This window comes from Corvus moneduloides, chromosome 18 (assembly GCF_009650955.1).
Source record: "Corvus moneduloides isolate bCorMon1 chromosome 18, bCorMon1.pri, whole genome shotgun sequence".
In the NCBI taxonomy this organism is placed as follows: Eukaryota; Metazoa; Chordata; class Aves; order Passeriformes; family Corvidae; genus Corvus; species Corvus moneduloides.
The window spans coordinates 13,263,700-13,407,878 of NC_045493.1; positions in this window are offsets into that span (position 1 = coordinate 13,263,700).

Consider the following 144,179-nt stretch of genomic DNA (forward strand, 5'->3'; position numbering starts at 1 on the left):
TTACAAGTACTTTTCAAATATTTCCTCAAAAATGTTTAAAATGTGCTGTCTTGGACAGATCACTCGTAGCAGGATATATTTAGGAACTGAAGGATGCAGGACTAGGACTGACAAATTTGGACATCTTTCTGTCACTTCCAATCACAACTCATCGTAACAGAGGAGCAAGGGAGGAACAGGATTGGATTTACAAGCCATTGTTATTTTATGTCAGTTGATATTCTCCATGGCTGCTGCTGCTCATAACTCAGATTTCTTTACTATTTAGATACTTTATTCCCTAAAAGCGTGCAAAAAGGGACCCATTGCCAAGAGTTTTTGCAATTTAAAGCAGGCTTGTGGCAGAACTGGCAGAGTGAACGTGGTTCTTTCCCGCTGAGCTCTCACATGTGTCATCAGGATGGGAAAAGTTACAGAAAGGATTAAGGAAAACATGTCCTTCTCTGAATCTGATGTGCAATGTGCCATCCCTGCCTGTTACACACACAGCCAAGTGCTCAGAAATCTTCACACCCATTAAACAATAACCATGCCCTGCCTGGGAGGAACTCTCAGATTCTCTTTGCCCATCACACCATGTCACAAACCCACACCCCGATGAAGAAGCAGGGCTCTGGGGTCTCAGTTATCAGAGATAGTTAAGAACTTCAGGTATCTTTCCCCCCTTTTTCAATAACATTTTGCAGGTGGTAGAGCGTGCGGGGGGTGAGAGGTAGTGCCTCTAAACTTTCCTTTGCCTTTTAATTAAGCCTGAATACTAAAAGTTAAAAAGCTGTTTACTAAGATTACCATAGTTTTTAAAAATTGTCAAAACAAAATCAAATTAGGCGACTTTCTGTCACGATTTGCCCGTGAATGAGTACAGTGAGGGAGGTCACATTCCCCTGCTGCAGATGGGGGTCACTCCCTCACTCCAGTGGAGCTCAGAGCGGTTCTGGCCAGGTCTCATCCTGTGGTCTCATGGACACCCTGTGAAATGCATTTTAACACCTGATGGGGGGTGCTTTACATTCTGACTCGTGTGTAGTTCAATATCCTCGTTTCTATTGCCTATTCGGTGTTTGTGGCTGATGAACCCGATTTATTCACTAACGTGAAGGTAATGTGAGTTATTTAGCTGTGCAGACTCAGTTTGTGCTGCATTGTCCAGCAGTAATTAGATGTGGGATCACTCCTGGTTCTGTCTAAGAAGGGAGTGGGAAGTTAAGAACTCAGAGTAGAGGGATTTTCTGTTGTAGCCAAGGATGCACACACTGAAATTAGGAGTGGCCTTGCCCATGGCTTGTTCAGCAGTAGATTTATGATGATGCCCGGATGTACTTTGAATCTAAACAAGACCATTACCCTAAAGCAAAAAAACATTTGGTTTTGGAAGAAAATTATCACCGTTTAGAATTTTGAGCTGAAACTTCCTCCAACTATTTTTACAAACGATTTTGTCACAATTTCTTCCTATTTTTTTTTTTTAATTTTCAGTGTTGGGATCAAATCTTACCAAGAATTTTAGTGAATCGCTTCTGATTTCTCTACCAGGCCTTCACAGTTTTATTTCCCCCTTGTACAAAATCTTTGGCATTTCCAGCTCCTACAAAAGACAGACAGGAATTTGGAGGGCTCTGCTGTAAATATGCAAGCTAAATTCCCTTAAGCACAAGCCAGTGGAACTTGGATACTGCTGTTCCACTCCAGTGCTCACCTCATTTGCAGCCCAGGCCACGATTTTGGATGATTTTTTTTAAAGAGCAAAATGACAAATAATTGCAGGTAATGCCATGCAACTTGCCATGAAATCAATACAGCAAAGTGAGGGAAGAATACTAAAAGCAAGAGTGTTTCCCTGTGTGTGGTGGAACGTAGCACACAGCAGATATGTTTAAGGAATAAAAACATTTGACTGGATGATAAGACATTTGCTTTTGGTCTTAAGGATGTTATGCCACAGCTCTAGCTCCATCAGGAGGCATTATATCCTCATGTTCCATCCCTGTTCTCTCAGGGCTTTCACGTTGGGCTGTTGAATTGGAAAAGACTTGACCATAATCTCTTATAACTATAAATACCAGCACAGTGCAGGAGGCAGGGAGGAAAGGACACACGGTAAAATAAAACCATGTTGAGAATCCCGCAGCTGCTGGAAAGGGCAAACCCCAGCTGGTGCAGAAATGAGTATGTTCCATTTCTTTCAGGATTTGCTTTCATTACCTTCATAATGACTAAGCCTCCATTTGGTTTTCAGGGGCTTTTGAACCTAGAGCACCCAAATACTGTATTTATCAAAATATTTATCACTGAAGATACTGATCCCACTGCCAGCAAGAGCAGAACCTAATCTTTATGTCAGCCAACAGCAGGGAATAATGTCTGCAACCCCAAAAACCCCTTCCACTGGAAAGGTCAGAACTGGCTGTGAATGTGATCTGACAGAGGAATGACAAAAAATGCCCCAAACCCCTGTGCTAAAGCAGGAAAACCACTCTGAGGGGTTCCCACTGCTACTGGAGCTCAGAGACAGCTTTATTACAGAGCTGGGCAGAGCTACAAGGCTTCTACATCCACACATAATCTGTGCATAGAATCACAAATGATTAGGGATAGAATTAAGTTTAATTAGACTGTATTTGGGAATCTCAGTTTTTGTGGACAGAAGGTGCTGAAGAAAAACAAATGCCTTGTTTTTAATTCACCCTATTATGCCTTTCATTTGTAGCACATATTCTGCAGAAGAGCAGAGTACAGAGAGATTTGGGCAGCGCCCAGGAGCTACTGGGTATCTGCTTTATTCTATTTCTTTTCACAAATTTGAGGCAACTTCATGAGTATGGGTCTGATGTCCTGGTAGGAACAGCATCAGAGATGCCTGCAAATGTACACCAGTGTCAGCCTGGGAGTTCTTAGATCCAGCATCAGATCTGCCACTTGTTGCGTTCAGAAGGGAGAAAAAAAACCAGTCTGAACCTTCATATTTGAAAGGAAAGGTTTCTTTAAGAAACATCAGTTTTAAAAATATTATAAAATACCCACTTTCAACTTTTGTTCCCCTTGCATATTAGGCCAAAACACAGAGGGAGAAAATATTACAGTCACCTAATTCCAGATTAAATATTTCTCACCTAAGGATTTTAAAACCAAAGCAAAGAACTCTGTGACCCTCCACACTCCACAGGATTGTTTTGGAGGCAGAGGACAGGTCTCTGAGGAGAACCCAGGCGAGAGACTGGGGTTTGTATGGGAGGAACCTGCAGGAGGTGACACATTCCTCTAACAAAGCTGTGATCTCCCAGTCCTTTCCCACGAGGAGGAAGATTCAGGCAGACTTGAAAGAGGAAAAAGTGTGCGAGGGAATGGACATGATCTTCCTGCAGACGTGGGATGCAAGTTTACCCTTGTTTTCAGAGGCAGCAATGATTAATGGAGTACAAGCAGAGGAGACATGAGTGAACTTTAACAAACTCTGGAGCAAGCTGAGAGATATGATTTGTGAGCTGTGTTCTCTCTGTGGGCCTTTCCCATCTCTGCATCATAAATATGCAGGCTGGCTACAAAATGAGACAGAGAATTCTGTCGTGGCCTTAAAATCTCTGATCCTCCTCCCTCTTCATCTTGCCTGTCTGTGCATGTCTCGCCCTCTTCTCTGGATAATTTATAGGTGTGTTCCCTTTATAAGCTAAGCTGGAGGAAGGAGCACAAGAACTCCTTGTTGGGCACTGTGAATGCCAATGAACTCCAGGAGCCAGCTGCCACTCACACATCTCCTGTTCCTGCCAGGCGTGATCTAGGTAGGGCACATGGCAATTTTCACATCTGCCCCGAGGAAGGAGCAGTTTGTGGCTGCCCTGAGAGGCACATCAGGGATTCAGCGATACCCCGACCTCCCATTCCTTGGATGTTTTTCTGTGGAGCAGCTGACCTCTCCTCCTGCATGCAGCTACTCGAGCAGGCTGCAGCAGGGACTGGGGAGAAAAGCTCTGCACCCTCCATCTCCTGTGAGGCTCCTGCAGCAGCTCAGCACTCTCTGTTCTCTCCTCAGGAGCTACAACCTCCAAACAAGGCACGACAGGGGCACGGAGTGTGTCTGCACTCTCCCCATGGTCCCAAAATGAGCCTGGGACAATGTTTACAACAGTATTTCCTGCTCACAGGCTGGTAACTCCATTTCCCTTTTGAAGCTCCCCTTTTATCCCTGCTGGCTTTTGGCTGTAGGCAGAAGTTCATTGTGAGGATCAACCCCAGGACCCTGTGGGCATTTCTCATCCTGAAATCATTCCTGCAAAACAGCAGCTGGAGTGTAAGAAAAGAATGGTCTTAGCCCCAGAGAGGTGCTGGGATCCAGGCTTTGGCAGATGGGCGTCTCCAGAGAAAGATAACCATGTACCAGCAACAGAGAACCAGCCTGGCCCTGCTTTTCTGGGTGAACTGGGACATGCAGGGGGGAGCTGGCAGAGGAACTGGTGGTGCTGCAGAGCAGTGAGAGCTGGGACAGTCACTCTGCAGCGCCTGAAACGAGGGCCTCAGCACCTCTCACAAACTAATTAAGCTCAGGGAATAATGCTTTGCAAATGAGGGGATTGATGTGGGTTGGTACAAGAAACTGCTCTTCCCTGCCTTGGTCGCTGTACAGCTTGAAAATATGCTTAAAAAATCCAAGAAGAGTCTATCCCTGCTTGTTCATTCTAACCTAAGTCAGCACAGAGCCTCATTGACTTCCACTTACACATTTAGAGCCTGTAGTCATTTAAAACCCAAATCAAACAAATACTGATCTATTACTGCTAAGCAGAGCTGGAGTGAAGAGGTTTCTAAGTGAAAAAAAGGCTCTAAAGTCGTCAAGTGAAAACAGAAATTGCACCATAAAGCCTTTTTATTTTTTTCCCCAAAAGAAATGATCAGGAAAATATTATCTTGCTTGAAATATAATTGTCATTTTTAATCCAGCTATGTGAGAGAATACGATCCATTCAGATGGAGGGCCGTTTTGTCAACAGATTGTAAACTAATTAAAAAAAAAATAGAAAAGAACCCTTTGATTTTAAACTGTAGATAAAAGTTAAACCCACAAAGCAGCTGAGAGGGAGCAGAGCAATCAATCATTGCCTGACTTCCAAATGCAGCTAATTGCCTCCCGCACCATCTTAGCACTATGGAACAAATCAGAAATCAAAAGATATTTAATGTCAATGCAGCTAAACTATAGCAGTGGTTTTCACCAAATTATTAGAAAGCAATGTTTTTTAACTCAGCAATGGAACTTGCATCAGATTCCAGCCTTGCCTAAGCTTTGGCAATGCACCAGGACAGTGAATGCCAGCTTCGGTGCCACTGAGAATATTTCAGTTCTTGGATTTCAGAGACAGATCCATTTCCTGGTTCACCCTCACTCAGCACCTAAATAAAGAAATTCTGTCCCAGCTGTGCTTTCTTTCCCTTCACATTTTCCAGCTATCCCAGGACCAGTGCATGGGCAGGCCAAAGGTGTGAGGTGCAGCCCAGTGAAGTTCTCGGTTGGTTTCCGCTCTTTTCCTCCCTTCCCTTCTGAGCTGGTTCTCCACGTGCTGATGCCATGAAGATTTTTGCCTTTTCTCTTATACCCCTGTTACACCTTTTTACAACTTCTGTATTCCTGGTGCTTTTTGCCTACATTCTTGGACTTGTTTGTCAAGCTGAGAGACTCAACATTTTAGAAGCTTCCTAGTTAGGGATCAGTGTGCCCCAGAGCCCAAGGTCCTCTCCAGAACACATTCTGTAAACTGAGATAGAACCATCCAGGGGAAGGTACCTTGGGGAGGGGGGCTCACTTGAGCCTCTCACTGGGGAATCTTTGATAGATCTGCTAATTAATGAAACCTATAATGTTATACCCAATATTGGGGGAACACAGACTCGGGGGGCTGCATCTCGATGCACATGACCTGGACGTGTGCACCTAAGGATCCTTAAAATAAATACCAAGGTAAAATCCCTTTTCCCCTTCTAACCGTGTTTGACTCTTGCTTTTAAGACCAAGAAAAGGCATCAGTGGCACTAATGATTGTTCAGGGAATAGAACCCCAGAGTTGTAGATCTCGTGTTACCTCCTGGGCCAGTGAGTGGCATTGGCACGGTGCAGTGGTGAGAATAAAATCCATTGAAATTCACTCCCAAAGTCACGGAATATTTGGAACCACCCCCACCCATCTCTTGCACACAAAACGTGGGTTAGAGGAGATTTTTCTAATTAAATGTTTTTTCCATAGGGACATGTTTATGAGTGACCAACTTTTGCCAAGGAAGGGCTTGGGAAAGGGAGCCAAATAAAAAGAACTGTGGTGCATAAGGATTCCTGTCTTCCACCAGGCTGGAAGTTTCTTGTTCTTTTAGGTTTTGGAGTGCATGAGGAAGTTTTGGGCTCTAAGGAAATGTAAAGGTCTTCATCTCTCCCTCAAGAGAAGTAGGTACCTTTGTTTTTTTTGAAAATGCAAATATTTCTGAATAACGGAAAAATCAGTTTGTGCCCGTTTCTGCCAGCTCCACACTTAAGATTTCCAAATTTCTTCCAGCAGAGGGCTGTGGGATGCACACCACACCTCCCAGGCAGCTCATTGCAAGGTTCTCGTAACCAGCTGTGCCTTTCACCCCAGGGACAGGTCTGCTGCACTCTGAAATGGAATAAATATTTAGCCAGGAATTTTCACTGTTCGTAGGAGCTCAATGCCCATTTTATTTCTCTTAGTGCCTTCCTTTCAGAAGTGTGCATGGTGCAGGCACCTGCAGCTGGGTTCAAAGCAGTTTGGTTTCACACAGGCAGTCTTTGTTCTCGGCTTTGTTTCAAGTAGAAAAGTGAGTTCTGGGTTGGTGAAATATATCCAGGATATCAAAAGATGGCAATTATTTAAAAGCAGCAGTTTCCAAATAACGTTTTTACAGCACAGCATTAACTCCTTGGCTGTTTCTGACATTAGATCACGTTTTGGAGACTTTGCAGAGATTGTGTTTTGAACCAAGGATGACTCAGTCCTCACTGAGTCCAAAGCCTGGAGCAGGACAGGCTGTGTGTGGGGCAGGGGGCAGGAGTTACAATCTCATTTCCTGTGGTTCCCATCCCACTTCCAGCATGATGGTTTGATATTTGCAGTGTGCCAGAGCACACCATCTCATTCAAGGGATCCTAAAGGTGCTCTGCTGCCTGTCTCCTCTCCGAAACACATCTAAATTACACCAAAAGCCAGGGAACAAGCACAATAAGGCAGCAAAATCTCCTATAAAAGCAGTGAAATATGTGTCAGAAAAGAAAATAGGTATTAGCTTCAAGATTTGGAGAAGTTAGCAAATAACAGCGAAAATGGGGTCATGCCCAACAAATTAAATTCAACTGAAAGTCCTCATTCCATTAAACACTTTGGTGGGTGGAGTGCCCTCCTAATCCTTCTCTCCTGGAGTACCTTCAATATCATCCCCTCAGCTCCAGGGGAGCCAGGCCCATGGCACAGCCAGAGACAGGCAGCACAAACAACACAGAAATTGGAGCTTTTCTCCTCTGGGCTTTAACTGAAGCCCCTGTGAAATGTTTAGAATAGTGCCTGACCTCTGGAAGGTCAAAGATGGGTAAAATACATGTCACAGGCTTCCTTCAACACCTTTGGCTGTGCAGGTGCTCTGGGAAATATTTCTTAAGGTAATGAATTAATCAGCATCAACAATTCATTCAAATTATTATCTTCTCAGCGTGGAGGCCCTCCACAGATTTTCTAGGAAACAAGAAAGCAGAATTTTTTTGTCTTTGTGTGTGTGTGCACCACACCAGGTTTTGCACAGCCTGGCAGCTTGAGCAGACTGATATTATTGCAGCAATTTTTTAAGTTTTGCACTTCAAAAAAAACCAAAAAAAAAAAGGGCAAGTCTCTTCTGTCATTAATTTTCTCACATTTTTTCCGAAATGTGATGGCTCTTTAGCACTCTGCTTTTTGTTGTCATATTCCCAGTCTGACGTTTCTGCCAGGCCTGGGGGGCATGGCCAGCACACGTTCTCAGGCTCAGCACACACCTACCAATGGTGTCAGCTCACACACAGCGAAGACAAGGTCATAGAAATTGGAGTCAACAAAACAAAACCACTCAAAACTTGCTTCATCATCCTCTGAGATCAACGAGCATCTTTTGCTTGGATTCAGCAGGTTCCAGGTCAAGCCCATGGGTGGATGCTCAGTGTTTCTAGCCCTTAACCATAACATCAGGATGTGACAGAAAATCCCTTTGGTTTTTTTTGGTACAGGTTAGTCAGCTGCTGCTACATCTTTTTAGTTTAGCACTTATCGTGTCCTTTGATGCCTGGAGACTGCCCCTGCCCCGAGAACTCGTTCAGTGGGAGAATCAAACCAGTGTCCCCAGCTCTGCCTCAGCTCCCTGCCCTTCCCCCACACTGATCCTGCACTTAATCCCTGCATTCACAGGAGGGCTATCGCTCATCTCTCCCCCTAATGCAGCGAAGGAAAAGCGCATCTCAGAGGAAACAAACACCTCCAGCAGTTTAAAGTGCCACTCGTGGTTACGCTGCAAGAAAAGATGAACTGCGCTCATCTGAGATGAGCAGCTGATGTAAGGTAGGTCAAATACCTGGGGCTCAGAGCTCTGCAAGCCCATGAAATATGAATGTGTTTGCCTTGCAGAGGATATTTAAATAGCTAAATGAGGGTTTGCTTCACCTCCAGCACCTTCATGTGTTTGGTGGAATTCCCCTGACGTGCATCCCGATGTGCTGAGGTAAATATATTCCTAAACACAGGGTTGATTGTAGAATAAAAGAAAGCTCCTTTTCTGATGGATGTTCCTCAACACAGGGACAATCCCCTGTTTGGTGTTCGTACATCTTTTACTCTGGCTGGAACAGGAGTTGACAGTAGACACTGGTGTTACACCAAGAAGTCAAATTTTCCCAGTGATAACCTCCACACAAAGCTCCAGCTGCCTTTTAGGGTTTCAGACTATTTGAGTCAGTGGGAAAACCTGCCTTCAGTGGGCAAACCTGCCTTCAGTGGGCAAACCTGCCTTCAGTGGGCTTCTCTATCAGAGCCCTCCAGAGACACGATTTCCTGACAGAAAACCCAGCAGATTTAACACAAACAGCCCTCTGGAACTGAACTTAATTATTGCTTTGACAAGCCTGTACTTCTTCCATTTCACCACAGACTTAGTGAGAAATTCTGTGATGTTTCCTTTCTCCTGCAAATATTTAAACACACGCACTATTTCATTATTACTTTCCTCTAGCTCTCTCTCTTTTTTTTTTCACATTTCCCTGCACAAGATATATGCCCCAAAGGGACCAGAACAGAACAAGGGTAAATGATAGCTTATTAAAAGAGGAAAGGGAAATATTCCTCTGATTACTTCTTTGCTTCTCTGTCCACGGTTATACCCTGCTTTCATGGCTCTTAATGAGCAATTTTATCATGAACTGCAAGGCACTGTGTGACACTGTTGACCTGATTTTGGTCAATGCTGTGCTGCAGAGGCTCCCAGTCTTACAAGGGAACAGCCTTTTCCAGTCTAAATACGGGTGTATAATGGGGTGAACATGGGCCAGCCTAAATGGGAATTCTGTCAGCACACAAAGCCCTGCACTGGAGACTGGATGGACTGGAAGGAACAGAGGGAAGTGAAGCATAATTAAATATGCAGGAGCTATTTTTAAACCTATTGGAACAGAAGACAATTGAATGGAGAAGAGCCAGGAGAGATTAAGTCCTGTTGGAGATGGACAAGAGGAGCTGGGTATGGAGGGGATGGAGCCAGTGGCCGTGCGTTGGGATTTGGGAAAAGGTCAGGAGCTTGCAGCACCACAGATCGGTGCAATCGAGGCAGAGATGGGGTTAGCAAAGATGGTGGCAGCTGCAAAGGGACCACACAGCCACGAGAGCTTCAGAAAGAAGAGTGAATTAAGGAATAAACACAAGTTCCTAGAGGAAAACATTAATGAAAGAAATCACAACATGGAGAAATCATGGTCTGGACCTGCTTGCTGCAGATCTTTGGGTAACTCTGGTAATAAGCTGGGTCTTTAATGGCCTGGTGCTGAGAAAGCTGCTGTGGTCTCCACCTGGGGAACACTAAAGCAGCACAAGGGCTGTCACCAGCCTGTGTCACACTGATCTGGGAACCTGGCTGAGGTTACCTGTGCTTTCAGGTGTCAGCAGCACAGGATTAATCCAGCTGGGACAGACCAAGTGACACTGTTACACACAGGAACTGGCTGCCTGCTCTGGGAAATGCATCCTGATGTGAATGTGCGCTTTGTCCATCAGCACAGGGCTGTGCTCACACTGCTGGGTAAGAGCTCAGCTCAGTGCTGAGCCACTTCCAGCAGCTGCAAACCAAACTGGCTGTCCTTGGGCTTTCCTTAATCTTTGAGAAGACACAACGCGACTGAAGAAGTTCTTTTGCTCTCGAGCCAGTCCAGCAGGCAGTTTTTAAGCTGTAGCTCGTTATCTCCAGGCAAAGTGAGGCTCACACTACACGGAACAGGCAACTGCAAATTGGGAGGTGCAAATGTGCTGGGGAAGGGGATGCTGAGGCATCACTCCTGTTCTGTGCTGTCCCACGCAGGGTAATGCAGTGCAGTGGATGTGGGGGTGGAGCCCTCCCAGGCTGAGTGTTCAAACTGGGATCCACCTCAAACCAGTACCAGACTTCTCCACAGCCAGGAGAGAGGAGGGAAGGTACTTCCAAAGGGTTATCCCTGTGTTTTAGAAACCTTCCCTGGGCTCTTGAAGGAGGCTGGGTGATGTGCACAGAGTATTTTCAGATGGCTGAAGGTAAAGAAGTTCTCATCAGTGATCTGGCACCAGCACCTCTCCTGGGTTTGGGCTCCTGTGCACAGCAGGACTTCCCTGGGGTCACTGCAGACACTGCACAACCAATGCTGAGCTGAGCAAGAGGACAAATTTTTGCCAAGAAACCAAAGCCAGAGTGTTGTGTCCAAAAGAACCCTTACAAATTGTTCCCTGTGATTCAGTCTTTTTGTCCTTTTAGAATTGAATTACTTTTTCACTACTTTTCCATCCATGGTTTGATTATTATTGGTTAACTCAGTGAGTACAACTTGCAAAAGCAAAGAATTACAGGCTAAACAACTTCAAAGTAATTTTCTGGAGCTTTCAGTTTGGGATACTCATGGAACTAAGCACAGAAAATTAGGAACTGCTGTTTAGTTATTTTTTATCCAAAGGGGATCTTCATCAATTAAACTTTTTATAGATATTTGGATGAACGATGAAGTTTGTAGAGTTTATTCCAGAACATAAAAATAGAAAAAAGAAGAAAACCTATAAAATCAACTGTCCTAGGGAGGATAAGTAAAAATGGCAAGCACTTAAATTTTCTTTTAATAAACTATTTAGCAATATTTATTTAATGATTGCCCAATTCAGCTGCTGTAACACTCTTTAATAACTCATAAAGCATATTTTACAGCAGCCATGAGATTTAATGTCATCACAGTGGAAGGAAAATCTATCTTGACATGAAGCTTCTGAAAGCAATGGGAAAAAATGAAGCTGAGGTTTCTGGATGGGAAAAATATTTTTTTTTTATTGAGGTAAATGCTTTCTATCACCTTCTTTGTCTGTGTACTGTAGCCAGGCAGCTATTATATGCAATTTGAGTCTGTCAGTTGAGGAGTGTGATGCATATTAGAGTGGGTAAAAGTGGTTGTGAGCAAGTTAAATTTAGCCCTTATTACCTGCATTATGTTAATGCCTCTGGGTGCTAACAGATTGAAAGCCACTGTGATAGACACTGTACAAGCACAGAGCAAGACAGGAGTCATTCAGGGCATGGGCTGAATCAAAATAGACAAGACAGAAAAAGGGTAGGAGGCTTGGAGATGAAAGCAGAGAAAAATAAAGAACGGCAGAGCCAAGGGAAAAAACGGCTCAGGAATTTTTTTTTTTGGCAAAAATATATTTCATCTATAAGTGAACATTTGTCAAAGCCATGAAATGTTTTCGGGAGCGATATTCTTCCCTGGGCATGTGAAAGAGAGAAGAGAGACCAGCTAGTGCAGACTCAGCTTCAAATCTCATCTTGCAGGATTAAAAGATTTGGATCTTTGGTCTCCTAAAGAGTGACCTGATGACTCTGACCTAATGCTGCGGTTCCTCCAAGACGTTTTCATGAAGACAAAACAGTGAGGCTTTTCCAAATGCCACAGGATTTCATGGCATGGGAAAAAGCTTTTCAAGCCATCTCTCACCAGGAGCATCACCCTGTACCCCCAAGGGGCTCCCATCCCCAGGCGCCCCCAGAGCCCCGTGCTGCCCCAGGGGACTGTGCAGGCTGACACTGTTTGTCTTTTTCTCTTACTGCTTTGATCTCTCCTGACCATCAGAACAACTGCTCCCTGTGGAGCTTAACTGTCTATTCGGACCCAATTAAGCAAACAGCTGCAAATTTGTAAACTTTAATTTAAAGTACATGTGCAGAGACTCTGTTTTTGTTAGGAGTTGGAACCACTGGTGAAACAGCTCACTGACAGCTCTGTCCTGAGTTTAACTCCATGTGCCAGGTACCACCTGTAGCAGAGTTTTACACAGCACCTCAAAACAAACCAAAATTACCTGGTAGGGTACTCAGATCTATTAATGACCATCACTGAGCGGTGAAGGGCTCCAGTGATAACTCAAAGCTGTGATAAGGGAGGGAAGGAAGAGGAAGCTGATGCTGGTCTATTGATTATGGGTATACACTGTTTTATTTAACAGCTAAATCCTTGCACAGAATGATTTAACACAAGGAGACACACAACATGCATGTGTGTGGGTATCAGATTAGTAGCTGACAAACTCTATCATACTGTGGCTTTATTTCTTTGGCTGTTCCAAAATTTCCATGTTAATGTCCTTTCAGGTGGCTGCTGCACGGTGACAGGCAACAAGAGCATCCCCATGTCTGAGAAGCTGGGATGGCTGTCATCACACAGTGGTTTGAGGCTTCTCTCTAGCCCTGCATTGCAAAGATGTTAAAAAATGCTCCCCCAGGAACAGCCTCATTCCTCAGTGCAGCAAACAAAGTGCTGTCATTTTGGTGAGTTTTGTTTTGAAGCTCCTACAAGAGCTGATGGCATGCCTGAAGGAAGGCAAATATCTCTGAACTGTCTATGTTTCCCCACAACTCCTACATTTCAGTGCAAGAAAAATTGAAACTCCTTTCCCTGCCCCTCTCCCATCATGTTTGTGCTCCCTGGCTGCCTGGGAGGCTGTCTGATATCACCACAGGGTAAACGATGAAAACAGATGCATCAGAAACATTTTCCTCTGGCAACTTAATTTTAACAGTGTTTGCAGCTTTACTGAGCTTAACAAAGGCAAGGGAAGGCCTGATGGGTACAAGCCTGCGATCTGTGTCCTGGATAGATCAATGGGAATGTGCTTTCTGCAGCACTGGAGTACAAGGGTGGATGGAAAAGGGATATGTCACGCTTGAGTATTAATGCTTAAGCTTTGATATTTTGTCACTTTTCTCCAGTTTGTCCAATGTTGTTGAAAGCCATCTCTAGAAAATCAGCTTCCCTGGGTGTACAGCACCCAGCTCCATCCCTCCCTCTGACAGAGCTGCACCTTGCTTGTCACAGCCTTTGCTGCCATCCTGCCCAGAAACGTGGCAGCAAGAACAGCTAATTGCAGCCTAGGCCCCAGTGCAGAATGAGGTCTCAAACTGTGGATGTTTTTTTAAATAAGCTCCTTTTTTTTCTCTTGCTGTCAGGCAGATGGAGGTTTCTCCAGTTTGCTGGTGAACCAATCTGAGCATGGAGCTGCCCTCCCTACTGAGGTTGGCTTTGCACCCTTGCTTGTCCCCAGCCCTGCAGAACCCAAACTGTCCTCACCCATCAAACCTCCCAGCTCCTTCCTGCTCCCAGCCTGGGTGCCTGAGGACAGCACGAGGAGAATGAGGGCAAGGCACAATTCCAGTGCCCTGCCAATTCTGTGCAGGAAATAATTTTCCTGTAATTAAGTGCTGATAACAAAGAAAGAAGCCTTAGTCTGGCCAGTACCTTTCCTTCATTGTCAATTCACCTTCCTAAGCAGCTCCTTAATTTTCCTAAATTTTTAGAGAAGTGAATTAACAAAAGTAAAGGGGTCTAATGAAGTGGTCACATCAATTCCATGGACACGGAAATTAAAACAATCCTGCAGAGCAAAGCATGTGAAACTGCCTCAGTTTGGAGCTGAATTTGTGCCAGCAACAAACAAGTTACACAGCCAAGGTGAGTACCAAGAACATTGCTTGGCAATTTTCTCTAGCAGGTTATATGGCCCCTACTCATATAAAGGCTCCAAGGCTTTAATTTATTTGTCCTCACAACATATTACACTGGGGAGAGTGAAGAAATATTTCCCCATTCATTAGTCAGAGAGGAACTGAGAGACCAGAGCAACACAGAAAATATTCAGCCATTTACTTCCCACTGAAATGGCATTAAGGGGCAACGAGAACAAGTTACATGCTCCCATAATTTATTTACCTATATTGCTATTGCCAATAAGACTCAAGAAAAACATACCAGGGAAACATAATCTGAGCATCTCCTGTGCAAGGAGAGTTCAGCAAAAATACATCAGAGCAGGTACCAAACACCCTCTTTCATTTGGCCTGTCCCTGACCCTCCATGTTTCTTAGTGACTGATTAATATTTATGCAAACCACCACTTCAATTAGAAACCCAGTGGGATTAATTGGATGGAAAACTACTCGCAAAGCAGCACATAAAGGGAAAAAATAATCAAAGAGAGCTTTTCTCTCTTTTGTCTACTGCCACCAAAATAACGCAGGCGGGTACAGGTTCGGCACAGGGATGTACCCCCTAAAGTGTTTCAAACTAATAACCTTTGGAATGGGTTTGCAGCCCTGGAGCAGCAGCAGGGATACACGAGGGAACAAGGTTTGATTGAAGCTGAAGCCTGGCTCACGTGCTCATTCAAGCAGCCAGCTCTACAACAGTGTCACAGGATCACAGCCAACTCCTACACTCAGAAAAATCTGTTTCCATTAATTTGCCCTCTCAAGCCCACAGGCTGCGCGAGGCTGCATGAAGTGGACGTGGTGCACTGATCCTGGGACAGCAGATCCTCGGGAATGGGAGCAAACTGTGGCTTTGTGGCCACTCCGTGGCTCGGTCCTGGCTGTGTGGCCGTGCCAGGCACTGTGTGCACGGGGACAGCAAGGGCTTTCCCATCCCAGCTTTGCTTTTCTGCCACCAAACTTCCAAAGGGCATCACACAGAGATTGCAGTTAATGCTTTGGGGGGGTGTGTGTGGCTGATTCATGTTTGAAAGAACATGAGGAGGAAAAACAGAGCCTCAAGTGACCTCGGGGTGGAGTAAAGGCCTTGCTGCAGACTGCATGCCATGGAATTCCGTCTGCTTCCTGACTACCTTGCTCCTGCAACACATCTCCTACAGATCACAGACCTTCCCAGTAGCAGGAAGCTCAGCATTGCAGGCAGGAGACTTCACTTTTCCAAAAAGCAGTAATTCACTAAAGGCACCCTCTCTCCTGGCTTTGCCTGCTGGTGCAGCCCTCCCCCAGAAGGCAGGACCCCACTGGGGCAGACCTAGGGCAGCAGAATTTTGCCCAGACCCACCAAGTGCTGCACAGAAAAGAAGGAAAGAAACTGTTTGCTGTGGGTTTTAGTTTTAGTCTATATTTAGACAATGGCTTAACAACATTTCAATTGCAAGAGAGTTGTGAACAAACTACTTTCATAATACACAAACTCACTAGCAGGTGGTCTTAACCTAGAAAGAAAATTCTCCCTAAGCTCATACCCATGAAAATAAAGATGCAGTAAGGAATTAGGTCTCTGCAATTCAAGAGAACATTGTAAACATATATTCCCATTTTCTTTGGGAGTTTTTAATTTATATCTCCGGCCATGTATCACCTAAAAAAGCTAAAAACTGAGCCATGCAGTGTAATATTTACTACTGAGCCCTGGAATATTTGCTGCTCTTCTTTACATCCAGGAGGCCTCAGGTCACAACCAATGCCAAAAGCTGTGGGATGGATATACAGAGCCATCAGTTTAAGGACAAGCAGAGCCAAGAATTAATCCATGTTGTTAATCATTGTGGCTCATCCTATTGGGGTGACCACAGCCAAGCCCCAGCCTGGCTGTAATGTCACACCAAGGTGAGAGCCTACAAGCTCAGGTATGCAATGCAAGAAAGGATGTTTAAGTGAGTGAAGTAGGATCAAATATGGAACAAAGCAGGAGGTTTTGTATTGCTTTCCATCCAAACTCCCTTTACCTACATCATACATCAGTGTAGGACTCGGTCATTTTCCCATAATACTTTAAATAATTGCCTACACCTCTCATTTGCTGTTTGGGCACAGGATTTTACCTGCCCAGAGCAATGCCCTCTGAACCTGTTTTGTCTCTCATTCTCTAAATGTAGCCCTCTTCAGACACAAGGAACCTGGATCTTTCATCACTTTTCCTACAAGTTTCATTCTGTTGTCTCAGAGAAACTTTCTGACCACCTGCACCTGAGTGAGAAGTAGGCCTTAATCCTCATCTACATCCATGAGCTTCCCCATCAGATTCACAGAAGAATATATAAAAATTAGAGATTTCTTGTCAGAAATCAAGTTCCTTTCTTCCCCTGATTGTTAAAACAGTGGGCCAGTTGCTTGAAAAATAGATACACCTCTCCTCTCTCCTTTTTCCTGCCAATGGATCGTGTTCTTCCTCAAATCCTGGCTTCAAATACCACCACAGTGAAACATTGCAAAAACGTGAACAAACCAGGCCTTCGAAACAAAAGAAAGTTTGAAACTTATAAATGGAAAACTCAGCTTCACTCTGCTATCCTTAAAAACAGTTATTGTGGGTGACAGAAATAAATGTTTGTCAAAGGAAAAAAAAAAATGGGGCCTTTTTATTTCCGCCCAAATTATTCAGCTGATGTTTGTTACCTCTGCAAAACAGGACAAGGAGCCGTGCCCCAGCTAAAGCAATTTTGCTGCTGCACCTACGGTAGCAGTGGTGTGAAACATCTCCCTCAAGACAGCTCTGAGAATTTCAGATTCTTGGAGAAAGAGCCTCTGCAGAGGCACTTGCGTAGTGGGTTTGAAGAGCTTGATTAGCCTCTGGCGTACGCTGCTTTTTCACTTTTGGCAGGCAGCGAGGAGCTGTCGGCGTGAGCTCAGAGTTTTATTTGCTGCTGGTTTTAAACAGCTCCTCGCGACGCGGGCTCGCTCTCGCTGCCTTTTGGAGGTGTTTTCTGCCTTGATGGACAAGATGTTGGGTATGTGCTTCCTTCTAGCAGCAGAATTCACAGATCCCTCAGCCCTCCTGGCAGATCAAGCGGGAAGTGGCTCACTGTGCACTCTGTACGTGCGCTAATTCTGGCAACCTTCGCGCTCAGCAGAAGGAATGTGGGATGCCTTTGGCTACGTGCCCTCCCCAACCCCTAAGAAAAGGCACCTTGTCGGTGGTTAGCAGTGCTGCCAGGATGGGAATTTGCCTCGGCTTCCACTGAAATGGCAGCAGTTGGAGTGGGCCGAGGCTGCTTTGTGGAGGGGTTTTCTACCTGAATCCCGCTCCGCATGAGCTGGAGCAGCTCCAAGAAGGTCAGGGAAAATCCTGTTTCCTGCACAATCCAGGATCCCCCCAGGCTGGCTCTTTGCATTTCTTCTCCTCCACTGCCCTTCCCGCTGCTGCTTTCCCATTCTAGGACACAGGGCAAGCCTCCCCTGTTGTCACAGGGTTTCTCTGAGGAGCTCAGGGCAGCATCTTCCCCGAGGTGCAGAACTTCCTTTCCCACCTCCACGGCTGCTTTCTGCTTAGACAGCAGATGGAACAGCTCCCTGTAGGAAAGGACAGCCTGAAATCCCACGCAGACAGACAGAGCCTGAAATCCCACACAGACAGAAATCCCACACAGACAATGCTGTTCCTCCTTGGCTGCCCACCCGCAGGAGCTGAGCTTGCCCAGGCACCCTCCTGGCTTTGCCCTCATTAGGAGGGTGTGGATCCTGCTCCCTGAGCTTCCCTGGGCCCATCCTGGCACTGCCACATCTCTGGTGCTGCCAGCAGGGTCACAGCACCCTCCTGGATGCTCCTCTGCCACCAGCATGCACAGGGGGAGAACAAGGAGATGCTGAACACAAAATATGGATGTGATGTCCCAAAAGCTCAGATCTCCCTGCAGCTCTCATGATTACCCTCCAAAGCTCCCTCACACACACATATAAACAGATATTTGTATATACATGGCTTAGTTCTTGGGTGGAACAGTCACCTACAGTGCTGACGTGCATCTGACTCGGGATTTAACATCCCAAGTGTGTGTTACAGTAAGAGATCCACAGGGCAGGGCTCATCTGGGAAATCTTTATGTAAGCTGATCTAAACTCAGAAGTGACAAACCTGCTGTTGGCAGAAGATCTCGTTTTTGGGGGGAGTGCTAAGCATCTGTCAGCCATCCATATTTCTGTGTCACCAGGCATTCCTAAAAAACCTCAGCCCAAATGTATTTAATGTGCTTCTGTAGGGCAGTCACAGGCCATTTGCTGTTGTTGCAGAGCACAGCAATGAGCCATAGATCATCCCTTCAGATCCATCAGAGGGGATTCAGCTGCTCAGTTGTGGTGGGCTGTGAAGGGGACAGGACTGGTCAGACACGTTCTGCTCTTCCCAACACCCCTGCTCAGCACTGCTGAGCACAGTGCTTCACATCAGGAAATGTTAATATCAGGAGCACATGTAGCAGCACAGAACCTTCTTCAGGGAGTGATCACACGCTGTGACACTGCCACAATCTGTTTGAAAGCGATGCCAATTTTAACCCATGACAGAAATCAGGGGTTGTAATGAAAATAATTTACTTTTTAAAGTAACCCAACATCAGCAAAGGCAGTTTCCTGCAGACTTTCATTGTTTCCCTCATGGATGAGGCAGCTTTGTCCTGTTGTAACCACAAACTCTACACACATATCGACAGGGTGATAACCTGCAGGATCAAAATAAAGATGTTTTCAATCCTGGAGCCACTGAATGGGAGATTTGCTACAGTCTTCAACACCACCAGGATTCACATCACTGTTATTCTACATCCTCACAGGCAAAACAAGGGGTTTTGTCACATCTAAAATAGGAGCCAAACTTAATATTTGCTACCTGAAATGCTGGATTTTCTTCCCCTCATTTCATAAGGAAGACAAGATTAACACCACTGTCAAAAAATTTCACTTTTTTGACATTATAACTGAAGAATTTGAGAGAGGAACTGCTACATTTTTTAAGTTTCTATGTAAAAGAGATGCAAGGCTAATATTGCCTATTTCTGATAATTTTAAAATCAAAAATTCCCCACTCAAAGCCTGAGAGAGACAATAATTTTCTTCACATGTGGCCAGAGGGTCACTGTGGAAATTAATGTGGTAAATTAGGAACTCTCTTCCTTTTTTTTATTACCACCTATTTAAGCTGAAGAGGCAAATAAATAAGGAAAATGAAAAAGGATGAAGCCCACAAAGAACAAACGCAAATTCCTGCACTCAAGCCCAACCATTTTTCACAAGTTCAAAGTGAAAGACACAAGCTGGTCCCTTTTATGCAGAAAGAAAGAAATCTAAGATTAGAGAGGGTCAAAAGCAGAATATGAACCAAAAGTTTGATAAACCACACAGCAAACACAAATAGTAGTTTAGCCCCAAGCCATGGGACAGCCAAGTCATCCTCTACTCCCTCAAACTGCATCGAGCTTCGGAAACCCCACTTCAGGTAAAAATTTGACTCATTCCTGCAGGGAGAAAGATCAAAGAATTAAACTTAGGAGGTGAGGTTGAAAGATCTGGGGCTATGCAGACTGCAGAGGAGACGGCTGAGTGAAGGGATAACAGCCTTCAAAGCACATAAAAGGCTGCTGGAAGGAGAAAAGGAATAAGCAGAGTTTGTGTGCTTATTTCAGGGAGGAGCAATAGTAATGGGCTGCATCTGCAACGGGGGACAATTAGCTCAAACACAGGGAACATTCTGTAAAAGCGAGGGCAGCTAAACCCTGAAATAGATCGTGTGGGGAGGGGGCATCTCTGTCTTTGCAGGTTTTACGGAATGTGTTGGGCCAGGATCTGCCACAAAGGACACGGGGTATTTCCTCGTGCCTGCAGGAGCCTGGGGATGAGCTGCACCACAGACATGGCTCAGGGTGAGCTGGGGAGCCCAGGAATCCTGCACAGACATTGCAGTCCTGAGAAAATCCATGGAGATCACCATCAGCATGGGCCTGGGCGACAGCCATAGCATCCCAGCCTTGAGAAGGGAGGGGTGGCAGGGATGGAGCATCCCCTGCTGGGTTTCCCATTGTGGCTGCAGAGGAGGTGATGTCCAGATCCACCCTGCAGCTGAGCTGCACCATCCTCTGGGAGCTGGTGGGAGGAAGACACAGAGCAATTTGGAGCCAAATGTGGTTCCAAGCCCTGCTGTCACTCTGGAGGGCCCTGCAGCTCTCCTGATGTTTGGTCTCCCACAGCCAGGGAGTCTCAGCCTGTGCTGGCCCCACAAACAGGAGGGCCACCAGCAAAACCTTGATCTCTGTCCAGCCTTGGACACTGACGGGTTTAGTGAAGGAGACGCTGCAGTTCTGAACTCCTGGGGTCTGTCGAATGGAATTGTTGTGGACAGAGCGCAGGAAACAGATTATTCATGGAAGGGATGGTACTGGTGTGAAGATGGGCTGCTGAGAACCTGGGAGGAAGCAGCCTCAGCGTTGCGGGGTGTAAATGGTTCGAACGCGTCCCAGTGCTGGACATTCCGTCTGTGACGTTCCTTCGGGAAAAGATGTCCCCAGAGGGCCTCTGTAAAGAATCACCCCCATGAAAGAGCAAGACCTGTGGTGTTAATGTCCCAAACACCACTTCTGTGGCTGCTTCCCTCCTCCACCGTGCCCTGGCTGTAAATTTGAATCAGTTATGGAAGCTGACCTGACAAGGGAGCATTAATGGGCCATTTACCACCTGAGAAGTGCATTAACGGGTCATTAATGCGTACCCCGCCGTGTCCCGCTGTTAGGACTCACCAGATACTGAATATTTTTTAAATGTTTGTTCTTCTTCTTTTTTTTTTTTTTTTTTTAAGCAACCAAGTTTTTTAATTTCTTTTTTTCTCCCTTCCTCTGCATGAATCTGTAAGTTGTAGGGGAATACCAATCCATGAAAAGAAAATGGAAAGAAATTGCACTGTTATTCTATGGGCATGACCCTCCCAGCTGATGCACATCCCAAACCAGCAGGAGGAACGTGCCAGTTCTGTGGCCTCACCTCTTCCCACAGGAACATGTGACAGAGTTTCGCAGAGGCTTCAGTGGAGATATTAATGTCCTTGATGAAGGAGACTGACCTGAAGAAAGGCTGAAATCAGTTAAGGGCTCTCCCAGTTACCACGTGGAGAACTGAGGATTCCCAGCACTTCATACAAGTACTCCTGGGTGTCAAAAAACAACTCGGTGCATGAGTTTGTATTGGGATTTGTCTTCGTATGGAAGAGAAACTGGGTGGAAAGCCCTTCCCAGCCCCGCACTCAGTGAAAATGTTGCTTTTCAAACACGAGGCACTGCTGGGTTTTTCAGTGCTTAAACCTACAAGAAGAATCAAGAGTTGACAAAAAGTTATTATTGCAATATCAGAGATGACATCATTTTCCTCATCTCTCTCAGCTGTACAAGTTTGGGAATGAAAAGAAATCAGGGTTTAATACCATTGGAGAGTTTGCTGTTCTATCAGAAACGCGTCTTTGGCCAAATGAATGTAGATGTTCATGCCAGGACAGGAGCACTTTGTAATTGGAAAATAGCTGAAAATAGGAAAAAAAAAAAAAAAAAGGAAGTGCATTCCTACCATGCCTTGAATTGCCTGTAATCCTTGAAACAAAATTAATTGTATTCAGCTGCACTGAAGTTTTTTGTTGGATTACTTCTCAGTCTGACAACAATAGCTGGGAATTTCCACAAAGGGAGCAAGTGCTTTTCTAAAGATAATTAGTCCACTTTGATGTGCCCTGAGAATGTTTAGAAGAGGACAGTACCTGTCTGGCTTTTATGCATTCACTGAGCCTAAGAACAAAGAGCAGTAAAAGATACCAGAAACTTTTAAAGTGCACTTGACACTGGGATCTGCTCAGCAAAAGAAGTCCACTGAGAGTGGAAAATGGACAATGTTATCCTCTTTGGAATTCTTTCTCCATGATCGCTTGTGGGCTTTATTTCTCATAAATAGATGAAAATGTTGTAAATCACAGGTAAAGTCCGTGAAAGTTGGATTTTTTCAGCTGCTGGAAACAACGCCATGGACCTTGATGGCTGCTGCAAAATGCCTGTGTGTATGAAAGCAGCTACTGAAGCATCAGGTCATAAAGAAAACCAAGGACAGAAGAGTGCTGTAACTTGAATTTCAACAAGTTCTGATTTCATCTGTTGTTCACAGCGGTTTGAGGCACAGAAAGCAACTCCTCAGTGCCAGAGCTAATGAACTGAGCACGACGAGGGGTCAGGGAGCAGCTAAAGCACTTGTGACACATTCGCACGCTGCCAGGACTGAGGAAACCAGGGGTCAGGTTCTTGCTTTCTAAGAATCTTTGTGGCTCTGTGTTCAGGAACTTCTGGACAGAAGGAGCCAGACTGTGTTGTAAACTGAAGTAAGGTCTTCCAAAGATCCGATCTAAATTTAATAACCCCAGTGAAACCTGCTCCTCCATCCCCCTGCCTCTGTAAGGCATTATTATTGAGTTTGTAGCAAAGAACTGTTTATTATTTTCCCAATTTTCAGGCACAGCACAGTCTATTTTAACACAGCAGCCTCCCAATGAGTCTGGGCTGCAGAATATGTGACTGTCTTTAAAAATAAAAAGCGCTGGTAATCCAGGGAGGGGAGCAAGCCACAGGCTGTGCATTTCCAAGGGGTAACGGTGATTGAACTGACCACGCAAGGAGCAGCTTTTAGGCTGAGCTGAAGGAAATGGATGTGGCAATAATCTCATGTTACCTATTGAATGGTAATTTCAGAGACATCCTTTGCTGAGTGTTTGAAAGGACAAAATTTGAATTCTAATTTCCAGAGAAGGCAAAGGCATTTACAACAATTGCCTTTGTGCAATTGCTGGAGTCAGGCTCTGTGCAGGGGCACAGGACAATGCATCTCGTAAGGAGTCAAAGATAAATGGCTTAATCTGAGATCTACAACTCTAATTATACACATCTCTCTATCCTAAAGGGGTTTATTTGGCTATAGTTGCTTTTAGAGCCATTAACGAAATGCTGCATTATATCTCTGTTAGTGTGGGGGCATGTGCAAAGACTGCCTCTATGCCTAAAGCCTATTTTTACACCGAATGAGCCCTAAAATGGAATTCAAATTCAGTTTGTTTCCATTATAGTGATGTGATTATTACAAGTTATTATTTTAAAAAAATACCGATAAGCACATTTCTGCATTAAAAGGGTTTGTGAGAAAGGGATAGAATCCATATGAAAAATGTGAGTTAGGAAATATTTACAAAGGAGGAAGCAAAGAATAAATCTGCTACAAATGCATTATCCCCTTAGCAACACAAAGCTCAGCCTAAGCTTTCTCTTCAAGTTCTGTGGGCTACAAACCCAAGATTTCCTCTGCTTCGACACTGAGATTGGTGCTCTGACTTCTCCATCCTGGTGTAAATGTGTCAGGATTTGCTGGAAAGATGGAAATACCAGTTCAGTGAGTGATACGGGGCACCACTGCAGGAGGACCCGCACCCCACACACGGCTGCTGAGCTGGGGGGTGTAAGGAATGACTGGGAAATGCCATCGCTGCTCTGAAGCTGGAGCAGCCAAGCGTGGCCAGAGGCATTCAGAGAGCTGCCAACCAGCTGTGCAGAGTCTGATATCAAAGGGATGTCCTCCTTCTGCTGGCAAAGGTCACAAATGCACAGAATCAGGTCCTGCATCTGTAAAGTGCTGCCTCCATCAAGGCTCCTGTGGTTGCACCAGAGTGGAATTCCTGGACAAGGATTCTTCTGGGGACAAGATTTTATTCAGAGCAGGATAGCAGTGTAAGAGAAAAGAGATTTATCTTCTAAATCAACACTTTGCCTCAGGATTCTTACATTTTCCAGGAGATCAGGGTGCCATTTGCTCAGTCCCACCCTGAACCAGATGTTTTGGTTTGGAAAAAGTCATAGCAAAAGTTTAACAAAGCATTTGTGTTGTAAATAAAAGTGAATCCTGTTGACCAACAGACTTGAATGCTTGTCTTGCTGTCACCCAGAACTGCAAGAGGCCACAGCCAGGGAGGTTTGAGTGTTCAGTATCTCACCCATTTTCTTATAAAAGGAGTGTGGTTTGGGTCCACACCACTTGACTGCTCTCACCCTACACCTACACACCCCATTTTAATGGCAGGATTTTTACGGTGAAAAAGAAGAGAAAAGCCTTTGAATAGAGACAGAAATGCAGGCTAAAAGAAGAAGAGTAGGAATATGCAAACCAGATCTAAAGTCATTTACTCAACAAGTTTTCAGTAAAATTCAGAGACTCGGGGCAAGTTACAAACAAGGTTGGTTCCACCAAAGATGTTCTGGCTACTTAAGAGATCAATTGTCCATAGCCTGTCTTTGATCAGGAAATCTGAACACAACCATGGCACAGACAGCATTTACTCTCTGGAAGCCCAGGGCTCTCAACCGGTCACGTCAAGCCACAAGAGAATAACCAAGAACAACAATCAACATGGATTCTTTGTTCTCTTAATCCTTATGGTCTAACTGTGTGTTCTCTGAGCTATTTGGCCCTTCAAAGCAGGACAGGTAATTGAATTTCAATCATATCATGCTCTGACTCAAAATAACCCATAATGGCACTCATTTCAACATTGCACCGTGCTGCTTTTCATTCTGGCTGCAGTGTCTGTTCTTTGCTGTAGAAATTTCCATATGCTCCTTGCCCTGAATTTCAAAGAATAAGTTTGTCTAATGAAGCTGAGTATTGAGATTTCCTCCTCCCGTGACTTATGGGTGCAATTTGAAAGGGGGGGGGGGGAAGTAACAAGTAAATGAAAAGCACGTTCAACCCTGTGTGATGATAAACAGCCCTTGCAATGTGCTTAGCTAGAGCTTGTTCTTCATTCCCAGAGGCACCAGTCACTTTTATTATGAGATGACAGCTGAGTTTTATTCTCAAGATTGTGCAGATTTCTCACCTGACTAGCTCACAACTGCATATTTCAGGTCAGAGAGCAACACAAGCTGGGCTCTATTTTTCCTCTCATGGCTGTTCTCCCCCCGCCATTCTTTGTGTTGATTTCCATTTCTCAGTCCCACCAATAAGTTCCATTTTCTCAGTTTGTTCATGTACATCTCTAAGAACAATCCCCGTCTTTCACAGACATCCCGTGCAAGGCCCACCTGCCCTACCCCAAGCTCTGAGCTGAGTGAGTTGTGCATCACAGATCTCTGCTCCTTGTTCTTCCCTCAGCACATTCATCTTCACGTGGGGAGTTGTTGGAAGTCACATTTCCTGTGATCCTCTGAGCAGGCAGTTTGCTGCAGTGTGAGTTAATGGACACTGGAGCACTATCAGTGACGTTTATCAGTAACAATTTATGTAACTTAAAGGGCAGAGCACTGCCTGCAGTTCAGAAGGTCAATTATCATCTCTGCTGCTGGTCTGCAGGGTTACCTTGGGCTTCTTGCTGCCATCTGGTGTTTTAATTTTCCAAGTGTAAATGGGCAAATCAGGCTACTCTGTGAAATCCTTAAAGCACATGGATCTTGTGTACCTAGATCAAAGTCCCTACTGCTTTTAAACATGCTTATAAACAGCTGGCAGGGAGATATTCTCTCTGTAAGTTCAGTAGAACAGTATCCATTTCTGAGTCCCCGGCTTTGAAGCATCATCTCCACAGCACAGCTGAGCAACTTTTAACAGTTTGTTGCAAGACAGGAATGATGGTAAGAATAGACTTGAAATTTGTTCTACCAATCTCCTTTTCCAGGGCTTTCAAACCAACATTGCTCCCCTCCACTGCTTCTCTGAGGAAAAGAAGCCAGAATTAAGCACACAGCCCACATCTGCACTGACAGGTCAGAAAATCAGAACACTTGGATAAACACCAGCCAAGCCAGATGGAACATTTAGTTAGCAAGGAGACTGCATTGGAAAGCTGCATTAAAACTCGAGTCACCAGGGCTGTTTTTCAGGGTTGATAAGATCATCCTTAAGCGTTGCTGCTGCATTTGGCTGTGTCAGTTACTGTTAGGATTGGCTCCAGAAACTTCAGGGTCCCAAAAGGGAAGAGCAGTTTGAATCCTCTCCAGAAATTTTGCTTCACTGATTAAAATCTCTGCAAGCTTCCCCCACAGCTCATATTGAGAACATCTATGCCTTTGAAATCATCTTTGTGGAGGAATGTCCATTATTTAGGTAATTTTAGCAATAAAATCAAGACTCTGTGTTACATTTGCAATGCTGCTTGTATGACTTAAGACCATCTCTACATCCTACAGGTCCAGGATCTATTTAAGAAGGAAAAACCTCTCAAACCTGAACATTTCCAAGTGGATCTTTTACTTTGTCAGATGAGAATACGGATTTCACGTATTTTTTTTTATTCCTCAAAATCTTCCTTTTGTAACCTTACCACATGTAAATTTTATTTTGCTTTCTCAAGCTTACCTTGGAAACAAAGGAACGATTACCATGAAACAAAGAAACACTTCTATAAAATAATGGAACAAATGTCAAAATCCCCTCCAACTGGATTAGAATTGAGGTCAAGCCCTGAGGACCATCCCCAGGGTCTTCACTACTGAAGGAAGAATGAGGTGAATCACCCTGGAGAAAAAGGTTTCGATATCCCAAGTCATCAGCTGGGCAAGTGGAAGCTCAGCAGATTTTCTCATAGATTTTTACTTGCACCCATGTGATAAATTCACAAATGTGCAACGATTTTAATGGAATGCCTTAAACTTTTCATAATTTCTTCAATTCTCCTTACAAAGAAATGACACTCAAGCAAGAACCAGTTAATTGAAAAATCCCTGGTCGATTGTATGTGAAATACTGGTGTGGTATTTAATGGGTAACAAAGCTGAGTTTTCTCAACCTCTGGTTAGATTTTTACAAACCCACATTCTCAGTTAATCGAACAGAGGGACTGGACACTTCCCCTCTGAAAAAATCAAACTTGAAGTCTGCCGGTGGCTGGTTGGGATTGGGCTGGTAATATTTCCTCTCTCATCTTCCTCCTTGCTCTGTTTTTCCCTGAAAAACAACAAAAAAACCCCAAACCCTGGGCTCCTTTAATCCATTTGAGCTGCAGGTTGGCCAAGGAGCAGCACTCATCTGTGGAGGCAGCTGCTCGCCCACCCTTCTGTGTGCAGGAGAGATAAATACAGAGGCTCAACAGAATTTCTCATTTTTCCAGTGTTCTTGGCCTACTTAATCAAAATCCACCCTTGCTGCCAACTGTCAGCAGACTCACGGTTTATAAATGTTGTAGTTCAGCACACACTAATGCTGTGTGTTATCTTAAAATAATTACAACTCTCATCTCGACCAAAATTGAGATTTTTTTTCTGTGTGAGAAGGAGCACACTTGCTAATGTTCAGTTTTAGTTTGGTTTTGTAACAGTCTGGCAGTTTAAGCTGGGGGTTGAGCATTTGTATTTTGTGTGAAGGTGTTAGAGAATAAATCTATTGAATTTCCCTGATGTTATCCTGAGACTCAGAAAACTTAAGCAGCATCTCACATTCTGCAGCACTGTTTTTTCACAAAGGTGGGGAGTGTAAACAGCAATGTAATAGAAAAGATATAAATGCAGGATTGTCAGGGATTGTCAGGAAGCCTTTTACTGGAAAAAATCCTCATAATCCAAGTCCATCCTCCCTCAGATGTGAAAACTGCCGTGTGCAAACAACTTAAAATACATATATTTAACTTGAAGTATCATAAAAAGGAAAAAAAGAAAAGGAAAAAAATAATCAGAAAGAAATCTTCTAAACAAGACAAGAAAATTCATTGCCCCCTTTCTGAAAGATGGCAGTCCTCTCAGATTTCGATGCAGACCAGCATTTCAGAGGTAAAACCTCTTCACTGCATTTTCGTGAGCAAACCCTTGGTCTCTGTGGGTCCACACCACCCTGGGCCAGGCAGGGGGAAGTCCCTGCCCTCGGACAGAGCCAGAACTGTCCTTCAGAGGCCCCAGCAGATGGAGGGTTGGCAGCATCCCACAAACACCTCCTACAGGACCTGGGGTGTGGTACATGGGGCCTTGCTGTGTTCCTTCCACCCGTGATTACCCCTCCAGAGCATCTCACCTCTCCACCACCCTGTTTCTGGCGTTCCTCCCACAGCTGGGAGAGCCAGTGAGTGTTCAGGGAATCACTCAGCAGGGTCTGACCCTGCCTTGGCTTTGCCACAAACAGAAGCAGCCGAGGCACCTCTAACACACAAACTGGCACCTGACAAGAGGTTCTCAAACCAGCTCCCTCTGCGTGAGACAGCGCAAACAAAAACTCTGGAAGAGGAAGGAATATTGAGAGCAGAGGACACAGGGCCTCTCTTGGGAATCCTGCAGCTGCTCTAGCAGCCTCACAGCACCAGAACCTGAGCACACACTTGACCGGAGCTTTGATGGGTGTTCATTTTTAGGCTTCTCAGAAAACAACTTCTGGCTGCATAACTGTCTGTGGCTGCTTCTTGTGGGATTGAAATGACTCAGAAGAAGACTGGAGAAAGAGCCAGGATCAGTTTGGATCAGGAAGACAGGAAGTGATCCCTTCCCAACAAAGCCAGCTTAAGGGGGATGACCCAGCTACAAGGTTGAGAAAGAAATCTCATTGGGATTGGGTTTAATAACGCCATGCAGAGATTAAAAGTAGTTAATATTGAGCATGGAAGAAGAAGCACAATCTCAAAGCAACAGCAAGAGCCATAAAAGTCAGGTGAAAGAGAGCCATGTCCTGCTGGCAACAAGCTTAGAGATCCCAGGCCAGAAAATTCAGAGTTCAAGGCATGAACCTACAGAGCTGAGCAGGATGGGCCCCTGCAGAGAGCAGGAGATCCCAGATTTAACAAGGTGCTTTCAGCAGAGTAAGCCCAGCTGGAAGCAAAAGAAAGTGCAATGGGCCAAGAGGAATCCCATGCCATGGGAACAGAAACAACAGGCAAACGGCAAGGAAGTGAGTTGGAAGAAAATGGGTTAGTGAAGGCTTTTTGTCTGTTGGGGAGCAAGTCCTGGGCATGATTCCTGCAGAAGTCAGAGTGCTGTCATCTGTTACTTACTAACTCTGAAAGAAACGATCCAGCCACTTCCCAGGGAATGAGAACGCCAAAAAAACCCAATGGAGAGCAAAACCAGTACCCAAGCCTTGGGGACGGAGGCTCGAATGCCTGTGCATGCACGTGGAGACAAATAGTTTTGTTCTGAAGGAGAAAGGACAGAGATAATCAGGCAGCAAAGCTCTCAGAGCTAGACAACTGGAAAAAGTGTAACTCAAATGCTTCTTGCAATTATCAGCACAGAATATCAAAATGGCAGGGAGTCAAGAGCTGGGCTGCCTCGTCCTAAAAGCCTGACTCGCTCCAGCAGCCCTTTCATCTGCTCTTCATTATTCTGTAAGGTTTGGGTAGTTTCAAAAGTGACAGGATAATTTTTTTTTTTTTTAATAAGATCAGAGTCTGTGCTCTGGAATGAGTCATCAGCTGTCCATTAGCACTGAGCCAGGAGTCTGAGGGGATGGTGCAGGTTGGGATAATGCATCCTGAAGTGTCTCTGCATGGGCCACCCCTGGAGGGCACCTTCAGGCTGACAAGGGGGTACCACAAGAGCTCAGCTCAGGAAATTAACACCCCAGGCTTGGCTGCAAACGTTTCAAATACTTACACTGATTTTGCAAGTATTTCACAGAGGGTTAACACGGAATTTTAAACTTAAGTTTAACACTAAGACATTCGAGTAGGCAGGAGAGCATCAGCTTGTCACTTAGCTAAGGGAGCCTGGAAGTGAACTTGGAAAAGGACGTGGAAAAATATCTTGTTTGCTTTCAGGATGAACTCTGGCACTCATGTAAATTAGAACAGAATTGAAGAAACACGACACGTCTAAGTGAGTAACAGCTGGGGAAAACTGCCCAGCAGCTGCCAATATCAATAATTTATTATTAATTGGTTCCACAGCCATTTCTGAAGCAGTCATGCCAAGAAGCTGTGCAACAGGGTCACGGTGTTGTAGGGCAGGGTAAAGACAGGCACTTCTGTGCTGCTGTCCCACAATTTCCCCAAATATTTGTGTGCTCCTGGGTCTGCAGCTGTGCTCGAGATGCAGGTGTTGCTACAAAATACAACCAAACAACCACAAAACAGCAAAAAGATAAACAAATCCATGAATTTGTTCCCCCAAGAGGCAGGAAGACAGAAATGGAGAGGGATGAATGGTAACCATAAGTCCTTTGCAGCAATTGTACAAACACATACAGTTCCTCATCAATACGAAACGGGGCTTTGGAAACCTCTCTGCTCGAAGTTGTGGGAGCTGAATCCACTTCTGTTTTGATATGTGTGTTATCAATTAATTTGACTGAACTTCCTGGGCAAGTTATTAAGTCCCCATGCCACTTTCTCATTATCTGTAAAATAGGGCTAACAGTATCAGCCCCTGTACTTTACAAAGGAGATCAAGGATTATACAGAACTACGAATAATTCCCAAATCCTGCTTGAAAATTGCATGCCAACTTTTTCCTCTTATCTGGAAACCTCCAACCTCCCTTCAGCGTCATTAAAAGAAGACTTATTCCAACATATTATTTTCTAAAAACAAAACAGACAGCAAGCATTTCAGATAATGATTTACCCACAATCCTAGCCTGACTGCCATTCTCCTTGTTTCCTAAAAGGAATCTGGTTTTGAAGGTGACCTGCATTACCGCAGTGTTAATAAAAATGCACTGGGTGTAATCAGTTATTATTTTATCTCTGAGCATATTCAGTGGCTCAAAATGTGTGAGCATTCCCAAGGGGAGCATCGTGCCAGGAAGAGAAGACTATTCTTCAGGAAAAAAGGGGGTTAAATCCTCCCCCAAAGTACAAAGTCCCTGCTGATACTGATCTATTGAAACACTGCATAATACATCTCATATTTAGATTGTCATAATGTCTTGGGCTTTGTCACATATTTTATGTTTTGCCACAAGAATAATTCATTTTCCTGTAGCTGTCAATGCAGGTGCCTCTGAGATCCCACTGGCCACAGTTCAGGTGAAAACCTTTCTTGTGGAAAAGAATTCCTTCAAAATAATGCTGAGCTGCTGAGAAACAATTTAAATTTTCAAGCAAAACTGCCCTGTCCTGTGCATCCTTCACTTTGCTTTCAGTCACACGCTCTTGCTTCCCAGAAAACTTGAGATTTGTAAACAAAAGCATCTAAATTTCTATGCCAGGTCTCAAAAGCACAGGATATGTACAGGATCCAAGGGCTGCAGGGAGGACAAACCCTCTGATTTCCAGTTAATTCCCAGGAGCAATTTCCTGATGGAACCTGAGTAGCTATGGAAACAATCTCTTTTGTTTCCTGCACAATAGTCTACATTTCTAAAAGCTTCCCCTCCTGGAGAAGGACACCTCTCCCTGACAATGACAATTCCTGCTCCTGCTGAGCCAGGCAGGATGGGTTCTGCAGCCTCACCCCCGAGCAGGTGGAACAGGGAGTTTCTCCCCCTGGAGCACTGTTTGGATCAGTAACTGATCTGTCTTGGGGCGTCCATTCCACTGTGGGAATCCCTGCTGGAGGGCCAGGAAAAACCACACCGAGCTGCACTCCTCCCAGTTCATTACTAATGGTTGCTCTGAAGGTGAAACAAAGGGGATCTGTCCCACATGGAAATGGGGATCACCGTTTGCAGTCAGACACTCAGGTGCCTCCAGTGCCCCATCTCCATCAATTCCTGGCACACACTGAGATTTACACCAATTTAAATCTGGCCTCCATTACCCAAAGGCCAGACCCACAGGGGATGAAGGTCTGATGTGGGCTTGGGAAAACCAGGATATTCCTTCTGCCTCTCCAGTGATTTCCAATATAACCTTTGTAAAAGTCATTCTATGTCCTCAGTTTCCTTTTCCACATGAACAGGGCAATGGCATCCACCTCCTACAAGTGTTTTAAATCTTCTGATGGAAACTGCAAAATGAGAGTGCCAAATATCTTTATCAGTGGAGAGAAAAATAATCCTACTACTCTCTGCACGTATTTTGAAGAATGGGTCAATAGATTTTCTTCATCTGATTTGTTCCCTCCCCAGCAGATTTTATTCTTATCGAAAACTTACCCTCAAAAATCCCATTTAGTTTTATGACGTGCTTGGGAATCCTTTGGAACAGGATACACTTTATAAATGCAAGAATATCCTCACTGTTTCCAGCCTTCTGCCTCTAGCTAACACTCATCCAAAAATGTAAACAGGTTGGAAAATTTTGTCATAAATGCTCCATTTCTTTCCCCAGCCTTCCATAAGGTTTGAGTGGGGGAGCAAAAGGGCTGATCTGACTGCATTTGTGGGTGGGTTACACAGAGCTCATTAAATCGTGAGCAGGAGCTCGATGCCAAACACGGCTCCTGCAAAATTAACTCACAAACGAGGGAATATCCTCATGCCTTCAGGGCTTTGGGCACCAGGGCACCTGGCTGGGATATGTGAGCACTGCCCAGTCTAGAACATGGTCAATAGCAGAAAGCCAATATTCTCAAGCAATATCTGGAATCCCAGGAGAGCCTGAAAGCCTTCTAGAACTTTTTTGGTTTAGGCCTCTTGATGACAGCTGCATTTCTAGCTCCTCAGATGTCACACTGTGATTTAACTTACTGCAATCATCTTTCAAGGACAGGGTCAATTTTTCTCATTTCTTTCGTGAGTTAACATTTAGAGAATGAATTTGCCTCCTTTCCTCCATGGATGCACACTGGGTGAGGGCACCAGATGAAAAAGGCTGCTTTAAACTGAGCCCAGTGCCACTTTTGAAGATCCCCAGGTCATTCCAATCCTTGCAAATAGAGTTCCTCCTGCCTTTGGGGAGGAATTCTGCTTTCTTAGGAAGGCTCTGATGCACATTTAGGCCTGGAACGGGCCTCATATCAGCTTCTATAAAGGCAAAAATGAAATAGCAATTTCAGACTGCAGGGATGGAAGCCTCCCCCACCTTTTCCTGAGCTGGCACTCGGAGATGTTTGAGAAGGAGCCATTCCTGAAATGCACTGAGATGTCTGGAGCAAGGACCCCTTCGGGACCCCAATGAGCACCAGTTTTACAAAGCATTTCTAGGGCACATTACCTGAACTTTTGCTGTTTGAAAGGCACTGAGTCTTTGGCAACATCTGACATCCTGCCCTTTGCCCACGGTATCGGGAACAGCCTCTCGTTCCGAGATATCATCCAATTGCCCTGACACACAAAGATGTTACTTGAGACCTGAGCGGGATCAGTCCTGCTCTGCTACCAGGAAAAAAATGTTTCTTCAAATCACAGCACAGAGCAAGGTCTCAATTTAAATTCTCCAGCTTATTTTTCTTACTTTAAATGTCTAATCTCACTCTTTTATCACTTTCAGGATTACTTTCCTCTCCCAGTGACATCCCCTAGACAAAAATCAGGGAGAAGAACCACTCCTCAGGATTTTGATTTATTTATCTGCTCTGGGACATTTACTTGCCAGAAAGGTTGCAGGTTTGTCAGCAGTGACCAAGCATCCCAGGAGAATGCAGAAGGTCAGAGTTCAGCCCCTCCACGCCTCCAGATCCCACTGGATTCTACCCCAGGGCTTCTGTTGAATTCTCGGCCACAAAATTCCATATCCCTGGAAATGGTGCAGCCACATTTCAAGAACGTTTTTCGATCTGTGTCTTCCTCATGGTTTTATCAACAAGCTGACTTTGACCATTACCACTTTCTTTCAAGCTGTCCTTCCACCCTGCCTGCACTGCAGGCTCACAGATATTTTGCTTCAGTGCCCTAAAGAATCTCACCCTGCACTGACCCTGAGCTTAAATCCAGTTCCTGCTTTTCCTTCACTCATGAATATTTAACCGCTATAGTTTACACCTGCTGGATCTCATTTTCTGTCATTAAGATCATTCAAGTTTACCGTGGGGGAAGGAAAACAAAGTGCTTTGTGATGTCAAATAATTCTCTGAAATGATTCTGGTCCCATCATGTTCCTTTTAACCTCTGCCTGCACCATCAGATCTCACTGGGACGATCCCTGTTGTCAGCTGCCACCTTTCCCCACAACACAGGCCCTCTGACAGACCTCTCCTGAGCATTCCTACCCAAATTAAAATCAAGAGAAAACTCCCCTAGACAGTCACCTTTATCATCCGGATGGTCCCATGAACTTGGATCAGAATTTGTGATCGTTTCATGCATTGCACCAGCATGAAAATCAGATTGGAGGGACCAACAATTTCTTCCAAAACACCAGTTCCTTCCCTTTCAAAGCTTTTCCAGTCTGCTGTGAACTTAGTTATTCTTAGAGATAGACAGGCTTCAGTGGGACCATGCAGTTAAGGAAAAAGAATTACACTATATATATATATATATATATGTATGTATTTTTAAGTTTGAATCAGAACAAGCACTTTATTCTTAAGCAGTGATGACAGCCTGGTGTCATCAGTCCTGTTTTGGCACCAGTGATGCAATCCTGTCCCTTTTCTCCTGCCTCCCTCTGTGCAGGTTCCTCGCCCACAGAATCCCAGTGCAATTTAGGATGGGAGGAATCTAAGGAGGTCACCTGCTCCAACCCTGCTCAGGGTAGGGATAAGACACTAAAAAACACTAAAAGAAATCCTTTGTTTCCTATTTCTTCAAGCAGTTAGTCCCCAGAAAAAGCTTTTCTCTCAGCCCATGGCAGCTCAGTTACTTTCAAAAGTTTTTCTGATGAATCTTACCCAGAAGATTTTGGAAATCCATCTAATGCAGCACAAACCAGATCACCCTTCACATATTTATTGATTCTATCAAAAAACTCTAATGGATTTGTGAAATATGACTTCCCCCTACAAAAACAATGCTGTCTCTTCCCCAGGATATTTATCTGGGTGTCTATCAAGTATCTTTATTACAGTTTTCTACCATTTCATCAAGGAGAAAAGTCAGAGTTGCTGGTCTGCACTTTCTCAAGTTTCTCCCACACTTCTTAAAAGAAAAAAAATCCTCGTTGTGGCTTTATATGTCCTACTTTCCATTCCTTGCAACCACTCCAGAGTTCATTTCAGTTCTCTGGAAACCCTTAGTGCAGAATTTTGGTTGCTTTGGTAGGGCAATGCTTCAGTTCCTCGATGCAGGAGAAGGAACAACAGCATTTCCTTCACTGTCACAACAATTTATGACAAGTCTGGCACAAACATAAATGTTTTTTTTTAATTTTGCTAATAGAATAGTTGGAATTTTGGCTGAAAACTCACTTTTTCTCCCCTAGTATTGCAGAAGAGGTGTTGTTCTTGCTGGTTCCTGCAAGCTAATGCCAGAAAAAGAAATGGAACACGGCACTGCTTTCTCACTTGCAGAGGAACCCAAGAAAAGGGCAAGTTGGATCATTTACTGGGATTAAACAGAATATCTTGGGGTCCAGCTCCAGCTATGACAAGGGTGACTTTCCTTACAGAGTAAAATTTTACCAATTTCCCACTGGAAGGTAGAAGTGCTGAGAAAATGGGAATTTGAGAGTTTTGTAACTATGATAATTGTAAAACACGTCCCCAGCTCTGACTACATGCAGATCCTCTGTGTCAGGAGGTTTTTCCCTCAGCCTCCAACAAGTGGAGACTTGTTCTGTTATTTGCTGATATTTAGGCACAGGAATGAAGCAAACGAGCTGCAGAACAGAATCTGCCACGTTATAGTTCATGCAGATTAGGATCGCTATTTGTTCTGAAGCTAAGTTACAGCCTATTAATAAAGAAATAAACAGTTTAAAACTACTTAAATTTTTAAACGGTAAAAAATGTTTAATATTAGCACTTTTTCCCATAAAATAAATCTGATTATGTGCTCCATATAAAAAGAGATTATGCATGTTCTAAAGAATGTACTTTGCTGAGGAATCCTAATTCTTATTTTCTTGCTATGATTGAGCCAGGAGAATTGTAACACACTGCTGTTTGTTATTTTATATATATATATATATATATATATATATATATATATATCACTAAATCAAACCATAAAGGGGATATGGAGTGTCCATTGTGATCAAAGCCGAGTCAAAACTGCTGCTGGTTTGGATGACCTTGTCTGCCCGAGGGACAGAGTTCATTCCCAGCAGGTGGAGAGCTGAGAATTCCAGCCCTTGCAGTGTTAAGCACCCGGTGTTTCCATGGGGGCCAGGGCCCAGCAGATTTCAGAGGTGTGGCAAGAACCACTGGGACAGAAAGAGGGAACATATTTCCAGATTAAATTCACCAGCTGCAGTGTGATTGCACAGCAGCAACAGCAGACAGGAGCATTAGCAGGGTTACCTTAATGGACCACGTGGCCACCATCGACTGCCCCCATAAAGCTTGGAAAGCAAAAGTGCCCCATAAACCACAGAGACAGGAAATAATGCCCACTGCCTTGCTGGTCCTGTAAGGATTTCATCTAGATCGCTTCTTCTTACTTCTGTACTATTGACTTCAGGGAAATTACTGCATCAATAACCAGGCTGGACCCAGCCCCCCGTGTGCCCTGCTCTCCCTGCTCCTGCAGACACATCCTTTACCTTGCCCAACCAAGCCATTCTGGACTACACAATAACTTGAAATACATGTCAAGGTCAATCTGAACACGGAGGGAAAAGGTGGCACTTCAACCTCACTGTTCACACCAAGGGCAGCTGCCAGTGGGATTATCTGCGGTCACCGAGTGCTGGTTAAAGGAGGAAAACAACTGCTGTGAAATATGTGGGGGGAAATGGAAGCAGTTCTCCTACTCCTGGTTCTACCTCCAGCTTTTCCATTACTGTAAAGGAGGAGTTCCTGCATTCCAGCACCGTGCTGAGACTTCCTAACTAACACCTGTTTATGAAGTAAGGATTTACAGCATTTTTACAGCACCTTGTGCTACACAGCCATTTCCAAAAAAAAGAGCTCTTAAAACACTCAGCCAAAGATTAGAAGTTGTTTTATGAGGCCTCAGATGGGAGCCAAACCCAGAGCCCCACTCCACCACCAGCAGCAGAGACAACCCTGCTCACGCATTTGTTTCTCTGCTTTTGGCTAAGGACGACGCTCAAATTATCACCAAAAGGTCACAGGGAAAGTCATCAGCAAGGACTGGAGCTGGATCAAATACTCTCCACAAAAATAAAAAGAACAAAGTCTCGACTTTTGCCTGAGAGATGGAGAAGCAATGAGGGCTGATGGATTTCAGGACGCAGGGAGGAAGTGTGAGCCGAGGCACGCGAGCTGTGCTATGCTGTAAAGTGTTTGAGTGCTCTAAACTATTTTCATACTCCAGAGGTTGGAATAGGCTGTGAATTTATGTTTTTGGTTGCTATGGTAATTTGTATTGTCAAAGTTTTAATAACCTCATCAAAAACATGCACTCAAGAGCAATGTGGCACCTCTACGTAATTTAACAGCAATCCATTCATAGCTTGTGGTACTGTTTGAAACACTGCACAAGGAAATTAAAACCAAATAGAAATAAATCACCACAATACCGAAACCCATAAATATTTAGGCTGAAAAGGTGAGCAGTCAGTGGAAAGAAAAAGATATTTTCAGAGAAATGATGGAAGCTTCTAAGACAATTCTTCTCCTCCCAACAGCAAGAGCAGGGTTAGCCCACACTAGTGATAATTAGCTGAGAACGACGGGTTCCTTTGATTATTGTGCATGAAAAGCCATTTTAAGCAACAGCTTTTCAAAATTCAGATTTGTTAGCCCTGAACTACAAAGTACACACATTGCTAATATGTAATTAAGGCAGGTTAAAAATGATAGGCTAACCCCCAGAGAATATTAGGACTACTGTACACAATAAACTCTTTTTGAGTTCAGTTTCAGTGATGTCGGTGCTGTTTCATCTGAGTGTACTTTGGTCCTGTCTCTAAATTTCCTCAGTGTCCTCACACACCATCAAATTACTCCAATCATTTGTTGGTAGCTTTATGTGCTGCTTCTGCATCATTTGCAGGAAGACATAATTATGTTTCAGCTCCTTTGTATGTTTTTCTGCTTGAACTTTATTGCATTTTAATAATTTTTCTAGTTCTCTCTAGTGCCTAAATAAGAGAAGGAAAAGGGAATTTAATAAATAACTTTTTTTTGTCACTGTTATTGTTCAATATGTAAAAATGGCAACACCTTGGACATCCTTAAGTTTTTTAACTGTGTTAAAAGAGCTTAAGTTATACAAGGCCAAATAGTAAACACTGAGTATTAACTTAACTGAAGCCCAACAAGAATCCAGTGCAGCGTGAACCTGAATTAATTTCAATTTCTGACAGATGCACAAACTGTTACAACCCACAGTTCCCCTCTGAATGCTCTGTTTTCCTCTGGACAGTTTTATTTTCCTCTGGACCGATCCTTTGCCTCTCCTCCCAGAGTGGATTCCTGCCTTTTTCCAGCCACAGTCATATCACAGCTTTTATTTCAGTGTGTTGACATGGGTTTAGTCTTACTGAAAGCAAGGCAACAAATATTTATTTACTGCCCTTCTTAATAGCTTCCACTTGAAATGAGTAAACATAAAAGTGGTCCTGGTCCTTCTGGCTCTGTGTTGCTACTGGATAAGAGAGAACAGCTGAGGAGGAAAGGGCTCCAAGGCACGAGCAGACATTGGCATTTCCATGGAAGGGACGACACTTCCAGTGGATTTACAGAAATCCCTGTAAACACACAGCTCCAAAGAGACTGGCAAACAACCCTGGGGGAAATCAAATTCCTTTTAGCACCGTGATCTTGGGCTTCACAGTGAGGCCAAACCTAAAATTATCTTCACCAAAAGCGTCCTCTTGACCGATCCAGCTCCTGCCCTGCTGTTCGAGGTGCTCCGGTGGCCAAATTGTTTCTTTCTCAGCATGAGGAAAAGTTCACAGCCTGAAATGTCTCATAAAGGAACTTCTGGATTTGGGATCTGCCTCACCGCTTAAGCCACACCGCCCTCCTAAGCAAGCCAGGCCTCTGCCATGGCAGCAGACTCACCACATTTTATTGCTTTCCAGCCCACGAGGAGCTGAAATCCTCCCTGGCTGCAAGAGCCACTTTCACTGAGAATATTTTAATAGCCTTGAATACCTCAGGCAGTAATCAGAGTTTCCCCAGGTGCACAGTTCTAAATGAATCCCATATTGAGCTTTTATTTTTAGAGAAATGTAACGATCAGAATCCAGAACAGCCCGTTACGGCTGTCACTTCGTTTCGAGGGACTTCAGAAATAATCAGACTTAAAATGTTTAAGGTTAATTAAGGAAAACAAAAAGATTTATACTGTATAGAGAAGCCTTGAGTAAAAGGTGTGAATAACAAGTGATGTGAATGAGGGTGGGAAGGCAGGAAATACACAGGAAAAGAAGAAAAATGTTTGTGCTGGGTGAAATCGGGCAAGAAAGTCCCATCTCTGTCAACAGTGTCACTCCCTATGGAAGAGTGAGCAGGATTTGAATATCATGGGAGGATGCAAAGGGAATTAAAGGCAATTCCATCAGCTCTGCTGCACTGGCAGAGCAGGATCTTCTGAGCATTGCTCCATCAGTTCTTGAGCACCAGGAACTGCTGAGATATCCCTGATGTTCCAAATCACAAACCAATCTTTTCCAGCTGTATGGTCAAGCCTACGAGTGTTAAAATACCACCTCTGCTGCAGCCACAGAATCATTTGTCCTTGTTTTCAATTTTCGGGCTACATTAAATACTATCAGCAATATTCCTACTCATTGTCTTTGCTCTCTTTTCAGTGAGGAGACAAAGGCTCTCTCTGCACCTGTCCAGAGCAGATAATCTCTTGCTGATAGCAGAGGGTGCAGTTGCCGAGGAGACTGAGAGGCCTTGGAAGAATCCCAGGAGCTGCAGCGTGGGATGCTTTGTGTCAAAGCAACTCTGAGCACCAACAGAACCATCCCAACTCAGTTCCTCTCTAAAACACTGGGTTTCTGCTTTGCTCCACCTCATAATTACAGCCTGTGTCAGAGCCTAAGCAAGAGGGCTTTTCAGATCCCTGTCTGGAAATAATTAGAACTTGACTCCATGCAAGCTGCATCTTTGACTCAGTGAGCCACAAAAGCACGTGAAAAGCAGGAGCTGGTCAGAAAAGCAGCTTCTTTCTCTACTGAAAATGCCACCTAGCCAAACAGAGAAGCTCTGCAGTGGTGAAAACTGCACCCCAGCTGGCCAGTGAGCAGTCAATAAAACATCCAGCCAAATCACAGAGTCAGTGACATTGCAGTAAAGTGTTCCTGTCACCTGTGTGCTTCTTTGGCTCCTTCCAGGGAGCTTCTGGGCAGAAGACACCAATCCAGTACTGACTGAGGAAAGATTTGCTCTAATGATTTCCACAGCTCCCTTATTTTCACAGTCTCCTGGGAGCCATCCAGGTTTTAAGGAGAGATTTCCTGTCCGTCTCTGCTCGCTCTTGAGAACAACCCCCAGCATTTCTACAAATACCAGAGACTCAGCCACTTGGAGGTCTTTGTCAGGCTCTGTTGCACAGATATTTTAAGCCCAGGCTATGAGGCAAACCCCTCCCAGTTCAGACTGGAAAGGAAGCACTGTTCCTGTGCAGAGGCACAGCTGCCACTCTCAGACGACATTCGTGGAATTGACTTTTTTCCTTTGAAAAACAAAAATCTTCGTGTTTCAGCCTGGAAGAGGAAGGCTGTATTTGTATTATTTACACAGTATTTTACAGTTATTCTATCACAGTTATCAGCTGTGTCCCCATTCTTCTGTTGGGGCCAGGGTTTGGCTCACTGGTGTCCTTGTGTTTGAAAAACAGGGGCTGGGCAGTGATGGGGCTCTGATTCATGGTTCCATCCTGGGCACAGCCTCTCTGTGCTTTGAGAAATTCCTTCTCCTTGCTGAACTCAAGCAAGTAAAACCTGTCCCTGAGCTTTCCCATGGGCAGGGACCTGCCTGTAACCCAGAGGTTCACCTGGTCATTTTCACCTGGTTCCACTCCTAAACGAGGCCAGAGTTTTCTGAAGACAACGAAGTCCTCTGAATAGCTCTGTCCAATTATTTACAAAATTCTTTGAAAATTTTGCTTACAGACATGAAAGGGAAATGTGACTTTCAGAAAAATCACATTTGGGGGGAACAATGAATTCCATTTTCAAAGCGAAATGTCACTGAAGTTTTCAACAGAGGCTATCACAGCCAGCACAGCAATTTATTCCATATTCCAGAAACTGCCAAGGCAGGATTGGTGATAACATGACCAAGTGTGAGTTCAATTTGCTTCTATTCTTTTCATTTTTTAATTAAATCTTGATAGTTGTAGGATAGAACCACTTTTCTGTGAACAAACTAAATTCAGGTGCTCCTTTAGCCTCTTTCTTCTCCTGGTTGCTCCCAGGACTTCTTACAGAAGCACAAATGCTGCATTTGATGGGAAAAGGGAATCTCTAGTACAAAGTGTCTCCTGTGACACGATGGGAACTGCTATTATTCCCTTTATCACCTTGCATCGAGCCAATTAGCAGCAAAAGATTGCAGAATCTGATCAATTAAGTCCCATAACCTGCTTAAAGTCAAAAGCAATTTTCAAGCAGAATTCAAAGGGCAGTGCTGCTTTTCTCCCCAGCCATGAAGTGATCACACCATTAACTATGGTAACTGAAGAATGTCTTCTCTAAAGCTGGCCCAAAATAAGTTGAAGCAGTTTTGACAGGAAAAAAAAAAAAATCTTTCTACAAAAGCTCATCTTCTAAAAACTTTAATTTGAAATGCTCAACTTTCTTGAAGTTAATTTGGAAACAAAATATCTCAACAAGCAACAGAAGTTTAGTGTTGTGTTCTAGAAGCATCTTTCCAACAGCTCGGTATTTTAAGTCTGTGAAAATCTTCAAAATTGCCTGCCATAAATTTATCACTTTGTCCATTGGAATATTCACCAAAAAAAAAAAAATTCAAGAAGCTGTTGAAAGGTGTCATAGGCTCATTAAACCATTTTTTGCAGAAGTGAAGCATGTAAGTGTAATAATTATATCACTGCAGACTTTAAATACACACACATCGTGTTGCACTGAAATGGATCCTTGTGCTGACACCTGACTTGCTGCAATGCCTGTAGAACCAAAATTATAAAAGAATAAAGACCAAAACGTGCTCCAGTTGTTGTGCTAAGCCTTAGTGTAAGAGGGGGTCAGAGAAACAAGGAGCTTAATTGATTTTATTCCAGGAAACAAAGGCTGCATGCAAAGGATCAGCTGCTCTGGTATCAGTGGGAGCAGTCATTAAAAGCTGATTAGTGGCAACAAGGCACAAACACAGAACATTAAAGGAAGGAAAGTTTTCCCAACAAGAGCAGTGTGGTTTGATTTTCCTCCTCGAAGTTTCTGCTATCCCATAATACGATGAGGATCATTACTGCTCTGTGAATGCAGACCTTCAGAACCTGCTGGGCTGGCAGAGGCAGGGGTTTCATGCCTGCAGTGGAGCAGCAGCACCCAGGGCTGGGCAGGGCTGAGCTCCTGGGAAGGTTGGTTCCATGGTGTGCACAGCTCCTGCTCAGTGCTGGGCCACAGGAATTCCCATCCCCTGCTCAGTGCTGGGCCACAGGAATTCCCATCCCCTGCTCAGTGCTGGGCCACAGGAATTCCCATCCCCTGCTCAATCCTGGGGCACAGGAATTCCCATCTCCTGCTCAGTGCTGGGCCACAGGAATTCCCATCCTCTGCTCAATCCTGGGCCACAGGAATTCCCATCCCCTGCTCAGTGCTGGGCCACAGGAATTCCCATCCCCTGCTCAATCCTGGGGCACAGGAATTCCCATCCCCTGCTCAGTGCTGGGGCACAGGAATTCCCATCCTCTGCTCAATCCTGGGCCACAGGAATTCCCATCCCCTGCTCAGTGCTGGGCCACAGGAATTCCCATCCCCTGCTCAGTGCTGGGCCACAGGAATTCCCATCCCCTGCTCAGTGCTGGGGCACAGGAATTCCCATCCTCTGCTCAATCCTGGGCCACAGGAATTCCCATCTCCTGCTCAGTGCTGGGGCACAGGAATTCCCATCCCCTGCTCAGTGCTGGGGCACAGGAATTCCCATCCCCTGCTCAATCCTGGGCCACAGGAATTCCCATCCCCACGGACACTGCAGCACTGGGAACTCACACTGCAGCCCTACCCAGGAGCACAGCCTTGGCTCTGAACACGGGAACAGGGAATGTTCAGTGACAAACCCCTTCTTGGGCTGTGGGAGTGTGCTTTGGACACACGGAAATGTTTCTACAATCCCAGCGTGCAGCTCTATGCAGCAGCTCACAGTAACTATCCAGAACATTCCTCACACTCTGAGCGCCTGCCACGATCCCCAGGAGACCAGTGGTGAATGTTCACTGCCTCTGGACCATAATTGTGAATAAGAGTCCAAACAGACACAGCAGTTCTGTGTAGAGTCTGAGGGAAGTTACAGAACTGGGAGCTGATCTACGTGCTTAGTGTGAAAAAGAAAATAGGTGTATTTGTCTAACAGAAATGGGACTCTTGATATTTAATCACTTTGAATTTTGCAGAACCTTTATTCCCCTCATGATTTGTTACTGTGGGCTTTCAGGAGAGGGTTTGTTCCCTTTGCTCAATGTTGGGCTCCTGTCACTTAGGGAAACCCAAGTTTGGGCTCCTTGAACAGTCAGATAAGGAGGGCAGCGTTTCTGCAAGAGGTAACATCATCCTGATGACCAAGAATTAAGAGCAGATAAGTGGCATTTCAGTCAGATAGTGCCTAAAATTAACAATATGCCAGCAGAGCCAGTGCCTGTGGTGAGGTCAGCGGAGCTCTTTGTTTGGGAAGTGCTCATTGTTTAATATTTCCTTCAGGGTACAGCAGCGTGCCAGGAATTCACCAGCCACGCTGCTGCTCTCCCTTTTCAAGCAGCCTCCTTTCAAGACTGGCTGAGACACCAGAGGCAGAGAGGGAGAATAATGGATGGCAGCATCCCTGTGGAATGTGGGTTTCGGAGCACAAGCAGATGAGAAGGGGCTGGCATGTTCCCAGCTCTGGGAGGCATCATAGCAAGAGAATTGGGGGTTTTCATTAAAATAAAAAAAGCAGGGAATTACTAGGGCCCTCTCAGATAGTGAAATTATTCACTGAAGGGAGACCAGGCAGCAGAATAAAAACCCTGGCTGAGTGATTGGCAGAGTGGAAGGGAAAGCACAAAAGATCAAGAAGAGCCAAAACGTGAGCAAAGCACTGCCCTGTGCCTGCAGTGCCGCGGCTGTGCCAGTCCCTGCCCTTGCTGGGCTCCTGGGGGGAAGGGAAGGGCATGGGGAGATCCCAGCAGGATGGGCTCGTGTGAGCAGCTCAGGGAAAACCCAGGAAATTTCAGAGCACAGCTTCGGAAGTGCAGTGGGGAAGGGGAGGCCGTGGTCTGGTTAATGCACCAAGGTTCGAGGCACCAGGGCTCAGTTTGGGGCTTTGCTGTGGAGTTTTCCTGTCAGAACAAGCGAATGAGGGTCCTTAAGATGCAGCAAGAGGAGAGCTTCATCTTAATCCCAGTGGCAGTAAGGAATAAACAGGGACAAGGTGGGAAAACAAACAAACAAACACAAAAAAAGAGAGGCCAAAGAAAAGACATCAGAACCCCAACACTGCAACTCAGACAGCAGAAGTGAGCTTTGGAGAGGAAACAGTGTCCAGGCACAGATGATGTTGGTGTTCACACTGTGACAGAGCTGCTTGGGTGGCAGCGTGAGTTCTGACCCAAAAATCACCAAAGGGATTATCTTCCCACCAGTCTGGTGTGGGAAGAAAGGATTAGGAACCTCACAGAGGAGGAATCAGATGCTGGCACTGTCCACGCTGAATCACATCAGATCTTTCAGGGAGTCCAGTAAGGGATTGAATTCAAGTGTAACACACTGAACTTACCAAAATCAAAAGAAAAAACTTCAGCATCTTCAGTGAATTCAGGTTTTATCTCGTTCTCTTGCTACCCTTCCCACACCTTGACATATTTTCCTACCTAGAATATTTTCTCTCTTCTGTAGAGTGAGAAAACCTTAATCTGGCAGGATCTTAACTCTTCTATTTTCAGTCTGAACTTAAATCTGGTATCAGATTGATATCTGATATAAAACAGATACAGAAAATGCAAATGTTCCCCGTTTTGACTTGAGATTTGATCAGATCTTGTTCAACTGCTGTTGTCACTGTCAAGTCAAGGAGACCAAAGATGCTCTTGGCTCCTAAGCAAACTATTTTATAGCAAGAGAAGCTCCATGGAGATTATACACAGCTCCTCAGGACTGAGGGACTGCTTAAAAGAGGTGAAAGAATCAGAGTCTAAATCAGTGTAAGGAGAGAGAGATTAAAATGATCTCCCCTAAAATAAAATAGCATTTGACCACAATGAGGTCTGCTTTGGGAGTGCAAAGACTTCACACATTTTTGTGTATTGTGTAGCCAGAAAATAAGGATTCTGTGTGTCTTTCTGCACATAAACAAGCTCACATGCCCAGACACTTGCAGATATAAAGATAACGAGCAGACAGATGTAGTGGATAGAATGTTCTCAGAAAGAAAGAAGAAAAATCAAAAATAAGACTCCAGAAAAAACCAAAACCCCTTTGTGAATGGTATCACAATAAAATTACTGTGCTCTCCGTGGTTGGGATGCTGATGTCTCCATCAATAATGTAAATAACTGGATTTTTAACGCCTTCAAAAAAGCCCACATCCAAACAGAAATGTGTTTTTAATAACTGGTATTGAAGAAAACTTGGCCCAATCTGTATGCAAATTGTGAGATCTGATTCTCTCTGCTTGTTAAAGAAACCTGCTGTGGGAAATTTATGTGTGTTTTTGACTTCAAAAGCTTCCAAAGTATTTCACCCACCACAATGATACCACACTTTTGAAATATGGTTACCTTGAAAACAGAAGCTGACAGTGGAAACAGAAGAAATACTACGAAACTGTGATCAGATGAAAAATGTGTTGTTTCACAAACATTCCACACAGGCCACAAAAGTCTCCCCATACAAAATATTGTCAAAAATCTTTCATTGGCTAAAGCAAGTGTCTATTGACACAAAAAGAACCCAAAATAAAACCCATTTTCAAACTTTGGAAGAGTGAGAAAGGAAAGAATGAAAAGAAGATGGGACCTCAAACAAGAAACTCCTGAACTCTCATCCTGCTGTTGACACTGGCTTTTTCCATGGCCATAGCACATCACACCACCCCCTCAGGCTCCCCACAAGGATCAGATTTATTTAGTCAGAATCTGATGGAATGGAAGTGATGTTTTATACTCAACTAAATTTACTGACTCAGGAAACAAAGCGAATAATCTGGTAAGAAACAGTATCAGGATCTGACTCTGGACCATTCTGAACCAAAACTTGCTGTGGTAACACTGATTTGAAGTCACTGTGTATTGAGCCTTGTGTCAAAGTGACCTCTTGTAGCTCCAAAGCTCTATGTAAACTCTAAAAAGGGCTATTTTGTGCTTTTATTTAACAAAAACATCCCATTTGCAGGAAACTCCAGAGACAAAGAGCTGCAGTTCCAAACCAGTGCCAGGCAGCTGTGCTTCCCAAGGCTGAAGTCCAAAGCCAATCCAGCAAAGTGGCTGTACAGCACCTGCAGATGGCCAGGAGCACGGCTTACACTGGCAACTTAACTGGACAGGTAAGGCACCTTCCATGGGAAGCAGATTAAGCCATAAATCCAAGCATCATCAATCTAAAATGATGCACTTAAAATTGCTTCTTCTCGTGTTTCTGCATTGCACTGTGTTGGGTCATTAGTTTTTATTAAAATATGACAATGCTGTTGAGTAGGCTCCTAACTGGCTTTTACCAGGGGAAGAAATAGAGCCAAAAGATCATAAACTTATCCTGCAGAATGGGATCTGGTCATAAATACAATTCTATGTCCTGATGGGTTGACTTGCCTTTCTGTTTCATGCAGCTGGAAATCACATCCAAACAACCTCAGAAAAATTTGAAATTATTATCCGATGCAGCAAGAAGGCAAGTGAAAAGGGAGGTGTAGGAAATCCCCTGATCTGGGAGAGAGAAGAGCTAAGAGGGTATTTTTGACACTGCACTGGATTTTATGAAGAGTCAGAAGGAAAGATCCAGTTTCAACCAGAAAGCCTCATTCAAAAAAGGACTTGAGTCATCAACAAATAGTTCTTTCATTTTGTCAGTGCTCAGAACCTTCACAGGTGGTTAACTAACTCACTATTTCGTGCAGGCTTTTTACCTACCTTTGTTTCTGAAGGCAGAAAAAAATCTTTTATTGCTACATGTTTTCTGGTAATACAGCAGCTGCTGTTTATGCTAATTCCTGCTTACTTGCAAATAGACCTGTGTTTATTTTGTGCCACGCCAGCTGTCAACAAAGGCATTTGAAGAATAATTTCCATGCTCAAAGGAAAGGCTCTACTCCCCCTTCCTACTGCTCATTTCTTCCTACTGCATTTCAGATCCGAGGGGTGTTGAGCTGGGGAAGTGCCTAACGGTGAATTATGGGATGAACTGAACCTGAAATTCCTGATGTTCCCATGGGAATCCGTCTCTTACTCTGGATATTTGCCCACTCTGAACTCCTCATCTCCAGTGCTGCCCTGAACTTGTCCTCCAAACACTCCAGAACACTGCTGGGGTGCTGTGACAGTCACACTCCCCAGAGAAAAGGTTTGGCTGCTGCAGGAAATCCGACTGCGGGCTTTGCTTCCCACCTGTGTTTGAGCTGGGTCACTCTGTCCAGCCAGAAAATCAAAAATTCCAGGTGCAAGCCTCCCAACACAGAGCTTGTCACTGGATTGGGATGAGGCCCAGAGAACCACAGAGGATTTGGGACCCAGTCCTGACTTCACCACCCAGAAACGGCTCCTACAAACAGCTTCCTGTGTCAGTCACCTGTGTTTTTGTAATGAATTCATCTCGGCGGAACTGAGACTGAAAGAGTGACTCGTGACGTTTTCCAGCATCTGAATCTCAGACTTTTCCCCAGCTCAGTTTTCCCTGAGCTGAAGCACAGCTCTATTTTCCCAGAGTATCTGGAACCGCCTGCATTTTCTCCTGAGCTGTGAAGCTGCCAGTGCCTCATTCCTCCAGACAGCGTGTTACTACCCATTAGCATTTAGTGCATTTAGTAGTAAGATCAGAGAGCCCCTGAGGACAAAGCGCTCTCAAATCAATCACTCAGGGACTCTCAGCCCCGATCAGCACAGCTCCCTCATTCCCTATAGCTTCTGTGGAGGGAAAAACTCCATCTCCTGCTCCCACAGAACCACAGCCGGGCTGTTCAGTGAGCAGAGAGATGGAGCAGTGATTTATTGCTCACAGCCTGGAGAGGTCTCTGTGCCAGCTCCTGCTCCAGGCACAGCCGTGCCCAGGGGCTGGGGGCTCTGGGGGGAGCCTGGAGCTGGCCCAGGCTGCTCCCAGTGGATCCAGCACAGCTAGGCTGGGGCTGCCACGGGAAAGGACATTTCGTAACAGGTGAAAAAAGCTGTGGGAAACATCCCTGAGACCACCCAGGTCCATGTACTGAACCCCATGATTTTTCCCTTTTCTCCCCTGTCCTGTAGAGGATGGGAAGTGAGAGAATGGCTGGGTGGGTGTCTGGCAGCTGGCCAGTGCCAACCCACCCAAAAAGCAGATGCACTTTTTTTGGCTTGTGACTGTGGTGGGAACCTGCCATCACACCGGAAAACTCTTTCCTGCATTTCCTGCAATGGCTTTGTAAGCTCACTTTGCTTTCACCCCCAAGCAGCACCTCTTCCCATGGTGTGGGTAAATGTTCTCCCCTGATTGAGGGGTTCCACCTGGAGGAGGATATTCCAGCTCCAAGCTGGGACTGTTGTGCTGTTTTGTCCATCACCCATGGCCACAGTATCCCTGTGCCTCCTGCACCCCTCCCAGAGCCCCTCACAGCTCTGTCTGGCACAGGGCATTAAATGGTTTATCCTCTCTCAGCCAACCAGCAACTCAGCTGAGAGCATTTAAGACTGAGTTTGTTACAATAATCACCAAACCATCTTAAATTGTTTCATCCTGTGCCATGGCAGGCCAGAAAACTTCTGGAAACCACAGCTATTCCATTGTTTTGGAATGGATTCATAGCAACTCTTTCTGGCCAAATGACACAAGAGGATGTTGTCACCACCACAGCTCATTCAGGAATAGCTGCCTGAAGTCAGCCTTCACTTATTGCCAAGCCTGTGCTGGCCACGGATGCCTACATTTATAAATCCAAGCAGGCAGAAGAACATGCCAGTACAAGTTGGTGATTTCTTCTCTTTCTGCCATAATTACTTCCCAGCCAGCAGACACGAAGAGCAGCACTGAATCCATTCTCACTCAGTGCACTCCATATGTTCCCGAGGACTCAGTCTCAGATGATGCCAACAGGAATAGAGTTACACTACTGTGATATATTTCATCCTATGTTGGCTGTCTAAAAGTCACTTATCCATGTTCAATTAGAAGAAACCTTCCCCTAAAAGGCAAGGAATCCTGTTACAAGTGGTTAATTAACAACAGAGTGTTTGATTCATCCTTCAGCTTTCGAGGTAGCAAAGATATTCCTGTGCTTCCTTTTTAGAGCAAGCATGTTGATAATGTCATTTCAATGTTTATAATATCATTTTATGTGCACATACAGACCTTTGCTTGAAGAAGGTGCTGTACAAATGAATAAATTGCTACAGAAATAAAAAGCACAAGACTTGTGTATACGCAGAGTTAATCAGGGCCCCAAATAATTCTTAAAAGCTGCTGTTGCCTAAAACATTTAATTGAGGGATGTTTTACCCAGTGAGAGTTCCAAAAGGAAAGGATCTGTGCACATCCCACGTGTCCCCGCTGCACCCAGCAGTGTGCTGGACAGACACACATCTTTCCAACCACAGCTTTTTGTGTTGGCTTCCCCTTGAGCTGGCCAGCCAGAAAGCAAAGAGGAAAAAGCAGGTATGGCAAGGGGATGTGCCACAGTTAAAACAATCCCAGCACTGGGGAATTTCTACACCATTTCTGCCTTCCACTCAGCCAGGGCTTATTTTCAAAGCTGTCCTGGTAGGGAGAAGTGCAGGTAAATCAGGACAAAGTGACAGGGGGAAGAAGGTACAAGATCCAGTCCCAGATGGACAGACTTTGTTAAATCCCCATTTCAGTAGGGCCTTGAACTGGAATAGCCTTCAGCAGGCAGGAGACTCCATGGGATGGTGCTGCTCAGATCCCCAGCCCTGGGCTGGGCTGGCTGCTCCCAGGCCAGCAGCTGGCAGTGCCCTTTGAAACCACCAAAAGGGTGTCAAGAATTACAAGCTCCCAGCACAGACATCCCCAGCCTTCAGATCTGAACTCTATTTTTGGGAAATGTTCTGAATTTCCATGTGGTAAGTGAGAAAGAGAGGAAAGGAGGTGGAGGAGGGAGAGCGACTGCAATGAAGCAGAGAGGCTCCAAAAAAATGTGCCTTGCCCTTCTCTGGGAGCAGCTGATGTGTTGTCAAGGGGTAAAAGGGAATGCCAGCTTTCTGTTTAAATGTCTCCAAGCGTTTTTCTTTAATAACTCATCAGTTCTTGGTAAAAAGAGCTTCCCCAGCAGTGACTCGTGGTGGTAATTCTAACAGTGCGAAACGCTGTTGAATTATGAAAAATAAAACCCTGCTGTGCTACTGGGTCACAGAATCTGTGTCAGCTGAGAGAAGGAATGAGCAGAACTGGGCAAGAAACAACTCCAGTGTGTCTGGGAGCTGTCTGCCAGGAAGCAGCTCCCACGTGGGACCTAAGGAGGTGGACAGAGGCTGGTTTATGAATGACCTGTGGGCAGTGCCACTCCCAGGCAGTGCCACCACCTGCAGGACGTGTGTGTGTGTCAGCAGGGCCCCTCCAGGACCCCTTTTCCAGGGATCCAGGCAGCATTAGGGAAGCCAAGCATGGATCTTTCATCTTTCCAAGCTTAAGTTCTCAGCATCCCAAAGCTGCCACCGAAATGTGAGTTTGTGGTGTTGAGCTCCTCACCATCCACCCTGAATGAAGGTGAATATTGAAAGGTCTGCAGCTGATGGGGCCCAGAGCTTGCTTGCAGGGGTTTAAGAGAACTCAGATGTGCACATGCAGTGCCTGGCCAGGTGTGCATGGGCAGCAGTGGGGTGCACAAGTCAGGCCTGTGCTGCCTGTGCACTTCTGCACCTCCCTTTGGCCTCGAGGAAAGTGAAGTGCCCCGGTTTTGAAAGAGACCTGGTGAATTTTCACCATTTTCTTGTAAAACAGTAAATATTTTCTCAGAAAATGTTTCATGAAGGATACATTGGTTTCTGGCTGTCTCTTTTTCCCTGAGAAACTCTGCAAAGCAATTCAGTGAGAATGAAGGCTCTGCCCTAGAAAAGAGGGATGGTGCAGTCCTGAAGGGAACTTTCATTTAACAGGTTTGAATTTTTGGAAGGAGTTCCTATATGCTATTAGCTAGATGCCCCATCTGCAGATAAAGTAATGAATAAATTATCATGAATAAACACAAACATCCAAAGTCAGCAAGAACGTAAAAATAATGGAACTATGAAGGAAACCTTGCCTTTCTTGAAGAGGTATTCCTAACACACAAGTTGTCAGGGTGGGAATCAGTCCATCAGAACAGAAAAGTCTGGATACTTTTGCTAAAAGTTCTCTGTTAAAAACTGCTCTAATGGTAAGGAAGTTTCAAATTCCTCAGCACAAGCTGTTTACAGAGATTCTGCAGGCACCACACTTGGGCAGATTGGCACAATATAGGCAGGCAGATAACTGTGGAGGCATTCACATGGATTCAGTATCCTGAGAAAAATCTTGACAGGCCTCACAGATACCAATCGACAATATTGGAAATACAGGAGCCAAGCTGTACATCTCTGAATTATGCAACTGGTATTTCTTTCTCCTACAGCCATCAAACTCTATAAAATTTTAAGGTCCTATAAATCCCCCTAGAAGTGCTCCATCTAGTCACTGTTTTCAGCCAGGAATAAATATATTGGAGAAATATAATCTATGGATCTCAGTGATTTAAATGCACTCTCGTGAGGAATGCAGACACGGGCACTGCTGGACATGCAGGGTTGGTCTGACAGGCTGAATTAAATCCCTGAAAGGATTTGGAGCTGGCTGGATCCAGCAAAGGGGGTGAAGCACAACAAAAACAATTAACCCAAAAAAAGGATCTTTGTTACAGAGTCCTTCCCATCAAAGCACAGGAGCTGGCAGGAAACAGGCACGCAAACACGGGGATGTTGAGAAAATGCAGCCTCCATTTGAACTGGATTTGGGCACCTGAACTCTCCAGAGCCCAGGGCCCCACTGCCTCCCTCGTGCCGGGCTGAGATGCTGCTGGCTGGCCCGTGCACCAGAACCCAGGATCCCTCCCCTCCTGAGGAGCTGCCTGCTGCTGCCAATTAGTGGTGAAACGGTACCTCAGGACAGAGCAAAGCCCGTGAAGCTGTGAACTCTCTGCTGCTGCTGTCCAGAGATGGGATCAGAAAAAAGCCTTCAGGCAGAACATCTGTAGTGGGGACAGACGGATGTTTGCACTTGCAGCTCTGTGCTTTTTTCCCCCAGGATTTAACATATATTCATGGAATTTCTGTTCCCACCATGGTGGAAAAGAGGTAATCCCCCCTTGGAGCAGTTCTATTTTCTGCTTTACTGTAAATGGGGAGGTGGGTGATATTTATTTGTTAAACATTGCCATAAATATTTAGCAGAGCAGGGCTCAGCTGAGGAGAGGACATCTAAACAGATTGCTGGTGAGCTAACCCTTGGAGATTTTCCAGACTTCTCTCTCTTCCTCCCCGTTTTGTGTTTTTTTTTCTTTATGGAGAAACCAAATAAACATTTGAAAGGAGACGCACGACTGGAACAAAACCCCCATAAATAATTCAGAAGAAAATTAATAGGATTCAAGATACACTTTCTGATTATCAGCACGGGTGCTGTTCTTTATTTTACTTCTTTACAGTAGCACCCAGCTGGTACAGTGCATCCTGCTAATCAGGGAGTGTCTTTCACATCCCTGCAGCTCCTTGGAAATGCATCTCCATCAAACGGCTTTGAAGTTCAATTTTAATTTAGATGCAAACTATCCCAAAAGTACTGATAGTCTAAAAAGCGCCTCTGGCAGTCCATAATTATGAGGCACTGGAGCTGTCAGGTTTCATTAGGGGGTGGCTGCAGTTGCTCAGGCCATGCAGCACCGCTCAGCCCCTCCTGATCACTCAAAGTTTCCTCCCCAGCACTCGGTGCTCACCCAGTACTGGGGCGTGGCAGGTATTTTTTACTCGTTCCCTGCTTTCCCATCAGCCAGACCCTGCAGAGCACTACAGGAAAGCATCCCCCAGCCCCCTCCTCATACAGACGTCCCTGCTGCAGCATTTCATCTGCAAGAGATTCACAGCAGGAGGCTTAAAACAATCTGCTGGTATTAGGGCTTAATAAAAGAGCAATATCGTGTCACAGCGCCGGGGTTTGAGGAGGATCGCTGCAGCTGAACGGACCAATTCCTACCAAAATAAATAATATTTGGAAGATAAGAGCAATTCTTCTGAGAAGAATTTCTGTGCTTCTGAATCCATCGTGTATCCCACGTTCAGCTGATTTCAGTGGGGTTACCTGGGACAGGAACCTGCACCAGGAAATGTAATTAATATTTGCTGTTCCTGCTGCTTTCAGTACATGCCATGGACAGGGAAAACAGACAACGTGCATTCCAGAAAACACAGGCAGCTTCAGCAGCACACCTGAGCTCGGATATTCAAAAGAACAGCCCAGAGAAGCCCTTCTGGCCCAAAGCCCCAGCCCTGAGCCTGGCTCCAGGGAGGGCCCTGGGAGATGTGCTGTCACGGTGCAGGATGATACTGTGAACATCAAACCCCGTATCTCCCCCAAATACAAATTCCCTCTGTCTGTGGGGTTTATTCTGTGTGTTCTTTCTCTGCTGGAGGCCCGGGGCCAGGACGGTGCCTCCCCACTCTCCCTGTGTGTTCATTTTTATCCCCTATTCTTAGAATTTCCCATCTAAAGCAGACGCTGCCTGTAATGCCTGAAGAGAAAGAGGCTTCTAAAATCTTGGGCCATGCTTTTCCTTCAGCTCCACTGTCTCATTTGTTTAAAGAGGTGAGGAGAATCTGACAATAATTGAGATTTAGCAATGCTGGCCAACATTACCCTTCATGATTCTGTCTCTTCTAGATGCTCTTCAGAAGCAAAGATAAAAAAAATATAATTACGGTTCTGAGGCTTCATCCTTCAGACAGTCCAAGTGCTCTGAATGCCACAGACCACCTAAGTTCTCCCTACAGAAGCTTTTCCTCCTGCCCATCCATGAAATAAGATCTCATTCTCATCTGAAGCTCTCCCTCCAAGCCAGATCTGAAGGTCACAGCAGCAGCCCCATTGATTCCAGTACCCAGGAAACGTTTAACCTCCCATCCCTTTCACTGTGTGCCTCAAACACATGAAGAGTACTTTGGGTCTCCTCAGGGGCACACTGAAAAATAAGCCTGTTAATACTAAGGGTTAATAATAAGAGTTTCAAAATACTTGAAGAGCTCATTCAGCAGAGTTTGCATCTCTTGTGTAGGCTCCACTGGAGCCAGCCTTCCTCACTCTGCACTCAGTCACTCTCAATATCTGTCAGGACACTTCACTCAGCCATAAAGGAACTGCAAGCAGAGATGAATCTCATCCTTTCTTCTCTCAGATAGCTCAGGAAGTCACCAGCCTCCTGTTTTTGCCTAGCTACAGAAGACAGCTTAATGAGGCTCAGGGAAGATCACCTTGAATGTTAGCCAACAGCCCCCATTGCCACAAGAAGAGTTCCTTGCATCAAAATCTGTATTGCCCTTCAATAAAACTCTCTGGTTCTGCTTTCAGTGGGGCTGTGCTCATTCCTGCTCCCTCAGCTGTGGGAGGTGAGTGTGTGTGGGATGCTTACGGTGAGAAAGACAAGAGGATCATATTGGAATCTTGGTTGTAATCATTAATTTAAGGAAAGCTATAGCAAGAAGCGAAAAAGGAAGGGTTTGGAGACAGCATCTTTCATTCATTCATGTCTGTAACAGAGGCAGACATCAGGAGGGGAGAGCCCTGCACATGTGCACAGACACTCAGCTTCTGCTGCCTTGGGAAACCTTCCCATGTTTGCCTGCGTGCTCAAATATCCACCTTCTCATCCTGCCTCTGGTCTGGGAAACATGAGGAAATGAGGAGCAAATAGAGGCCACATCACTATAAGAAAACATATTTCCACACAAAATGTGTGTATCAAGATTCCTCCTTCCCTGATAGCAGATGAATAGACCAGAAAATGAATTCTTCAAAAACTACTGCTAATGCTGACCTTAAAATGGCCCAGAAATAATTTCAAAGGTTTTAGTCTGATTGTTTAAATACACCTTCAGCATTTTCTGCCTGCCGTTAATCAGACATTTATTACTAATAACTCCTTATCTTCCAAACATTCACCTATAAACCAACCATTATAATTAGGCAGCGGGGGTGCTTTGGCCACTGCTTAAAATGTGGAGCACAGAAGTCTCATCTTCACCCTGAATCCTCTCCTCTGCTTGTTGCAGTGCTTGCTGTCCTTTCATGTGCAGAAACTGTTTCAGGCAGAGGGAAATCTTTGTTGTTGTGTTCTTGCAGAGCACCCACCACACTGGGGTTCAGCTGTCACCAGAATAAACCTTCTGGTCTTGTTGCATTAACTGGTTTTGGTATGAAAATCACGGCATAAAGGAAACATGCAACCATGAAGTGGTTTGCATCAGGAAAATAGATGCTTTTATTCTTTTTTCCTTAACAAATCATGCAAGTTTTCTCATTTCTCTCACGGATTAAGAATGTACTTAGTCAAGGGAAAACATCTGTCCAGGCGGTGAGGAAGGAGAGAGCCATATGCCTGAATGAACTGCTGCTCAGGAGTCAGTAAAGAAAATCTAGAGGGGTGGCTTGGGACTTATCTCTCTGGAGGGGAACAAAAGCAGCAATTCACTGCAATCTGTTCGCGTAGGAGGGAGGGACAGAGGCAAGGATGGGAGGGCGTAATGCTAGCAACATCTGCAGGAGGAATATTTCTGAACAGCCAGCAGCACAAGCTGGCTCAGGACAAACGTCTGCGCTTGGGCAACAGCCACGCTGGTGTCAGCACCCCGCCACTGCCAGCGCTGGCACGGGAACGGTGGGCAGGACAGGAGAGACTGGGAACAGCTGAGGGACAGCTACTCACTCCATTAAACGGCACAGCATCCATTTCCTTCCCCGAGCTCAGCCTAAAGGCGCTGCTAATAGGGGGAGCTGGAGGCAGGCAAATTACCTGTCAGGCGCCAGAGCTGCTAATGAAGAAGGATTCAAAGAGCGGGGGTAAACACGGCCAGCAAAGCAGCTCTGGATGCAGAATGAATGGGAGTGTTGGCAGAGTGCAGCTCCTCTTTCAGCCTGGAGGAGCAGATGGGACACACAGACCCTGGTCTGGTAAAAACCCCGCCTAACTGAGCTCCTCTGCTCCCAGGGTTCAGGACAGGACATTCCCAGGGAAGGGGTGACTGTGATCAGCTGCTGCAGGTGTGCACTGGAATGCAGGGGGATAATGATGGAATCATGGAACTGTTAAGGTTGGAAAACACCTTTAAGATCATCAAATCCAACTTTCCACCCCACACTGTTACAGGAGTCCCATTCTCCAGGGTGATTGGACTGGCGAAGTAGGGAAAGCAAAATCCAAATTCAACCAAGTAGTCAAATTGAACCGCTCCATTACGGGATTTATGGCATTATCCCTAAACCACACTCCTGGACACCTTGTTTTAATTGTGCAGATCCCTTTGATCCCCACATCACACTCTGAACTCTGGGTGTTTGTGTGAGTTGCCCAGGCTACCTCCACAAGACAGATGATACCTCTTGAAATAAGTAGAATAAATCATCCCCTGAAAGCCCCTTTCTATTTACTGAATGTAGAGGCAAGTCTAGTTTATTTAGACCAGAAATCTATTTTTCATATGTCCAAAATTACGTGAGATGAGCCTCACCATTTTTCTCCCTTTTTTCCTGAAATCTGTCAGCAAACTGGGAAAAACACCTGCAGTGACACTGTTGAACACTGAAGACATCACCCGTTGCTGTTTCAGAGCAGCCACATGCAGTTGTACTTACAACAGCTCTGCAAGAACAGAAATAGGTTTTTAAAAGGCAGAGGGTTGTTATTATTATTGTTATTATTGTTAATATTATTATTTATTTGTGGTCTAGGTTTCAACACTAGCTTTATTTTCCCTACCAGAAATTGAAGGTTCCTGCAAGCTGCAGCTCTAAAGGGAGATCTATACAATATCAAAGGCAATCCTACAAAGCTACGATTTTATTTGGCTGTTTTTGAAATAAACAAAGGGAGAGGATTTTGATCTACATTCCAATGGTCTCAATTCTGTGAAGCCTGACAGGAGTAGTCCTGAAACACTCTTATCAGTCAAGGTCCATTACTATCTTGGGCAGATGAAAAAGTTTGCAGCTTCACAGGGCTGACTGTACTTCTAAATGTCTGAAAACACAGATTTGACAGAATTGAAGCTCTTCACAAACAGATATTGATCTCTCCAAGACTCTGTAGATAAATATCTGTTGAATAAGGTTGAAACATTTGTTTGTCTTGAAGCATGAACTAAATGTTTTAGGTAGCTCTGATTTTTAGATTATATGCTGAATGACACCTGTCAAAAAGATAAAGCTGGAATATGTCAGAAAGACCAAAATTAAATATTTCAGCAAAGTTAATTACAAGATCTCAGAGACTTCAAAGAAATTCCAGCTTTAGTGGGTTTTTTTTGCTCCATTTGGAACAAACCCAGGGTAAGAGATGGCACATCCTCAAGGAGCTCAAATCCCATTGCAGAGCCAGCTCCATCCAGGATATAAATACAACCATTAAATGCTGTTATCTGTCAGTCCTACAAGGGTCATGTCTTGGAGGAGCATCAGAGTGAACACATTACAACATTTCAGGGGATTGTTTCTTGTCTTATTCATCTAATTTGCCATTCAATTGCATTGTGAGTATGAGTAAGAGACAATAGTAGGAAGCCTTTTAACCATGATGTTGATTTGAAGGTGTCCAAGCTCTTGAGTCACTCAGATTTCCAGGGAATTATTTGTTATTTCACTCCTGAAAATTATGATAATATCATGCAAGCAGTTCTTAATGCTACTTTTCCACATTAAATCCACCACTTCTCAGGAGGGCTTGACCACCAGGTGCTATTTTGATTTAAAACGTACACAGGAGAGATTAAAATGAGTCGAGTATATTATCTCTGCACGCATTTGTCGCTGACAAAACGTATTAATTGCACATGGAAATCAATGCAGAACAGTGTAGCTTTCAACCAAACTACAGAATTAAATACAGAGCCTATCTAAGCTGATAATCCCTTATTGAATCAAACACATTGCCAAGGTCACCCAAAATAAGCAGCCTGTGAAATGTATCAGAGTAAATCGCACAGACGGCTGCGTGCACTGTACTGTGCATCCTGGACAGCACCTGTCAGTGAATACACCCACAACTCCAATAGTATCATAAAAAAGATGTATTTTCCCTTAGAAACGGGCAGTCTTGAGGAAGGAGGGAATGCTCACATGGGACTTATGGAATTAAAGCTCAGTTCTTGACTTAGTCTTAGAATTTGTGCCAATCACCTCACGTTCGTGCCCTTTGGCTCCATAACTGGAACTAACCCTGAGTCACAATCTTTGCCTCCCCCATGGAGCCACTCAGCCTGGAGAATCCTAAGCACTGAATGCCAGGCCCTGGGTGAGATCTGCCACCAAAAGGGGCTGGCTCAGCGGTGCAGCTGCCACATCGGGATGTCAGTGATTAACGCTGAGCAAAGATTTTGAGCATAAAACTTTGGCTGTGGATTGCCCATTACCAAAAGTACCAGGCTGCTCCAGCTGAGCATCACTTTTACATTTCAGCGTGCAGCATTTCAGACAGCACTGATGGGCACTGATGGGGTCACTGCCTGCTCCCTGCACCACTTCTCACTCAATATTCTCTCCCCTTTGCTCTTTCCTGCAGCATCCTCCCTCTTCTCTGCTTGGGAGTTCTATCACCCTCCCACCTCGAGCCCCAAGACTGAGATTGCACAATGCCCCCACCACAGGGTGAAAGGGACATTTGCAGACGTGGTGTTGTGTGCTCATCAGCACCTGCTGCTCCTTCTCCTCACCCTTTATCCGTCCTGTCTCTGGATTTGGAAGGTCTTTGGGTCGGGGATTGGTTTTTGCTCTCTGGGCTGGGGGAAATAAGGAGCTGTTTGCTAATCCTCAGTCATTCCCACAGGAATGACACATTAGAGCTCATCAGTAGCTGATTACCAAGTCCACACCACACTTAAAACAATGCCCAAATGTATCACTTTTAAAACAATACACAGCTATTCCTTCTGTAATTCTGGCTGTTGCATTCTCAAGTGTTCCTTTGATTTATTAGCCCAGTGTGTTATTAAAATAATGAATTATGTGTTGGTACATTGCATTTAACGCAGCACACACAGGGGCAAGTACATCTGCTACCCATTAATCAAATATTCACTAACAAAGGTTGATTAACAGCATTTTACATATTTACAGCAAGAGTGAAAAGCATAATAGAGCTGCACTGAAGATAAACTATAATAAATTATTAAAATGCATTTATCTGTGCACTGATTAGTGCGTGGAATAGACAGAACCGCAGGTATGGTTTTGTTCATCACACAATGCCAGTTTTCTATGGAAGCAGACATTTCTTTAACACCTTATTTTCAGCTTTTAGGGGGAAAAAGAATCCCCCCAAAACGCTGTAGAGCTGTGCACATTCCCAGCCCAATTCCAACCAGTTCCCTCACGTGGAATTTTCATGTCCTGGGTTACCCTTTCCCATCACCTGTGGTGTGGCTCTGCAGCTCAGAGCCTGACATTTGCCCACCCCAAAGCCAAGGTTTGATGCGGCTTTGGGTGACTCCCTTCCACCTCTCCAGCCTTCAGGACTCTCTGGAAGTGAAGATTTGCCAAGGAAGCACCAACAAAATCCAAGGCCTCTTAAATGGGTATTTCTCAACTTCTTTCTGCTAAGAGCTGAAATCACAAAATCATGTTCTTATATTTCCTGTGTGGAGGATAGGCTAGGAGCATTTTCCTTTTACTGGAACTGAGCCGATTTACACAGAGCTAAGCTTAATTCTCTTGCTTAGGCCCAGCTCCCAGCTACGACAATGGATTAAAGGTCTGGAGTCCATGGACCCCTTGAAATCCTACTGAAATCAGTCAGAAATCCAAGGGCTTCCAGGCAGCAGGACTGTTCTCCCTTGTTAATTACCGGCAGTCTCTTTAACCAGACTTCAGAGAAAATTCCTAAATTGCCTTTTTATTGATTTTCGACATAACAGTGTCCCAGAAAAAAACCATGGACTATAAATGAGAGCTTAAACATGCAGTGCACATAGCGTGGAACAGGGGAGAAAAATGTAGTATGCTAATAACCTCAGCTAAAAGAATACAAACTGGAAAGTAAATAAACAGATGCAGGAATTACGGGAGTTCAGAATTTGAGTTCAGGGAGAAGAAATTAGGGTTTGCATTAAGAGAAAATTACAGTACAAGGAAAAATATTATGGGAAAAATATTTGCAGCTGGTGTAAATCAATATTGACTCTGTTGATTTACTCCAGCTGAGAATCTGGTCCCTGCATCCTCACATTAGCATAGAGACAAACAACCCAATTTTTCTCTGTGGCAAATAATTCCACGTGAAAAAACCCCCACTTCTTCCTGATCATTTATCTAAGAGCTCACTTGTAAACCATTCTACAGAGAGTAAATCACTTATCAATCTTTTCCATAAAACAAAGGCAGAGATCGAGTCCTGGGTTTAATCTGCTGTGAGTGGCACTGTGTGGCCAAGAAAGCAATTTATAAATAGTGCAGTTAAAATGACCTTCAAAGTTTCGCAGTAGAGTCTAAAGAAGCACAAACTTGAGAAATTTACACAATGAAGAGCATATAAAAATACAAACTGCACATGTCTTACAGATGTTCCTCTTTCAGAGTCTGAACTCCCTTCCAAGGGAGGGGCACTGGATGTGTGTGACAAGGGGTGACACTGGGGGCTTCCCAGTGGTTAGAAGTCTTTACCTGTATTTACCTGGGGGTGTTGGGATGAGTTGGAGGCGGAACAAAAGTCCACAGCAAACCAGGCTTGATCAGCTCCACCCTCACAGAACAGCTTGGTTAATTGTTTTTGATGACACATCAGGCTTCCTTATCAGATGCAGGGATGGTTCAGAGACTGGGGGGTCTGCAGCCCTTCATGGGAGGGCTCAGAGCTCAAAATGATCTGGGTAGCCAGGAAAATGGACCAAGATCCATAGGATGAAAGTCAGTGAAGAAGGAATCAAATGCCAAGTACAAAATAGGGAATTACTGCCTGGGCAAAACCATTGCAGCTCATTGTAAGCCATCACTGAAGATGGGTGAGAGCTTGGGTGGGACACTAAACACATATGTGCTATTCTAGAGCACGTTTTCTGATTATTTTGTTATTAGAAATACGTACCACACTGGGTTGCTGATGACAGACTATTTTTTAAAATTTAAACTAAAATTGGATTATAATATCTGCTAGAAGCTTTTTTTATAATAAGAATTGCTCTTTTTTCTGTACTCAACACAGAATTCTCTTTGTCAGCTTTATCTTAAACATATAAAAAATAAGTTCAAGTCTGCTTCTGGAAATATACAGCTGTCAGTGGCTGAGGGAGTATTTTTGATCAAGCACCTGCTAGCTAAGCTGAAGAACAAATACTCACTCTGAAAGTTTTTCTCTATTTTGGACGTACAAATATTCCATTATATGACAAGTCACGTGCTGGGATGACTTGAAAACCACAAGGGAAACCCTCCAACCATTCCATTACTCATGCAAGCAGCCATTCCGCTACCTACAGCCCTGACTCTGCTCACTAGTGCCCAGCCACAGCTGGCAGTGCAAGCTTTCCAGGCCGTGTTCCAAAGCCCTTCTCGCTGCCATCTCCCGTGTCTGTGGCTGGGAACGAGTCAGTGCTGGTGTCAGCACATCTCAGAGCCATCAGTGCCACCGGGAGCTCTCTGTGCGGCTGGGGCCGGGCACCCGCGGCACAGGGAACATGGCATGGACACGGGGCTCGCTCGTGTGCTGACGGGCTGAAGGGTGCCAGGGGTTCCTGAGCTCCTCCAGCTCTGCTGCCTCCCGGGAGGAGCTGGGAACGGGAGGATGTGGCTGTGTCCATGCCTTGTACCGGCCGCACGCCTCGGAGTGAACCTCGGTGTTGTGGAACACAAATCACATCCTTGGTTCCAAATGGCTCCAAGTCCTAATTTAATAAAGATCCCACTGCTGAAAAGAGCTTCTATTAACCAAGGTTTTCTGTGACAAAAGGATAGCTTTAGCATTTAAAGATTTCAGTGGCAGGGAGAAATTTTACTGCTAATGAAATACATCTTTTCCTTCTGTCATATCTTCCCCCCAGGGGCTCAGGGCAGGTAAAAGCTACACAGGAATCTTCTTTTGGGATCTGTGTTGCCACTGCTACCCTGCTTGCAAGGCAACTCACACACAGAGCCATGAATCTCTGGTCCAGGCCAACAGAGAGAACGCATTCCTGTGGCACCTCAGGGCTCTGATCAGCTCATCCTTACCACAGCCCCGTGCACGGAGGGTGTGCAGCCTCCTTTTATGGACACCCAAAGGGGAGAGGTGCCCCTGCAGCAGCTGGGAGCTGGACACTCCTTAAGGCCAGTGGAACAGAACAGATTCTTCCTGGGACAGCTGAGAGTCCTGCAAACCAGTGCTTGGCCTGAAGCAGGGTTTCCTTGCCCTTTCCTCCCCTGCTTGGCAAGGTCCTGGCAGTCTGGGCACCTCAGCTCCAGGAGAAGGCTCCAGGCATGAGCAGCACACCCAGGGCACTGCTGAGGGCTGCTGAAATGCAGGAGGAGTCTCTGCTGAAGATCACCCACCCTGCAGCTGCTGGGTGGAGGCTGTGGCAGGAGGGAACAAGGGGAGCCATGGGGGCACAGCAGTGCCCAGGTACTCTCCGGGTAAAGCTGCCGCCTCCTGAGCACCATCCACGAGCAGGTGCCCCCATCCCCTGCCATGCACAGAACACCATTCCTGTGATGTGCCAGGGTGGGAAAGGAGAGCTCCTCACACACAGTCCTGAGCCTGAATAAAACCACCCATCCCTTTGTCAGAGGGATTTACCAGCACGTTTTGTCACATCTTGCAATAACGTGTTTTTAACGTGTTCAGTTCAGCTGAGTGACTGCAGCACAGCAACCATTTTGCAGTGACTGTCAAGCTCTTAAAGTTACTGCCTGTGATTTGCACACAGAATTACTGTGTCTCATCCCTTCCAGCCATAAACACAGGTAACTCAGACTTGTCAAGAGCCCTGCATCAAATTCATCCTTAGCGCAACTCAGTGGGAATCCAATGAAGTTTGTGTTAGAGATGGATTTGGTCCACTGTCTCTTGATTGCTGATATATTGGGATCAAAGCCCTGCCAGGGATCCCACTGTGTATGAAATGGTTGCATTTGTCAGTGTTCAGGCATCCAGCAAAATACTCCCCGTGTTTCCTTCGTTCCAGAAAGAAACAAAACATATTCAGTAATGAAAACCTAAACCGAAGAGAAGGAACTGCAAATACAGAAAATGTGCCTTGATCATCACCTGAAATGAGTGAAAATCTGACAGAAGTTTTCTGAAAGGATTGCTTTGCTGATAATAATTTTCCATTGCATTTTCCTTGCACGTAGCCAGACTGGGATATTCTAAACACATTTTTTAGCTTTGCAAGTAAAATATAAAAATAATCAATGTTATTTCCAGTGGGGTCCTAACCATGCAGGGAGTAGAGGGTTATGCTGGCTTGACAGTAATTAATTTCCCAAGGCCAGGTTCCATCTCCTGTGAGTAACACAGCACCACTGGTATCAGTTTTCGGAACACCTGCCACCTCCCCGAGATTTCTGTGGTGAGCAGTAAATTGCAGCACTCTCCCTGAATTCCAGTTACACCAATGCCTTTTACCTTGTTTAACGGTGGCAAAGCTTACACGGGTTTTTTCTGTAACAGTCCTCTCCAAGCAAGCAAAAAGCCCAGATGAGGTCAAGAACACACAAGTGTTTCCTTGCCTACACCCACCAAACCTCCTAACGTGCTGTAGGAACATTTATCCCCTGCTCCGGTGCACTGGCAGCACTCAAAGCTTCACAGACTCTCCCACCAACAACACTGGCACACACACACATGCACGAGAGATGTAGCTTAAAATTACACCTAAAAGCAGGCATCGATTTGGCTTTTTGTTTTGAAGAGCAGCGAGTTTAACACATCTGGTCCCTGACTCTCAACATTCGTACCAGGAGAGACATGAGGCAAAAGTGTAATTTCCCCTTTTAAAAAGAGAATTTTCTTTCTGGATTTCTTCGAAGAAAAAGAACTTCTTTTTAACCATATGTCTTCTCTGTGTATGTACTGGAGCTGGAACTGTGTGGTAGCTCACACGAGAAGGAGACATATGTTAAAAGCTGTTCTCTTTTCTCTGTTCTAGAAAATAAAAAGAAATAGCAGTTGCTCCAACAGACACTGAAGTAAAAGTAAAACCTCACACTGATTAGAGCAGCAATCAAGTCAGAGCCACGCTATTGCTCACAGTGATGATTTGATTCTTGTCCTAAAATGAGGTGGGGTGGCTGACACTGAGCAGTGTCCTGCCACTGTACAGAGAGAGCAGCAGGGGGGTGAAGGAAGCGGATGCTGCAGAAGGGAACGGGGGGAAACAGTCCACATCAACATCATTGTAAAAGTCATATCAATGATTTCAACAGCTTAAAAATATCCTAAAACTTTTACTGTAGGTAAAAACCTACAGTGCCGTGAATTAAACAAAAATTACAGATTGCCAAAAAAAAAAAAAAAAAAGGCATTAAACGATGTTTGGAATGAACCTGTCACTCTTGGTGACACGACTATAATTTCCCAGACACTTAACATTTGCTCTTCCCTTGTGCAGCACACACGCCCCAGTGCAGCTCTGTGCTGAGGGAGGTTACAATAACAGCTATTTCCCTGAATCAGTGCTGGAACGGTTATTTTAGGAACCCACCTACCTGAATGCAGGCTCCAGGCAGTATAATTGAATAGCCTGTGAAAGGATTAGCAATCCTTAATTGCCCTTTCCTCCCCTGGTGGCTCCCAGTGAGGGACAGACCTGTCCCATCCCAGCCCTTCTGCAGGAGACCATTCCAAGGGTGGCACTGGCCACAGGGTGTCGGGTATTGTCTCTCCTTCCTTTCAGAAAATGCTGATGTTTCTTTGGGAAATTGTTTTTTACTGGGTTATGGCCCCTCAAAAGCACCATTTTCAAAAAGTGAGAAGTAAGCAATAACCTCTGCTTGCTTTCAGATACAGCCTCGTCACCACTGCACCATGAGCTTCTTGTGAAGCACTCAAATTCTTCAGGAAAACACTCCTTTACCTACACAAAACAATTTCCATTTTTTAATTTAAAAAATCAGAACAGAAAGAATTTCAATTTGCCCCATGGCTCTGAAAGTTAAATTTTTACTATCCTTTCACTTTTTTAACCTAAATAATGGACAGAAATACCAAATAAACGTGAAGAAAACCCAGAAGGCAGGCGTACAGTTTGCAAATTCCCACAGAAAAACTGATTGGTTCTGTGGTCAACCAGCTCTGAACACCTGCATTCATCTTGCTTTTACTTGAAATTGTGCATTTGTCCAGGGCCAAAGCACATTTTGACCTCTGGAACAGCCCCCATCAGTCCTGCCTGGCAATGCTCAACTGGCAAGTCCTGCAGGGCAATTTTTTTAATCTTCCAGCTACTGAAATATTTAATTTAAGGTATAACTTTTCCATTAATGAAATCAAAGGGGCTTGGTGGAAATATTCTGGAGACTTTTCATCATTAGGCCATTTAAAGAAAGTAGCGAGAAGAAAATCAAAACTCTGGGATGTCTGGAGGGGAAAAGTAAGTGAGGAATAATTCAGAGAGAAGAGGAGACAAAGGGAAGGGAAAATAAAGGAGGTAATGTAAATTTTATTCTGGTTTGCTTTCACAGCTCCTAAGTAATTTCTCCCACTTGTGCCCCAAGTTATATCATCTGTGCCCTTAAAAAGCAAATTAACGTTTACAGACTTCTTTTCTCTGGATGTAATAATTTACATCCTTTCATAACTGGCTCTGTCAGCTAAACAACAAAAAATAGTAACAAACTGTGTCATGCACAGCTTCCTCTGCCATTTCCCACTGCCCATCCTTAGTGCCCACCCCCCACGTTGGAAAGAAGCTTCTGACACCAGGCCACGTCAAAACAGCTTCAAAGGGCTGTGACACGATGGGAAGTCAGAACAACGGGGGTTTTTCTAGCATATTTTATTAAAAATAAAAATCCTTAAGAGGAAACCCCCCAAAGCTTTTCTGGCAGGTGGCTGATGGCTCTGCAGAGCTGAGCAGGGGAAGGAGAGTGAATGTCCCACTCTCACGTGAAGTGGGGGGACACAGAGGACTCCAAACAACCACTGAATAAGGTTTTATTATTATTTATTATTTTATTCAGTGCTGAATAAAATCGCTCTGGATTGCATAAGGAATGGAGCATGGTAAGGGTCTGATTCCTTGAAAATAATGAGGGAGAGCCTAATAATTGACTCTAATTTTTCATTTGGGTCCTGAGCTGCTTTTGCTGCTGCTTTGCAAAACCATAACAGAGCCACATCAAGAGAAGTGTTCCCAGGTTGCCCTGCTCCAGGTCTGGTGAAAGCTGAGAGTCCTGTCCAGGCTGGAGGAAACCCTTTACCAGAAAAAGAACTGCAGCAGTGAGAAATGAGAGGACATAGGGGGATGATTCTGTTGAAGATTTTCTTAATTAATAAGTTGGTTGCTACCTTCCTACGAGATGACTTCTTGTAATTTCCTTTGACTTGTCACAAGTCTGTTTTATTGCCTTGGTTGGGTTTCTAGAGCTGCTCTGTTTCACTGTGTTTATTAAAACCAACAGCAAAGAGTTCTGCCATGTCCAAATATAGACTTAATAAGCCTTATTTACACCAAATAGGCCCTGAAAGACTCAAATCATTCGTGTTTGTGGAGGGCTTCACTACCATCAAGCAAAGCAGAATGGAGAATGCAATAATCAAAAATGATTGTCTGCTCCCATTCCAGTACAGGCTGCAATAAGAAATACACAGAGGGGTCTCCACAAAGGCTAATTTTGGGCCCAGGAGGCTGCTCTCTGTAAGCACTTTCTGTAATCAATAGAGAGAGACAGGCACCTTCAGAGGGCAGTTCAGAGCAGCAGCTAATTTAAGTGCTCTGAATTGCACTCCTGAAACCTCCATCTCTCAGAGGTTTATATATTGGAGGTGTTCCTCCAGCACTGACACAGAAAGAGCACGAGAGGAGTAAATCTGCTGTGTTTGGTACCCGAGTCGTGACACCTGTGCACCGAGGGCACGCCAGGCGCCGAAACGAGACAAAGTGCAGGGAGGCCCAATGCCACCCTGGCAGGAGCTGCTGAGCCCACAAAACCCTTCTGGAAAGGTGTGCCACCCTTCCCTGGCACAGGCAGAGAGGCTGAGCAGTGCCAGGATGCAGCAGTCCCCAGCCTGTGGCAGCCCAGCCACACCTGCCTCAAGCACTCAGCTCTCCCTGCCTCAGACTCCCTCAAGGGACGTGGTCCTGCTTGGCTTTCCCTTCCTTTTTACAGAACAGTGTCCCCTGGGCTTCTCCAAAACCAGAATGAAGCATGAGAGACGTGGAAGTGCTGGGGATCCTCCTAGCAGGAAACGAGGCTGATTTTGGGACAGATCAACAGTGAAAGTAGGACACGTCAGACACATACTCTACGTGAGGTGATACCTATTTGTGTCTACTTTTAAACAGAGGCCTTCCTGACAACTTTGAACAAACCTTTGTTATTGTTAAGGCACAAAACAGAATAAATACATATTCAAAATCCATAATGAACTCTGTTCTTTAAGAGCCATCTATTGTTTTTGTGTTGTGACAATAACGGGGCTGCTGCATCTTGTCTGCAAGCGTGGTGTTCTCTGAAAATCCCTTGGGCAGAAACAGCCCAGCCAGCAGGTCCAATTCATCCAGCATGTAAATCACTTGGAAAAACGGGATTTCCAGCCTTGAACCCAGAGACAGCCCCCTTACAGCCTCTGTCGTTTGTTCAGGTGTGCTGTTTGTGACTGAAGCACAGCAAATACCCACACCAGCTCCTGGACACACATTTCCCTGCTCCGGGAAGCGAGTTACTGCACAGCCATGTGCTGCCTGCAGGAGAGGAACTGATGGGTCAGCTTGAACTCAGTAACCCTCCAGGTCTTCTCCAACCTAAAGGATTCTATGAAAAGAAAGGAACAGAAGCTTTTCCCTGTCTTCTGCCACCACCTGCCTCTGGCTTGCAACAAAGGGAGCGTACGAGGTGCTGTTAATGCCTCAGCACACCCTCTTCTTCCTACAAACCCTCCCGAGGGTATTTATAATTTACCTGAGGCTGGACCAGCAGCAGTAAGAGAAACAGAAGCTGAGTTACTTACAGCACTCTCAGAAAAGAACTCAGGACCAGATAGGAAGGAAAGGAAATCAATAGGTGTGATTGTTCTTCTCCACTCTAAACATGTTGGTGAGGGACATGATTCATCTCTGCTGGGGAAAATTGGATTGTAAGTGTTGTTGAAGCAGAAGGGGAGTTTTGAAAGGAATATGTGTTCCTGCATTCATGGCTAAGCACTCTGCAGAAAGACTTTTAATTGAATTCATGACAAATCCTGGAACAGGAGAGGAGCCCAGGCTAGAACCTTGAGGAGCAGGAGTCAGAAGTTGTCCTACAGCCTGGCCCTCCCTTGTAGAGCAGGACAGTCCTCGGGCTTGCTGTGACACCCTTCAGTGGGCAAGGCTCACAAGTCAATGCTCCTCTCAGTGCTCCCCTCAGAAAGGAGACAGATACTAACAGAAAAGTTCTCCGTTTACCTGACTTCTTCCTTTCACCATCATCAACAGCTTCAGAAATAATTTGCAACAAAGACTTACAGTGTGTCTGGGAAACGAGATAAAGTAGCAAGGACATGACAAATGAGGAGAGCTCCTTGAAGGACCACAGGGATTTTAGCTTTCAATGATTTCAGATTTTTTTCTCAGGGACACCTCAATATAAATGAACCCACACTGCTGAAGGATGGAATTGATGGATTTAGTTACATTGCTTGACCTGTATTCTTCTTAGTTAATGGTGAGAACAGACAAGGTAGGTTTCATTTAGCTAATTAAGCTCAAGCATAGGAGAGAAATATCAGAAAATCTATTTCTTGCCGTGTTCAGAGAAGACAATGACTAGTTAGACAATTAAGCAACCTCATCACAGGCAACGTGAGCAGTTCCCTGTGTCTCGTTTGTCATCTCTGCCAGTGGCTCCCAGGAGTGGTTCAAGTCACTCCTGGTCCGGGTCTCCTGTCCCTGGAAGCGCCAGGCACCGCTCACCCGCAGCAGAACCCCACTGGGGCAGCCCCAGCAGGCACCCAGGAGCCCTGAAAAGCCTCCCTGAGGGATGCTGCTGCTTCTGCAGCCCAGTGCAAACCCAGCAAAACTCAAACCCATCAGAAACGATTTCCAGCTTGCAGTTAGCAGGGGACAGGCTCCAGATCCAGGTGGGAGCCCCTGAAACACCAGGGCTGCGAGGAGAAGCAGCCAGGCTGTTCCTTCCAAGGAGAAAGCAGCAGCTGCACTGTCGCTGTTGTCATGGAAGTTTTTCCCATTCTGAACCAGTCTAAACAAAAATAAATTTTCAGTAGCTCTACATAGTCGCAATAATCAATATTTAAAGGGTTGTGGAACATCATAACAAAGGGGTTTGTTTTCAGTCCCTGACAACTAGAGAGGTAACTTGATTTAACAAGGGGAATGCAGCAGCAACCACGCTTCTGAGCCATTATGGCTAATTCTGAAGACCCCATAGTGATAAAAGAACAATAATGACTGAGGACTAATAAAAACAAAATCAGTGAGGGTTTAATCATCAGCAGAAGGACGTGAATTGAGTGTTAGAAAACATCTTCTGTTTAGAGAGTTAAGCTGTTATGCAGACTGAAGCGTAATTTGCTGTCATTCTTTTATTGTCATGCAATATATATTGTAGAGTAATCATTTTAATCTGCATACAGATTATTAATTAGGGAAATAATAATTTAGCCCAGAGTGAAAGCACAGGCAGGATGAGGAAGCAGCTGGTTATTTCCCCGACCTTTTCCATTTCAAAAGCTACTCCATAATGACCCAGCTGCTGTTTGGGGACAATTTTTATGTTAACTTTGTTGTAAAAAATCTGTATTACGTGTAAGGCTGCATTATGAAAATACAAAGATTTAGACACACATCTATTCTTTGTGCCAGGCTAATAAACTACACCTCACCATTCATTTCAGGGGACATCTACTGCTGAAAAGTGTCTTTCTCTCACCAAACTTCCTGGCAGGTTAGACCTCAGGGGAAGAGAGTGTGTGCCAGAGCCTGCTGAAGCAGTACTGACAAGAAATCAGGACAGAAAGATGTTCCAGTTCACAAAACTGCTAACAAAATATTAATGCAACTTCATGTACCTCCTTCTACTTGAGCTCAAATCTGAAGCAAAGCGCCCCAGAACAAAAACCATGACCAGCAGCTCCTCTCTTCCTCTGGTTTTCCTCAGGGAAGCTCATCGGGCCACGGTGGCATTCAGAACACGGCATGAAAAATCCATTTAATGCAGAACCCCAAACGCAGGTGTCTAAGAACAATGAACATTTTCTGGCAATTCCTTCCACAGGAGCTTGTGAGTAAAGACAGCACACACAGTGCAACCTGCAACACAGCTCCTCTGAAAGATTTCGTATTCAGCCCCACCTCAGTGAATTTATGTGTTCAGAGGTGACACTGCCCAGCCAAACCTGTCCTCTGCCACTCCAGTGTGTTTCTGAGGCTCCCCCTTTGCAGCAAACCTGAATCCTTCAAATCAGGACAGACAACTGTGGACAGCTAGAAGCAGAAAAGCAATTAAGGGATTTGCTGACTTGAGTGAAAGCAAAATGAAATGAAAACCGAATATAAATATATGTGGGAAAAATCAATGCATGGTATGCAGCGAGGCTTAAAAAGGCTTAAAGGAAGGATTCCCAAGGCTTGTGGTGTCTCAGAAAGCTTCCATGTTCACCTGAGTCACTACTGTAACACATTGTGAGAGGGAGAAAAGAGTGATCTTGGAGATTGTTGCTGTATCTCAGTCTGAGATTTTTGAGGAATGGATTTTGACTTCCAAGCAGCCAGTCTGTCCCATCGCTGGGAATTGTGCCTGGCTGGTACTTAGCAATGAGATTTCTTTTAATCTGCATGTTCCAAAGGAGACAAGATTTGTAGAAGGCTTAGGTGAAAAAAATACCCCGTTTCTCGAGGCCTCCTGCATTGTACCTTTTGTGAATATGCCTTCTCTCAAAGGCTCTTTTCTTCATCCAAGTAGGCTGAGATTATGAGGGCTCTGGATATCTTTGAAAACTGCAGCGCACACCCACGCTCAGCCAGCACTTTTCTAATTATATCAGCAGGTCTTTGAATTATTGCTGGTTAAACTCTATATAAACACCTCTGAACAGAGGTGAGCGGGGATTGTGCTCCACCTTCATTAGACAACCTGCACAAAGCAGCCGATTTTTGATGGTCTAAAAATAAAAGTGTTCCTTTCCTTAGCAAAGGACTTATTAAGAGACTACAGAGCTCTGCTGCTTCAGGGCAGAGCAGCAGCAATTGAGGGGGAGAAGGACTGAGAGTTGTTAACATCAGAAGTTTGTTTTTAATATCTAAGGAAAAATAAGGTGGGCTCACACCACTGCCTGGAGTGGCAAGTGTCCAGGAAAACAAGGTACCTTGGGAGTTGCTCTCTTTTTGTTTTCCAGAGTAAAGCAAAGATTTTCATAATTGAGTCCCAAAAATCTTCTTCACAGGACTGTCATTAATTCAAAGCAGTCTTTCCTATAGTCAAGGAAATAATCTAAAAACAAAAGTAAACCCATGACAGAGTATGTCTTATTCTTTTCAGCTTTCTAATTTATGGAAGTTTAATGGGCCCTTGGCTTCCCCATGCTCATTTATATGCAGGAATTAACCCTGTATTGTCAGAGAATGCCACTGGATTCAACACATTTGTATTTGAACAGTTACCAGCAGCTCACTTTTTAAAGAGAGCACACGTTACACAGCTGAGTTCTGCCCAGAAGAACACTCCAGGATAACATCAGGACCCCGTGTGCCTCTCCATTTCTGTGTGCAGGCTGTCACTGCAATCACAGGACAGCGGATGTTTGCTCTGATCCAATCCAGTCAGGGCCATCTTTCTGCCAGGGCTCTGCTCGCTCCTTCCAACACACAAATGCATTCATCACTGGGATTTGTGCCCTCTCAGCTGCTTGCCCACCTTTCCTGTGAGCTTATAACGTGTCCTGAGTTCAGTGATATTCGCTCTTCTGTGGTTCATCCCTGCAGGGGATCCCAGCTGAGCCTCGGTTACCTGCCCCAGGTGAGCCAGGTGACCCTGGCTGGGGGTGTGCTGCTCAGGAGGGGCATTGATGCACATCCAGACACTCCAGGGGGAACTGGAGCTCTGCTCTGACACCAGCACAGGGAAGCTGCTGGATACCAGCTCTCCAGAAGGGCATAAGTTACTCCAAACCCACATATTTAAAATTTATAGACAAAACAGTTCATGTAACTGTCATACTTGAAAATTAGCAAAACTCCATTAATGTTCCCCTAACTTAAGGGGAAAGCGGCCAGAATATTTGAGCACATCTGAGAATCTGACAGCTCAGTGCTATAGATCAGGAATGCACCTTGCTAAGCCAGACATAAATTCCCCCAGTGTTTCAAACAAGAAGATAAATAAGCTATGCCATCAGATTTTTTTTTTGGCAATTCTCCTTGCTTGGGATGATATGTAGACAGAGCTTCTTCATCTCCAGAATTTTAAGAAGGGTTTCAAACAAATGACCACATCAGCCAAATACTCCTTATGCTGAGCTTCCAGCAGCTTCTTTCTGAGTTTGAGCACATTGTTGCTGCTGTATCGTGATGTTTAAATAACATTTGGGGGGGCATCATGGAGCACCACCTTCAATCAGGTAAGAATTTGGTTTTCTAGATAGGTATAGAAGATACAGAAATGTCATTCACTGCAGAAATGTACCCACACATTCAAAGGAACATTAAAATACTCCTACAAGTTAGGCCAAATGAGACCAGAGTTTCCAAAGGCATGATCAGACATTCATTCATGGCTTTACTTTCAGGCCAGGGGGACACTGCCCAGCTCCCACTTGGCTGCAAGGCATCCAAGAAAGAGCAAGTGAGCTTTGTATCCTGCACCCTGGAGCACCTGAAACTCTCTCTCCCCTGAAATAAGCTGCAGCTTCCATTCACTAAATACCTACTGCACAAAGAGGGTGAAGGATTGGAAGACAATATATCATGAAGGAGGAGCGTTAACTGTGCAAAAACAGGAATAAAAGTAAAATAAATATAGAGAGGTTTTACTGACACAGAAAAGGACCTTGGACCTGGCTGAACTGATGCAGGTACAGCTCCTCGCATTTAGACACACACCAAGAGATCTGAATCCCCAGGAAATCCTCTCAGCGAGTCTGTCACACATCCCCGTGCCCTTTACAGGAGCCAAAGGTCACTGTGATCTTATATTCCTGCTAAACAAAAGGAACCCAACCTAGTTAGGATTCTGCCCAGGACCTGGATTAATCTAGAACTGAAGTGGAGGCACGGAAGAAAAGAACAATCAGCCACAGGGAGTTTCTGACTGGTTTGAAATGTTCAGCCCACATCCCATTCCAGAGGCACTGCGGCCTCTGGCACAGCACAAATCAGGTGCTGCCATCCAGCCCCACAAGCTGGGAACCAGGATCCTCCTGAAACAGCAAGGGCTGGAAACATCCTGGAACAGGAGAAGTTGATATTTTCCCTTTTTTTTCCCCAGCACTTTTTATTCTTTCAGCAGAACTACTCTTTGACTCTTCATTTCACAAATCAGTGCATACGAGAGCAGGCTGCCAGAGCTGCCCTCCCAGGCAACTGGATTGTTGGAAACCACAAAGTTTCCCTCAAAATACCTGCCCAGACAGCTGTTCTGAAAGCTGCACGAGAAGACTCCTCCTTGGGAAGCTGAAAAGGTATAAACTGCTGAGAAAATGAGGAGCCAAGCTGATACAGAGATTTAGGGGCTATTGTTTTTAATCTCTTTCTCTCCAATAAATGCTTCTTCCTACACAGAGTTGCCATAGTTTCAGATTTCTGTGGCTCCCTGGCTGCTGGTTACCAGGACACTTTTATAAGCCCTGATGATTTTATGGTGTGTACAAAGTTGATTTGCTTTTGCACTGTATATGGCATCACACCTTACATATAAAACCAGCTGTAATTATTCTTTACTCTTAAAATAATCCCTTCTCAGTGTCCTTTTGCAACCTGAAAAAAGGAGCTCAATTTCCTTTTTTAGTTCAAAAATCTCACCTTCAAAAATCTCTTTGAAAACTGTGGCTTAAAGAAATTAGTAATTAAGTTTATATTATCAGAGTTTTCTCTAATGCTGCATGCTAGAGGGAGCCAGTAGTTAATATTAATAAAGTCCTGTGCTGTCAGTGGGAAAAAAGCTGCTGAGAGCTCTGGAGTAAAACTTCTTTTCCTGCTATCAATCCACATGTTCTACAGAGATGCTTAATTATTGGGTTTTTTTATCCTTTTTACAGTTAACCTGGGTATTACAGGCATGAAACCAATAACAGGTATTTACAGTTTGTCTGATTTTTAGCAATTCAACTTCCACTCTCGTAGGTGTTAAAACATGGGATTTAAAAATTCCCTCAACCTTGGTACTTTTCAGCCAATTCCACATTTGGATTGACACTCTGAGCAGGGTTGTGTTACAGAACATTTGCTTCTGTCTCTCCCCTGATCTGTGTCTCTGTACAATAATCCTTCCATCTTCATTCAAATTACTCTTCCCAAGCCTCTTTTTCCAGGTCTCAGGTCCTTCTTTCTTTGTGTCTGGTTTTGGCAAGATCTCTTTGCACTTCTTTCCCAGTAAGGCCAGGTTTTAGCTTTCTCTCTGCCTCATTTATTTTGCAGCTGCTTTGTTCTCATGCCCAGGCTATTTAGCAACATGTCCTGTGGAAATGTAAAACCCCCCCAACAACCCAACATCTCATCCCTGTACTGCATTTGAATCAAACGCCAGTGCTGCTGCGTGAATCACATTCCCAGGCATTTTCACTCATTTTTTCCAGCCCCCTAAGAAAAAAACCAGAGCAGACCAGGAAGACCTGGCCAGTTTGGACTGGAAGCACTCGGAGTTGGAGAGACAGGCACCGCTCCTGGTATTCAAGAAGCTGCGGAGAGCAGCCACTGCTGTCAGACACAGGCTGGGCTCCTCTGCAAAATGTTTATTTTGAATCTTTCTTTTCCTACTGGATTTTTTTTCTCCCTGTGGGTTGATACTATCCACCAGCCACTCTCTGCTGCTGCAGAGCCCTGCCATGCCCTGATAAAAGATCTGCAGACAGCATCCCAAGGAGGCAGCTCTGCCCTTTTCTGGATCCTTTCTGTACCATCCACCCTCAATTCTTCCTGCCACGGTCCCAGGCAGCAGAGCCCAGAGACAGGGATCTGGATCTTGTTGGACTGCAGGAGGATGCTCCGTTCTGCTGGCTTTGCTGCCTGGGACTGCAGCCTGGAGAGGAATGCTCCAGCCCCCAGGGGGAGGAGTGTGAAACCTGCAGGGCAGAAACCTTTTTGCTTGACTGACCCAGGAGCAGTGAGCAGCAGCTGAGTTACATTAATGCTGCTGTTATTTACCTATGGCTTTGGGGGTTGGGTTTGTTTTTACGACTGGCTGTCCATAGGGATGCTGATGCCTTCCCACGATATTCCAGCCAGGAGCTGCTGTTCTCCTTGCACAGAGGGGACTGGCTGGCCATTACTGGAGGCACAATTTAATCTTTTTATTCATCTTTTTATTTATTTAATCTGGGGTTTGTCGCTGATAGGAAATTCTGAAGGGCCACTAACCAGTGGGATGAAGATAAATCACCTCTGCTTAGCACCAGTGTGAATGCCACTCTTTCTGCAGCCTCATGGCACAAGTTTTCCCCTGAATTGTGTGATTGAGATTCACAGAGTGAGGGACACCACAGGAGGGTAAAGGAGGGCATTGTATGTTTATAAAGACTGGTTTTACTCCAGAGATAAATCTGCAGTGCATCACTGTCTTATTATATCCTTCCCTTACATATGGAAATTATTGAATTTCTTTTGCCTCATTTAATTCTTTTTAATCCCTTTTCTCTCTTCTTGCCTTCTGGTGATAGCTTTTGCTTACTAATTGTCCAAGGCTGACACCCAATGGGAAGCATTATGCTCTAATGCTCACAGAGCCACATCCACTTCCCAAGAGCTGCTGGAGAAGGAAACCTCAATTATGGAAAATAATTTTCTTTTCTCCTTCTGTGCTGCTGACAGGCCTAGGGCATTAGCTGTGCTTATTTTAGGGCAAGTGAAATGGGATTAACATTTGCTTGCTTTCAACTATTTTGTAGAACTTTGGGATGGGGAAGTGCTCACTTCAATCCCACACAAAATAATTCAGCACTGCCCAACACTTGCACCGAGTGCAAATCTGGAGTGCTGTGGTCTGACCCCACACACAACACGCAGCTCCCAGGAGTTTGTGTCCACCCAGCTACAAACAAACTCCACGTACAACCTGTGTGAAGAGTCACCCAGAGGGGGAAGCATTTCCACCACTGCCCCAAGGTAATTCTGACTCAGTTTGACCATGAACTGCAAAAACTAAATATGCATTACAGGCACAAGAAGAGCAGAGGAGCCTGCTTACAAAATATGTGGATTATTATCATCTGAAAATCCCAGCAGTGCATTATGCAGCAGACTTGATGGCAAAGTCTGAGTGGGAGATAAAGTACAGGAACCTAAAAGATGTTATTAATGCAATTAATTAGTTTTTGTTTCTTTGTGCCGTGTTTGAAAAAAACAAAAGAAAACAAAACAAAACAGCCAGGCAGAACTTTAACATGAAAGAGATCCTCCAGGAGACAAATTAATCAGCATTATGATACTCCAAGTGATTAAGATAAAACACATGGAGGCATAATGACAATACCAGAATTAGTGAAATCAAAATTTCTCACTCCAACTCAAAATGTTATTAAAAATATTAAAATACATTCGTGTACTTTATTTCAAGGATTCACAGTCCAGATCTAAATGTCTTAAAAATTTGGGTTTTCTTCTCCCACCTGGGTTGTTTATTTCCAAAAATTTTCCTGTGTTCAGAAATTAGGAGTTTCCTCCTGACAAAGAACAGAAAATGAAGGTCTGATAGACACCCTTTGAAGCAAGAAGGCAGATTATTATCTTTAGCTTCCGAGCTGCTTTATCAGATGGTAAAAGCTGAACTCGGAAAACCCAGAGTTCCATGAGAAAACCGAGGAAATTCAAATATATCACTACTCCATTGGGTAGAAACTGTGTGCCAAGTCAGGGCCCAAAGCCTTCAGAAGCCAAAATCTGAGCCCAGTGTGTGCCCCTGAGCTGAAAGCAGAGGTACAGAAGCACTCAGGCATCTCCAGCCAGGGTGAGCATCAAACAAACCAGGGAGGGACGGACAGGAGGGGCTGGGAATGGACAGAGAGCTCCTTCCACTGAGCACGGCCAGAGGGACAGACACAGCCCTGCCCAGGCACCAGAGCAAACCCAGCACTCAAATGTCTCTCTTCATTATGGCAAAGCACACACAGAGCAAGTTTTTGGAATGCAGAGAGCAAGCAGAAAGAGGAAGACGGATAAGTAACAAAGCAGACAGGCGATTTTAACGAAGAGCAAGAGGGGAGCAGAAAAAGCTCCGCTCCACGCCCAGGCTGAGCCTTGCAGAGGCTGATTTTCACTAAACCCCTGGATGTTACTGATGTTCTCTCCCCCAAACAGCACCAAACATTTGGCTTCTGCAGCAATGGCAGAAACTGCAGCAATGGCAGAAACTGCAGCAATGGCAGAAACTGCAGCAGGTTAAACACGAGGCTATTCCCTACCTCTGGAAAACTGCCACGTAACAACAAAGGAGAAAAGAGCTCTGCAGCCGCCTTTAAGGGTCTGATAACAGAGGAGGACTCCTCATAAAACATCTTTTTAACCTGAACATCCAGGTGGGAGAACTGCCATGTGATCCCATTCTGACCTTTACTGCCAAATGTGAATGATCTCCACAGAGCACTGATCTGTTCACTACAGTTATTGCTTTTTTTTTTTTTAACAAATCACTTTGGGGGAGGTTTTTTTAAACTTATTAATGCTTTACTCTTCTATCTGTTGCCTCTGAAAATTTGTCTTTGTGTTTCAGGGGTTTTCCCTTAGAATGGCAAAGAAAAGCTTGTTCTGATGTATTAACAAGTATCAGCCAAAGTCTAAAGGATATAAGGCTGTATCCTACTCTGTATAAATCAATTTCTTCCTGGGTATCATGACAGAGTTACAGAGATTCAACCCAGCAGAGTTTTGCTTTACAAATAAAGAAAAGCTACCCAAAGCTTTGCTGACCCCCACTCTAAATGAGCCAGTAGTGACAATCCAAATGCTCCTCACAGCTTTTCATGGCAGATGTTAATGAAGCTGCCGAGCCAGAAAAGCTGAAGGCAACCCAAGATTTAACCCAAGATCTGATGGTGGTTGTGAGGCAGAGCAGAAGGGGTGGCTGTGCCTCCGGGGCACCTCTGTGAAAGCTGCAGGTTTTTCATCTGAATGTGACCTGCTTTGCAGGGTTTGGGGATGCTCTGGGCATCTGCAGCATTTCATGTTCAGCCCTGTTGAGTTTCTATAGGTTTTGCCTGCAGCAGTTGGACAAATGGAACCTAGTCACACCATCAGCAAAGAGCAGAGACTACAGCCAGCCCTCTCCTCCTGTGATGGCGAGGGAAATTGCACTTTTAAATAGTTATTGTCTTATTCTTTCTCATTTCTGAGTACCTCCCTGTGCAGTAAGTGAAGGCATGGACTCACCAAGGGGACAGAGATGGAGGTGAATGAACTGAGAGCAGGAGGAAGGACTGGCTCTCATGTGGGGAGCATTTTCAGTCTCCCCCACAGGTGACTTTCCAGCAGGAGCATCGCTGTGGTGGGGTTTGATTTGCCTGTAATGGCAGAAGAAATTCTGCAGCTCTGACACAGCCGAGCTGCACACGGTGAATTGTAACTGCACCTACCAATTAATGAGGATGCACTGCAATTAGTGCTGCCTTTTATCAGTGCTGCTCTGGGAGTTTGTCAGGCACAAGATTCACCTATAAGACCAAACTCGACTTCGAGTTACACAAGTCTAAAATGAGAGGAAACAACAGGCAACAGTGCAACACTAAGGAACAGCCTGGAATAATCCCTTTTTAAGGGACAACAATCCTGTGAAGAGCTGACTGATCCACTGGAGGAAGAACATGTTATTTTGTTAAGCACTGAGATAAAGCTGAAGAGTCCCAAATTCCTGCAGATCCTGCAGCTGTGGTGGTTTCCAAGGCTCTGATCGACCAGCCAGGCCAGTTAAGCCCTGCCTCTGACACAGCCCTCAACCCCAGGTGCCTTGGGCAGGCCAGCCCAAGACAAACACTTGCAGGAGGTAAACCAGAGCATTTAACATCCTGCTGGGTGTTATCTGCTCTTGCATGCAGAGCAAAGTGCTCAGCGCTGTTTGCCTTCAGAGAACATTCCTAGAGGCCAAGGAAAACTGCCCCAAAGGTGAATCCAACCCTCCCCTACCCAGAGCTCTCTTTCCTTCAGGCTTTGACTCGACTCCCTCATTTCAGCAGGATTATTTCCATATTTCCACTGATGTGCACGTTATGACAGAATACAGGAAGCCCCTTCCCAAACTCGAACAAGAGCAAACTGATGCCCAAGCTAAAGAGGAATTGTGAGCTCTTATGATGACGTCGTACACCTCTCACTCCTCAACACTGACAGCCAGTCTCTGGCAGAGTCAAAATACTGGCCTAAATTAACATACTTCTCTCTTCTAGGTGAATTGTATTTATTACTGGACTGATCCTATACATACTGACCCGACTTACAAAGGCATCTTTGGGGCTGGCTGCTCTGGTGTGCAGTAACTGCTCCCTGTTCAGCCTTCTCTGTAAAATTGGGAAGCCTCAGCAGCAACACCCTTGTCTGGCCACTCAACCAGGAGTTAAACTGGGGAGTAGTTCCAACACCTTAAAATTCTGAGGGTGAACTGAACAAACAAAGTAGCGGTTTTTTTGTGCCCCAAAAGACCCCACAGATCATCTTTTATTGGAGCACTTGCATTAAAAAAAGAACATGCATAGGAGCAGCACTAAACATGCATCATAGCTGGTGTTTCAGGGGTTCAGAGTTAAGCTGAGCCTTGCCCTGAACACTGCTGACTGTTGGAGGCTGCACTTCCCCCATGGGCCTGATTAATTGAGCTCCTGCTCTGTTTATTGTTTGCATCCAAATTATATTAAGATAGGAGTGGAAACAGCAAGAACAGTATTACAAGAATGCCTGGCTGTGAGACCAGGAAAAATAACTCAAGCACTTGTGATCACTGATTATTACATTTTCAGTGCTGCTGAAGGGAACTTTTGAAGTATGTTTACAATCATCTCCAAGTTCTATAAATATTGCTTTATTATTGACTTTGTGCCATGAATCCAGTACTGATGAAAATATTCCCCCTTCCCCCTGCCAATGGCAAATCAGCACTCTTGCTTTGCCTGGCCTTTGTGCAGCTCTAGAATTTGTAGGAATGAGAGTTCAATGGCTTAAAAATAATGAAAAGAGTGTGAAGAAAACAGCTTCTGCCAGAATGAAAGAATGGTACGAGATTTAAGTGCTAGGTTGTGCTTACATAAAAGCACAGAAAGAACACAGCTCCCAGTCTTGCAGCTGTTTGAAAACTGCCACTTGTAAAGAGAAAACCTTGTTAAATATGGCCAGGTGGAAAAAAACGTTTAGCTGTCCATCATATTTACAAAAAAAATATTAAAAATACCTGTTACAATCCATTGAAATGCTCAGTTGATATTAAAGAAGGAATACAAAATATAAATACTTATTTTATATAAAATAAAAGGTCTTTATAAACAAAGAGCAGGAATGTGTTTGCCAAATCCCCATTTCCCCTTAACCAATGGAATGCCATAAACCCCTCTGGGACAGGAACTGATAACATTCCAAATAACTCCACAGGGGTGAGCACCACCGGCGGGGCTGAACGCTGGGACTACACAGGGACACAAACTCCTGAGATGGGGGCTGTGCTAGGGACCCCTTCACAGCGAGTTAAAGACTAACTGCAGTTACAGTCCCCTTCTTTTGGCCTAAATGCTACAGATCAAATATATTAGAAATGCTAATAGTTAAGAGAAATCACAAATAGCCAAAGTCTTTAAAACCATTTAAGTCATTTCAGTTCCATACAGAATTGAATTGGGATGGGACTATTAAAAACTTCCAATTCCTTCTGCAGTTTTGTAAATTGATCTGAAAAGAAACATGTCTTCTGCGATGAGAGAAGCAAAGATCAGTTGTTAGAAGTGCTGAGCTCTGATGATAAAAAGTGCTGCATCTCTTGCTTACAGGTGGTTCAAGCCCCACAGCCCATACAGGCAGGGAATCTCATCTCTTTTCCACAACTAGCAGAGTTTCTCTGGAAGAGCTTAGGCCAGCAGCTGTGCCCAAGGTGATGGGAAGGCAGGGCATGGTGCCAGGGGACCATTATCCCAGCTTAGGGAAGCTGATGTGGAGGTGGCAGCAACTGGAACAAGAACCTTAAGGTGAATTTGATGAGAAGGTTGGAGCTGAATATTCTGTGATGTTCTTACTCATTACCTCATGAACAAAGTCACGCCCAGCAAAGAGGGTGTGCTGGCAATGCTGTGCTGAGTGTGGGCTCCATGAGCTACCTGAGAAAGGCTTTTATTACCCCTGCTGCGATTTGGGTTTTATTGACTAACTCCTAAAGGCTGCATTTCCCTTGCCAGAGTGGCTGTGGCATTACAGCAGAATCCCACCCCTGAGAATCTTCAGTCTCAGTATAAAACACAGCAAAGAGGACAGAAAAGACACAAAGAAGGCGTTTACTCTGCTGTTTCTACCCCCAGTCCAGATGACTGCAGTTCTCCAGGGATATCAGGGAGGGTAAGAAGGATCTGAGAGAGAAAAAGTGCTTTCAGTGCCTGTGTCTCCCTCCCTTCCCCAGCCTGGATTTCCAACCTGCACTCAGCTTTATGTGGTGCTCAGGCATTAGGAGCAAACGCTTCCAAGCGGTTTAGTGCCAACACAAGGCAAACAGAGACAAAGGCAGAGCCAGAAAACTTTGGGCTTGGCTCGTAGATTATTCAGTGCATGAAGCTGAGGCTCAGCTGAGCTTGGAATAAATGTGAGAGGCAGTTCAAGGACAAAAATGCTGCGTGCAATGGCCTGGCTCCAGTTAACCCTTCCCCTCCAGGAAAAGCAGTCCTGGCTGTTTGAGTGTCACAGCAGATCTGCAGTGGACAGTGGGTTTCTCACCATGGACCTAATGAAAGCACAGCCAAGTTAAACTTGGATACTCTTGGGGGGAGAGGCTTTTATTTTTTAAACCATTCTTTTCTCATGGGAAGGTTTCTGGAGTTTACTCTGAATTTCTCATTTCTTGCCCGAGAGCAGCAGAGCAAAGCACAGGTAGTTTGCAGCAGAGTTTTGGGGAAGTTCGGAGGTTGATGTCAATTTGCTGCTAAGCTTGTTACCATTTAGCTTAATTGTCCCTCTAAATATGAAGCAGAATGACCTAATTTCCAGTTTACAAGGAACTTGCACAGCTTCCTGCCTTTGCTCAGAGCCATGTCCCACACCCATCCCACTGTGGGAGAGAAAGAAAACAGAGATTATCCTCAGTCACTCGCCCACACTGGATCCATCAAACAACATTTAAACCAACCCCAGAGACACGAGGACATGGCAGAGTCCCCTTGAGTCAGAAGCAAAGGTGGGGACTCCAGTGTTTTTTGCCAGTTGTAGTGTTTGGACCAACGCTGCTGGATCAGGTTCTGCCTCACCATCACAGGAATCCTCCTTTCCCAAGCAATCTCCACACACCTCCCCAGCCCACAAATCCCCCTGCTCATCTCTTTAATACATACCTTGTCTACTTTTTGCTACATTTATTGGCATTTAGTTCAAGCCTGCATGTTTCCCAAAAGATTTCCTGTTTCTGTAGCAATACATCTTCATCTGGCAGTTCTGCCTTTGACCTTGCTCCTGTCTCTTACAAGAGCTTGGCAGGCACCTACAGCACCCTGGATTCCTTTATCACACCCCACACTCCTGTCTTTGTAGGTGATTCACCTCCCATCTTGAATATTAGCTTTCATTCAATAACTAGAAAAAGAAATCAGTTAAAAGAGCAGAAATGGCTTGGCTGCCTCAAATCCCAGCACAAAAAAAAAGAAAGCCAACAAATGGCCAGCTTCATAATTTAGCTTCATGCAATTAAGATTTCCAATCGTTGTTTGTAAAGAAGAACATTACCAGATATTATCAGGAAATACACTAAATTTAAGCAACCACCAGTGAAAAATTCAATGGAGCAATCAGAAAATTCTAAACTGAGGAAATAATATTAAGAAACCAAACCAGTGCATATGAAAATCATGGTTGTGTAAGTGATTGGTCATATTCCCCTGTGGGTTGTGTCACAGGGTTATGACTTGTACTGAAGACAGATGAATCTCTGAACTCTGAGAAACCTGAACCAGCTTTTTAAAGCTGACTCCTCATTAATTGCAACAAAGCCACAGCAAGAAAAAAGCCACAGCAGAGAGTTGTCGTAGAAGAATAATAAGAAAAACCTCACTGTATGAGAACAAAAAAAAAAATAGCAATCTGTGATTGAGCTGAGTGGCTCAGCGAAACAGAGGGAAGCTGCTGACAGATCAGCCTGATATTTGCAGGATGCACAGCCCAGTTTGATGGCAGATGGGAAAGCGGAAAGTTAATGACAGACGAGATGGATGCAGCTCTTGGTTGGGGAGCTGCTGTTTACATCATGTGAGAGACTCAAGTTCCCAGCCAAGGATAAGCAGGAAAAAACACTTGATAAGGGGAAAAAAACCAAAAAACCACTCAATATGTGAGAAATTACTTTAATAGATTTCTGTGATTGCTCTCTGCTCATTCAAAGTGGATGATCTGAGTTTTTCCCTCAAAGAGGGTTTTTGCAGAGGTCTAACACAACTCCCCACTCCTCTCCCTATAAAACACTGCTCCTGGTAATCACTGTAATCAACGAAGCAACAGGAAAATGGATGGGATAAGCCTTTCAGGGAGTCTGGGATGGGTAATTGCTGACTGATATAAACCCATCTCGTGTCCCCAGGAGTCCCACTGAAGAACATGCAAACTATGCATGATGTCAAGAACGGAAACTTGCCTTTTTTTCTTTTTTTAAAGATTGTAGAATTCTACTGATTTCAAACCGGTTTGCAATTTCCTGGCGTTTTTAACACTTGCTTTCTGAAATGACCCAGTGGGGCAAGATTAATGTGCACCATGCTGATAGACACAGCACTGTTTTGACTTGATAATGTCAAGGTCTGTGCAAAAGCAGCAGTGACATTGTGCACAACACATTTCTGAGTTGTTTTCGAGAGGCATCTTGGTCTCTGCATTGTAAGAGCATCCTTTTAGAGAGAGTGCAACATTACAGCTCAGGGCAAGCCCTTTGAGGGGGTTTGTTAGGGAGACACATTACCTGGCTCTTGCCTAAAATAGCTCAGAGAGGAAAGGCAAAGGCAGCCCGGGGAGCTGCACTGCTGCAGGGCAGCAGGGACATGGGAAGGTTGGAATTTCACAGTGACACTTCCAAATGCTTCTTCAGAAAACCTTATTGCTGAGCTTTGGAAAGGAGCAGAGCAGGTCAAGGTTTGCAGCAGGTTTCTGGAGTTTGAACTCATTCCTGAACTATGTTCTGACACCAACGTTAATTAGAAAATGCTGGTGTAGGAAATATAAAAACAATTTGTCAGACATACCAAATAGTGAGAGTTTTTATGGAAAAGTGTGCCTCACAAAGAATTCAGGACAGCATGGTTTGTTTTCCTTCCTCCCCTGATCATCCAATTTGGTACGTGCCTGTGCTCTGCGGCTTGACTCAGTTATTACAGAAAACAAGAAAGAAATTTGTCCTGGATGTACTTTACTAAATTTTCTTAATTGTACTTTTTTTTTTAGGTTTCTGAAATATTCCAAGTGGTTTGTAGAGAGACTGTGCAGGTTGTCCCTTGTGTTCCTGCATCCATTCAACACCCGAAAAGGGGAGTGTGCAGAGCAGTAGATTCCCATCTGATAAATACCAAGTTCTCTAACTCAGGCTGTCTACACAATACTGACAGATCATGAATGCAAAATAACACTCAAGAGATCTCTCAGAAATCAATAAACGCAATCAGCTGGAATCTTAGCACTGCCTACAATGAAAGGGAAAGTGATGAACACTATAAGGTTATTTGGTGATTTTAAAGGGAAAACAGGAAAGAGCCCCCAAATGTTTTCCATGGGCTGGGGAGTGGAGGAGAAGGAAAAAGTCAGTACAAAAACCTAAATCAACTCAATCTCAGATAATGTAGCCTTAGAAGTGTGAAGAGACAGAGGATGGAACTTCACCTCACAGCCTGGCTGAAATGGTTTCTCACTGTCAGTGACCAGTCCCAGGTGGTTCAGGAAAAGGGAAAAGAAGATTTTTTTTTTTTTTTTTTTAACCTTCTAAGTAAGGATGGAGCAATGAAAATGAGATCCAGACCTGGTAGCTCCAGTCAGTTGTGTCTGGCTTACAGAAAACCAAACTTAGACACTTCACCCAAGGTACCAGTGAATGAGAAAACAGAGATGAAAGCTGTGGGTTGATGGTATTTGCTAATTTGAGCAGACTGCAATGACTCGAAATTCAGAAGTGGGATTTGTTAATAATAATACTGAGCTTCCTTTGAATCACTGATCACAACAGGAGCACCATCTGATCAGAACCATCCCAAGGAATTCTCACAACCATTAGCTCTTCTGCACAAAAATGACTGATGTCAACAAAAGTTAAAATGCCCCAAAACAAGCTCCCTCACACCATTCATCTTCCAGATGTTCAGAGGGATTCCACCCCAAGCCAGGGAGGCACTTGGGGCAGGCAGTGGCACTTCATGCACCCAAAGAACAGCATCAGAAGCAAGAGAGGGAACGGGGCAGGCGCTCCTGGCAAGGATGACAGGTAGGAGACAAATCTGTCCCCTGGATCTTTGGGAACACCAGGAATATCAGTTTACAGTGAGGAACTGGAAGGCCTGCCCCACAGCACATCTTCATGCCACATGCATCAGCCCAGCTGTCTGATTGCACTTCAGTCACTCCTTCCAAACACATTTTTACATCAGCCTTGGCTCCTCCATCAGGACATTATCCAGGCATCCCTCCAGTGCCTCCCTCTCCATTTTACGTTGGAAAGAGTAGCAGCATTGGAATGAGGAATTTGCTACTGCAGGAAGGCCCTGAAAGAACAGAGCCTCGAAAGCAGCCTCGCCAGTCTCCCCAAAGTGCTGCCCACTCTCCCCCCTGTTCTGTCCCATCATCACACTGCTACAGAAAAGGTTTCCCCAGTGCTGGTGGCTTAAAGACAGCCTCATCATTTACCAAAGGAATAATTTTATGGAAGTTATAAGGAGCTACCACTTGGTAGAGTTACCAAGTGGCTCAGTTTCAATTCTGGAGTTTTCCAATTCCATATGTTCTTAATAACTGCATTTCCACACCAGCTGATATTTGGTTGCTGCAATTCATTTGCAAACATGATTAGAAATTCAGCCAAGATTAATCTTTATTTTTCACTCAACTACCTTCAAACAAAATCACCTACAGCGATGTGTATGGTAATCAACCCACGCTAAAAAGCTTAGAAATGGGGAAAAAACACGAGTAAAAGGTAAAAGTTATTAAAATTTGAATTATTTCTTTTCTACAAAGTTTTGAGATAGTGCTCTTTAACTTTGGATATGGCAATTCCTCTGCATCTGCTCCACCTGAGGTGAATAAATAATTGACAGTTCTTTGACAGCCCTTTAGAAACAGCACATGAAATACATAAATGAGATGTTACAGGATAATAGCAAGCCTCCATACCACAGACATGAAAGGGAGTTTGCTTGCAATCTGGAGTGTGGAGGCTCAGCTGTGTTTGAAATCACTGCAGGGAAATATTGGGACAGCCAAGTTCCCCAGGGAATGCCGATCCCTGGGGGCTGCAGGCAGAGCCAGCAGTCACTGCCTGGGGTGCAGCCTTCCCCCCACAGCCACAGCCACCCCCCAGGGATGCCCCAAGGCAGGAGAGGGGCCAGAGCCCTCTCAGGCACACCTGGGAGTTCTCAGAGCAGCTATGAAAGGCCATGGTTTGCACTGTAAACCAGTTGTGGACTCTTAGCAGCCTTATCACAGCACACTGGGGACTGAACTCCTCCACATGCACCTCCCTGGATACAAACAGCTCCTGGGGCAAGCCACAGCCCAAAGAGAGCGGTGGGGAGGGTGGGGAGGTTGTCCTGTGCTTCACAGAGATGGTGGTGGGAAGCATCAGCAGCATCTGTTGGTTCCTATGGATTGGGAGATGGAAATCCTGCAGAGCAGCATCTGTGCAGTGCACACTGATCACACAGCACAGGATCCACTCCATGGCGCTGGCTCTGGCCTGAGAAATGCTGGGAGAATCCCAGATGAAATAAAATACTTTGGAAGGAGGCTCGTTGTTCTGAGGATTGTATTCCTTTTTTTTAGCATGGCACACCCAGATACACAGAAAAGGCAAAGGTGAAGATAGATACAGGGTTTCATTTTCTCCATGGGAGCTTCTCTGGGTTCAGGCAAGTTTATTTCCGTGGTTCTTAAGGCCACTCCTGGTCCTGACCAGGATTCTAGCTGCTACCACTCAGTTCCAAGTTACATCACCAATCTTTGGCCCAACAACAGTAGGGAAAAGTCCCTAAAAATATGTTTCCAGTTGTGGGAGTGACAGGGAATCAAACCTTCCTGGAGCTCTTCTCTCTGGTTCCCAAGGGTGTGCAGGCTGAGGGGATAAGTGGCTCAGATAAAATAACAGGGAAAATGTTACTTTAACAGAGAAGGCACCAGCACATTCACTGCAGGCAGAACCAGAGCTGCTCTTCCCAAACAGAATCCTACAATCAAGGAGACTGCTCAGTGACACTAACAAGAGTTGATTTGAAGCTACAGAACTGAACACTTTCTTCTTCCTAAAGCTGTCTGAAGAGGATTAGGGCTGCCATGCAAACGTGAGAGAGCAAGGAGTGCCTGCAGACCCTCAGTGCAGGGGGGAAACAGCGATGGAGAACTCGCTGTTCAGAGGCTGAGGTCCATTCTGTCAGCTGGGCAGGTCACAGCTCAGCAGGGTTTGTACCTGCTTCACCTGGCAGCAAAGGTGGGAAGCCCACGGAGCAGGAATGCTGGGGGCCTTGCTTCCCCTGCACTCCTGTCCCAGGGTCCTTCCCAGCAGCAGAGCTTGTCCTGAGTGTCCACCATGAGCCAAACAAAAACACGCTCAGGTTTTGTTCCCTCTGAGCCCAGTGCCAGGAGAGCTCTCCTGGCCGGATCCCACCCTCACAGTTATCCTGCTGTAGGAAGAGGACTTCTTGTTTTAAATCTCCCAGAATTATATCTCAGAGGGTGACAAACCCAACGTGCAGGGATCTGATGCGCCAAGTGAGCTCTTTCAGCAGGGTCTGTGACCCAGCAACACCTGCAGGGCACCCAGACAGCGCCCCAGCAGGGCTCTGCCAGCAAGGTGGACTGGGAAAATGTTGCTTTTCCTTTGGATGTGAACTGAACACGATGTTATTTCAGAAGTGATAAAGATCAGAGAGGGGCAGCATCAGGAAGATGAGATCTGACTCCCTGACTCATTCAGGCTGGAAACTCCTATTGATTCCCCCTTTCATCACAGACAGCCCATCTGTGCTCAGTTGAGTTTGGGTCAAAGCACCTGCAAGCGTTTCATTATTTAGACAAGTTAACCCACTTAAACAAAAACGTGATCAGCCATCACAGGGTGATTTGAATGACATAAATCCTCCAAACACTGAGCAAACAATGACAAAAAGCAGACTCTGCTGATAGTGAGTGTGCAGCAACAACAGGCGTCCAACATCAGCCACCATTTACTTATAAATTATTTGTTCCAGCATCTACTAATGTGAATAGGAACACATGACCTGCAATCGTTGCCTTGGGAGCTTGGAAACTCCTGGGTCTTCCAGTTTGCAAACCTCAGAGTTTTGCAGCTCTGGAGCAGAGCCTGGGATGATGAATCTCAGTCTGTCAGGGATGGCCCAGTTGTTGTGTGTTGCCTCACAGACACTCCAGAAGGAGCCACACACCCCACTGTGACCTGCAGGCCAGAGGTGGAAACCTGCCCAGCTCACTGGTTCTGACTAAACCTGAGAAGGAAAGGGAATTTCTATTTCCAGGGAAAAAGTTAATTTCCAAGTCTGTTCTGTAGATGTGTTCCAAAGAAAAGCACAAGAATACATTTGAATTTTTTTCAGTTAAATAAAAACATTTTATGATAATTTTGAATTTTTTTTTCAATATGGAAAAAATATCCATTGAGAGGTCATTTCAAAATAGAAATTTATAATGCTCTTTTCCAATATATCTACGATGGTCCCTTTGATCTGTGAGTAATCACAACAAAATAAAAAAATAAAATAGGAGTTCCATGAAACACCCAAATTCTGGAAAAAGGGAGAGTCTGGCAGCTGCTAGAAAAAGAACTTTAATAAGCTCTGATCTACTAAGTAAAACTCACCTTTCAACAGCCAACTAAGCTGGCAACTGTTGAGAGGATGAATTTGTAGAAATATGAGAGCTTCCAAAAAGAAGTGAAGCAGGACACCCAGAAAATGTCCATAAATCCTGCTCACAAATCCCATTGTGGAATCCAGAGCAAATACTGATGGACAAGCTACTGAGAGCTGGGGTTTTGTGGAGAAATGGGGATTCAGATAGAAACCAATTAAGGTCTGCAGAGTTGAGATAAAAGTTTTGTCACTATTGAACCTCAGATATAAAATTGCAGAAAGTGATAATGGCTTACTTTAATGTAATAAAGAGCACAAAGGTTCTTACTAATTGAGTAAGAAGAGCAATTAACCTCGTGGTGCATCAATAATTCAGGCCTGAATTATTTGTAAATTAGGTAATTAGGATGCTTTAGGTTTAATACACCAGCCAAGTAAACCTGGGTTTCCCAGGAGTCTGGAAAAGGGCAGAATCTTGAGGAATTTTTTAATTTCACTGATATTATATAAAAATGAAGCACATATTATGTTAGCCAGCAAAAGAACACACACAACCAGTTAGCCCAGTTTGCAAACACACATGACAATCTGGATTTGCAGAGCTTTTCTTGTCAAAGCTGTATCTTTCTTTAATACTATTTTTTTCAATATACACTAGTTCCTCTAATAAAAGTAACTTCTATTCAGTAGAAGAAAATCCAAGTACAGAAAAACTATTTAACAAGCCAATTCTAGCTTGACCTCGTTCTACCTGGGAAAAATATGGCCAGGTACAAAGAAATCCAAACCTTTCTCTGTAAGAGGAACATTCTTCTGCAAGCCAGCTGTGGTCCACAGCCACCCTGACATCCTCTCTGCCCTGCTGGACATGTCCTTTGCGTGGTAAATAGGCAGGAGCACTAGGAAAGAATTCGTTGATATTTTCTGATAGCTGAAGAGGACTTTGCACAAGTTACGCACCTCAGAATAGCTCAGCGGATGCAAGAAAATGATTTAAAGGCCATAGATTTAAAGGCCACAGGGGAATGGTTTTATCTGAATACCAGTCTTGATATTTCACTTAAATATAATCGCTTCGTGTTTGACTCTGATAGCTAAGGTGACTTTTTTCCTCCCTTATCCAACTCCATGAAAGGGTCCCTTGGGTATTCCTATATTCCCAGGAACCTTTGTTAATTGGGTAATTCATGTGCTGTTGTTGCTCCAAGACCATTGCTGGCACTTGTGGTTATGCAAAAGCATTTAAACATTCTAACATTGCTGCAGGAGCTGATTCTGAAAGTTGCTGTGAACACCCCAAGCAAAGCTGTGGGAAGGAGCAAGCTTGGCCACTCGGGATTTTGTGGAGAGGAACAACACAGAAAGATGAACAGGGGAAAAGAGCCTCCTTCTAAATTTGTACCAAATCATTTGCAGTGCCCGTCCAGCTCTCTGCACAGTGACCTTGTGCTGTCCAAGTTCATGGGTCTTCAGAAGAAAACTCATGAAAATTAATGAGCGCTGGTCAGCACACCTCCCTTCACGGGACACACGCAGGGTGTGGTACAGGAGCGATTCCTGCCTATCCCTGACTGGGAATCGGCTCACAGCACATTGCCCTGGAGGTGCCGTGCAGGTGAATCCCAGCAGAGTCACCTGTGGCCAGGGGTGTGAGGGGTTAAAGGGCTGGTGAGACCGAGGACCCGGAGAAGAGTAAACAGGGAGGCAGCAGGGCAGGGATTTCACCCAAGAATACTGACTGCAGGGGCCTTCTTCAAACACCAACAAGGGTGTGATGGTGGCCTGTGGCAGACAGCCCCCTCCCATCCTTTGTTCTATAAATATAAATCAGCAAGGGCTCCAGATTTGCTGCCACCTGGCAGCCACCCCTCCCTGCTGCTTTGCTCAGCCTGCTCGGCCCCGTGGACATCAAGCGTTTTTATAGCGTTTCAAAAATGCGAATCTCCTCGGCAGGTTTCAATAACACCGGCTAGTTCAAACAGCCCACTGGTAAATATTTCCACTCCTCTCATCCAGTGAAGAACAGGAAATTAAATAATTTGTGCTCATGCCCTTCCACCACTCAAGTTTGATCAGCTTCTTGGACTTGTGCTAAATGAGTGCAACTTTGTTTCTGCCTTTAGCTTTCCATTTCATTATTTAGAGCCCCTTTCAGTAGAATCAGCTCCCCCACCTGCTAAGAGAAAGGCCAAGCAAACAGTACATCCTCCCTAATAAGCAAATCCTCATGGCAGCTTGGGGTAAGAATTCAGCTGCAGATATATCCATTGAGCAAACAGATATTCAGGGCTATTTTTGAACTTTTCGTGCCCTGCTTCCAGCACAGACCAGGTATTGGAACTCTTTCTTTCTGCTAATCTGCCCGCCAGCACCCGCCTGCCTAGCGGCGCATGTGACAACCAGTGGACGCTCGCTAAGGGTGTGCCAGCGCCTGCACTCCTTACCCACATCCAGACACTCCCTGGGATCAGGAGACTGGCACCCACTGGAGCAGCTCCCTGTGCCATGGCGAGCCTGGTGCCTGCAGCAAAGCCCCTCTCCCACGGCACGGAGTGAGCACAGCCCAGCTGGGCTGGTGGATTCCCCCACGCCAGAGCAGAGGAGCCACACGGAGCCACCGCCTCCACACCTGCTCCTGCGCCTTGGGGTGAGGTGTTCTGGCACAGACGCTGCTGGCTGAACCTGCACCCGGCCTCAGCACTGGGAGCACTGGGAGAACTGGGAGAGGACACCCCACTGGGACTGCAGAATCAGGTTAGACCCGTGGGTTGGTGCTGAGGGGAAGCATCAGCCCCGCCGGGCTGGAGCCGGCTCCCTGCAGGCGCTGGGCACTGTTCCTGCGCCACGCTCAGCAGCACGTCCTTTATCATCTTATCCCTGTCCAGATTTTCTCCAGCGGGCCTCAGATAGCAGATCTGAATGTGAAAACTATCAGATCATTGCTTTCCTGACAAATGGAACAGCAGATAACTTTCTAAATATAGAAGAGGCATTGGTGTAGTACAGACCAGCCTGCTACACATGCCTTAAAAAATTTCCATGGCGCAGAGATGATGTGAAGGAAAAATTACGGCCAGCACTGGGCTGGATTTGTTGGTCCAGTATCTCTGCATAGTCAGTTGAGGGAACCGACTCCAAATTTTAGCTCCTCACCATCAGATCCTTGGCCCTTTGAATCCCAAAAACCTCCATGAGATTAGGTGATTGGTTTCCCAGCTTTTGAACTGGCAGTGCTCCTTAGGCAGGGCAAGAGAAAAGAAAAATAGGTTTCGTTCAGAGAAGTTTCTCAGAAAGAATGGACAGAAAAAGGAAATATCACTGCCACGAGCTGGCAGAGTACGTTTAACACGACACCTAATCCCAGGGGTCAGGTAAACCTGCTGTTCTACCAGAAAACCCATTAGCAGAAAGGAGACATCCCCTCAACCCATCCACAGAGAGGGTTAATGAGGTTCCTTAATTAGGTGCAATGGAGAGGGGATTTTGGAATTTCATATTTTAGCTCTGCAGTCAAACAAGACCTCACCACCCTTGGGGCATTGTCTCTAACAAGGTACAGCAATGTGAATAAATCCACAGCCACAGAATCTAACAGGGAGAAACCAGAGCCGGCCGGTTTGGAAGCTGCCACCACTGAGACCATTTACAATCTGCAGCTTGAGTTTTGCCAGACTTAATCTTCTTCACATCACTGTCAGCGCTGAATTTCCCTTATTGGGCTGCATGTCCCCAGCCTGGCAGGGGCTCCATGTCCAGGTGCCAGCAGGAAACTGCTGCATGCGGAAAACCTTCCTGGGAGGGAGTTGGATGGCCGGCAGAGGGAAAACATCCCACTCTCCTGGCCAGAGGGCCCACGCTGCAGCTGAGCTGAACAGAAAGATGTGAATGCTTTGGATCCTCACTGGAATCAAAGCAAAGCTCTCTCAGGGCATGGGATCTGCAACCTTCAGCAGGACAAAGGTGCAAGAGCTCGCTGTCAAATCTCATGTTGGGGCTTTCTGTGCTCCACCTCTCATTAGGAGAGAGAAAACTCTTATTCACATATGTAAGAACATGGTTTGAAAGAGCATTTTCAACAGCTCAGAGCGTATTCTCTGCTCTCCTAAAATCACTGGAGTTTCTAATAGTCTTTGACCTAAATCCTGCATTGATGTTTCCCAACTCACTTTCAAAAGAAAGGAGATCTGAGAGCGGTCAAACACCTCGGAAAATTAGGGTGAATTCTTAACTGTTGCCTTGATCAGGGCTCAGGCATTATCCTGCTTTTTATAACATGAAGGTAAAAGGATTTTCTTTTCACAAAATTATGCAAAAAATAAAACAAAGGAAGGGCAGAGTATGATGTAGAAAAAGAATCCTACTGAAGGTGAAGCATATGGAAAAGCTGTAAATAGAGAACAGGAAAAAGGGATTTGTATGAACTCATGTTTTGTTAAGATCAAGTGGGAAAAAACCCCAAAACCCAAGAAGTGTGTGATAGAATCTTGATTTGTAAACAAATCCCATATCAACCTGTTCCTTGCTCCATTTGGGTTGGCATTTCAAATTCTGCTAGAACCTCCCATTTCTTCCTACAGCGAGCCGAAGAGGGAACACAGAGTCAGCCTGACCACCAAACTGCCAGCACGGGAACAGAGATAAGTTTGGGTTCTTTAGTACTTTGCAGTGCTTGAATGATGATAAATGTAACGCCATAATACTGCAACTTGTTGAATGTAATTGCTTTGACTAAGTCTAGAAAGAAATTCATTTACTCCAAATCAAATTATTCTGAGGACTTTAGGGGGATATTTTAAACTATTGTTGAATCCCAATCCTGTAGCGCCTCTATTAGAGCACACCAACATTTAGCACACGAGTGGCTCAGCCCTGGGACTGCTTTATTACCAGCTTTCACCAGGCATCCCCAGGCACCTGGAGCATGCAGCATTTATTTCAGAAACTACTACAGCTACAGACATAGAAAAACAAGCTTCTGCACAACTCATCCCAACAGATTTGCAGCGTACAAGATTTTTAGTAACAGAGTAAACTATTCCGTGAGGTGGTCTCAAGGAGGAGAATTCGTCTGGCTGACTGCAGATTCAGGATTTCATAGACAAATTTCCTGTCAGACCCATTAGTTAAAACCTCCTGCTACAGGTATCTGCTTCACATCCCTGTTCCTGTGAGCAAAGCATCTCACCTCAGGATGGGACCAGCCTTCAGTGACAGTCAGCTTTCTGTGAGAAAGCAAGAGGCTGTCAGCAACAAACCTCAAGTGGCCTTGTCTCCTAACCTTGACAGGAAGTTCAAAGCTTTAGTGTCTTCTAATCCCATTTAGCAGTGATTTTTATACATTGCTTGAGTGGACAACAATTAACCTGAAGGTATTTCCTTTGCTGAACAACCAGTCTTGGCATGCTGAATCAAAAAATTCCAAATGTATTCCACAGCCTTCATAAATAACAAGGAAGAAACAAACCAACCACAAAAAACTCCAAACACAAACCACCATTACCTTCTTGAGAATGTGCAAAAAATCCAAATGAAAGAGTCAGTAACTGATGTAGGAAATGTAATCCCCTATGAGCCTCCTTTGTGTATATATAATATATATGCACAGAGTATATATAAATTAGTCTGCTATTAAGGACTATTATCAGATTTCTAGAAAAAATAATTCAAAGGTCTAACACACAAAAAAAAAAAATTCTTAGAAGTTTCCAAAAATGATGTGATCTAATGAGGAAAAAAACCACCCAGCCCAACTTTGAAATGAGATGGCATCCACAAAGCTGTCCCAAAGCATCAATAACGTGATAAAACACAAGCAGAGTATGGACAATGCTTCCCTCTCTGCTCCTCTAAATGAATATCTGATAGCCTTGAGGGGTTTTCTAGTACAGTTCATCAATTCTTATCATATTTAATTCAGTTTCTCTCAAGAGAACTGCAGGGAGAAGTGGTGATAGCTCAGCAGATAACTCCCCAAAGTAAGAAACCAACATCTCCCTCAATCACAGGCCAGTTTAGGGAGAATAACCCGAGCTCTGGGCAAAGCCATCATTCAGATGAACACAGAAGAGCTGCAAAGATCCCAGGGTTTGCTCTGAGTTTTGGATCTCAAGGATCTTATGGGCATGGGGAGAAGTTATTTCTGATCCTGTTCTGCCAGGAGCCTGTGAGTAGCTGACAGGCCCACAACATACTGGAGAGCATGTCTGAGATGGTGTCTGATTCCCAGAAGATGATGATGGCATGGATACCTCTGGAAGAACGAAAGCCTGATAGGGAGATGTCCACAGGAGAAATAACATTGCTGCCCTCGTTCCCAGATACCACCTGCCATAACATTTGCAAGGAAAGATGCAAAATGATGTATAGAGTTTAAATCATGATAAATTAGATTGAATTCTGAACCATATAGTGGGAAAAATACCCTGACACAACACAGATATACATCAGAAGTAATGAAAAATACCCTAAATCTTCAGGGGGTGGTTTTTGTAAACCACATCAACATGAGCCTTTGTTCAGTTCTGACCAGCTTGGCTTAACTTTGCTTCATCTCCAAGGACTGACTGCTTCCTCCTCATCCTCCAGGATGTCATGGTGGAGACTGGGACAAGCACCAGGCACAAGTGAGCTCAAACAGGGAGCTGCAATAAATGAAAAGCTCCTCACAGCGAGGGCTGAGCAGAGAAGGTGCCAGAACTTACACAGAAATCAAGAGGATCACAAAGTGCAATGAATTCCAGCAAGGTCAAAAAGCATTAGCAAACTTCAGAGGAGCTTCTGTGCTTCCAGCTGCTAGCACTCCTTCCTTCATCCCCACTCCTTGATGTGCCCATCACCCTCGGACAGGCTGCTCCTAGCGCTGAACCTGTTTGAAGTTTGCCTTTCACAAATACTAACATGGCAAAGGTGAATAGCAGCGCTGTTGCATTGGCTGTTTCTCTGTACAAATGGGCTTTGAGAAACATTTACAGCTGCTCTCTAGCCCCTAGCACCTCCTTCTTCTTCAATAACTCTCTGAAATATAACTCTCTTTTAATTAAGGTCTCAGCCTTTGCTTCTTGCTTTCATCATGTCTCAGTCTGGTATTCAAAACTAAATCCTGTTCTTGTGCTACAAAGATCCACAGGCCCTAAAGGAAAGTCTGTAATGATGAACAAAAAGTACTTAATGCTGTATTATCAATTAGATTAAAACTCAGCAAAACTTTGCAAAAGCAACAGCTAAAACAGCCTGTTACTATAAATCCATCTTTTCCACAGCCACGGACTCTGAGCAGGGCTGTTCCCTGAACCAGAAGTGCGTTCCCTACAAATGACAGTTCTACTGATGGTTACCCTTGCAGGATCAAGCAAGTGATTCAAGGAATACAAATATTTAGAGTGCTGGAGGAGCCTGAGGGCAGCCTGAACTCCTTTGTGCAGGTGCAATTCCTTTCCCCAGGGAACCCCTCTCCAGCGCAGGGGCACTGCAGCAGTGCCAGGGCTGGAAGCCCCTCTCTTGGCTCACCTGGCCAATGCCCAACCAGCAGCCCTAGGTGAGCACCACAAACGCAACTCAGCCCAAGCGCAGGTCCCTGCAGCCAACCACGAGCACAACCCCTCAGGATTCCCCACCTCTGGCCTGCAGGAAGGTCACCACACCTGAGCCATTTCAAAGCGAACATCTGCTGCCAGGGAGGATTTGCTGGCAAATACAATTCCTCAGAAAGTTTCTGCACTAATCCTGGGCTAAAGCATGTCAAAATCCCAAATTCCATCCACTTTGTACCCAAGCATCTGCAAACACTCCTGTTGCTGTTTCAAAGAGCCATGCCTTACTTACTACCAGTTTCCAATGTGGAGGTGAGAAGGGCCACAAAGCTGCCTGGCAGCTCTCACAGGTGCTGCTCACTCCTTACCAATTAATTGCCATAATGAGCATGAGCTGCCCTGGTGCTCTGTGGGCCACATCAAGGAGAGTAACCTACACATGGGCTTTTCTCCTCAGGATCTGTTTGTCTGCTGACTGACAGCCAAAAGAAGCACATTAAGGCTTTTCAAACTCCAAAAGTTGAGTGACAAGCTCTGGAGATTTCAGAAAGTTACACTTTTTTTACAAACTGTTGCAGACAGACTAACACATAAAAATACTGATGCTGCTGGATGCATGACGAACCCTTTGTTCTCTTGAGAACTTGCCGCCTCAAAAAACAAACCAAAGGGAAAAAGCGAGGCACATCTTTTGAAACTGGCAAAATAAAATCATTAGAGATTGGAAGGCCAGCCTTGAATATTCAGATTTATGGCATTCTTAAGTTCTTCTCTCCAATGTCATAGGATGGCTTGTGGGCAGGAACAGAGCTCAGCTGGACACCTGAACACTGGAAAACAACTGCACTCCAGTGAGACTTGATTAAAATATATAGCGGTGGAATGCCCTTCAGGTGCAGGTGAAAGGAGATCAGAAGTCAGCACAGAGTGAGAAAAGTATTCAGAAAATACCAGCTAATCAGCAGGTTGCTGATGGGGCAATAAAACAACCGTGATCATGGCCCCTGGAAATAGGAGAGGGAGCAGAGACAGTGACCTTGTAAAATGGGTGAGGTTTAAAGCAGCACCACCTGTCTAATAGAGGTGTCTTTGGTGATAGATTGGCTTAGGTGGTGTTTGGACATAATTGAGATTCATGGAGCCAGAGGGGAGGGCTCCATTCTGCTGCAGGGATTTGATTTTCAGGGAGAGCAGAACGGGAGTGAATCGCTCACTCGGGCAGGTGTAACCAACCCGCCAGGCCGGGCAGGCAGGGGAGGGCTGAGCACTAACTGGGCTCATTAAACTTCATCTCTGAGCCCGGACCGCTCAAACCTCAAAAAATCTTACTAAGCCCTGGATTTTCTCACGGGCAAACAGTGAGCTTGCACTAAAAACTTTCAGTTCAACTTTGGGCCTTAGGAGCTGAGGCCAGGACCAGGCAGACAGCACCACACATCAGCTTTTCACCGAGGCTCAGCTTGCAGAGCAATCTTTTGGAGCCTGCTGCAGCTGCCCGAATGGGCAGGCAGGTAACCACTGCCCTTCCCCACCTCCAATCCTCACAAAAACCCCAGCACCTGGGAATCCAATTCATCCTCACTTTACCCAGAAAGCTTTTTGCAGCTGGGGATGATGATGAAACTCTTTGTGTCAGGCTACAAACATCATTTCTACCAAAAAAAAATGTGAGAAGTACACTAACTCAATGGATGAATAGACTCATCATGGTGTATTGTCTTTGACACCTGGGTAAGTGACCCAGTCCTGGCTGTACTTTAATTTTTAATGTGCTAGTGATATTAAAATCCTAAACAGAGTCCTGTAAATCTATTTAGAAGCATAATGAAACAATTTTCAAGTTAGTGGAATTGAATAGAGAATGAGTGAATGGAGAACACATTGATTTTCTATATCAGAAATGAAGCAATTTAGTATTTCTTTTACTCAAGGTGCCACTGGTCTGTGCCAGCACTAATTAAATCTAATGTTTTCTGAGCACAGAAATGATGTTGCCTCACAGTGAAGTAACTATATCAAATTGAGGGGCAGAGGCATCAATGGCCAATCGGTTGCACTAACCTTGTCGTTGCACAAGTAAGTTTTTCATTAGAATTTATACTTTTCTTGATGTTTTTAAAAATACGTTACTAAATGGAGGGGATAGGAGATATTAAGTATTTTGCAACTCCAGAATTAGGAACTGCTGAAAAATACCCTGAAAATTGTTTGGAGGTTTAAAACTAAATTAAAAACTAATTCATAGGACAAAAAGAAGTTAATTGACCTGGACTTGTTTTCCTTTGCACATGCAACTGGCTGCACATAGTCCTGCAAAACTGAAGTAATTTCTCCTCTGCTCCAGCAGTGATAAAGTCATTCTAAAGCTGGTTCTGACTGTGCTGTTAACACTCAAAACAGCAGCACAAGCTGCCCAGGGTCTGTATTGCAAAGTACCAAGGAGTGGAAATCAGAAGTTTTGAGGGTAAAGAGCCAATTTCATTGAAGTCATCGATTTGAAGAACATCTGCACTTGTTAGAATCTCCCAGCTGAGATGCTTTAAATTACAAAAATCAGCATGAAGGGTTACTTGCAGAACACAAAGCATTGAATTTAAACACAATTATTTCAACTGGCTATATTTTTTTAGTTCGTTTAATAAAAACACAAATCCAGAGAGAACAGGATTAGGATTTGTATTCATTACTTTTCTTCTTGATTGAGGGTAGGAAAAATAATGAAATGTGAGAATATTCCACACGACAAGAAAAAAGTATTCCCACTTGGGTTTTATTAATAGCCTGTACCAACTCCCTAATGGTGTGATCAAAAGGATTAGATCACTTTTAATTAGTTGTGAGTTGGTCTGTGGGTAAGAAACGTTCCTGCCTTACCTTAGGTAAAGCCTCTCCCTGGTGAGTGAAACCTGTGGGGCCTCTCTTTGCCTGTCCTTGATTCCAGAAGGCCAAAGTGACACAGGAAGGAGACAGGGTAAATCACTCCTTTGGGAAAATCCTCCTGCTGGTGCTGGTTTCCCCCTGGGGTTCAGATCCAGCTACCACCCAAATCCCAGCAGAAGGCTTGTTCCAGGGTGTGCCCCCCACCTGTGCCACAAAGGGATTTTGTGCAAAATACAGAGAACATCCACGCAGATGGAATTTTGATCCCCTTCTCACCAGCTGAGCTTTGTCCTGCTGCAACAGAGATGCTGTGGCTTTATAACTTCTGATAGTAGCCTGAGCTGCCCTGCCATGGATCCATGCAAGGATCCATCCAGTTAAGGGCTACCGGGACCCCAACACAGTTCTCTGTCCAGAGAACAGCACAAGGTGAGCAGACCTGGGCCAGGGGATAGAAGAGATTCATCAAAACCCTTCAAAAGCAGCTTTTCAGCTCTTGCTTTCAGTGGGAAATGGGGGTTAGGTAACTTGAACCAACATTCCTCATTTCAAAGGCCAAGTCTGCTTTAACACCTTGTTTGGGATATCATGAGCCTGTGCCTCAGTTTACGTATTTGTAAAACTTGAGGAATAACTTAACTTGCAGGGCTCTGCCAGCTCCTAAAAATCAATATACTTGAACTACATGTTCCTTGACCAAAATCAGCTGTAGATGTGCATGGCAGCAGCTGATGAGGAAACCCAGTGGAGATTGGTGTGAGCAGGGCTGGTGTGCAAAGGGACACTCGTGCCACATCAGCCAGATGGGCTCTGCCAGCAGCAAGGTGTCCTGGCTGTCACCCAGCCTGAACTCTCCAGCCACCTACACAACACACAGCCACGTGTGTGAGCACTCACAGAAACTAATATGGGTATCAGACTTCACCATCCATTATCCTGTCATCAGTTTAAAGCCCAATTCTGAGGTGAGAGGACACATCACAGCTTTTTAATTACCACTTGCCCCAGCTACTGCAATCACAGACCCATAAAGGAATCCCAGCACAAATTGGTTTTGGCTAATAAATATCAGTCAGGGAAAAATAATGAACCAGAGCTCTTTCACCTCTTTATTAATCTATGACATTTGCTGTGAAAGTCTCGATGAAGGGAGCTCCGCCCTCGCAGGCAATGAGGTGCAAAGGAATGCAGCAGGTCCTTTGGATCTGCTGGGATTGAGGCTTCCAGCCATGAGTGATGGGGTGTCCGTACTCTGCGAGTGGGAGATGCAAGGTACAGAACCTGTCCCACTGCCAGTGTGTGCAGGATCCATAAACACTGACTGATTTTAACTTTTGCAGGGTTCATTGCAAATGGAAACAGGCGTGGAGGGGGAGGAGCATGGCTGTGACTGCAGCACATGGCACTGGGCTGGCAGAGCAGGGCAGTCAGTTGGCCCTGGCACATCTGTGTGCATGACAGACCAAATTTTAACCACGTCATATCAAGAACATTTTACCAGAAAAGTGAGCCATTTGCTTGGCTGGTGTCCATCTGAGCAAGCGATGCTTCCCCTCCTGACCAAGATGAAAACACAGACGTTTGTGGGAACAGAAGCCAGGCTGCAGGCAAGAGCTCTGCAGCAAAGGGTGGAGGGGCCCTGGCACAGGGTGCCCAGAGAAGCTGTGGCTGCCCCTGGATCCCTGGAAGTGCCCGAGGCCAGGCTGACAGGGCTTGGAGCACCCTGGTCTGGTAAAACCTGGCAATAGGATGTGACAGGGTAGAGCCTGAGCTATGAACTAAGGCTGAAAGACGTCTGAGTGTTCATCACAATAGCAAAGAGAATTGGAGAATGAAGCAGTAAATCAGTACCTGGTTTTACACAGGGATTACACAATATAGTTTATGGAAATGGGTTCCCTTTAATCCTTCAAACCTTCAAAAGATCCCATATTCCCACTACCCACATTGCATTATGACACCTGTACCTCATCCCAATCCCACAAAGAAGGGCGAACTCTCCTTTCCAACCTTCTACATTTCTACCTTTCCTCAACACTCATCCCATTAAGCTGCACAGAGAACAACTTCCCAAGGTGCTGAAGTAACTGGGGGTTAAACTTTTTGGAATCTTTCAGCTCTTCCTTTCTGGTTTTATTCACTTTAAAAAAAAAAAATCCATTTAAGTTCTTGGTCTTGTTGAGGATATAATTTTGCCTTGGGTGTAGAGGCAGTCACAGCTCATGGCATTTTCTGGCTCGCAGTAGAGGATTTTGGTCCTCCAAGCAGCACGTTTTCCTCCTGTCTCCTCCGAGGAGCAACCTTGACATTTTTTTAACTCCAAAATTAGAATTCTGAACTTGCTCTAGAGTGCCTCAAAAAAGCTCTATGTGAAATAGCTGTTTCTTGTCAGGCTCCTAAAATCCCTCACAGTTAAGCGTAATTTTTTAAAGGCTTTATTTGCTATCAAGCACCTGAATCCTGTATATTTTACAAGTTAATGAGCTCGTTTTTGAGGAGAAAATGTAGCTGTTAGGAATATTAACTGAAGTTATGCTTACTGCTGGAGCGTGTGCAGGGTGTGTGTGTAAAAATCCTGCTTTAATGTCTAATCTTGGAGTAAGTCCCAAAAGAGATTGATTCAATTTCCATTCATTACAGGAGCAGAACTCAGAATTACTCCGCTGTATAGACACTCACTGCTGGCAGCATCTCTCAGGCAGCAGAGAGCAGTGACGTGTGGCAGGTGCAGGGTGTGTCAATGGCAAAGCTCAAGGTTTGGGTTTGGGTTTCAGGGTGGGCTCTGTCCTTGACAGCTTTCATTAGCAGGTCCCCAAGCCACAAAATCTCCAACTGCTCCTCCCTTTCTTAGGAAAGGCTACTTAGCTCTAAATGATAATTCCTGCTTTGTGTTGCCTTGGGAACTGAAGTACAAGTTTTGAATAAAAAATATTATTACTTAAAAAATGTTTATTATTATACAATACTTATAACATTTACACATCAGTTTCATATTTGCCTTGAAGGTCCCTCTCTATCCCTGAACCTTTGTGTGGTTGAGGCAAGTTCTACAAACAAAAGAATACAATGACTGGGAAATAAGCTAATCTTTAATAAGCTTAATAGACTTAATCAGGGACTAAGTTCTTCAGCCACAAAGAGACAAAACCAAAACCTCTTGGAAGTGCTTATGAAATCTAGCTTGCTAAACTGTGAAATTATGATTGTATGTGGTAATGACCACGTTCCTGGTTTTAGCAGAGTTTTAATAACCAAAGTAATTAATTATTCTATGTAGTGACCAACCTATGGGCTAAATCAAATATATATAATATCAAATAAGCATCACTGAAAATATAGTTTAACAGCAGAATTGAAAACACTTTCAGCTCAGTTCGTGCATCAGAGTAGCAGTGGGAAAGGAGCAAAGTCAGGGCTGGGCTCACTAACTATGGCCACTTGTCTGTGCATGTTCAGAAGTTTATTCAGCATTTAATGCAGAATATTTGTGCCTCAATCAAATTTACTTCTCAGCGTAATTTTGCACTTTGCCTGTTCCACAGCTACTTCTGTGCCCCAGTCTCGATGAGTCTCTTTGCTAAAGTCTGAATTTCCAGCTAATGTTATTGTAATTTTTGGAGATAAGGGCTGGAACATCACTGCATCAATAAATAAAGAGAAGAGCCCCGAGAGCCCCAGCTCCTTCCCCTGCTGTGACTCTGTGCTGTCAAAATGCAAATACTTTTAGAGGTAAGCCCTAAGAGGAGACATCACTGCAGTCATGTGTGATTTACAAGAGCGTCAGGACACATTACAGCTCAGATTTACTTCCATGCTAATTTGTTTTGAGTGATAAAATACTTGTCCTGTCTATTAGTGCCACACAGACTCGACTGTCACTCTCTCTTGGCCAAAGGAAAACAAAGACTCTGCAGGAAGGCAGGAGGTGATTTTGTTTAACCCAAAACTTTATCTACTAAATTAAGTTTTAAATGCCTAAACCCCCTCAGAACACTGACATTTTGTTTTACCTCTTTAAAAAAGCATTTTGCAGAGAACACAGACATTTCACACATGTTATTCCCAAGGGACAGACATAGTTTGGGTTAAAATGCCCAAATCCAGGATTTAGTCATCCCCCCATGACATGGATATTCCATCTTCAGCTTGAGCTTCTACAGTGTGTTATACCTGTACTCATCCTCTATTCCCGACCCTCTCTAAACACTCACAAAGGAAACCCAAGTCTGCTGCAAAACCTCAGAAACTGATACAAATTCCAATTACACAAAGCATCTGTAACAGAATGCACGGCAGGGGCTGCACAAAGCACCTCCAAGCAAGAAATATCCTCTGTCTCATTAAATCACAAACTGGACATGAATGTTTGACTCTGATGGGCTTATTACCCTAAACACTATTGATTAGTAGTAAAACACTGCATTTCTTAATTTACAATCAAGGAAATTGGTTCCTAACCCGTTACACAGCACCACGAGAGCCTGGCAGATGGGACAGGGCTCTGGGATATCTGCACAAGGCTGCCCACAGTCAGTTCAGTTCTCCTGGGAGCACTTTTCCCAGTTCCCAGGACTTCTCTGGCAGAAATCTTTGGTTGAACACCAGTTGGTACTTTTACCACATTAACTATTCTCACAGTTTTAGGAGTTTTTCCACCCATTCCCCAAATTACTCATTCAGACTCCACACACATCCTTTAAGTTTCAGCTGGGCTAACCAGGAAAGGGAGGAATTCCTGCTCCTGGCTGCATCTGCTTTGCTGCTGGTGCCAGTTCTTTAACAAATCTATCCCCTCTAATACTGCATGTCACAAATCTAACAACTTGGGTTTGGGGTAGGGAAGAGTGCTCTGTGCTCCCTGTTGCATCTGCAGTTGATACAACCAGTTAGATGTGAGTGCTGCTTACTCACAGGAGTTTTGCTGACTGGCATCAAATCCCACCACACAGGAGGCAATGTTATCAATCCTACTATTGACAAGATCATAAAGGAAGACTAAAGACATGAGAGCCAATGAAGTAACCTGAGAATCCCTTAATTGCAAGAGTATTAGGTGGAAATACCAAGTAAAGATAAAGGATTAAGAATTTAATGCCTTATTTACTTTCCTCAGCCCCAGAAGAGCAATTTGTGTCAGTGGGGTATTGTACATCCTCAGATCCCACCTTGGAAGGTGATTTTAAAAATAACTTCCCTGCTTCCAGTTCGTAGGAGTCCAACCATTGTTAGCAGCTTTACTGCAAACACTGTGATTACAAAATAAAGTGTTGCCTGTAAAGCAAAGCTAAATAAGCAGCATCAGGGTAGCAGCAGACAACTGAATTAAGTGTTCATCTTTTGGTTCTCACATGCTTTGTTCACAAGGAGATTACTTTTCCAGCACAGTCTAACACAATTACTCCACATAATCATCATCACCTTTTGCCTACTGCGTCAAAATTTCACGCTGTGCTCTAAAAACCATCACCTTGCAAGAGAACCTGCACCCAGTCTGAACAAGCTTCACATAGAGATGCATTTACTCCATCCTTGGTGGATTTTTGAGCAACAGAAATCTGTATTTTTCAATCAAATCTAACATTGTATCTCGAGCTAAGGCAGAGTCTTGCTGAGCTCCTGGCTTCTGTTGTGCATGATGCGATGGAGTTATTTGAGCAGGGTTGGATGGGTTTCCTCTGCTTGTGCTGGGAAGATCTGGGTTCAGTAGCCAGAAGTTTATTACATTTTTGGCAGGCGAGAGACTTTGAGGCTGAAGTCAGCCTAAATGAGAGTCAGTGGCTTTTCAAGGCACTTTGTGCCCAGTGCAAACTCTGCCTTGCTCCACTGAGTGTGACTGAGCAGAGCTCCATTAATGTGGGTTTAACGGCCAGGAACACCAAAGGGACCATTATCAAATCTAGAAAGCAAAGATATTTATCTGAAATGCAGAGGTGAAACACCAGCTCACAAGTTAATGCTTTTGCAATCTTTTTCTGGACATTACTAAATGCTTGGGTGTAACACATGATTGTAGCAATTTTTTTAAGTTTGGAAAGAAGCCCTAGTGATTTATTATTTAAAACAAGTCAGTTTCTAAAGAATATTAAAACCAGAATTAATTCTTAATTAAAATTCTAGGGTGCAAATCAAGCATTCAGACTCAAGGAGATTTCAAACCTGGAGTTTTCATCAGTTTTATCAATTCAGCTACAATGAAAATGATGTTTATTGATGTCCTAAACACTCAGTATCAGGCAACTGGAATGAGTCTCTCAATAGAGAAATTAGAGGATGAAGTGCTTTATTATCTAACCCTGCTGCCTAAGCCCTGAGGGCCTCCTTCCCAAGGCCTCGCCACCACAATCCCTGCAGGTCCTCCACTCCCCTCCCTTCCTGGCTGGCCGTGCCTTGCCACGGGCTGGGGCAGTGGGGAAGGTATAAACCACAACACATCAGCCTACTTCACACAGGAAACACTCGCTAAAGAAAACAAACAAAAGCACAAACACAAGCTGACAGGTTTCCCACACAGCTTGAGCTACAGATTTGTCTTGGTGTTTTTTCTTTTTTTTAAAAAAAAAAATTCTAAAATTTCTGGAGAGCCCACAGAGACATCTTGTGCCGGGATAACAAATAGCAAGTCAGCAGTGCAGAGGAGGGGTCATGGTCCTTCTGCCTCTGCTCCAGTCCTCTGGGGACACGGGAGCACACACAGCTGGGGCTTGGCAGCACCACTGCTTGGGTTAGCATCTCCCTTGGTGGAGATGGATCAAGGGAAGGCGGTGGTGGAAGCTCCTGGCACAGTTGGCCACGGCAGGGCCACGGCAGGGAATTTTTTGTCAAGTGGCATCTTTCAATATCTTTGAGTCTTATTCCATAAGGTATTTTATTAATTAGCTACTGCTGGCCATTGGTTCTTCAATCAAACTCGGCGTTATGCACTGGTAGCTGCACTGCAGCAATGAAACCTTCAGATGATATCACTGTTTATGAAGCTCAACACTCAGGTCCCTGAATGTTTTTTTTTCCCAGTGGAATTCTTGAGTTTAGGTGCAAAACAGGAGCCAAACAGCATTCCAGAGTTTAAATATTTCAGGGGGTGACAAGAGAGATGGAGTACAAGTGTGAGCTGACAGGAGCACGCCGAGAGTGGTTTTGCCATAGGCAGCAAGAGAGGCTGGAAGCAGCCTCAGGGAGGGCAGAGCCAGACTGAGATTGATTCCTCTTAAACCAGTTCCTCAGAGCATGAAAAAGTTTCCCACTTTCCCGTGTTAAACACCTTTCTCCCACTCAAAGCTACGTACTGTCCCATAAAATGGGTATTTATACTGTGTTGGGAACCCAGGGTCCCATTATGCTGCCATTTGTTTTTCAGCAAACCTTTTAGATGATGGCCTGGCTCCATCTGAGTAATTGAAGCGTTGGTTATTTCAGTGCAGGATGCTCAGCACAGCTGCAGCATTGCCATGGCTGCCTCTGTGCAAGGCTGGGAGGGAAGGAAGGGAGAGGGGCAGGGGGACACGGCCCCAAACTGCTCCACCGAGGCTGCAGAGCCCCAAAGGCAGCAGGGGGAATTAGCCCCAAGGACAAAATGCTGCCTGCTGGCATTGCCTGCCTGGGAGAGCCAGCTCAGAGCGCTACAGCAGCGGCTGGTTTCTCAGAGGACTGGTTGGATTTCTGAGTGCTGGTTTCAGAGGACCTTCTGAAGCACAGCTGCTGTGGGGCAGCAGCAGCAGCACCCCGGGCAGCCTCTGACTGTCCCATCTGCCTCAGGGTTATTAATGTCAGGCAGACAAAAAGAGAGGCTTTTGGCTTGCTTAGGGATTTTTTGTTGTGTTTTTAAAGGACTCAACCACACCTGGAACAGGATAAAGACAACTGCTTGGACAACACGAACCCTGGGCTAGCTCAGGCTCTCCAGGAGACAGGGAACACCAGGGTTCTGGCTGTCCTCCCAGCTAGGCTCCCCCAGAGCTGTCTGTGCTGGTGCAGGTGATGGAACAGCCTCTGTGCCAGGCTCCCGTGAAGTACAGCCTTCTCCCCAGTTCATGATTTACTCCACACCTATCCTACCTGCAGATTGCCACACCCTCTCTGGCTGTACTTCGTTCACTCCCTGGCCAAGCTAAGCTTCATCCACTGCTCCTTCAGGCCCTGGTACCAGCTTTGTGCAAACCAAGGGTTCACAGGAGGCTCTGGGGGCTGCACTCAGAGTCCAGAGAGCCCTGTGAGCTGCCCACGTTCCTCAGCTGACCACCGGCTCACACTGCCCCCAGAGCTGCCCAGCCTGGGCAGTTCGTGTCAGAGCCCACAGAGGGGCCGGCAGATTCCTCATGCACAAGGAGCAGGGCTCACAAACACTGCCAAGGGATGTCCCCTGATGCCACACATCACAGTGATCAGCACAGCTCTCCTGTCCTCTGCTCAGCCACAGGCTGTGAAGCCACGGTGCTGTGGCTCACAGAGAGCACCACAGACAGCTGCCACCACCCTGCCTCCCCTATTCCGTGGCAATGCTGTGCCAAGGCTTGGAGGAGCTATTTCAGTGTTACTGCTACACAGGATGATAATTAAGCATGCACTAGACTGGAAGGAAATGTGTAAAAAGCTCTGGAAAAGTAGCCCTGAAGCTATACTAGCAATGGAAATGAAGTTCTGTTACTCAGAGCCAAAAAAGTGAGGTCACAGAAGGCGAGGTTGGCACAGAATTTACTCATCCCCACTCTCATCAGAGGAGGCTCCTTAAGTTTATCACTGGCTCAAAGGCACATTAATCTTTCAGAGATGAGAGCAATGAGAGTAACTGGTTTTAAAAGGCAGACACGTGAAGTAATTGCAAGTTTGCCTGGACAAGAAAACGCTACACTTGCTCTCTCTCTCCAGAAAAGTAAAAGAAAAATACCAAACTCCTAAGTGAATGTGGCATGGGACAATTTCAGGATGGCTCTTGGCCTGGCTGGTAAAAGTAGGTGAACTGCCAGAGGGGAAAAAAAAGTAGGAGAGATACTGGATAACTGTCAGGGAGTTCCAGCCTGGGGGCTTGTGATGATGCAGCTATCATTTAGGAGAGGACAAAAAATAATAATAATAACAACAATAAAACAACCTCCACAACACCAAAAAAAAAAAAATCCCAGCAAAAACACACACACACAAAAATTCCCCCATCCATAAATTGGAAAATACTTGTGCAGCTAGCATTGGACAGATAGGGAACACAACAGGTGCCAAGCTCTTAGAACAGGCGCTGTAGTATTCACCTTTCTGTGATCCAGCCAAAAGCTCTTTAGAAAGGGAACTGTGTCCCACTACCAGTGAATGGAGCAGATGAAAACCTCTGCCAATTTGTTTCGTTTATGACTCGATTTCAGAGTGCCACATGTCGAGCTGACCATCCATTTTTCCCTCTGAAAGAAGACAAATTCTTTTGGGATTTGTGTCCTTATCCAGACGCTTTAGTCTGCGGGAATCCAGTGGTCAGGCACCTACTCTGGGTAATGTTTTTCTCTACCTTTAATGGATATTCATGATAGAAAATTATGCCTTCCTGTCAGTAGATAGAAGTGTTGCCCATGTGGATTGTCAGGCAGGTTCAGCACTGTGTAACACTTCCCTTCCCAGGACAATGTATTCCTTACCAGGCAGAGCAAAAAGAAGCTGAGTAATGGCCAAACAGGCACAAAAGGAAAACTATTTAGCTTTAAATTTAATTATTTCCACACTTGCATGATATTTACACAAGGCCAATTTTATTAGGCTTGATTTTCTCCTAGGACATTTCTGTCTGCTGTAGCAATTTCAGCAAAGGGAATTTGGAGAGACATTCAAGCGTTGCTTTGGTTCATTCCCATTTTACACAGGGAAATTGCCATCCAGAATGCAGAGCCATGGACTTTATCTAACAGAGGTTATTCCTGATGTACACAGCAGAAACCCTCTGAGATTACACTGATGCTAAGTTTGCATAAGGTCAGACTCAGGCCTTTTGCTGCTGGAGAAATTTAGATATTTTTGCTTCCTAAAAAGTGTTGATAGCAACAACAATGCACTCATTATTTCCAGCAGTGCTTCACCCTTAAAATGTCACATTTAAACTTGAAACAGGATGGGGCGAGGCATCTTTGGACTCATATAGAACTCTGCTTTCTTGAGATAAATTAGCTGTATGGAACCAAAGCTCCACTGAAAAACACTTTTTTTTTTTTACTTTAAAAAAATATGTATTTCATAAAAGATGAAGTAATTTATGTAGGATGAAGGACAGAAAATGGGGTCTTCTTCAGAAAACCACAGAGGTGTTATGGGTAACATTGTTTGATAAAGCAATAATTTTATTAGGGATCTCATTTAAAAAAAAATCTAATTTGGTCTGGGTTGTTACATCAATGGAACTGATCTCTCCTCACTAATCTGTCTCTCATCTTGCAAACCATAACTCTGCGATCTTGGGAGGACTACTAAGAGCTAAGAATTACAAGAACACAGCTTATAATGCAAATCTCTTCCTGGCTTTCACAGGTGCTCCAGGGCTGGCTTGACAATCCCCACACACAACACTTGCCAGCTGAAACTGGTGACAGATTAATGGCACAAATTACACCTGAGCACCGAAGAGCACATAATCACATCAAAGTCAGCGGGACACAGAACAGGACAGCAACTCAACGTGCCTTTATTGCAGGAAGTGTTAAATATTGAAGCTTCATTGTGGTGCACGCTGTCATACCATGAAAAGCATCTGACACCTCATCCAGAAACCCACTGGAGTATAAAGAAAATAAAGGAAAAAAGCCCTGTACTCTTTAAGCAATTCACTTCAGGAGTGGACCAAGTGACCTGTTCCTCTCTGAAGGGCAAACCCTGCCCTCACAGGAAAGCAGCAGCACTGCGAGCCAGCAGAACTCTGGCTACTTGAGCAGCTCTGCTTACTTGCCACTTGTCTTTCCAGTGCGGTCCCAATGGTGATGCAGAAGGGGAGGACCCAAAAATCTGACAGGTTGTCTCCACAGATTATTTTGCTCTTGTCTTTGGGCACTGAAAGCCTGCTCTGCACCCAACAATAAAAACCCCGGGGCCAGCCCAGGTATTCTCCTTGCAGCACATCCACATTAAGGAAGCGCTCTGGCTGTAGGAGATAACGCGCCTGGCCAAGGAGCTGCCTGAATATTCCACATGCAGCCACCGTGTGTCTGCCACCCTGGCTGGCTCAGGAGCCCCGAGGGGCTGGGCAGCAGGGGAGCTCTGGCCACAGCTGCAGCAGCTGCCAGCAGTCCCACCCAGTGAGGGCTTGGGACTGTAAGGAGACAATTTTTACCTTAGAACAGGCCAGTGTTTAACTGCTCCCTGGGAAACAGCTCTCACAGCACTCGCTGCAAGTAGGGCAGTCTTGAAATATCTCAGAAGCTACAACAGGCAAGGTGGGAAACTCATAACATGATGAGAAACGGCTTTGAAATGAGGTGCATGGATATTTTAGGCAAGTAACCAAGGGGAGAGCCAAGTAAGAACCCACCAGGCTGCTGTTGTCAGGAGCAACCCCACTTCCCCCACAGGCAGCCGTGCCCCAGGTCTCCCAGTTTCTCTCCTCCCTCCTGTGTGTGTCCCACACTCGCTGTTTTCTGGCACTACAGAGATTACAGAATTGCGCTGATCATACGTAAAATGATTTTTTTCCAAAACCAGAATTCCAAAGTTTACAAATCCAAGAGACATAATTCTGAGAATGGGGAGAAAACAAGTTCTCATGACAGATCCTAGCTCTGTTTAGACCCCAAATTTAAGAGTGCTGGTCTATTCAAGTTCCTTGACTCCCCATTTAATAGCCACACACTCCCATACTCCACTCATGAAAAGAGACTTTTAACTGTAAACATTACATAATCCCCAAGAACCTGTCCCCCACAATTCAGGGGAATCAGCAGACACTAAATTAGCAGACACTCCTGTTTATTCCTTCAGCCATACATTTGGAGCCATAGCTGACTGATATTCTGGTGGTCAATGCATTCTTCTCTATTACTTTCCCCCTATTGCACATGGAACAAAAGGCTACAAAGTGCAGACATCAAGGGGGAAAATCCTAGTTCCACTACATTAGCTAAGGCTGTCTACTATTGAAAGCAGTGATAGGTAATCCATATAATAATTTCCACAACCCCACCATAAAAGGATCCATTATCAATGCAATCCAACAGTACTGGTGGCTAGAAAAGAATTTATTCTACTTTCTGATGAAAGTTACTCCACATGGAAAAAAAAAATATGTTTTTACAGTGTAAACCACATGTGTTTATGATGTGTAGAGCAGCATCTTTGGAAATCACTGTGCATGAATTAAGGAAGCTTCAATCAGGATCAAAATTTGGGTGACATCACGAAGATATGAAGACTACAACTCTGTCAGCAAAAGGAACAGTGGTGAAACCACTTAATCAGAGTTAGACAAACACTCTGGACAGGAACCTCAACTCACTTAACCTACTGCATTTAGGATAAAATAAGTTTCCAAGACATCCTCCAAAACAGGTCAGATTTTTTAATTCTGTTTTGTAAAACACAACCAGAAATCCAGAACTTAATTCTTTGTCCCTGGTAACTGCTGTAGCAGAAAAATCTCAAAATCTCTCCACCTTTTCACATTTGGTGCTCAGCTTCAGTGGGTTAGGAGCCAGCCCCTGAGGCTGGGTAGGCAGGGGCAGGACAGATGTGCCCCTCACGCTTCCAAATCAGAGAATATCAAATGTCAGCTCTGTGCTGCCCCGTTTCCCTTCTGGCAGCACATTCCCAGGTCAGAGGTGCCACACAGATAATTCAGGATGCAGAACCAATACAGAAACCTTCACACAGAGCACCAAACCCTGCTATTTGGTAAACTGGGATTTCCTCTGAGTGCTGACACAATCTCTTGGATTAAAGGGACAGCAACAGCCTTTATTGCAAAGCTTGAAACGAATGTTTATGATCAAGCCTGTTTATTGGGATTTGGAAGTTAAGTAAGGACTTTGCAGTCTTAGCTTTACAGTTGGACTTGATGACCTTACGAGTCTTTTCCACACAAAATGATTCCATGATTCCCCATACACTTTCCAGAAAAGCCCTTACATAGTAGTAATTAATTATGTTATTGTTAATTATGTTATTGTAGGGAATCACAGCAAAGAGAAGATGCAGAGGTTGGAAGTGTCCTCTGGTCTCGTGAAGGACTCATTTCTTGGCCTACCACTGATAGTGTTACCCACTATCAGTAACACAACATTTTAGGAAGCTTTCCCCCCTCCCCTCAAACTGCAAAGAACATTTTTATGCTGCTCTAAATTGGGAACTAATATGAAGTGGAATGAGTGAAGTGGGAATGTTTGGTGTCAGATATTTTAACAATGTCTTCCTAGAAAGCCAGAAAGAGTTTTCTGACATTTAATGCAATAAATTAAATAGATAGAGAACTTCATGCAGTAGCGATGAAGGAGGCACTCTTGTTAATCCAGACTGAGAAGAAATTGCCCTTTAAATATTATTAAAATTCTTTAAAATAATTTTTCTTACTCACAGCTCTATTTCCATTCTTTAGTTAAACACACTGCCAAAGTATTAAAATAGAAGGTCCTTTTTTTTGGTAATAATTATAATGATGTCTTTTTGTCATTTGAGTCAAGACAGTTTCTACAGAGTATTACAAATGATTTTTCCTCCAATTCCAAATCAATTCCAAAGGGACACACCTGGGGTGCTCCCAGCCTGGAGCTGCTGAGCTCTGTGGGACTCCTGTAGGAGAACACTTCACTGCAGGGGTGCAGACTGACACTTCCAACATCTGACGGACAAACTGGTTCTCTGACCTACTCCAAGGCTCTGGGCAGGCAAATTCAAGCAACACAACCTGACTCCAGCTGAGAGGGAGGTGTGGCCGAGCCTCCCATCCTGAACTTTTCCCATGCCCTGCCCGCTCCCATCTGCTTTCCTCGTCCGTCCTCAGCTCATGGCAGCGCAGGTTTGGTGGGGCTGGGGAGAGGGGAGTCGTGGAAAAGCAATAACAAGCACCTCAGCTAACAGAAATGGGAAGCTTATGGAGACTTCCTCTGGCCAAATCTATTCCATTTACAGCAAAACAGCCAATTCAACAGCCGGCTCAATTTAGCAGGCTGAGGAGTGCAGCCCTTTGATTCCCCAGCTGAGGCTCTGCAGACTCAAACATTAAAATGATTCAAGGCAGAGATAACACAGTTCCAGTCCCTGGCAAACCCTCTTCAGCTGCTCATCATTCAGATGTATTTTTGAATTCCTGAGCAGTGTAGGAAGCAGCAGTAAAGCCTGTAGTTTATGCCTGGCCCAGCTACAAATGGAGACAAGCTATTACTTTCTCTTTCCAAGAATTCATTCAATTGAATCCAATTTTGAAAGCTTTGGAGAATAATTTGAAATATAAGGAATTTTGGGTTCCTTCTGAGCCTTCACAGTGCCTTGACACTTGTCAGTGGCTCAGAGGCTACAAATTCAAGCAGAACTAATGGCAAAACAGCTTCTTTGATTACATTGGGAAGGTGTAGCTTGTGTAAGCAAATATCTGTCAAACATTCCCACTTCTGTGAAGCTCTTGCAGATACTTACTTCAAGTGGAAGTATTTTTAGTATAATTGCCATTAAATGAATTATAGGAAGCCAATAAAATTTTATAACTGATGAAAAATATTGCTACTTTACATCATTAAAATGATTTTTAGAACTGCTGCGAACACATTTTTGCCTATATATTGTCTGTCAATACACCTGAGATTCGTAAAAACAGGCTGGTTTCACAGAACACTTGAAATGCAGTTTATGTGCAGACAGAGGCATTTTATACTGTGCAATATGTGCTTTCCATTCTTCAGTCGTGCCATACACACACATCCTGGGAATCCAGAGCTTTCCCCCTGCACTCACAGCAATGCCACCCAGCAGTGACACTGTGCCAGCCATTCAGACAGCTTTAAACACAACTCACAGCCCAGACAGGGTGGCTGTGGAGCTACAGTAAAACTCTTGGGAGTTCAGCACAGAGTTATACCTGGAGATGTTGTCTCCAGCAGCCACAGATGATTTCCCCCATCACAAACACCATTTGTGTTCTCAGGGAGGGCAGAGTAGAAATTCCACCCCCAGGCTGTCCCTGCTTTCCCACTCACTCATGGCAAGAGCCAACCCCTCAGAATGACCAGGAGAAAGAGGTGGCACAGAACCCCCCCAGCCTCGTGTCTGCTGCTCTCTGCCACCCACAGCTGACCCAGAGCTCTGTTTGTAAACCATGCAGAACCTATTTTCTTCAGTATTTTTACTCTGGTCATGGACTGTTGGCTCAATGATTTGATAGTTTAATTCTCAGGAGAACAGGGAGGCAGAGGAACCATCCCAGAACAGTAATGAGTGCAGGGCAACACAGGATTTGGAAGAGTGGCCCATCAGTGCTTTTGCCACACTGGCCAAGAGCAACCTCAACAAACCTCTCAAAAGAAAAAACCCATCCACAGCACTAAACACAGCAAGAAAAAGAAATCTGTCAGTGTTAATTTGCAGAACAAACACAACCAACTTTAATATCCAAGCCCAGCAGCGATGGCTGGGCTTGCATTTGGACTCTCTTTCAGTGGGGAGAAATCTTCCTCCCACTTGAGCAGGGAAGTGACTGACCACTGTCACTGCTGGTGTAAGTGACCAGCAAAGACTGTCAAGATGCAAAGAAGAGGGACATCAGCAGAAGAAGAAAGGCCCAAGCCATGTCCATGGAATCAACAGCCAAAAAAACCCCAAACAAACAAACACCCAGCATCCTCCCCCAAAAACAAGCCCCTGAGAAGAAACCCAATGCATGTTTTTAAATGAATTAATTCTCTTCTCCGCTGCTGATTTCTTCTTTGGCTCTGCAGTGATTCTGTTATCAGGCTTCCCTAATGACACAGAAAAATAAATTCTAGTTTGCCATTCTTTCCCTTCAGATAATCTGCTCTAATTGAGTGTTTTACCGAGCAATCAATTGTACTTCACTCACTTTCCTGGGCTTGAATTACAGAATTAGAAGGGAAAAAAGCTTGCTTGTTCAGACCACATTGCTTTGATCCTAGTGCTAGGATGAAGCTTGCCGTGGGCAAAGGATTCCTTTGCAACATTTAAGGCCTATCCTGAGCAGGTAAAAGGAGACCTTGTGCTCATCTTCTGCACAGGATTGGAGCCCTCCTTTTTTAACAGCCAGTTCTGAGCAGTTTTGGAGATGATCACACCACCCCCACAGGAATGACAGCTCCCACAGAAGCATCGAGGGCTGTCCCATTCCAGCCTGGATGTGGTTCTTTCCCTTGCAGTAGCCACTGCAAAAATCAGCTGCTGTAAAACCCCTCAGGAAGCACAGAGCAAACGAGGGAGTGGAGGAAGAGCTGGAGTCAAACCGAGCATTGCTGTGTAATTTATACTCAACAGGCATCACACAAAAGATGCCATATTTATGATTTAATAGCCTGCTAGGTAAAAGTTAGAATTAGCTTCCAATGCATCCTATTAGTGAGGCTGCAATGCGTTAAGTTAATGTGCAAAGGCATTTTTAATATTAGCTCCAGCTACAATTGCCCATCTAATTGAATAGAGAGTAGGGGAAAAAAGGAGTTTGTAAATCTGCCACCGCAATGGCCAGTTACAAGGTTTTTTATGGCTCTCTTGTAATGGAAACATCAAGTCCATGGGTAAGCACTGTAACTGTGGGTAAAAAATATCTGTTTATTAGTGTATGTAAAGAACCAGAATAAGCTCCTTGGTCTCAGATTCATCCCAGTTCTTTACTGTACCAGAGCCACAGAAAGGGATGACTTTGGCCTTTATGGAATGTGGAATACAATCTGATAAATGGTATTTGTCTCACTGCTGCTGGCAGACAGCCAGCTTTGGGAATGCCAGCTTAAACATTTGCCTGAAAAATCCATGTAAAGCACAATGCTGGGTTGTGTTGGCAGCTATCAGACCAAGTGCCCTCCCTGTGACGGGATGATCAGAAGTAAGTTAAAAATGTATTCCTATAAGAAGGTTGTGGGATTTTTGTCTTGATTACAGTAAAAGCTACTGAAAGATAGACTCAGAAAAGTAATTATTCTATAAAATTTACCAGCATGAGGTTCAGCTTGGGCTGCCCATCACTCTGATGATAAAGCTGTGTATTCACCCTCTGAAAGATGCAGTGTGTGTTTATTGTCTGACTGTCAGCTCTGGAACGTACTGGAACACAATAATCAAGCAGGCTTGAAACTGCTGCCTCTCACTGTGTATTTTCCATTACGGGGAAAGCATGTTTAATTTCTTTCATTTAGTCCATTTACTTCAGGATCTTTGAAAGTCCAAGTGCATGTGAAAGTCCAAGAATGATGGTGTTTGCTTTGCAAACAGCAGATTTGAATGGTTAAATACTGTGAAAATAATTCACAGTATAACTTTTTTCTTTATGCCTGTATCCCCTGCCTGTTACTGGAAGCTCTTTCAGACACAGACTGTTTCCCATCATGGGGTCTACTGCAAAATAACAGAGGTGGAAAAGGCAAGACACCTGATGCAGCAGGCTCTCCAGCAGACTGTCCACTTTCCTTGGGTTTTAAGTCTCCAGGGCAGTGAGCTGAATGTCTCTGATAAATATTATTTAAAGGTAGGGGTAAGGAGGAACAAAACCAGGGGAGACTTTGCTTGAGAAACAGGAAAGGACAGTACCCTCCTTTTTAAAGCAGGTATATTAAAATGATACCTGCTCTGGCTTTGTACCAAGCTGCTTGCAGACTTATTTAAAAGGAACAAGCCATTTTAATTAGCTCTCCCTGGACTCAGGAACATGTGGGTCCCAGGTGGTGGGGGAGCAGAGAGAAATAAATATATATATACTTAAATGAAGAGCAGGCTGGCCTTGTTGCCAGCTCTCTCAGCTCTGCCTTAATCACTTTGAAGAACACAAGTCCACAGTGACCTCTGTTGTTCCTTTCATATTGGAGATTAAAAGATGAAGCACTGGTTCTGCAGCTGGTGAACACGCTGCGAGCAAGGAAATCAATGACTCTTGCAGACAGGTCTCTGTGCAAAACGGGTTATCAGACATGAAATAATTAATTTTAATTCAACTGGTTAAAAATAGATGCTACAAAAAGAGAAATGGTCTTTCTTTCTAAAAAAAACCAAGGCAAATGGGTTTTTTTTTAAAGCCAGAAAATCAGATGCCTCTCATTTTAGAATAGACCTTCAATTATATATTTTTTCCACTTCTCTTCTGTACATGTACTTCTTTCAGGCACTAAATCTGCTGTAGGAGAATGTCAGGTAGTCCCCTGCATACTCTGATGCTCTATGGTTTCTCAAGGGTCCCTGTCACCATCACATCACACAAAGCCTGTGAGCAGCGGGGGCTCAGACACAGGAACCTGTCCAAAGGCAGCTCCACAGGGTGGAGGAAGATTAGAACAGATACTTCTGATATGTGAAACAGCCACATATTGCATCAGCACCTGCAGCTTCTCCTGAGGTTTCAGCTGAGGGCTGTCAGGAAAACACACAGCATTGTCCCAGCCACAGCCACAGACCTGGGACAGTGCAAATCCCACATCACACCCAGCGTCCTGGTCCATCCAGGAGGGAATATATGGCAAGAGAGCTGCATACACTGAAATCTGCATTGCCAGCACATCCCACGAGTCATGCAAAGGATGCAGCATGCAGGGGTGGGACACCAGGGCTGGCCTCAGCACTGGGGCTGGAATGCTGCTTTTCCCCCAGCCCGACACCTTCTGTGTGGCTGAGGTTTAAAAGTCAGCACCATCTGAACTTGGAGCTGGACCAAAGTTATTTGAATGCTCCAGCCACGTTCCCTGCAAGGGGAGCCTTTGAAGGCTTGTTTGCCTTCTGTGCCATCCCAAGCTGCTCAGGAGTGATAAGCAATTCTGCATGAAAAGGAGCTCAAGACACTATTTATTTTTCCTTCATGTGTAACAATAACAAACTGTATATTGATCCCTTTTTCTGGAAAATAGCCTCCGTTTGTGACTCAGGAATTGCAGCCAGGTTAATTGCACTGTGCAGTTTGCTGTTTGACCTTCTATTTTTATCTTTCCTGGCCATTTCTACAATTCCTCCAGGGAGCACCAGATGTTTGAGTAGATGATACCACACAACTGGATAGAGAGGAGCAAACAGCAATGAACTTCTGTAAACACTGAGCAAAACTGAGCAATGGAAGAATTTACCAGCAGTCCTCAGGCTGGATCTCACATGTCCCACACGGATAGAGCACAATTCATTTATTTATTTAATCACAGAAACAAAGACAAGCCAATTGAAGAAGCCTTTGTATGAATGGAAGTCACACTGAACACAACCAGACCCTGGGAGTGTGAGTGGGTTTCCTACTGTTCGTGCCTGTAGTGGAAAACAGTCCTCCTGTTCCTAACACACAGCCTGGAACTCCACCAGGACAGCTGGGATAGAGCACTGCAGAGGAAGGTACCAATGGATCCAGCAAATGCACCTTAAAATACATCAACACTGAACCTTACAACTCCAACCTGGGTATATTTACCAGTGCACCTCTTCCCATTTGGAAGTCATCCAAAGGCTTGGATTTTCCTGTGCATGCTCTCACTGCTCAGGAGTCTCCAACCCCCTGCTTTTCCCTGCAGCTTTTGCAGCTCTAGATGTGATGCTTGTTGCCTGACCCCCTCTCTGGGGCACAAACTGTTCTGTGAACACGAGGAGAGAGCTGATGGAGCGCTGTAACTGATTATGTGAGATTGTCTGGCATCAACTATTGCTCAAATCCAGTTACATAAGACTCTGAAATATTTAGAATAACTAAAAATACCCCCTCCTCCAGCTGGTTCCTCTCTGAACCCTTATCATCTGGCACCACGATGACAATGGTGGGGCAGAGGCTGTTGTCAGATACAGCCTGGGTAGAGAGGGAGAGGGAGGCTGTAAAACCACCTCCCATCAGCACTGCTGCACACTGGTGTGAACAGACCAGAAAATTATACATATATCAAATTATCAGTTCGTTGTTGAGGTTTGCAGGCTGATTGACAAAGGCAGTGGATGCTTGGCACTGCCTTGAACTGCTCCTGCTCTGGGGTACAACACTCCAAATTACTCATTACTGTATGCCAGTGGGGCAAATCCTGCAGGAATCAATGGTACTACAGCCTGCAGGAATGACAGCCAAGGCACCTCAATCTCCAAGGAAGTTAAAATAGCTAAATAATCCAGGCACAGGATCATTGTTTGTCATTCCCCACCAACACTGCTGCCGTGCCCTCGGCGTGCTCGAGTCCTACCCTGCCCTTATGGAAGTTGGGAGCTCCTCTCCCAGGAATCCCCCTGAGGCTCAGGTGCCAGCTCTAACACTGCTTTGTGCAGGTCTCAGCGAGCAGTCTCACCTGGAAGGCCACAGTTTACCCAGAGGAGGTTTTCCTTTCCCTGCACTTTGCACAGCTCCAAACACAACAGAGCAGCCAAGCTCCAGAGAGGCTCTAGGAGCAGATGGATCCCACTCCTGATTTCCCAGCAGATGAGGAATTACACAGCATTCCAGGCCAAGCCAGCAGTGACTGCCCTCTCTCCCATAATGGCCCCACAGCATAACTACACCTCTAAGCCAGCAGGAGCAATATTTGCCTGAATATTTTCCAGAATGTGCATCAGGAGCAAAAGCTGCAGCTGTGATGGGAACAATTTAAGTATTCCCCCTCATGCAGGGATCCAGGACAAAGCTTTGTGCACCAGATATCTCCTGCTGTTTTGAATATCTGAGCTGAAGCAGGTCTGTTCCACCACAATGAACTGCACCCTTGGTGATCACTGGGAAGTGGGGAACTGTTTGATTATTTGAATGATGGGAGCTGAACAGGTATACCCAAAGTCAGGGAAAAATGTGTGTTCCTTTTGATAATAGTTTTATTTATTAATGAAAGTCATCATGCTGTAATGTCATCTAAATTAGCCTCAATTAATTTGTGAATTAATCAGGTGTGTTCCTGGTAATTTCTTTCTCCTCTTACACTTTTCAAGAATCTTTAAATGATAAAAGGAATTTTAGTACAAAGAAGTGGAGAGGTCTCTTTATAATTCAAGGTAAGAATAGAATAGGTACAGAAGACAGGAGGGTAAATCTGCTGGCAAATCAAACTGCTTTGAAACCATATATTTGAAGTCAATTATTATATCAAAGTCACTAAAAATCATCAAATTTCCTCATCAGCCACTATTTTAGTTTTGGTTTTGATTTTCAAAAGTGATAAAGGCTAATGGAATTGCAAGTTTTTCACCCCAACTCCAAGCCATCCCCAGCACCAAATTAGACCATCTGGACACTGAAAGGGATTTATGACTGGGGAAATAGTTCTATAAATATTGTGTGTGTGCCTGGGCCTCAATTACACAAGAAACCTTTGAGGACAAATTGAGCCTCTTCTGACTTTAGGTAGAACTTTGTTTGCACCTGAAGAAGATCAGACCCATGGGGATTAAAGGCTGTTAGTGGCTTGCACCAGGGTGGATTTGAGTCACCACCAAAAAGGAACAAAACACCGAGCAACCAAAAGTCTCAGAGCAGCTCCTCGGGGTGCTGCACATCCCATCAGTGCCTTGGGTGACCCCAGGGCAGGGGCACACAGGTGACACCTCTCCCCCAAATGACTTTTGGGTGTGGGGGATTCCACACAGAACTGCTGCATTTGATAATCAAAACGAGCACAACAAGCAGTCTGCAGATTTTCTAGGTAGGGTGTGAAGGGGAGGACAAGAAGTACAGAACACTCCTGAAAATGAATAGCACAAAGCTGTATTTCCCTCTCCACCTTCCAAGGATTGCCAGAGGGGTCTTTGGGGCTGTGGCTGATGGGTACAGTGAGGCTGCTTTATCTAACTCAACTTCCTACAGCGTATTACACATTCTTTACTATTACTTTGATGCTTCTAAAAATATAACTGAAGCTGTATAATCTGATATGAAATTACATCTTATTTTGCCACAGAAGGAGCAAAAAAAAAAAGAAGAAAGGAAGAAGAGACTGATGCCAGTGACATGTTTGAGAACACATGACCTGTTTTGATAGCACATTGTATTTGCAGAGCCTGTCCCCAGGCAGGCTGTGCTAGAGTGAATCAAAAGGCACGTGGCCTGGCTAACTGGAAAGAATTCTGGTACCTTTCTTTCTAGCAGTACAGAAATGACAAAGGATCCAGAACACGCATCCAAATATATACCCTCAGAATTTAATTAGAGAGAATTATTCTTGCCTACCTAGGATAATTGCAACATTATGTTTTGATGGCTGTTAGCATCACATATGCTTACAGATTAATAGTGTTTCTTCCATGTCTGCTTTTGATTTAATCAGGCCATCACTCATTACAAGCATGCATGGCTGGTTCTACAAGATGAGAATGTACAAAAAACAACTTGCCTGGTAACAAGCAGACCTGGAGCTCCATGGCTCTGCCAGGCTGCTTAGCAGGCAGCTGCAGCAGGGAACTCACCAGTGTTGCCACCAAAATCCACACCTGATCTGAAAATAGCCACCGTGAGAGGCTCCAGCCACCTGTGCTGAATCCAGGGGGCAATGCTGGCTTTGCCTGCAGGGAAGCCCAGAATTCCCAGATGATTCCTTCCCTTCAGGCTGCACTGAGGGCAGTGCATGTCCCACTCCTGCAAAGCTCTTTGGGACACAGCTCCTGAGGTGATCCTTAGACACACACTTGGATAGCCTGGGGATGAGCCTCATGATTTGGGAAGTGTTGGCTCACAGCCAAGCCACAGAGCTGTGTTTGTGGCCAGCTCCATGTTCTGGCACCTGATTGCTTCTGTGCTGCTGCCACACCATCAAAACCCACCTGGGGACACTTGGGGAGCTCTGTGGTCCTTATATATATTAAAAGGAAGAAGAAAAAAGTAAAAGCCTGTAGCTACTTTGAAGCACAAGGGATCACAGAGGGACTGTAAAATACACATTTAGACATAAAAGTAAAATACACATTTAAGAACTGTGCCAAAACAGAGGCTGAACCTGGGTTTGATATTAACACTGAAGTCCTGACCACAACAGAGCAATTCAATTCATAATGGTATTTTTAAAGGCAATAATAACAAAAAACATCTCACCAAGTTAAGGATTCCTGAACAATTCTCCCAACTTCATCAAGACATCAACCTAAGAACCAGGCTCAACTTAGATCAAGGAAGCAGACACAGATCCAGCAGAACACCACAAACCCCATCAAAACCTCAGGGGACTGCACAGCAATGGCTTCTTTTCATGTGACAGACACAGCAGTGATTTTCATGCATTCCCAAATAAATTTTAAAAGGGTTTTGTGGGTAATAGTTTAATTTCACAAATGCTGGCTGAACAAAGTTGTCTAAGGCTTCCCACTCTGTATTGCTTAGAGCTAGTATTTAATTGGAGAACCTTTTTCTCTCTTTTCTTCTCCTCTCCCCTCCTTCCTTCATTCTACAGGAACATAATCCCTCTGAAATCCAGCACCAATGCCTGGAACACACATCTTTTAACGCAGCCCAGAAGCCACGATCATACCCTTAGAAACAAGCAATCCGTAAAGCAAAATACACTCTGTGCCTGAATGCTAATGCAGCAATTAATCATTTTGATATCCTTGCTCTCTCCCTTACTCATTTTCCCTTGATTTTTTGATGTCAGAACCAACCCAGTAGAACACCACACTTTTAAAAAATCATCTTTCAAGTAGCAACATTAAACACCTCACAGTGGAAAGCAAACAAATCAATACATATTATAGCACTCATGGTATAGCGAGCTCTAGAGCTACGGTTGCAAAGACACACGTGCCACACTCCCTGTTCCACTCCCTCTGAATGGAACAGAAGTCACCTGAAATCTAAAAAATTCTTCTAGACACCTACCCAGCTGAGCTGCTGGGGGAACACAGCGTTCCTTTTCCTGACCCCCAGAACAGCCACCACGGTGGCTATACCACCAAACACAGGGCTTCGAAGAGAAACAGGTCCTATTTACTCTCCCAAAAGCACTACAGAGTCAAAAACCCTGTGCCAGGATGAGCTGGGCGAGGCAAAGCCCTCCCATTAGCGCAGCATGGCACAAAAAACACCACTGAGGAGACCAAAAAGTGACTACAAAGCAATAACAGAGCAAGAACAAGAATACTTTCCAGCACCAATACATGTTTGAAGGTTCTATGCAAGTTCAAAAGCTTCCCTTACCTTTGGAAGCACAACAGGAGCCAAGCAGCAGCAGAAGGTGAAACGTTCTGGTGTTATGGTTTGTGAGGTTTTGTGGTGGGTTCTGGTGGGTTCTGGTGGTTCCAGCACAGGTGGGGCCAATAACAAGGCTCGTTAGCAATTACAAGGCTCATTAGCTGCACCTGTGCACCAACCACCAATCTCCTGTGCCCAGGGAGAGCCCCCTGCCCTCGGGTGGGTTCAGCCAGAGGAGATGGCAATCCCCAGCTCAGGTTTTAATGCATTCGGTGTTTGGATGTGCACATGGCAATTAACATTCACTTTCCAGAACAACGGGCTGATTAATCAGCTGGGATTGCAAATGACACACTTGCACTTGAGGTGCGTTTTGTTTTGCACCGTGCATGGTATTTAGCTAAACCTGTGATTAAAGGCCAAGTTCTGAGGCCTTGAGGAATAAACTTCAGCTTTGATGTTGCTCATAAAGGCAGGAGTTTTCAGAGAATTAGATTTTGTGGGGGAGTAAAAAGAAATTAGGTGTTTTGCTCTTTGTCAGTGATTATGAAATCCAGGAGCATGTTAAATTCAGTGAAGATTTGCCACAGTGCTGCAGAGGGGACACAGGACTTTATTAGCAGAGGAGGGAAGAGGGAGAACATAGGGCAAGATTAAAACTGGAATGCAGAAATCATAGTGACAGGAAAACAATGCTTTGCTGTTCCAGGTTAAAGGAGCTCGTGCCCTGTGTATTGATCCCAGGGTACCCAGAGAATGCCCTGCATATCCAGGAACTGTGGAGGGAAGCAATGAATAAAATCATCTGCATTACTCAGTCTTTGCCTGTAATGATATTTATCACTTTTTTGTTATCATGGCTCTCTGATTTTCAGCAAACAGTTCATGTTGATTTATGGATGAGAAGGAGGCCAGAAATAGGAAGGCTCCAGTGGCCCCAGCTGGGCTCTGGGGGCAGCAGTAGGGGTGCGATGCTCTAATTCTCCTTCCCAGGTGCCTCTCCCATAGTTTGCTGCCTCATCTCCTTGGCCAAGCCTGACACTTTCTGTCACACTTTTGATTATTCTCCTGCCTTGCTCCTGAGTCATTCTGTCGTACTTTGCCAGACCTTTGCATCCCAAGTGCTACAGCCCCCCATAGCAATGAGTTACTACTGGTGTGATTCACACTCCTGAGCACAGCAGCGGCAGAGGAGTCCTTGGTATGCAGGTCAGAACTCGGGACCATCATCTAGGCTGAGGAAACAGTGACACTGCCGTTAAATGACTACACATAAATGAATAAAAGAATTCTTTAACTGACGTGCTATTAGGCAGCAGCGTTAGAGGAGAATGACCAGGGTTCCCTTCAAGGTGTCCTTCCATTACCTCAGCTCTGTCATGTTTATTACTTTGAATCTTTTGCTCGTACCTAGAGGATCAGCATTAGTACCTGGGAACCAGGAAGAAATTCCCCTGCCAGTGCAGAGGGCAACCCCAAATCTGTGACCACCTCTCTCCCTCCTTCACACACGGCTGGCAGCACCTCACTGCACACAGATTTTACCAGGCTCTGCTTTCCCTTGCAGTGCTGCAAAGCTGCTTCACAGGAGTTTTCCCTCTGTCAGTCAGAGGAGGTCGAATTGGAAAGATTGATTCTCAAAAAGAATTTTAATAGAAAAATGATAAGGTTCACAACGGATATTTGCATGAGATCACTGAACTGCCGTGTGTGATGTTTGCTCTGCCAACCATCAGTTTGTGGATGAGCAGCAGCCAACAGTCAAGGACTTCATACTTCAGTCTGAGCTTGCTAAGAGTAGTTCTCCTGATAATTAAGCACTAATGTTCTTTCATGAGTCCATTATAATGAAATAAATTGCTTCAAGGGAACAATAAACTACAGGCAGCATCTGAAGCATTTTAACAGCACAGAGCATTTGGCTGCTGCAGGATTCACTCCAAGAGGAGAAAGGTAATAACATCTCAGAAACCATTTAGAAAACAATTTTCTGAACTTTCAGGGTTTGTAGCAACAAACTGGGACACTCCAGTGTGTGATTTTACTCATTCTCAATGACTCAGTGCCACCTGGAGTGGAAACACACACGATGCTCATCTGTCAAGCAGGAACAGCATGGGGCACGGTGACTCTGGGGTCAGGGGCAGGTTTGGGACCTGTGCTGTGCCCTGAGAGCATCCCAGAACATTCCTCTTCAGTTTTTCTTGCTTATCTCTTACTGTAGCATTTGTCTGCTGTATTTTGGATGTGAAGACTGTAACTCACCTGGGGAGCCTCTCTGGCCAGGAGGGCTCCCCACAACTCTCAAGCACTTCACGCATCTCTGAGGACACAGCTCACAGCAAATTCAATAAAAATTCCAGACAAATGCCAGGCCCCTCACCCAGCAACATTTATTTGCCTCCCAAAGCAGAATAAATGAAATTATCATTTTAGCTTCCTAATACTTAAAGTGTGCTATAGAAATATTTATAACGAATTGAGAAAGTCTATTGCACATATGTTTCCAATTAAATGAAACTGTGCCTGAACCTCTCTAATTTAGGATCCTACCCTGCCCTTTGAAGAGGTAAGTAGTGAGCACAGCATTCAGAAAAATGTTTAACTGTCTGTTTTCTTGCTGCAGGGCAACAGGAAGGGATTTGTCTTTCTATCTTGGCTTCTTTAACATTTGAAGCTGGTGGAAAATACCTCTTTCTGCCATTATGCTTTTTTAAAGTCACCAGGTTGAGCTCGCTCTGCTTGAAGAGCATTAGTGGCCGCAGAGAGTTGATACTGTGCATGTTTTAAGAGAATAAAGCAAATTCATTTTTATGGTGCGATTTGCAAGCAGCGATGAACACGCTCACCGTTAGTGTGGCACAGCACCATGAATGGGAGCTGCTCAGGGTAAAAGCTCTCTGGCACCCTATTCATAAAAGCCATTGTGACTGTTGCTAGGAATGTGAAATTATACAGAGAGCACTCTGAGTCACGTGCAACAAGAAAGAGAAATCTCTCTTCTACCGCTCCTCCAACATGGCACAATTTCCTGTACATTGGCCTTTATCCAAGACAGATGGATTATCACTAAACAAATTTCAGTAAACCCTCCTTGCATTTACATAATGTAAGTTTCTAACATTTAAGCAATCAAAAGAATTGGTGCTTATAGCTTTAAAGAACTTGTGGGTTAATTACGACTCGTTCTGTGGATATGATGGAAGAGAAAATGAAGCACTCTGGTCGTTAAGGAACTTGCTCACTGCTTTACACTACATGGGGCAAACTGCTTTGTTGAAGGACTTTTTGTGCTCAAGGAAGAATAATAAGGGTTGAATTTCAATTTGTTTTCAATACACAAATCCCCTTCCATAAGATCTGTTCTACTGGTGGAAGTCTTTTTGGATGGGATTGATTTCTTTAAAGTTATGAAGATACACTTTTGTTTTACGTGAAGAAGCTAAAGACAGCGCTTCTTGGCTGTATTCTAAATTTGACCTTTTATTTGAACATGTCCTTACAGTTCAGATAGACTCAGGTCCTTTGCAAGTGTCTTCAAAGCCTTGCAGAACAGAAATCCTGATTTAAGCAGCATCACACAGAAGGGGACACTGGCTGAATGTGTTGTTTCCAGCAGGGTGATGCCCCATGGAAAGCACCCTTTAATGTGCTTTCTGAGAATGCTGGTTTTTCCCATGTAGGAAAGGGTGACATTCCCTGAAATTGGGGGTACAACAGGAGATGGTCCCACTGACTGCAGTGGTCGAGCAATAAACACAAGCACAGCTCCTGTTCCCACACGTCAGCAGGAGCAAAGGCAGAGCTGTGTTTTGGTTGAAGCTCTGTAACTCAGTACAGAATAAGTTTTAAAAGTATTAATTTTTTTTTTATTATTATTTTCAATTATCTTGGTTTCCTTTCTTGTTGTGACTTACTTCATTTTGGAGATGCTTTTTCTTTTCAAGGTAAGAAAATAGACATTAAAAGTGAGTTCTGGTACACAGCGTTCAACTATAATGAAAAAATACAGCAGGCAACTAAATTGTAGCACAGAAAAGCTTCACTGGATTCTCCTATTTAAACTGAGTGAAGATTGTGCCAATGTTTGCAAAACTGAATAAGTATTTTTTTATTACTACAACAGGGCACAGAGGCTCCAACCACCACCCACTGAAATTCCAAGCAACTCTTGCTCTGTTAGGTCTGCACAAAGATTGAGCCAATGGCCAGTGCTAATAAAATCAAATAACCAAGGAAATCACACTGGGGGGAAAAAAGAAAGAAGGAAAAACCATAGGGGCTTTGTGATTTATCAGCTGATTTATCCAAGGACATTCAGGAAGTCTTCAGCTGGAAGGAGCATTTAAATCCAGAGCTTGGCAGCCCTGTTCTCTCAGTCCTTAAACAACTTCCTGTCTCAAAGTGCAAAGAAAATTTTTCCAACCTTTTACCTCTTCTGTTCTGCCCAATTTTATTACTTTAAACTACATTTAGAGGACACTGAGTTTTCCTTTGTGAAAACTAAGTATTAACCAACATTAAAGCTCCATCTTTTGATTTCTCTACATTAGATCAAATTTAAAGCTGTGTGTTACTCAAAATAAAAAAAAAAAACAACCCAACCTAATCCTTTTTTTATGGAACTCAGCTCTATGTTTACTTAACAGTGTTATCCTCCTTTTCCTTTCCATTTTGCTCTGTTATAGAAAAATAGGCCTCCTGGTAAGTAATAGCAGTTAATAGCAATTACTTAAAGTCTATTTTGTTTAGCAGAGAAGCAAAAATCATCCTTGATTTCTTGATGTGATCTGTAATCCATGTCATATGGATGGCTCCATAAATCTTTCTAATGCCTAATAAAATACACCACTGAATAGCACACTCATTACATATTAAACTGAAAATTCTGCTGCCTAAGTGCTGGTGTGTGATTTGAAAACAATAAAACCAGCATGGAGTTATGAATTACAATCAGTATTCTACATTTCTGATTCATAAAAGTACATTTTTATGCTCTCTCCTTAGCCAGCCTTTGAACTTTTCATCCAGCCTGTGCCAAATGAATGCAGTCAAAACACGCCGTCTTTGTTTACTGTTACATAAGAAAATGTCCCATTGTTTCTAAATTTGACCCCACATATATGTTCAGGAGGTTGGTTTTATTTATTCTTGTCACTCTTTGTTTTGTTTTGCTTCTAGGTCAGGGCTCACTAAATTTGAATTTCCTCCTCTAAGTGTGTTTGAATTTCCTGCTAGTTCCCTGTGTACTGCTTTGGTATTCCAGATAAATGCATTTGGATTTTACATGTATTTTTGTTTGGTTGGGTATTTACAGTACTCCTTCTCTTCCAATCTCCTAGAAGAGATGATTACATTTGGAACAGCCTGTTTCAAAATAAACCCAGCAACCACAGTCCTAAAGAACTCTATTCTTTTCCATGTTTCAGCGTACCTGAAGTCTCTAGCAGCACAAACTATTTGTACACAAATCATTTTCCTCTTGCTCTAAAGAATGTAAAAGGAGCAGAACAGCAGTAACTGCAGCAGTGCATTGTGAAGGGGAAGCTATCAGAGAACTGACATCATCTAATGGAGTGTTAAAAGCAGAATTATTCGCATTTATAGTCGGCACTCAGCATTGTTAATCCAGATTAACAGTCAATAGGCTCAGCACACCGAGAGAGAATAATAAAGAGGCAGATTCTGCTGCATGGTTTGTGATAGGAGCAGGAATTAGCTCAGATGGAGTTCTCAGCACTGCAGCTACAGAGAGGCTGGGCTGGTGTGAACCAGTGGCTCCATTGGCACATGGCAGATAAAAATCCAGAGCCCATTAACCCAGTGGCAGAGGAAAACCCGGGAAGCAATCACCAGCATCATAACAAACCCGCAGTAATTCACTGATGGACTCCATCACGACGGGATGAGTGCAGCTAATGCCACCGACCTGATTCCATCCAGAGCACTGCTCCTGAATGCCAGTGCTGGAAGGAAGCAAGCCAGGATAATGGGGAGAACATTCTGCTGTGCCAGATTTCTGCAGAATCAAAGTTCGGTGGCTATTTTCAGTTTGAACGACTCTGACAGGAAGAACAGGAGGAAAAAAGATGGAACAAAGCAGATTTTCCTGAGAGCGTTGCCTCCGGGTGGGTGTCTGTCTCAGCCCCCCCGAGATGAAGCACCCAAGCAGCAGAGCCTGTCAGAGCTGAAAGGTGCAGGACACAAAAAATACAGAAAAGAGCCAGAAAAACGAGTGCAGGAGAGTTTGATGGAATAACACACCCCAGTACAATAGCTTAATATTCTGCAAGGAAGACTAAAAGAGACCAACTTCATGACTTCGCATTGCAAACCAAGAAATCACGGACTTCTTATTTGATAGCTTGTCTGATGGCTTCTGCTATTTGAAAAATTTTCAAAATACAATCTTTCATCATTAGGATTCAATAATCCTTTTTTAAAAATTGGATTATACAACAGAGGATGTGGGCATTATAGAAAGAGGCTAAGAAAAGGCTCATATAAAGCAAGAATATAAATGCTGATTGTATAAAATATTGACTCAAAATTAAATCTGTGGGATTTATATTTCACTGATAAACGAAAATCTGTTTCTAATCATTGCCATTAACCCCCATTCCCATTAAGCACCACAGTGACAGTGATGTAGGATGATCTGGGCAAATTCAGACAGACAGAAGTTAATGCATTAATCAACAATGATGCTGAACCAAAAGTTTGTGATGATAAAATAAGTACAAACACCAGTTTTGCATGGGCAGATTTTAAGATATTTCTCAGAGTCCAAAGAAACAGACTGGATCCTGTAATCATGTAAATGAAAAGTGCATAAATGATTTACACAACCTGAAATTTATCTAGCAGCTACAGATAGGAAAAAGGAGATTGAAATGTTACTGTTACACTGTGTTGGCTCCAAACTGTGTGATAGGTTGGAAAATACATCTGCCAGTACCTTGTGTTGGGGAAGATGAAACAGGAAAGCCTTATAAATATGATTGCCTGACAAAAGATTTTGGGAATATGAAAACTACAGGGGACATCGAAATGAAGGCCACCTTTGAAATACCAAGTCTTAGTTACTGAACAACTGGAAAACAATGGTATGGCCGACTGAAGGTAATCCCCTCTTGATTGAACAATACCCTCTGCTTGCAGGCAGGTCTAAGGGTCAGAGCAGACCCTACTAGCTCAGCAGAAGGGGTCCAAAGAGTAGTTTTTAGGAGTTAAGATGTAACACTCTATGGTAATATAAGAACTCTTATAGGCTGTATGTAAATGCTATAGGATTTGTATCTTGTATTAGATTGGCTAGTGAAAATTAGAATATTCAGTACAGAAGATGATTTATTGTATTGTAACGAGAACTTCTGTACCACTCTACTTACTCCCTTACCCGCTTACTCTCTTACTTACCTCCTCTTCGCTTACTCCGCTCTTACCTACTTGCTCTTACTTTTACTCTCTTGCTCTCTTGGGCCTGCTCTGAGCTGCGGCTGGCAGCTCTAAGCAGTGCCCCTATACCCACGCCCTTTGCAATAAACCGCATGTTCCAAGATCTGACTTCAGAGATCTCTCGTCTCCGTCCGTCCCGACCGTCCAACTCACCCCAAGCTCCTACGAAGCACCTTGAAGCCCTAAGAAACAGGCAAAGTGTAGAGGGATTCCTTGTGGAATATAGGATACCCCAGGAGAGCTTGGGCATCCCAGGGCTGTTTCAGAAGTAGCCCTGACGGGGCCTCAGGCTGAAGATAGGCTTGCAAGGCACCTGCTCGCTGGCAGCCTTGAACAGCCTTGGGAAAAGGTATACACTGGTCAGCTCCCCCGCTGCTTCGAGGCTTTCTCGTGGGAATGGGGCGTGAACTTTGGAAAAGGTATAACTTGGTGTAAGGGAACAATAAAGGGGAGCACGATGTTCAGATCGGATCGGCGTTCGTATCGTGACTCTGGCTGGATTCCCCTGCTCCCGGGACCCCCCCCTGCTACAGCAAAGCATCTCCCAGAGCCCTTCAGCTGAGCTGAATGTTGAGCACAGCTGATTTAAAGGCGAGGGCCCCCTGTGCTACCAGGAGCTGCAGCTCCTGGGTGACGAATGGGAGCTCTCTGGATGGGCTGTTTGTCACAGGGGCCCCAGGGCTCCCAGCTCCCCAGCCCCATTTGTCTCACAGCCCTGTCCACCCCATGGCCTGCCTGTGCCCAGAGCTGGGCAGAGGTAATTACAGGTGTCCCACCACCATGGGCTGCCAGGGCACCTCTGAGCTCGGAGCAGTGATGCAGGCTGGCAGCTACAGACGTGCCTGCAGCTGGGATGGTTGTGTTCATTTGCTCCTCTCCAGGGCACAGCTCTGGCTGCTTTGTTATCCACACTTCTCACCAGGGCTGGCTTTGCTGGGAACTGGTTGCTGGAGCTCCCTTCTGCACATGGGTGTCAGGAGAGGCCCATTTTCAGTGCTAGAGGAATTCTTGGTGTGGCTGATCCTCACATGAAGGTTCTGTATTTATTTATGGGCCAGTCTGCACTGCTCTGAGTCTTGGATGAGCAACTCAAACCAGGTGAAAGTAGTTTGGAGGAACAGGCTAAAGTCTGGACATTTTTCCACCTCTGCCCAGGCTCTTCCACTCAGATGACTTCTGGACTGCAGCCAGAAGCAACCTGTAGGCAGCACAGAGAGAGATGAAGGTTGTAAGAGCTCAGGGTGCCAGCCTTTAGAATACCAAGTCCTGCACACTGCAGGCTGCTTTTGGAAATGGAAAGTGCAAGTGTTAAGTCTGTATAAAATTCTATCTCCTTTGCCTGACGCAGTGGATGGGGAGGCCACGGTGCCTTCTCCGAGTGCAGCATCAGCCACCAGTGCTGTGGTCACTCACTTTACCACATTAAACCCATGAGGACTTTGGCTTTCCCATCCAAGAGCAGAGGTAGTTTAGGTGCAGATAAAATCCTTTTGACTGCAACACTTTCTGCTGTTCCTAGTTTTTCTACCTGTTTCTTCTGCTGTCCTCATCATTTCAATTTTTCTGCTGCTCTTTTTTCTTTCGCCATCTAGAGACCCTGCCTGTACCCTATAGCCATGAAACTCCACAGAATTGCAGAACTGAATAAAATTTATGTTCTGGCAGCATCTATTCAAGAGGCCACGGCTTGAGAGGCAATTGGGAGTTTGCAGAAGATATTCCAACCACTGATTCTATCTTTTCCCACACGTCTCTCTCTCACCTCCCACATTATCCACATTGACCTATATTATTTTTGACACAATTTTAATCTCTCTGACCCCAAGGTGTGGGGTTTTCTCTTTTGTTTGTATCTTGGGCAGCTCCCACGGTTACCTCCCCCAGCTCACAGGGCTCTTTGCTGACCCTCCTTCACCTACTCTGGATGAAATTACAGAGACTGTTTAAAGGTTTGACTTCAATTAACAATCTCTAGCAGTTGCCGAAGGTAGAAAAACAATTACTTTACTATAAAGTTGAATTTATATGGGTTAGTACAGTATTAAATAGACTGAGCAGATACAGGGTACAATTTATGGAAGAAAAGAGGATCTAAAAGAATGTAACATCACTCAGATCCGGTTAAGAGATACTTGACCAGAGAAGGTCAGAAAAACTTTTAAAAGTTTTGGCTAGAGAAATCTGCAGCTTTCTCAGCTGGTGATGACTGAAAACTCATAGCTCAACCTTACACCTCACATGAAAGAATTTCCATCTGTGTGACAGCAAGACTAAGGAATATTAGAAAAGGGAACTTGGGGAGATGGCAGGAGGATCTCTGTTGGTCTGTTGCTGATTGTTAAAACATCCTCAGCTTCTAACCAGAATGTTTCATTCCCAAAAAGTCTCTTACGAGGTCACTTGTCCTCAAAGAAACTTTGTGACTTGAAAATGAATATAAAAGGATGAGGAGGAAATATTAAGGGTAAGCACAGTTTTCCAACACCTCCACTTGCCAGAAAAGTCTGAAATAGCTGTCAGCCTCTTTTGTTTTTTTCTTTTTTTATAAGCTTCCACATACCTAAATATATTCCACTAGTTTGTCAGGGTGGCTCTAGAAAAAACCTAGAATTGTCTTGATTCTGCTGTTAAAAAAAAAAAGCTGCTTTCTGGGGGAAAAAAGGAGGAAAAAAGAGGTTGTTTCAAAATAGGCAACCTTTGAATGCATTTGTATGCATTTGCTCTTTATTCATTATCTGAAAATCAGTCAGGAAAAGAAAAAACAGAAATATGAAAAGCAGCTATTTTTTCAGTAAAACATTTCCCCTTCTTTTGAAACTATTTGTGTAGCCTTAAGGGAGGCAAAGGAGTGGTGAAAGGAGACTTTTATGGTGCTTTAGCACAGCATTTCATTTCTGAATGATACCAGAAACAACATCTCACATGCTGAGTGCTCAGTACCAGGAACCCTCCCTATTCTGATCAGTTCTGCAGGTGACAATTCCTTGTTTTAGAAAAGGAGGTGGGGGCTTTAGCAAAGCCTCTGTGAGGCTGTGTGGAGGTGGGAGCTCTCCTTCAGAGAAATGTTTGTGGAGCAATCTGAAAACTCTATCAGGGACTACTGGAAAATTAGTCATGAATTTGCAATAGAGTGGCAAACACTGATTTAAGTCCCTAACAGAGAAGTGAACTCCTAATCTCCAGCTGCAATATCAGCCTCCAATCTCAGAGCACGTGAGCATGGGCACAGGGGGAGACTCCGAGCTGGAATGCCACTGGGAAAGCCAAGCCATCTCCTTCAGTGTTCCAGGCAAGGCCAGAACTAACTCTGGGAATGAGAAATGAGGTTGGATTTGATCTGTGGATGGGCATGGCAGGGAGCTATACAGTACTGGGAAAGCCCAAGCTCATTCTGAACTTATGCTGCTGTTAATTTATGGCTGGGCTAATTGAATAATGCATGAGACCTTCCACATGAGACTGCTGAACTTCCTTCATGGTCTTTGTCCCAGCTCTGGAAGGACTGTGATAAACCTCTTCCAACTTACACTCAGTACCTACACTGAAACATTCTGAATGTCATCTTCTGAAATATGGAATGGTGATTGCACACTATTGGAATTTTGCTCAGATTTGGCAAGTATTTAATGGTGCTTTCCATATTTTCCCCTGAATTTTTATCATCCCAATCAATTCAGAAGAAGATGTAACATTCAGATCTTAATAAGGCTGTAAGCAAGAACTTATTTCCTTTATAATTTTCTATTAATTACACAGCAGCTAATGACTTTTAAGAATCTGCTATTAATTCATTTACACTGGCTGTCTTTAACTGCCTATTAAGTACCTGGACTCATTTGAGAGATTTAATTGGAATTATTGCCAAAAATGTCTTGTGCAACTGCACCAGATCCTTTTTCTGCCTGAATTCTCTATTGTTTCATGCCATATTTATCATGGTTACTTTCCTTTTGCACAGCTAGCCTCTTAGCAGCTTAGATCGAAAAGCATTTTAAATTATCCTCTGTAATTATCTTCCTCCATTTCCCTGACTCTCTTCTGATACTAAAAAAAAGCCCAACAAAAAAAAAAGAAAAAAAAAAGAAAAAAAAAAACAAAAACCCTGCTCAACAACAAAGCAACAGATTTGGTCAGATGTTGGTCAGGCACTAATTATTTATAATGAATAACTGTGCAATCTATAACAAAGCATACACTAACAGTTCAGACTTGTCCCTGAGGATAAAAGATGAATTTATCTCCCAAGAAAAAAATTTAAATTGCAAAAATTCTGCAATTCCGTGCTGGGAAGAAAATGAGATGTTTTTAGCATCTCAGATTGTGTAGGATATTTCCCTGGTCATGGCATGCAGGGATGGGAATGAGGTCTGCCACCTCACGCAGATTATCCAACAGACCATCCTACAACACATCCCTCCCTACCAACTCCCCAGTCTCGAGTAAGTTGCCAAGAAAACAGAAGTATTTTTGAAGCCAAGTCCACTGGAAGGTTCACTGACACAAACACATCAGTGCACAACACTTGCACCTCACAAAAAGGCATTTTCCAGGGGAAGAATATTCCACTGGAAAATCTGTCTGTCTCTCTCAGTAACTGGCCATGCCCTGAAACAGGAGTGCTTCTATCTTTTTTCCCTTCTGTAATCTTATCTAACATAGCTGTGGATGTTCTTATTATCCACACAAATGTCTAATCCCTTTTGAATCCCACTAAGTCCTTATCTGTCCCACAGGGTAAATTTTCTTTGTGTAAAAACCCTGATTCCTTTCAGCCTTTTTAAGATTTGTAAGTGATCCATCTCTCTTGTCCTTGTATGATGAGAAAGGGTAAATAGGAGTTTCCTTCCACCTGCTGTGTGTTGTTTTGCACGCCTCTTACACATCCTTATTTTATGAGGTTCTCCACTAGGATAATACCCTTAATCCTTTTCAGCCTCATTTCATAGGGAGGGGCTTTGTTTAATCAGGACTTTTTTCCCTTTGGATGGAGAAGGGAATAAAATTATGAGATCTGAAATATATAATTTGATCCACCAGAACTGTAATTTTACGCAAGTATAATTCCATTGAAATCAGCATCTCCTAATGTGCAAGGTTTGTCTCTGCTCTGCCTGTGTCTGCAGTGGCACCATATCATTTTCTGTCCTCTTCTGCACATTAGTGAGCAGTTTTTATCCTCTTTTTGAAGCACAGCTGTACGCTGAGCAGAAGGCTTCCTGTGACTACCCAAAACAATTCCCAAGGCTTTCTGTGACCTGGTTCCAAATAATTTGGACCCTCATACCATGCCCAGGCAGAAAGCTCTTGGAGAGACAATCTCTGGGCTGATTTCACTGCCTGAAATGTGCTTGGCAAGCAGCAGAAGATGGATGGGGAGGAGGGAGAGACCACACGTGGCCATTTATTTTAAGCTATGTAAATGGCTGGCAATCCTCTTGTTCTATAATATTTTAGACCAGCAGTTGTATCTTAATAACAGAACAATTTATATTTTATTTTGATGATATCCAGAGCCCCCACCTTCACTTGTGTAAGGTGCACTTAACAAATGTCTCAGCTACAACGGCGTGGATAAATGAAAGATTATTATCCCTGCTGTACAGATGAGACACAGGAGGAGTTCCTGTGTTGCCCAGAGTCTCGTAAGACATTTGTTATGAAGGTGAAAATTGGATCTGAAGTCTCCAAGTCACAGCCTGGAACTTTAAACACAAAGCACTGCACTTCTCAGAGAAAGACAAGCTGAGAGAGGCGACTTTCCTCGTTTCCCTGCACATCCCCTGTGTCCATCCGCTCCTGGTTAGGGGCTTAAAACTGTTTGCTTCTGTTCCTTTGACAAACTTGGTGTCTTTGGGGGACAGGCACACTGGAGAGAGATGTCTGACACAGAGATAACCCCCTCATGGTGACACTCAGATCTGAAGGAAGGCAGAATGCATCCTGAGTGGCTCCCGAATTGTCAGTAATGAACACGCACGAGGTGCTCCAGCAATGCTCAGCTCCACAAGAGAAGCAGAAGCAGCAGAGATAAGGCAGCTCTTTTTCAGCCAGCACTGCTGATAATTAAGTGACCTTGTCAGAAATTATAGATGTTTACTGATTCACCAGAGAATAAGTGAGGAGAAGAAAAAAGAACAAAATTGCCTTTATATGTCAAATCAACTATAAAAAAATCCCAGCTTAAGATAGAAGAAGAAGAAAAATCTGTCACCTATATCTTTATTTTCAGAAGCCAGTATATAATGGAACTAATATGACAAAAGCTTGAAGAATACCTCTGTGCATTTTTGCATTTCTGTATATGCAAATCAAGTAAATGTAGGGCTTAGGGCTGCTTACTTAACAGTTGTACAACAGGAGCATTAATGTGCTTTGGCTTGAGAAATGCATATTTCAGGCAGAAGGAATTATTTGTATCAATACTACTACGTGGAGGATAGGGAGGTGTAAAAAAAGGTTGATAATACAAAGAGCAGCACATCATTTCATCCTGTTTGAATCAATGGGGAAAACAGCCTGGTGCCTGCAATTAATTCATGACTGTGTTCCAAATTACAGAACTCTGTGGTTGTGCATCCTAATGATGAAGTGGGGCAGTAAATGATAAAGGGCATTGGTGTGGCTATTTCTGACTTGTGGATGTGAGTCCTCACTTCTTGCCATGAGCCAGCACCTGCACGCTGTGCTCTCCTCTGCTCCTCCTGGGGCCTCGTGGGGTGATGGAGGGGGGCACCAGGCAGGCACAGGCAGTGCTGGCCTGTTCTAAGGGCGAAGCTTGGAGTTCTGTTCACTCTAAGGACCATTTTTAAACATCACTCCGGCAAAACTCTGCCCGTGTCAGGAGAGTGGGTGGCCAGCACACACTGTGGCCTTTCTCCAGGCCCAGAACATGGCTGGAGGAGCCCTCCCCAGGAAGGTTTTTGCCAGCATTTCCATGTGCAGCCTGTGAAAAGCCTGAGCTCACTGCTGGGCTGAGACCTCCTTGGCTCAGGAACAATAACGAGATGTTTGTAATAAATCCCGATTGTGATGACCCCACGCTGGCTCCACGTCTCAGGAGAAGTCGATGGGTCCAAGGGATGCCAGGTTCAGGGATAAGTGTCCCATCAAGGCTCATGCCAAATGAAGCCCTCCTGCCTGGAGAACTGGCCAACCACAAGCCTGCTCCTCATGCATAAATCATTTGGGCACTCGTGCATGAAGTAATAGGGCACTCATGCATGAAGTAATTGGGTGCTCATGCATGAAATAATTGGGTGCTCATGCATGAAATAATTGGGTGCTCATGCATGAAGTAATGGGGCACTCATGCATGAAATAATTGGGTGCTCATGCATGAAATAATTGGGTGCTCATGCATGAAGTAATGGGGCACTCATGCATGAAATAATTGGGTGCTCATACATGAAGTAATGGGGCACTCATGCATGAAGTAATTGGGTGCTCATGCATGAAATAATTGGGTGCTCATGCATGAAGTAATGGGGCACTCATGCATGAAATAATTGGGCATTCATGCAGAAGTTAAATGGGGACTCATGCATGAAATAATTAGGCACTCATGCATAAATTAATCCCGTGTTCCTGCATGAAGTAATTGAGCACTCATGCAGCTATTTTTCCACTAATCACAGGATTTTTTTAAAACTATACAATGCCCAGCTAGCCAGATTTTGTGTCACTGTCAAGTTACCTGCCTAATAAAGTGCCTGAACCGAGACATTTAGGAACAGAAAAGATTCTGGGCTTCATATTCATTAAAATGGCATTTTAATTAATGAAGTAATTATGACATTTACTTGATCATATACTCCAGAAGCACATATCGTAATTTCAAGTATTTTTTTTAATAAAATGATTACATCTGTGCTTTACATAAAAAATGTGATTCACCTGTAGCTATCCCTTCTCTTAGGCTTCTCTAGAATAAGAGTTTCACAGGTCCAAACTGCCTGAATGCTGTTGCAAAGTTCTGAAGCTGCTGCAGATGCTGTGTGACCTGAGGGAACCACGGGCATCTCAGAGCCCAGAGCTCCATCCCCACCTCACTGCTGTGACCAAGGGCTCTGCAATAGTACTCGAGAAAACCTTTCAAAAAGAGCTCAAACAAACACCAAAAAGCCAAACACACACAGAGCCTGAGAAGTGTTTAAGGCAAGTGATTCCTTGGGCCTCGCAGTACCTGCATTTTCTTAAACGTGATGGCTGTAAAACACAACTGGCAAATTAATAACAGCATGAATTTTAAATGTTGCATCAGACCTCTCTGAGTTTAAATCAGTGTGGCATAATTAACACTGTTCCCTCCCAGATAAAGGTCTTCTGGGCTGTCAACATTTTTTAATACTCTTCAGTCTGAATAGAATGCTCTTTTGGCAATAGATATTAGCTGGCAGGAAAAATTACTCATGACCTTTTAGCTTACACAAATAATTCAGGCTTCCTTTTTTATTTAAAGTCTGCACGCTGCATCTTCCAGAAAAAGTGACAAAACATCATGGAAATAATTCTATTTTAGCATTCAGTGCTGGGTGGTTGTTTTCAGGCAGGAAAAAAACAATATGCACCTTTTTTTTTTTAAGGGCTATAGTCCAAGACAGACAGAATTTCATTATTAGACCATGAAAATTACTTGGCAGCCTGTGTGCCATTGGTACTCATAATATTTGGATATTCTTACTGTGTTCTGGGCATTTCTGGCAAAGTGCTGGAAGCAGGCAGGCTCTGACGTGCAGCAGTTGTGTGTATTTTGTCCCTCACAAGGCACGGACAGCAGCAAGGAGAATCATTGGTTAATGTCACTGCCAGACACGTCCTTGGGCCATAATATTGTACTGGGGAAATGCCTGCCTGGATTTTGTAGGGTTCTGTATGAACAGGTTGGGAGAAGGATTAAAAGCAGAGGAATCCTCAGAAATTCTGGTTTCTAGTTCAATCTCTGCTTCTGATGCAGCAGATCGGCAGCTGTTTAATACCAGTGAGGCAGAGATGGAGAGCAGATGCTCCCTTCAAGACCCAGATGTGCCTGTGGAAGAGGTTATGGCCCCTAAGTGCTCGTTAATGACCCTCCTGATCTGCTGGGAGTGGAGTTCGTATGAATCACACCACTCGTTTAAAGCCAAAATGAACCAGACTCTCTCAGTTCACCTGTTCAAATTATCTAAATGGAACCTTGCAAATCTTTGCTAAATTACTGGGGAGAGAAAACTTCTGCCCAGGAAGTAAAAGGCAAGGAATCTCTCCTGTCACTGAAGCCAGACCTGGAAAGGCGATGTTTCACTCCTCGATTTGGTGTCTGTGTTCACACACCAAGTGCGAAAAGGTCTGAGTCTCAATCACTCAGCAGCTGTTACACACCCCGAGAAATTACCATGCAAGGTTAGCTCGCTGTTGTACCAAATTCTGATGGTCCAGCATTCATAGAGACAGCACAAAATAAAAAGTTGTTGCTCTCTGTAGTTAAATTCAGATACTCTGTTCCATCAGTGTGGATATTTGCTCCCATTCTTGGGCATTCTTGATGAAATCTGAAGTGCATTTTCCAAAATATTCACTGCAGTGAATATTCATTGGTTATTATAGTGCTTAGAGATATGGATAAAGTTGTAAATAAGGGTTAAATTTAATTTTTTATAAAATTTGGGGGTTAGATATACTTAAATTTGGGCATTTTGTCCAAATTTAGTTTGGCAAAGTAAGCAAAAGCTAACATCAACAGGGAAAAAAGCTCTCTGTTTTGCTGACATCATGTTCTAGCTAACAAGAAGAGAGCAGAGCTGTTAAAAATTGTGTTTTCCAGCATGTGTGGTCAAGAACAAGGCAGGATTCCCATCAGTTCAAAAACCCAGGGCCTGGCATCACATCTCCTTTCCTCTGGCTGCCTTTGCAGTTCCCACACGTCTGTCCTGGGTTCAGTTGCACCACTGGTGTCAGCAATGGGTAATTTTCACAGGCCATACAAGGGCTGTTGAAATTGCAAGGAGCACAACAGCAGCAGCACTCAGAGCCTGTTAGAGGGGGCTGAAAACCCCGCAGCAAAACACCAAATTACTCAGATCTCAAAGCACTTTGCGTTCATTAGGAATGTAGTGAGGCCACTTTTCCATGTAGAAAATAGAAAAGATTTAGCTTTATCTATGGACAGTGAAGTCTTGGAGGCACACAAAAATCTCTGTTACAGAGGTCTAGGCTCTAGATTTATTTTTCTTGCATATAGGAGCACCTTTGGGGCAGGAATAACCAAATCTGAATCAATTTCTATTGGGAGTGTTCTGTCATGCAAAATACCCCCCAAACCAACCCACACCTTGGGCTTTTACTTGCAGTGAAACATCTTGTCAGCATTTCAATAAAATCTAAGGTCTGTGCAGTAAAGCAGGAACTGAGGCGACAATAATTTCATTTCAAAATTCAACACCCCCCTCCCAAGCAGGCACTCTTGTCCAGCCTGACTGGTTTGTTTTATAGAACTGGGGGAGAGGCCTTGCAGACTTGTTATAAAACACATCCCCTGCTTTTGCTATCTGCTGGGATGAACCACTTGCCGCTTGTTAGAGACTTTTTTCAGGTTAATTAAGCTTTGCAATAGCCAGAACATTGGACAGCACTGCTGAGCCCTGGCTGAGCAGCCTGACACATTCAATTTATGCTGTGCCATTGCCACTGGATGGCATTAGTTAGTTGTGCTACAGGAATGGATGTGAAAGGGATCAATTAAACCTGGACAGCTTCTGCCAATGAGTATTAAAGCATTAAACTGGGAGTTATCATTGTGTTATCAGGTGATGCCCACGGACACTGCATTTGCCTCCCAATGCTCAGCCAGTGCTCGTGAACACAGACACTGAAAGAAAAACCAGTGTCTCCTCTTGTTCACACGTAAAAAGACAAATAACCTTGTCATGGCATTAATAAACCACAATACAGTAATGCTCCAGCTGACTTTTCCCTCACAGATCAGCATTTCAGCTACAGTTATGAGAACATCACAGCACAGAAATTGCAGTCCCAGCAATGGAAACTAACACAGGTCAAAGCCTTAATGCCAGCAACCAAGCTTCAGAGCCCTTCCAAAATCCAAAGGCACTTTAAACTGAGTGTTTCAAACTAAGCCGATTGCTAGATTTCTTTGTCCACCAGCCATGTGTTTGAGAGTCATGCCAAAACCCACAATAATCCAGCTGAAAGATAAATACACACAAACACGACCCATTTTTAGCGCACTCAGCTGGACCCACATCGTGGCATACAGCAGGGCTTTGTTCACTGCTGGGGTCAAAATCCATCACTGTGTGGGGGATTCCCAAGGGAGGACACAGCTCCCACAGGGTTCCCTCTTTTAGTTTGGAACACTGAGGGGAAAAAAAACCAACCCCAAAAACAAACCAAAGGGACCTTTGAACTATTTCCCCCCGTTCTTTCCACAAAATGTCTTCTCCTAAGAGTTTTTCCACAGGAAGGAGATGACGTTGGGCTGCAGAGCTCTGCTCTTTCCCCTGAGGGGGATCTCAAATCCAGCTCCATTCCATGGGGCACAGCAGAAGCTCCTGGAAAGTGCACGGAACAGCACAAAGGGAAGGAGGTGGGAGAGCAGCTTTGCACTCAGAGAATTGAAACCTTGGCAAGGGCCTTTTCCAGGCCAGCTAAGCCGTTATCAGGTGATCAGTGGCATTTTTAGGAAAGTCAGTGTGCCAGTCCTGCTTGTGTGGCCACAAAAGGTGCTGAGGTTTGAAGCCCCTTTTCCTGCTCGTTTCCATTTTTCACTTCCCATAAATCCCTGGAAAACCACCTGGCACAAGGTTTGCTCCCAGGGAAGGAACCTGGGGCAGATGTGCAGAACAGCTGGGTAGAGAAGCTTCAGTTT